The sequence below is a fragment of the Neoarius graeffei genome, chromosome 11 (genome assembly GCF_027579695.1).
Source record: "Neoarius graeffei isolate fNeoGra1 chromosome 11, fNeoGra1.pri, whole genome shotgun sequence".
NCBI classification, from domain to species: Eukaryota; Metazoa; Chordata; class Actinopteri; order Siluriformes; family Ariidae; genus Neoarius; species Neoarius graeffei.
The window spans coordinates 59,822,492-59,930,148 of NC_083579.1; the positions used below are offsets into that span (position 1 = coordinate 59,822,492).

Genomic DNA, 107,657 nt, shown 5'->3' on the forward strand with positions numbered 1-107,657 from the left:
ACAGAAAGGCCCTCATTGGCCACGGGGCTCGAACCCGGACCTTCTTGCTGTGAGGCGACAGTGCTAACCACTACACCACCCCACCCTTCTCCCTGAAAATATAAACTGGAACCGTCTCTTTATAAGATGATTTTAACAGCCCTGTGATGACCTGGCGACTTGTCCAGGGTGTACCCCGCCTTTCGCCCATAGTCAGCTGGGATAGGCTCCAGCTTGCCTGCGACCCTGTAGAAGGATAAAGCGGCTAGAGATAATGAGATGAGATGAGATGATTTTAACATGCTCAATTTACAACTAAAAGAGAATACAGTGGGGGTTTTTTGTATCCATAGCCAGCGATTTTGGGATTTCAACACACAACCTTCTCACTAGCTCAGAATCTTAGCTACTAAGCTAACACTAAACACCAAATTTACATGCACCCACATTGTAGCTTGGCCACATTTGTATATTGAACCTGATAGGCCCTTATATTTTACTAGCAGGTTACACTGAGAGTTGGCCTAGTGGTTAGCGTGTCTGCCTCTCAATCGGGAGCTTGTGAGTTCTACTCATGGTTGGGTCATACCAAAGACAATCATAAAAATGGTACCTACTGCTGTCTGGCAAGACATGTTGCAATACAGATGTGAGTGGGGAGTCAAACTCTTGCAGTTACCAGAGGACTAGCCCCCCCGTAACCCTGGCTATGTGAGAGGCTGAGGGCTATGGAAATGGAGATCAGCGCCACCCTATGTGCCATGTGGTGTGAGAAGGACTTTGATTGATTTGCTTGACACAGCATTGCCTGGGTTTTGCAAAATTCTGGGTTGCCCCCAGACTTCCATGTCAAATTTGGTGAATATCCATCGAGAAATGGTGATGTTAACCCAAGACAAGCAAAAATCCAAACATCCACCACCCAGGGGCCCACCAGGGACCCCCTGGGGCCTGTACATGAATTTTGTTTATATCTGAAAAATTCCGGGTCATCCCCAGACCTACTTGCCAAATTTGATGAACAGCCATCGAGAAATGACGATGCTAGCTCAAGACAAACAAACAAACTTTGCCGCTTATTATATACAGTTAGGTCCATACATATTCAGACAGAGGCAACATTTTTCTAATTTTGGTTCTGTACATTACCACAATTAATTGTAAACAAAACAATTCAGATGCAGTTGAAGTTCAGACTTTCAGCTTTAATTCAGTGGGTTGAACAAAATTATTGCATAAAAATGTGAGGAACTAAAGCATTTTTTTTTTAAACACAATCCCTTCATTTCAGGGGCTCAAAAGTAATTGGACAAATTAAATAATTGTAAATAAAATGTTAATTTCTAATACTTGGCTGAAAACCCTTTGTTGGCAATGACTGCCTGAAGTCTTGAACTCATGGACATCACCAGACGCTGTGTTTCCTCCTTTTTAATGCTCTGCCAGGCCTTTACTGCAGCGGTTTTCAGTTGCTGCTTGTTTGTGGGCCTTTCTGTCTGAAGTTTAGTCTTTAACAAGTGAAATGCATGCTCAATTGGGTTGAGATCAGGTGACTGACTTGGCCATTCAAGAATATTCCACTTCTTTGCTTTAATAAACTCCTGGGTTGCTTTGGCTTTATGTTTTGGGTCATTGTCCATCTGTATTATGAAACGCCGACCAATCAGTTTGACTGGATTTGAGCACACAGTATGTCTCTGAATACCTCAGAATTCATCCGGCTGCTTCTGTCCTGTATCACATCATCAATAAACACTAGTGACCCAGTGCCACTGGCAGCCATGCATGCCCAAGCCATCACACTGCCTCCGCCGTGTTTTACAGATGATGTGGTATGCTTTGGATCATGAGCTGTACCACGCCTTCGACATACTTTTTTCTTTCCATCATTCTGGTAGAGGTTGATCTTGGTTTCATCTGTCCAAAGAATGTTCTTCCAGAACTGTGTTGGCTTTTTTAGATTTTTTTTTAGCAAAGTCCAATCTAGCCTTTTTATTCTTGAGGCTTATGAGTGGCTTGCACCATGCAGTGAACCCTCTGTATTTACTTTCATGCAGTCTTCTCTTTATGGTAGATTTGGATATTGATACGCCTACCTCCTGGAGAGTGTTGTTCACTTGGTTGGCTGTTGTGAAGGGGTTTCTCTTCACCATGGAAATTATTCTGCGATCATCCACCACTGTTGTATTCTGTGGGCGTCCAGGTCTTTTTGCATTGATGAGTTCACCAGTGCTTTCTTTCTTTCTCAGGATGTACCAAACTGTAGATTTTGCCACTCCTAATATTGTAGCAATTTCTCGGATGGGTTTTTTCTGTTTTCGCAGCTTAAGGATGGCTTGTTTCACCTGCATGGAGAGCTCCTTTGACCGCATGTTTTCTTCACAGCAAAATCTTCCAAATGCAAGCACCACACCTCAAATCAACTCCAGGCCTTTTATCTGCTTAATTGAGAATGACATAACGAAGGAATTGCCCACACCTGCCCATGAAATGGCCTTTGAGTCAATTGTCCAATTACTTTTGGTCCCTTTAAAAACAGGGTGGCACATGTTAAGGAGCTGAAACTCCTAAACCCTTCATCCAATTTTAATGTGGATACCCTCAAATGAAAGCTGAAAGTCTGGACTTTATGTCCATGTCCATTATATAACTATAACTTGAATATGTTTCAGTAAACAGGTAAAAAAACAAAATTTGTGTCAGTGTCCAAATATATATGGACCTAACTGTAGATGAAGCAAGAACAACTGAGAGTTGAACAAGTTTTCATGGTCCTCCAGGTTTCCTTCATGCTAAACCACCCATAGGGGTGTGGCTGTGTGTCGATGGTACCTTGCAATGGATTCTCTTACCTTGTGCCCAGTGTTCCCAGAATAGGCTCTGGAGCCACTGTTGCCCCTTTTCCACCAAAGCAGTTCCAGGGCTGGTTCGGGGCCAGTGCTTAGTTTGGAACCGGGTTTTCTGTTTCCACTGACAAAGAACTGGCTCTGGGGCCAGAAAAAACGGTTCCAGGCTAGCACCAACTCTCTGCTGGGCCAGAGGAAAGAACCGCTTACGTCAGCGGGGGGGCGGAGTTGTTAAGACCAACAACAATAACAAAACCACGAAAGACCGCCATTTTTAAGCGACGAGAAGCAGCAGCTGTACAAACGCGAAGTCATCCATTATTATTATTATTATTGTTGTTGTTGTTGCTGCTTCTTCCGTGTTGTTTTTGCTTCGAAATTCGCACCAAGGTTTATGCAAACGTAGCGACGTAACTGACGTATACAACGACGTAACTGATGTATACAGCGACGTAATGACGTGGCTTCCCTTAGCACCGCGAGCTATGGAAAAGCAAACTGGTTCTCAGCTGGCTCTCAAGTTGAATGAGTTGTGAACCAGCACCAGCACCAGCACTGGCTCCGAACCAGCCCTGGAACTGATTTGGTGGAAAAGGGGTAACAGACACTGACCAGAATAAAGCAGTTACTGAAGATAAAGGAATGAATGAACAACAACAAAAACAACAATAAAGATTGTTATAAACCCAATGTGTTGAAAATTTTCAACTTTTGATTAGCTTGCACACATTCAGATTTTCTTAATAAAATTTAGGGTGACTTTAGTAACAACCAAGAAAAACCAGAAACTTTGGAGTTTGGAATGCAAGTCTAAACTAAACTCCATTCAACCATTTAAATCCGAAGCCATCATGATCATGTAAGTTGCTTTGCTGTCAGAATCAGTGTACTTCATTTTCAATATCATGTTCTTTTCACAGTAGTTCTGTAGGTATTCTGACCAATTTCCTATTAGGATATGCAAAGCATCTATGACACCAAGACACGAATCATTAGGCACCAAGGAACAAAACATACATTTTGCGAATTAATCTTTGTCCTAGACATAATGTTCATTTAGATAGTGCCAACCTTTTAATGCATCCATTTTTACCAATCCATGCCTGAAACCCTGGACATGCCACTGGTAGGTTAATTTACAAAAGAAAATTTAACAAAATCCACCGGGAATGGCACTGTAGCATCTCAGAAAAAAAATAATGAGAAATACTGGGTTGTAAGGCGAATTGATCCATCGCTAGATGTACTTGAATGTGCAATACAAAATTAAACAAGCTCATTGGCTTTGCACTTAAATCCATCCATACCACTTATCCATTAGGGTCACAGGAGCCAATCCTAGCTGACTTCGGGCAGGAGCTAAGGTATACCCTAGGCAGTTTGCCAATCTGTCACAGGGCTAACACAGAGACAAACAATCATTCACACCTATGGGCAATTTAGAGCATCCAGTTGACCTAATCCACATGTCTGTGGCAGGAAACCCACACAGGCATGGGGAGAACATTCAAACTCCACACAGGAAGGCCCAAGTTGGCCACAAGGTTCAAACCCATAACCTTCTTGCTGTGAGATGACAGTGCTAACCACCACACCACCATGCTATCTGATTTGCACTTAAATGTTTGGTGTAAATCAAATCTGTATTGACTTTCCATAAAATCCATTTTAGCATTGTTTTTTTTTTTTTCAGAGACATGACAAGACTATTTGTACCTCTATTACTCTTTGGTTCTTCTTCTTCTTCTTCTTTTTTTTTACAATGCATTATAAATTTGGGGAAGGACAAAAAGAATAGTCAGGAAGCATTATTTCAGTAAGTAGTCCAACCTTTCATCCACAGTTTCCATTCCTCCCTGTGGCTTTTAAATTGCAGATGCTTTTATGTATTGAGGCAGCACAGTGGTGTGGTGGTTTAATATTTCTGTTCCAGCTCCGGGGTTCAGTTCTGAGCTTGGGCTCCTGTCTGTGTGGAGTTTCTGTGCACTCATACGTTTTCTCTAAGTTTTCTGATTTCTTCCCAAAAACATACCAGTAGATGTGAATGTGTGTGTTGAATAAATGAATAATTATGTATTCAGATATCCACATGGTATTTAATACATTTCCCAGTGCTTCTCCCTCACACCTGAGCTTTGTTTAGCTTTAAGTAGTGTAGTATGTGAGGTACCACATCTGTACAATCTGCATTCTTATTTAAAGCTATTACACAATGAAATAAGCTTTCAACTGGTTCAAAAACCTGTACAGATGATGATAATTTTCCCATGGTGTTAAAAAAAAGATTTTAAAATAATCAATCAGGCGGCACGGTGGTGTAGTGGTTAGCGCTGTCGCCTCACAGCAAGAAGGTCCGGGTTCAACTGTGCGGAGTTTGTATGTTCTCTGCATGGGTTTCCTCTGGGTGCTCCGGTTTCCCCCATAGTCCAAAGACATGCAGATTAGGTTAACTGGTGACTCTAAATTGACTGTAGGTGTGAATGGTTGTCTGTGTCTATGTGTCAGCCCTGTGATGACCTGGCGACTTGTCCAGGGTGTACCCTGCCTTTCGCCCATAGTCAGCTGGGATAGGCTCCAGCTTGCCTGCGACCCTGTAGAACAGGATAAAGCGGCTACAGATAATGAGATGAGATAATCAATCATATCTGCATTCAATCACCGGATAAAGTAAGGTATCCTCTCTTAATTGAACCATTGAGTCTAAGTTCTGTACAAGTAAAAAGACAGCAGGTAATCATGTATTCACAAACTTGCTGGACATAGTAATGATGTCTCTCCTTTCACAACCATTTATATTATATGGAAGTGAGTGTTTTACTGGGAAATATGCCACTCATATTTTTCATACAAGTTACATCCGGGACATGGAGAACCAAAACCGTGACATAAATCTCTATATGTCACTCACGAGGAAACTGATGAATTGTTTTGATAAATTTGGGTACTTTTTGTTTGTGAATGTGTCTATATAATAAAAAGAACATCACATGTTGGCTTGAAGATATAAAGTTTATCTTCTCATGTTGAAAAACTCACATGAATTCATATGAAATACATTGCAGATCTGAGTGACATCTATAAATAATATTGGCTGGCCTTAAGTGGTATATCAGATATATTCCATTCAGCCAGCATGATACTGAATGAGTCGAAGACAAGTTCAATATCATGCTAGCTGAATGGAATATATCTGATATAGGCTACCATGAAAAAAAGCCATTATTATTATTATTATTATTATACATACTCTCTTTTCCAGTTTTTTTTTAATGTCTGTTGATATGTTTTTCTCTTGTAAATATGCATGAAGATTATCTAATGAAGTTTTGGTAGCCTTTCAGGTGTTCAGTGTGTCTTTCCCGGCAAACAAAGAAATAGTTCTGCGCATGTGCAGCAGAAAACGCTCTCATTGAATATTCGCATCAGCTTATGTTGTCTTGATAACTATGCAATATCCATCCATCCATTATCTGTAGCCACTTATCCTGTTCTACAGGGTCACAGGCAAGCTGGAGCCTAGCAAGTCACTAGGTCATGGCAGGGCTGACACAGAGACAAACAACCATTCACACTCACACCTACGGTCAATTTAGAGCCACCAGTTAGCCTAACCGGAATGTCTTTGGACTGTGGAGGAAACCCACACAGACACAGGGAGAACATGCAAACTCCACACAGAAAGGCCTTCGCCGGCCGCTGGGCTCGAACCCAGGACCTTCTTGCTGTGAGGCAACAGTGCTAACCACTACACCACCATTCTGCCTAGCAAAACATCCAGCCATCATCTATAGCCACTTATCCTGTTCTACAGGGTCACAGGCAAGCTGGAGCCTATCCCAGCTGACTATGGGCGAGGTACACCCTGGACAAGTTGCCAGGTCATCACAGGGCTGACACAGAGACAAACAACGATTCACATTCATATTCACACCTACGGTCAATTTAGAGTCACCAGTTAGCCTAACCTGCATGTCTTTGGACTGTGGAGGAAACCCACGCAGATACGGGGAGAACATGCAAACTCCACACAGAAAGGCCCTCACCAACCGCTGGGCTCGAACCCAGGACCTTCTTGCTGTGAGGCAACAGTGATAACCACCACTATGCCACCTAGCAAAGCATCCATCCATATCTGTAGATGCTGGATGTCTACAGGGTCACAGGCAAGCTGGAGCCTATCCCAGCTGACTATGGGCAAGGTACACCCTGGACAAGTCACCAGGGCTGACACAGAGACAAACAACTTTTCACACTCACGGTCAATTTAGAGCCACCAGTTAGCCTAACCTGCATGTCTTTGGACTGTGGGGGAAACCGGAGCACATGCAAACTCCACACAGAAAGGCCCTTGCCGGCCTCGAACCCAGGACCTTCTTACTGTGAGGCAACAGTGCTAACCACTACACCACCTAGCAAAACAGCTTTTCTGATTAAAGCTGAATGTATTTTTGTACAATGTCCCCGATAAATAAAGTTAAATATCACTCAAGGCAAATTATAGACTATTAGGTTTGGTCTGTGTGTTTCTAGCAGTCTGTAATATACTCGTCCTTTCCAGGCGCCAGTACCTTGGCCTCAGACTTTGGATCTTGTTTTGAAGATGCTCTTAAAGTAACGCTAGGGGGCGTCAGTGGCCATTTCACACTCATGGCATTTTCCCACAAGGAGCTAAAAAAACAATTGGGAGTCTCCAGGGCTGCTGTGTTTTTTTCATTTGAAACTTTGTTAGCAGTTTGACGAATGTAGAACTAAGTTTTATTTCCAAACTTGAGCATGAAAGCCTTATTTACATCACTAAAACTTGACTTCACTTGTTTTTCTTTGCTGGTGTCCGTTGTGTTGTGTAGCTGCTGATGGTTTCTGCACCTAGAAAACAGCAGCTCTACTGAAGTTACTGTAAACTGATTTAAATTATAATATCAGATTATGCTACAATGGGGATTTATCAGTGGATGATACTCATTTTTCTACACTATGCTCACAGAGTTCAAGGTAAGTGACTATAAACTCGTTGTTAATTAATGCTGTCGAGTTTTTCCTGGTCAATTGAACTAAAATCTGTGAAAACAGCCTTTTATTTGTAAACAACTGCTGGCTACTCAATTATTAGGTTGTGTTTTAAACCACAGACCAAATTAAATTAATGAGAAATTTGATTATAAAGGAATTTAGCTGTACAAAATGGGCATGTTGTGTTTTGATTAGTGATTTAGATGTTGTGATTACTAAAACCACATTGCAGAGTAATATATATATATATATATATATATAAATATATTGTGTGAGAGATAGATAGATAGATAGATAGATAGATAGATAGATGTTAACTCCTGTTTTCATGTATCAGTCTGGATTATTTTCCTATATAGTCACACTTTTGTTGTCCTATCAAGCCCACTGTGTATGTAATTTTAATAGTTAGCCTATAATAGATACTATTGGTAATTGATTCTCCTGTTTTGCCTGTTAAAGCTGTCCTGCCACACTAAAGAGCTTTCATCCTACTGCAACTTGCATTACATCTGCTAGTATGAGTCAGAACTGGGGCTCTGTAAAGAACTGGGCAGTGGCTCAGACACAATGGACAGCACAGAATCGGATACAAAAGCTGCCTCAGTCATAGGAATTGCAAAATATGTTGTTCCGAGATGGTTCACAAAATCTAAATGTCATTTAATGTAACAGAGATGAAATAATGGACTAAAAAGTTAAGGTTGGAGAGCAAGTTGGACCGTCAAAGGCTTCTATCTCCGGTCAGTATAAAACTTCACAAGAAAGAAATGCTATGAGCTTCATATCTGTCCTGTGTGCTGTCTGTCAGGGTTAAAGTTTACCAAGAACCCTGCCAACCTCACGGTAACCCAAGGTAACGTGGCTCGTCTGGGCTGTGCTGTTGAGGGCTTAATCGAGCCGGAGATTGCATGGATAAAAGATGGAGAAAAATTGTACAGCATGGACCAGATGTACATCACCATAGACACCCATCACTGGGAGACATATCACAGGTAAGAGGGCTCTTAGAGTAAGTGTTCTGGTGTATTTCTGCATAGGACAGACATCAGAGGAAGAACTGCATCATGGCTACTAAGGCAGCTGTCGGATCAAACCTATAGACCCTTTTCAGTCACGTGACCTTCGTAAACGTGACCGCCATTTTGGACATGCAGTGGACTTCGGCTCGAATCGGTTTGAATGCGAGGAAGGCAACAAACATAAAAGAAAAAGGAGTGAGATGCAGAAAACTGTATTTACTAGTTTACTGTAATTATGATCTGGCAGCTATTTACACCGGATCCAGTGTAAATAGCTGCCGGAGCCAACGTCCGAGCTTGCCGGAGCGCGCTCCGGCCGGCCGCGAGCTAGCGCGCTCCGGAACCTCGGACGTTGGCTCCGGCAGCTATTTACACTGGATCCAGTGTAAATAGCTGCCAGATCATAATTACAGTAAACTAGAATGGAATGTTAACAGCAATGTAATGCCTTTTCTGGCTAATTTTATTCGTCTTACCTCCAACAAAGTGGTCACTACACAAGCGTTGGTATGCCGCTATCCATCTTCTCCGTCGGTCAGCATCTACTGGGATCCGATAAAATGATAACCCTTGCCTTGTTTGTTGATGGTTACTACATCCAGGTGCACAACAATATAGTGGCATGATGGAAGTCTTGCTGAAAATAAACACTTTCTTTGCTGCCGTTCCTCAGTGTTGGCTGTGGTAAACTACTGGTAGTACATGTCCAAAATGGCGGCCGCGTTTGTCGTGACGTCACGTGAAAAGGGTCCATACAGTACAGAAATAAAAGCATTTTCTTGGCTTTTATAGTACAGCTTTAAAGTGAGCATGTAATGTTTTAGATATAATTTAAATCTAGCAGCCTGTTTAAAGGTAGGCTACCTTTCAGATTTTTCAAGTGTAGGTCATAAAAAGAATTTTCCCTGACACCCAATTGTTTGTTAGTGGACCGAAAACTACTGAATTTGAGTCACAGACTTCCAATTTTATTTTTATTTTTTTAAAAATAGAACAGTTAATGAATTTAGGGCTATGTAGCCCTAAATTCTCCACTTTGTTTTTTTTTCTTGCTTCACCATGACACAATTCAAGATACTACTTCATGCATCACGCGGTGGGCTTTCCCTGTTCACGCAAGGCATTGTGGGATGGAAATTTGAAACAGGAGAGGAAAATGGAGGACACGAATGAAACGTGAAAGACCAACTACAGAAACGGAAAGTGAGAAGAAAATGTGTTATGTTGCGAAGGAAAGGAAACGCAGGACCAAACTAATAAATATCGGCGGTCAGCGAGCACCTTGGTGTGATCAGCTGTTCATTTAGTGACAGAATGATGTAACTGTCAGTGCACGGTCAAGGTAAACCTGTAGATGACAGTAATGCAACACTGTGGATGCCAGCTGCCGTAAAATCCAAAAGAAGGAGGTGGTAAACCTGCGCATGTGCACCTGAACTTCCTCTGTCTGCTTGACTGCGCGAAGCGAGAGATTTCATGCACATTATTTGCTAAGGAATTCCCTCAAATTAAATAACTTCCCAGCCACAGAATGGCCTTTTTTTCCCCCTTTTCTTTTTTTTGAGATATTACAGAAATAAACATGCATCACAATGACCAAATTTCAGAGGGAACTTAATTTCACTGATTGTATGATCTCGAAAGGCCGTCTAGCTTTAAGGGTCTGTATAGTCTCCAACAGAGTCCCCCCCCCCCCCCCCCCCCCCCCCCCCTTTACAATAGGTTACAAGTTGATGGTTAGAGGTATGACCTCTACATTTTGAACATTTGATGAGGAATCATGACAAAGCTTTAAAATTCATTTCACAGCAGCAGTATTATTTTAATAAAACTTAATTCTTCTTAACTTTGACAGGCTGCTCCAGAAGCCACTAACCTGAGAATTAAGTCCATTTCTCACTGGATTACGTATATATCTTCACTGCAGTTATGTTTTCGTGTCTCGTCTTTGGGGTATAGGAGTTTCTGTCTAAATGTTTCCCCCGGGTCTGAAATATAACTGTATGACAGTTAATTGGAGTTTTTCTGACACCCCAGTTTTGTTCCATTGGCTGTGATTTTCTGATTTGTGGTCTGGTGTTCTTATTCAACCATTTTCTTTGCTTTTGTCAAAGAGCAAGAAGTTATAACAGTTACACCAGACCAGAAAAATTATGTGAAAAGCTGTGGAAGTGGAGAGGAGGTGCTGCTGCTTAATCAGCTTTCCATCGCCTTTGCCCTACTGAGTCTGCCAAAAAGAAATTCAGAGCATGAGATTTTTCTCAGGAACATTTCCTCTCAAGTACCTAAAACTAAACAAAATGCACAGCACTTATCCTGGACCATCAGGTGGGAAAGGGCATCACTTCTGATAAGTAAGCCAATGTGGTCATCCTCTTGGCAGGGTTGACAGCCATGTGTTGAGCTGGCCATGAGTAACGCACAGGCTGTCGGGAATGTGGGTATGATTACCAGATGCTGTCATTGCTGCTAATCTTTGGCATGGGGGCTAACGTTCTACAGCTCATGGCAGGTCTTTCAGATCCAGCACAGGCAAGGTTATGAAGAAAGCAGCAATGTTTAATCCAGTATAAGGATCTAGGTTTTCACAATATCGCTTCACTTTGTTTAGAATATTCTTCCTTTAATGATACTCGGGAATCTGTTATTGTGCCTTAAGCTAGTATCTCACTGGGCTGCGACAAATTGCAAACGTCATTCACAAGAGAGTTTCAAAAGTGTCTTGAAACATTTGTGGGGCTTCTCAATTTCCTCGCATGAGTCGCAAAGTGTCGCTCCTTCGTCGCTGAAATTTTGAACATGTTCAAAAAATTCGTGCGACAAAATTTCTCTCAAAATAGCCGCAAATGCGTTGCTGGTGTCGCAAAGCCGTCGTGAACCCTTCTCAAGTCAGTTTCCGTGAGGTTTCCTCTACTTCCCTGCCTGCCGAGGGAAAGCTGGCCTGCGACAGCCTGCGACTAGTTGGAGACACAACAATTACGGTAAAATATGCGAATATCAATTCAGTGTGATTCCAAGTGAAAATCGTCACTAATTCGCATATTTTATCGCAATTGTTGTCTCCAACTAGTCGTGGGCTGTCGCAGCCCAGTGAGGAGATACCCTTAATGTGGGAATGATTCCACACTTGATCAACGGTATTGTAAATATGTCTGTCAAGTGAAGATGGACACACTTTTTCATAATACTGTGGGGGTTTTTTATCCTGTGGATTTGATGAGTCACAGAAGCATGTGCTGTTACAATATATTTTCAGTATGAAATCAGTCCAGCAGCAGGATGCTGGGAAATACTGGTGTGAGGTTGAATATCATGGCACAGTCCTCTCCTCAGAGCCAGCCTGGATCACAGTAGAAGGTAAATCAATACCTCGGCTCTGTTCCCCCTCTAGCTACACGTGCTAGATTAAATGATACTGAGAAGCTTTAGCAAAAAAATATATTCCATAAACAAACTACTCTGCTATATATTGTCACAATCGATATGTGAATTAGCATGATGGGCAGTTGCATTGTAGCTTTGAAGCTGCCATCTCCCATTAGTAATCATTTGACCAGTTAATCTTTTTTCCAGTTTGGGAAATGACCCATATGGAAAAGATGTAGATAAATCTGATAAAATTTGTATGTCCTTTGTCTGAAACTTGTATGTAAAGCATACAACAGTGAAACCAGATATAAGATCCTTAGTCAATTTGAACAAAATGAAACTTGTATGATTTGCGTATTTATCAGAACAATATATGACAGTAATGCAAAAGTGGCCACTTTCAGGAGTAAATCATATTCCTTATATGATGCACAATACATGAAAAACAAACTGAAGGTGATGGAAAGTTTTATATATATTTTTTATAAGTTTTTTTTCTATTTCTTTTCCATATGGGGAGATGGCCTTGCCTCCCCCCCCCCCCCAAAAAAAAAAAAAAAGTGAAATAAACTCTAATTTTTGTTTGACTTGGCTCACATTAGACATCAGTCCCATTTATTAGGGATGCACGGAAATTTTGGCCACAATTTTTTGGCTCAAAATGGTCAGAAACCATCTACATTTTTTTTGGCTGAAAGAGGAAAAATCGAGATTACAACAAATTATCAAATCTGACATTATAATGAATAGGCAGTGTGTAGATACACTGTTTCCTTTACTTTCTTGTGCTGGTCAGCATAAATACGTTCAAACAGTTTCAGCACGAGGTCAAATATTTTGCTGTTTGTATAAGGGATTTTAGATAAGTAACATGTAAAAGGTCTATATTAAAATGTACTTATTTACTTGCTTGCTCGCTTGCTTACTGTGTCTAATAATGTGGGACTGATTTTATTTGGTCACTTACACTTATGACTCTGTTAAACATTTTGTCGAGATGCTTTACAATTTTTATGTCATTTCTCTTCAGGCGTACCCCACTTTACAGTGGAACCCCAGGATGTCGCCACGTTTCCTGGTGCTCCGTTTAACCTGACGTGTGAAGCTGTTGGGCCTCCTGAACCAGTGCAGGTGCTCTGGTGGCTGGGGGGAGTACAAGAAGGAGATTTCAGGCCCTCCCCGTCTGTGCTCTTGGTAGAAGGTAATTCTGGCTGTCCCTGGTCTCCTGAGGAAAAATGTATATAATGTGAAACTCACTTTTAAACAGTGTGAAGGAAATAATATATATCTGCATTCTTGAAGAGAGGAACATTGTTGACACAGCATTATGACTGACTGCATGTGAAGTTTCAATAGGTCTGTTTGGACTGTGAAGTTAAATTCAAAGGCCAGGTTGTATAACAAACCTACACAGGCTTTATAATGTCCGTCTAACTATGGCACTATGTTTTAGTGTTCTTGTGAAGAGAAAAGGACTGTCTTCCTTTTATTACTGTAAGGACAGTGTGTATTACAGTACATTCCTAGCTTGGTTTCCTGTATAGATCCGGTTTGTTTATTTTTAAAGCTAAATGTCACAAGAGCTGTGTTCACACTTCAGAATACAGCCTACTAGAGTAGTATATGGAGGTAGGAAGGCGGCTAGTCATGTCCAGATCAAATATTTACATCAAATGCTGCTTTCTGAGTTGTTTTTATCCAGCAGCTTGATTCAAGTGGACAGTAACATTGACCAGAAAGACAAAATGCACTCATTACATTACATCACATTACATTAGACATTTAGCAGACGCTCTTATCCAGAGTGACGTACAACATACCCAGAGCAGCCTGGAGAGCAGTTGGGGGTTAGGTGCCTTGCTCAAGGGCACTTCAGCCATTCCTGCTGGTCCAAGGAATCAAACCGACAACCTTTTGGTCCCAAAGCTGCTTTTCTAATCTTTAGGCCATGGCTTCACTCCCTTGTATGAATGGAGTAGATTTCTGATAGCGCTAAAATGCTCATCTGGACAGAGATTTTTTTTTCGTTTTAAAATGCCATTTTAAAGCCCTGTGATGACCTGGCGACTTGTCCAGGGTGTACCCTGCCTTTCGCCCGTAGTCAGCTGGGATAGGCTCCAGCTTGCCTGCGACCCTGTAGAACAGGATAAAGCGGCTAGAGATAACGAAATGAGATGCCATTTTAAAGCTGAAATGTATCAATGGGGAATGCCATGGCCTAATGGTTAGCAAAGCAGCTTTGGGACCAAAAGGGTTACCGGTTCGATTCCCTGGACCAGCAGGAATAGCGGGTCATCATCAAATACAGTCATGTGAAAAAATGAGTACATCCCATGGAAACTGTAGACTTTTCTCAACATATTTAAACAAGCAAACATTTCATCCTTTTGATACAGTGCCTACAGATAAAGGTGATATACTTGAGCAAAACAACAAGGAAAATTGGATCTTTCAATAATTTATTCAACAAAATATCAATGGATGTAATATTCTTCAGTGGAGAAAGTTAAGTACACCCTTGGCTTCAGAAGCTAGTATTGCCCCTTTAACAGAAATAACTTCTTGTATGTGTTTTGCATAACTGTCCACCAGTCTTTTACATCGGCTTGCTGAAATTTTTGACCGCTCTGCCATGCAAAATTTCCTTCAGCTGCAAGATATTTGAGGGTTTTCTTGCATGTACTGCCCTTTTCAAATCTCCCCACAACATTTCAATGAGCTTCAAATCTGGGCTTTGACTAGACCATTCCATAACCCTCCATTTCTTCTTTTTGAGTCATTCCTTGATGGATTTGTTCGTGTGCTTAGGATCATTATCTTGTTGAAAGGTCTGCCTCTGGTTCAACTTCAACTTTTGAACAGATGGCCTCACGTTATCTTCAAGCACTCTTTAACATGATTCAGAATTCATAGTTGAATCAATAACCGCAAGCTGCCCAGTCCCTGAGGCAGTGACGTGACCCTGAACCATAACATTTCCACCCTAGTGGTTCACAGTTGGTATGAGGTGGTTCTCCTGAAATGTTCTGCACCACACGTGTACTCTTACTGTGGCCAAACAACTCTACCTTTGATTTGTCTGTCCAGAGCATGTTATTCCAAAGGGCCTGGTCTTTGCCTATATGTTCATTGGCAAATTGTAGTCTTGCTTTAATGTTGCATTTGGACGGCAACAGCTTTTTCCCGACATGCCCCCATGCAGATCAAATTTGTCCAATCTCTTTCTGATTGTGGATATACCTATGCACTTTGACACCAACAGCTGCAAGAGTTACCTGCAGATCCAGTGATGTAATTTTGGGGTTTGACACAAATTTGGAGACTACTACTACTTTTAGCATCAAACGGTCTGCTCTTGGGCTGAATTTGCTGGGGCAGCCAGTCTTGGACAAATTGGCAGTTGTTTGAAATCTAAACCACTTGTAGATGATTTTCCTTACAGTGGAATTATTTTGTTTATTATAATTTAGAGATCTTTTTAAATCCCCTGCCAGATCTGTACTTTGACTTGAGTAATAAACTTGGGTACTTTGCCCACCTCTGCTTGGAAGTAGTAAAAGACGACTTCTTGCACCTCAGCGACTATTTTGGTTCACACTTGGGTGTGAGTTCCATATTTGCCCCTGTTCAAACTGACTAAATAATACATATGAGAAGGCGCCCTAAGTGGAAATGCAGTCCACAGTTCAAATATCATTTGTCGAAGGGGCCCCCTCCCCCTGATATGGAAACGCATAATAATGTATGTAAGAGATGCCTGGCACACTTCCAGGATCTGATCGGGTACTGTTATCATCATTTAACCTCTAAGGAGGTGCCTGTAAAATATCCCAACCCTGGCATTCGGTGCATCCACCATTGCATTCTTTCCCACCCTTCATCCTTCTGCAGCTCCTCTCTTTGCCCGTCAGTGTCTGTTAACATATTCCATCATGTATTGTTTCTGTTATGTAACGGCTCCTACTTCCTTAATTGCTGTGAAATGCATTACAGAAATCAATACTCCCCAGATAAACTTTCCCTTTTTAGATGGTAATGGGGAGTAAGTGCATTACCATATGGCTTTTCCTTACTTGTGCGGAGTAAGTCAGTATCTGTGCCATCATAACTGTACTTTTCCAATGTACCTTGAAGAGCATGTTTTGTTTAGATGTTTTATCTTTGTGTTGCTGCCCTATGGCCTCTAGCTAAATGTAACTGTTAAAGGAACAGCAGAGATAAAACACTCTCTCTCTAACTATTCATTCTCTATTTCCTCTAGGTGTGAATGACAGCATCAAATTTTATTGTGAAGCCAAGAATGCTCGAGGTATTTCTGTGTCTCGGACTGGCACTGCGTATATTAAAGGTTAGCTGTGCTTTGTCCTTCTCTAACGCAAACTGCAAAATATCACTGAGAACTGTTTAATGGATAAAAGGAATGTTTACAGCTTATCAGTATTTCAGTGTTAATCACTTGGTAAGTAACCAGAGCAAATATAGCAGAAGGTTTTGAAACCCTTCAAGGGGGATTTTTTTTTTTAAACCATGTTTGCAGTTGGAACCACCAGGGATCACCACATGTATAATGCAGATACAGACATTTAGTTCAGTTTCAGACAATTTATTCATAAAGCTGTGTAAACACCTTTTTGGTACTAGTTTTCTTTGCAGTGCGCTCCATGTATTTTATCCTGTCTGTGGTCTCATAAAAATAAACCTGTCATGGTCTGAAACAAAACGTTGTAGGCCACAGTTTTAAAAAAAATTCATAATGTATTAATAACCGTTTTGTGTAATAACTTTCTGTGAAGTAGCTTTTAGAGGCTGTTGGTATAGGAAACCTACGCTACATGGCCAAAAGTATGTGGACACCCGACAATCACGCCTATGTGGGGGTCTTCCCCAAACGTGATGCACATAATGGTATTGAACCGCTTTAGCATTATAATTTTGCTTCACTGGAACTAAGAGGCCCAAACCTTTTCCAGCATGACAGTGCCCCTGTGCCACAGGAAGACATGGTTTGCCAAGGTTGGCTGAATGAGAAAATCCCCACGATCATGCTCCAAAATCGAGTGGAAAGTCTTCTCACAAGAATGGAGGTTATTATAACAGCAAAGGGGGGACTGAATCTGGAATTGGACGTTCAAAAAGCACATATGGGTATGATGGCCAGGTGTCCACAAACATTTGGCCATATAGCCTAGCCACTTTTGAGAGAAAATTCATCTGTCTACAGCCAAAGACGATTGTGCATTTTCCAAACAAGGGGTACATGAGGCAGTACAAGAGGCATACAGCAAATCTACACTGACAATGTCAATGTAAAGCCAGAGGCACATCAGAAACCTCATCAAGCTGTAGCAGCATTACCACATATGCACAAATTAAAAAAAACAAACACCTGGTCAAAAATGTCAAACATTTTGGTAACTAATATAATAATCCACGCAATCTTGTTAATATGGTTCCCACGGGTCCTTGAAATCCTTGAAAGTTTGTGAATTTGAGAAAAAAAAATCAAGGCCTTGAAAGTTTTTGAAAATATACATAAATAGACATGGGCCACTGAAAGTCCTTGAATTTATATATTTTGTGCAAAAATAGAAATTGAAGACCCTCAGACAGCACTGCATCAAGTACCATCATTTATCATTAGCTGATATAACCACATGGGCTTGGAATTAACTTTGGCAAACCTTTGTCAAGCTCTACAATACAGAGTTGCATTCACAGTTTGCTTAACGTTAGCTCTCTTGCCGCTGTTTAACCTGCATCATTCAACTTCAGTCACTCATGCACACGTGATGGTGACTGTCGCACTTTCTTGAGGCAGGTGGCATTTATTTGTCTACTCATTTGGCCATGGTCATGTTCATCAAAAATGTGTTTGTGTTGTGAAACTGGTGCTAATGAAATAAACAAGCAGTTTACTTTATCGCTCAATTGTATTCAGCGTCACTTTTTATATATGGCTCTCACGAAAATGTATTTGAAAATATGTGGCTTTCATGGCTTTCTCAGCCAAAAAGGTTCCCGACCCCTGCCTTAATGTATGTGTGGAGAGCGAGAGTGAACTTGAGTGCCTGTTTGGAGAACATTCTGAGCGTTGTCCATTGTTGTCCAGGATTTGATAACTGGTGCTGTTGCAATACATGTCATGCAATAGGCGTGTGCGCGTAAAGTTATAGTAAACCGCCCCCCGCCTTTTTTTTTTTTTGAGTCGCCAGACCCACCCACCTCCTGCGTTCCGGGACCTCCCACTTCACAAATTAAGCACTGGTTTGCACTGACTAATGAACAGTTCTTGCTCCAGCCAATATGGTAGGGAGAATGTTAGCAACAGTAGTTAATATGGCATCTAGATTTCTGCTTTGTTTTCTTGAATGCTTCAGATCCCTGGTTCTTAAAGCTCTTATTTGTTACATACTGATATGTATGCTGTCCCCCCCCCCCCCCCCCCCCCCCCCCCCACACACACACACACTTTATTCTATTGAAACAAATTAGCCTATGACTGTTTTGGTATATTACAATACAGGTCTGAACTTCTTTATCCTTCAGTACCTCCCGATTCTCCGACAAATGTACAGATTGACCAGGCGTCTAATAACATGACCCTCATGTGGAGCCCAGGGTTCACTGGCTATTCTGACTTATCCACCTGCACTATTCAGGTACTACACACATCTGATCTCTCATGACTGTTGTAAAGAGCTGCTTTCTGTGCTGTTACATTTGCCTCTTTTTATAGAATTGCATGCAAGTTACATGATGTTCAAATAATGACACTAGCAGCCTGTCTCAGCATGTATCGGAGTTATGGAAAATGATCGAACAGGCCTTTGGAATGCAATTAATCATATTGGCTGTTTCTTGAGGGAATGAATCTTGCCGAACAAAAATTCACTGACTAGAATAGGATGTATAACCAAGCCCATTGCTTAAAATATTCTAAAAGTAGTTTGAATCTATATTTGTTGGGTTTTAAAAAGTGTGTCTGCCTTTGTCTTTCCTGAAGTCTTTGTCATGAATAGACTCTCTGTCCCCCTGCCCCCAATCTGTCTGCAGATGTTTAAAAGCTCCGGGAGGAAGGTAAAACTTCCTGACCAGCAAGTTACAGTGCCACCCTTCCAGCTCAGCGTTGGTGGACTCAGCAGTCACTCCAATTATAGTGTTCGTATCCGCTGTGGTAATGAGGTTGGGTCCTCCCCTTTTTCTCCTTGGATCAACTTTCAGACTCCAGAAGCAGGTACACGTAACTCTTGATAAGAAATGCTGAATCATCAGTGCACACTGAATTGTTTCTGATCATGTGTTTGCCATAAAGTATTTTATTGTAGTGTAGATGTTTGAGAAGCAGAGAAAAACATGGAAAGGTCCGTTCTTAGGAATTTACATTTCAATTCAGAGTCTTAAACTTCCTACAATATGGCACCTTCCATTAACGACAGTTACAATTGTACATTTGTTTAGCTTATTTTAATCCTTGAAAGGGCACTATGTTTAAACATAGTTTTATGTTTTAACAAACAGCTCCATAAGTTCAGTTGGTTGGGTTCAGTGCTGAACTGATAATTGCATCATCAGTTTTTCTCTGGCTAATCAGACACAAGGTATGCCACCACTCTTGCCAGAGCGGTTGGAGGTTAGGTGCCTTGCTCAAGGGCACTTAAGCCAATCCTGCTGGTCCAGGGAATCGAACCAGCAACTTTTTGTTCCCAAAGCTGTTTTTCTAACCATTTGGCCATGGCTTCCCCATTTATGGAGCTGCACAATAGTGTGTATGTGTGTGTATATATAAAAAAACACAGTACTCAGTTTCTGAGACAGATATGGGTCTGTTTCAGAAACTGGGTACTGTGGGGGTACCCCACTAAATATACTCCGTCAATAAACTATACGGTTTTGAATGGTGATGGTTTTAATTTGAAATAAAACGATGAAAGAAATAATACAGATAAAACTAAATCTTTGATGTGAATACTCTATTCAGAATTTGGCAAAAATTCTGCAAATTTGTGGAAAAATGGCGGCTTGACCTGGGACATGATAAATGGTTGACTGCATGGCATTCCCTTAAAAAGGTTGTAGTCCACTGAAAAGTCTACAGTTATCACTAATTGTATTTTAAGTTGTAACTTTATACACCTAAGGATTGGTGCGCTCACAGAATAATCATAACCGTAATAAAACATCATGCAAAATATTTGATCACCGTTGTAACTCCATTTTCCGCAGACCCAAAACCAATACGATCGTGTGTTTTGATCTAAACGGAAAGCCTCAGGGTCAAGGTCACGACCTCACCAAAAGTAGTAACTTAAAATCACTACGCCATATAAAAATTTAGTTATAAATCTGCGATTTTGTTTTGTAAAACGAAAGCTGAAAGTTAGGTATAGAATCTGTTTCTTACAGAATATGTTACGATGGTAGCTGGTCTTGTATGAATTTCTGAGCTATAAAATGAGTTGTGGTCTATTTTTTACCGTAGCGTGTTATTTGTGTGCGGGGAAGGACACACATTAACAATTTGCATGTGTAGAATGGAATTTTCCACTCCAACAGTTAGAAGTTGATCGTGCTTCCATTTGCGGTCTTTCTGTTACGCGGATGATCTGTTCGGACATTATCACTGAAAAGGTGAGTTTTGACAGTTTTATTTTGTTTTCGTTTTGCAGTATAAGGCAATAGAATGTTTCTTTTTCATCTTACTTTCATATTTCATAGTGTTTGCGTATTTTTGGCCAATATTTTGCAACCATGGTCAATTTAGATCGAACTTTTGATAGAATCTATGGCCAGTCATTTTGCCCCGCCCCCACCTCACGCTCCTCCGGTGCGGTAGTGATGTCCCGTTGCTCGTGCACCGCAGCAGAGACCCGCGCGACCTTCAGCCGGTACAGTCGCTGTTCTTTCTCATCTTTCCGGTGTGTTCTTGATTTTTCCATTGTGTTCAGTTGTCCTATTTCGCCATATCAAATATACAAAATGTATCATATTATTCATATTTAAGTGAATAATCAATTCAGTCATCATAACTTGGCATTTTTAACCCAAGCAATCAAAAAGAGGAAATTTATTCAGTATTTTCACTCATCTGTGAAGGAGGGGCTTTAATTCTTCATGATGTAGTTATTTTATATGTACATCAATTTTACAAAAGCATTTGAATTGTAATAAAAAAAATTTCCACAGTGGAGACCAGATAAAGCAAGATACTATCTTTATTCTTATTAAACATGACAAAAGAAACATTGAGTGTTAGGTAAATGCAAAAAAAATAGTAAAATTAGAACATTTTTTTTTTTACCGTAATGTCCCAAATGAGAGACCAGTTTCTGAGATGGCTATATATATATCATTATCTCTAGCCGCTTTATCCTTCTACAGGGTCGCAGGCAAGCTGGAGCCTATCCCAGCTGACTACGGGCGAAAGGCGGGGTACACCCTGGACAAGTCGCCAGGTCATCACAGGGCTGACACATAGACACAGACAACCATTCACACTCACATTCACACCTACGGTCAATTTAGAGTCACCAGTTAACCTAACCTGCATGTCTTTGGACTGTGGGGGAAACCGGAGCACCCGGAGGAAACTCACGCGGACACGGGGAGAACATAAAGCAAATAAACTCTCACTTCAGAACAGGTGCTTGAAACTGTCTCTTTTAGTATGCAATCAAACTCAAGACAATCCATCTGATTAGCCAGAGAAAAATCTACATATGAGGCCAGGTCCTTTTTGGAGTTCATATAAAACCTCATCTGGAGAAGCTGAACATCAATTTGAACAACTTGACAGACACATTTCTACTGCATTCCCTCTTGGGATTTGAAAAGACCTAATATCATAAAGGATTTGGGCCATAGCAGGAAGGCAGTAACACACCTAAATGTGTACCAGCAGTAGTTTTTACATACAAGATGCTGTTTTTCTTTTCATACACCTGTATACACTGACTGATCTAAAGTAGCTAAAGGTGTATCTGCAGCGATAGTAATGGAACAGTCATTATGGACTGCGCATTTGAGAACAGAGTTGAGTTTTTACAGCTGAGGCCAGTTCTTTGCTGTTAGCACTGGAATATGTAGACAATACCAAACAACAGAACTCTACAGACTCAAAATCGTGCCTCCAGGTGCTTTTTTTTTTTTAAAGGTTGATCATCCTATGATGCAAGAGCATACTGTAGGTTTGGTATTAACATTGTTGGGTACATAAATCCAATGCCAACCCCCCATGGCACCAACTTCAGGTCAACAGTAGAGGGTCACATTATTTTGCTCTGTTGTGTTCCACCAAAAGAGTATCCATCATCTCTCCAAAGTCCAGACTTTTAAAATTTGAAGTTCAGAACTGGAGTAATTCATGAATAATAATAATAATAATAATAATATGCAATTTGTTTGATTAATTGCAAATCTTGCATGTGGTGATTAACTCATTCTACCAATTTGCAAATGCGTTTTACAAGCGAATAACGCATTGGGTGTCGGGAGGGAGTATGTTCCTTTCCCTCATAAATGGAAGTAAAACACATACGGAGCCTTAAACACTGCGTTCCATTAGGCTGGCAGGGGGAGTCGGCTATCTTCTGTGATCTTTAACTAGTTTTAGAATGCTACTTTAAGCTGGTATGTGATTGATCTAATGGTAAAACAGGATGAGGTCTCTAGAACTTTTTTGACACGTTGAAAGGCTACAATTTTACTTGGCAACAGAATGTATCTGAATTCTGGTTGGTGGTTGTTTATTTAGATTATTGCCCTTTTGTTGTCTTCTTGAGCCCAGAGCGGAGAGGAGGGAGGGACAGGGTTCTGCTGAAGCGCAGATAGTGTTTTGGTGGAGGAAAATTGTGTAAAATGTATTTCTTCAATTCCGAACACGCTTAGTGACTTCTGTAATGTTAAATGAAACGAATGACAGACAAGGAGGCCGGATAATAAAGATGTATGATTTAATAATGTCTTTGTGATCTTAATGAACACCAGTTGTTGTCAGTATCAAGTCGGATTGTTATTTACATGCCACACAAACTTAGAAAACAGTCATGTTTGTATGTTGTCGTTTTTACACACTGAATACGAACTGTTGTTAACTGATTCCTTTTACAAGCTAATCTAATGTTACATTCCTCAAGGACAGTTTGCTAGCTAGCAGCCGGTCACTGCGCTGCAACCGCACTTGCTGATTGACATGGTAGCCAAACATGCTGGCTGTTTTCACGATCACGCCCCCAAAGCAAATATTCATGAGTGAATTTTGCATGGTGTTTCGCCCAGTGGAAACCTACAGTAACCATTTGTGTACTGTGCACGGAGCGTGTGTTGTGTGGTGGGTTCCCCCCCCCCCCCATCAAAAATATTGGTAAGGACATATCAGCCGTTGTTTGATATTGGTAGGGACACGTCCATACCCAATTCTATGCCTATATTATGATGGTCAGTATTTTAGATAAACTTGAACTTTTACAAAGCCAGAAATTGAGTGCTATTTTTTTTGTTGTTGTTGGATTCAAGGCCATGTTGGCCCTACTGGTAATGAGCAGGCAGATAATGTGGCCCAAAGAGCCCTCACTAAAGAGGTCACTGAGTGTAAAGCCTCAGACCTGTGCTGGAATCTTGTATTTTAAGGAAGTGGCAGACTGAATGGGATAAATGTCTTGAAAACACATTGTGTGAAATCAACTTTGCCATCAATAAGACACCTTTTATTCTCATTTCGAACCAGACATGACCAAGTGGTGCATACCAGGCGTCAAATTGGTCATTCAAGGCCCCCCCCCCCCCCCCCCTTTTTTTGGATGATGTTTTTAACAAGGTGCCACAGTGAAAAGTTTTAGAATTTTTACCACGTGCATATCTGAAGCATCTCATTTAGTTATTTATTTATGTAGCTTGTTCTCATCTCATTATCTCTAGCCGCTTTATCCTGTTCTACAGGGTCGCAGGCAAGCTGGAGCCTATCCCATCTGACTACGGGCGAAAGGCGTGGTACACCCTGGACAAGTCGCCAGGTCATCACAGGGCTGACACATAGACACAGACAACCATTCACATTCACACCTACGGTCAATTTAGAGTCACCAGTTAACCTAACCTGCATGTCTTTGGACTGTGGGGGAAACCGGAGCACCCGGAGGAAACCCACGTGGACATGGGGAGAACATGCAAACTCCACACAGAAAGGCCCTCGCCGGCCACGGGGCTCGAACCCGGACCTTCTTGCTGTGAGGCGACAGCGCTAACCACTACACCACCGTGCCACCCATGTAGCTTGTTGTTTGTTTTAATTATTTATTTATGAAGAAATTATAATGCCTTTTTAGAAATGCTGTTGCCATGAAATAGCCTTCGGTGCTGACATGGCATTAAAAAAAAATCACTCACTCACTCCTAGAAAGGACAAACCAAGCAAACTGAGAGACTGCATTTTAGCAAATCAGTGAAGCTTAGATCCACTTCTGGGTAATTCATTAGCCTGTGACTATCCCCATATAATGAGCTGTTAGAGAGTAAATAAACAGCCTTCAGATGAAGTCTAGCAACTCTGGTTTTTCTTGCCAGCGTTGGGCTCCCCCCAGGCAGCTGCTGGGGGTCAGGGGTGGAGGGAGGAGTTGGCCTGGCTAGTTGCAGGAGCAGTAGGGGGGTTTCTACTGTTGATCTTGTTTATGTTTGTAAACTGGCGAGACTGGCCTCAGTCCACTGGATTCCAGCCTTGGTGGTACAATGCACTATTGTGTGTGTGCCCCAAATCCATCTCAGTGTTGGGTTTCTGCAGGGCTTACACTGCTGCCACCTACTGCTCACGACTAAGATTACCTTCTCTGATGCTTTAAAGGGCATATCACGGGTAAATTCAGGAGTAAGATCAATGTAATTCTCCTATTTTATGTTAAACTTTGGTCAAATATCTGTAACATTCTGCATTCTCTGCAATTTTTTTACCTTGCACAATACCAGAAAAATTCAGTTGAAATCAAGCCATTTGAGGAGAATTGGGCCCAATCCCAATTCTAATTTCTACCCCTTCCCCTTCCCCTTGGCCCTTCCCCTTGAAACTGAGCTACAAGGGATAGGGCTTGAAATTCAACCCTTACGTATTGGGATAGCCCTTCAACGATCGCATACGTCATCGCGTACCTCCGTCAGCGTTTACGTTAGCAAAACGCGACCAAATGTGTCATTGGCTGCGACCAGCCGCTACAGTCAGAGCCAGAGGCAGAAATCTCTGCTGGCAGGGTGTGATTTGTTAACGAACACCACTGAATGGGATATCTTTGGCGCTTCGTGCACCACATCCGACAGAATGAGGTGTCAGAACACTCATGTAAACAATAAAAGCGAGAATAACAACAAAACGTACGCAGTCAAGCAACCGAAAACAATACTCACTCCCAAAGCTTTTTAGCAGCAGCTTGGATTTCAGAAATCGCTGCTCATTCTCAGCTCGAAAGCGAATCAAGCGGCGTGTTTCCTCTGGATAACAACTTAAAACACGTAAATAATGGAGAAAATACATTTATGACAATCTTTCGCCGCGGGAACCGCCATCTTTCTGAAATCCGCATGAAATCTCGCTGAAATCCGCATGGCATTGTGGGAAATCACTCAAACCCCTTCGTTCGGAGTCAGCTCCAGGAAAATCTCCGTTTGGAGGGGTACAGAAGCCCTTCCCCTACCCCTCCGCGTTAACTGGGATTGGGATACCCCTACCCCTTCACGTGAACGCACAAAATGGAGGGGAAGGGCCAAGGGGTTGGTCCAAGGGGTGAAATGGGATTCGGCCTTGGTCCGCCTCTGAAAAAACTTGGCATTTGAATTTCCCAGCAAACATTGATTTTCGTGACATCACGTGCAGGATGCCTCCCTCTGAATCCTACGTCAGCGCTGGTTTGTTTATGAGAAAACGACCTGGTGGTTTTCTGTAAATTTCTTCAACGTTATCACGTAATTATTAAAATGGTTAACAGATGTATCGTAGGAGGGTGTAGCAAGACCAGTCTTGATGGGATTAGTACTCATCGTTTTCTAAAAGACCGGACAATGAGAGAGAAATGGGAGTGCTTGGTCTACACAGGCTGTGCACTGAAACCGTGCAAAGCTCGCACAGCCTGCTGGCGCTTCCACAGGTGACGTCACGATTCTGGCTCCAGACTCCCTTGGGATTTTTCCAGATGCGTTTTATTTTATTTTTTTTTCCTGCTGTATACAGATGGCCTTGTGCAAAATTACCCTTCTGGATGAGTGTGTAAAGGGACATACTTTCATATTAAAAAAAAAAAAGACATGAAATTGGTCCAGAATATGCTCTTTAAAATGTTGTGAATGAAATATACAGGATGTTTTGTTCTTGAAGTATTTACAGGATTAACTATGATCACTACGGTCTATTTCTGTCTCTCATATACAGTGCCTTCGGTAGCACCCAAAAACCTAATCTTTCACTTGACGGAGCAACAGCTCTCCCTTACCTGGGCAGCACTCGAAGAAGAAGAACTAAATGGACAACTGCTGGCCTATAAAGTGCAGTGGAATATGGGAGGAGAGAGTCAGGTACGTTTATTAAGTATCAGTAAAGGTAATGCCTTCAAGTGTACTGGATGTAAGCTGTGTAAGACATGGAATGAGGAAATGTGTATTTCATAGACCAGTTAAATAATTGGTACCTAAAAACTCAGAACTGGCATAAAGGAAATGTTGCGCTTTTAAAATGGCCCAATATCTGTATCCATATGTTCTCAGACAGGTATAGGAGTTTGATAAATGCTTAAGTTCATTTTCTATCAGCTAGAAACAGTGACTGACTACCCTTTGCTACACCTGAATTCATAGATGTGAAAATGTTTGTCTTGATAGTAAAGTGAAGTTGTGCACTTGGTTGCCTTATTGAGACCGTCTGAAATGTAATGGCAAAATTAGTTGCCTAGTGTTTATTAAGTAAGGAATAATTCACAGCAGGGAGTGTTGTACAGTAATCACTGACAGGGTGGCATAAGTTTCATCCTGCTTTCACTTCTATGATAACACCTGTAAACAACTGCAAACTACCTCACCAGCCTCTCTTTTTTACTTGTTCTTGAAGTTAAACCAAAAAAAAATATGTAGGTAGTAATTTTACTGAGAAACCAAAAAGTGCAAAGGCTTAAGGCCTCTGCATGCTCGTGCGACAAGGCTTTCGCAGATAGCTTTTCGCAGACAGCTGTAATTTATTGTTGAGCGGGGATAATAGGCGTGCGTGATGTTATTCACCGGCACAACGCAAGGGGGCGCGAAATCGTTAGGAGTAGTTGGTGGGTGTGGTTAGTGGAGTGTTTATCCTCCGGTTACTTATAATGACTAGAACTTTTTTTTTTTTTATAATGACTAGAACTGGAGTCGTATAGATGTCCGTACTTCCTCAATCAACCGCTCTTCGTGCTGCTCCATCTTTGCTCGTGTTTTTAAAAATGCCGGTCGTGAAAACAAACCAAACCGGGAAAGTAGGGAAGTGGAAGTGCGTGTACAGCGGATGTACAGTGGACCAATCAGAGCCCTCTTGTCTGCGACGCTGTCTGCGAGGCTTCTGCAGTGGTCACAATTTCTGGGAGGTGCGCGCAGAGCGTCTGCGAAGGTGGGGGGCTACGCAGACACTGTCTGCGACGCTATCTGCGAGGACTGGGTTGTCAGCATAAATTGGCCTTTATTCTCTGAAGACTTTCCCATGGTGGAAAACTCCTGATAGTTACAAAGTCCTGACACTTGAAGGCCTCTGCATGCTCTTGCGACAAGGCTTTCGCAGATAGCTTTTCGCAGACAGTTGTAATTTATTGTTGAGCGGGAGTAATAGGCGTGCGCGATGTTATTCACCGGCACAACGCAAGGGGGCGTGAAGTCGCTAGGAGTAGTTGGTGGGTGTGGTTAGTGGAGTGTTTATCCTCCGGTTACTTATAATGACTAGAACTTTTTTTTTTTATAATGACTAGAACTGGAGTCGTATAGATGTACGTACTTCCTCAATCAACCGCTCTTCATGCTGCTCCATCTTCGCTCGTGTTTTTAAAAATGCCGGTTGTGAAAACAAAACAAACCGGGAAAGTAGGGAAGCGGAAGTGCGTGTACAGCGGGTAGAGTGGACCAATCAGAGCCCTCTTGTCTGCGGCGCTGTCTGCGAGGCTTCTGTGGTGGTCACAATTTTTGGGAGGTGCGCGCAGAGCGTCTGCGAAGGTGGGGGGGCTACGCAGACACTGTCTGCGACGCTATCTGCGAGGACTGGGTTGTCAGTATAAATTGGCCTTAAGTCCTTCCATAAATGTCAAATACAAAAAGCTTCACTGTATTAGTGAGTGGGTGATTTTCTTTACTGAATAACATGTTTTAATCTGGTTATTATTAGATTTTGTGCTTCCACCATACAAATCCCTCTGAATTAATTGTCACTATAGAATCACTAATGTATTAGAACACGTGCATTAATATAAACCTGTCATTTGAGGTCTTCATTATTGTCAGAGCTACTGTTGTAGGAAATTAATCAACACCTTCTGGACAGACAGATTTGAGAATTCAACAGTACTGTGGTAAAATGTGATTTGTTAGTATTGCATTCTAATTCTACCCACAACTTTCACTGTATTTCGTGAAATAGTGAGTGACTTGGTGGAAGGGCTGAAATGATGATGCAACAAATTTGTGATCCTGTGTCAGTGGTGTGTAGTATATAATGACAGCTTTGGCTTTCACCAGTGATATTTTTTTCAGAAAACCTTGACGAGTATATGCTTTATCTTCATGAATTTGAAACTATATTTAATAACTACACCTTCATTTTAAGGAGCCATTACTGTTTAAGGAAAACTTTGCTCATGTCTCTGGAGGTGCCCGCTTCTTCAATGCCACTTTTCAAGTGGCTGCTTGTACAGTGGTAGGATGTGGGCCCTTGAGCCAGCCAGTGCTCATTATGCCAGCTTCAGGTAAGCCTGATAAAGAATTAGGGAATCTGCTGTGGTGGCATTTTGGGTTGAGCTCAATTTGCTGGACAATCAAACCTTGATAGCTTTGCAAATCTCAGCATGATTTTTCTGTGTTTGTGTGCATTCATGTATTTTTGTAGTGTTAAATGTTTTATAGGCTGGATGAAACGACCCATGAAAATATTTTATTTTAAAAATGTAAAATAATTATAATATGATGTAGAATAATAAATTGGTTAATATGGTTTTAATGCACCGTAAACAACTGAATAACCAAGAAACATTTTGTTACCATTTTCCCTCATTAGAAGTACCATGATCTATCACCTATAGAATGCACAGATTATACAATTTGCACACACTCCTCCTGCTATCCCTTGTAGGTAGCAGGCTAGCTAACTGCTAGTTAACAAGCTTGTATTTGTCACAGATTGGCACAGATAGGATTTCAGAATCTAATTTAACAGTAATGCCCCATTTCCAAAAAAGTTGGGATGCTGTAAAATGTAAATTAAAAACAGAATGTGATTTTGACAAATCATGGAAACCATATATTTCATTAAAAATAGTACAAAAACAACATATCAAATATTGAAACAGAAATTTTATTGTTTTCTGAAAAAAAAAGCAGCTCATTTTGATTTTGTCAGCAACATGTTTCAAAAAATTGGGACAAGGGCAACAAAAGACTGGAAAAATGGTGTAATGCTTGAAAAAACACCTAGTGGAACATCTCACAACTAATTGGGTTAATTGGAAACAGATCAGGAACATGATTGGGTATAAAAAGAGCATCCTAGAGAGACCCGGTCTCTCAGAAGTAAAGCTGGGGAAGGGTTCACCACTCTGTGAAAGACTGTGTAGGCAAATTGTGCAACAATTTCAGAAAGTAAAATTGCAAAGAATCTGGGGATCACAAAAAGTTTCAGAGCATCTGGAGAAATCTCTGTACACAAGGGACAAGGCCAAAAACCAACATTGGATGCATGTGGTTGTCAGGCCCTCAGGCAGCATTGCATTAAAAATGAACAATTCTGTTGTGGAAATCGCTGAACAAACCATATATAAATAATATCCAGGGCCTGAGCTCATTTACGATGGACTGAGGCAAAGTGGAAAACTGTCCTACGGTCTGACAAATCGAAATTTTAAATTCTTTTTGGACATCATGGACGTTGTGTCGTCCTAGCTAAAGAGGAGAGGAAACCATTCGGCTTTTTATCAGCGCACAGTTCAAAAGCCAGCATATGTGATGGTTTGGTGGTGCAATTTGTGCAAATGGCATGGGTAGCTTGCACATTTGAGAAGGCAACATTAATGCTGAATGATGTATACAGGATTAGGACCAACATGCTGCCATACAGACTTTTTTTTTTTTTTCCAGGGAAGGCCTCGCTTATTTCAGCAGGACAATGCCAAACCACATTGTGCACATACTCCAAGTGATTGGCTCCATAGTAAAACACTACGTTCAGACTGCAACCTGAAACGACCCATATCCGATTTGTTGTGAAATCCGATTTTTTTGTTAGGCCGTTCACATTACCAATTATATGAGACTTGTATGCGATCTCCAATATGAACGGAAAATGACCCAAAAGTGTCCCGCATGCGCAAGTTGACACGTAATAAGCACATCTACGTAATACGTAAACAAAAAAAAAAGCGCACTCTTCATGTTTAATGATTTCTTTTTTTTGTTTGTTTGTTTAATTATCTGGTTAGTGTTAAAGTGTGAGGTGTCGTGTGTGTTTTTGTTTCTGAACTGAAATGAAAACGTGTAGCCTAGTAACGAGGGTTGACTCCTAAATGTCTCTCTAATTTCTATATAAGTGCACTACATGTTACTACGAAGTAATGGATTTTTAAACTCTATATAGTGCACTCGAGCTTCAGTAGGCAGTCATTTGGGATACGGCCGCTGTATTACCAAACTCTTAATTCAGGCTTAATAATTTGCACATATTTATTTCGTCATATTAATAAACTTTTTCTACATTTTTATAAATATTTATTTAGATTGTTTATAGCCAGCTGAATTCTGCAACTTCTCTCAGCGCTGGCTCAAGGTGCATAAACACCCGTGCAGTTTGCTATGGAGATGAGGCGAGACCTGGCGATGTGTTTTTTGTGGCGGCGGCGGAACTCGCACAATAATCTGATTAACAGCAGACTAATGAGACCGAAGGTGTCAAATTACTGGAAATTTCCAGAACAATCTTATAATCTTGTAATACAGGATGGTTTAAGTTATAAATCAGTTATAGAAACTGTTTTATTTAATCAGGCTAACAGATCAACATCCAGGTCCCTACCAAATCCACCATTAGCTTGATCAGTTCTATAAAAGTCTATTTAAATTCTGAAAACTGTACAAATGTTGTTGTTTTCCACCAAAGAGGTGGGATTAGCCAACGCAGAATAGTGACGTTTGTCTCTTGTTGATGACGTGTAGGTCGCATGAATGCGACCTGTCCGGTCAGACTGCAGTCGCATGTGAAAATATCGGATATGCATCGGATTTAGGACCACATATCCAAGCGGCCTGGGTCGCATGTGAAAAAATCGGATCTGTGTCGTTCAGATTGTCAATAACAAATCGGATACAGGTTGCATATGGGCAAAAAAAATCGGATATGGGTCGTTTCAGGGTGCAGTCTGAACGTAGTCAAAGAGTCTGGGTGCTAAACTGGCCACCCTGGAAGTCCAAACCTGTCTCCCATTGAAAATATTTGGTGCATTATGAAATGAAAAATACAACAAAGGAAACCCTGAAACGTTTAACAGCTGAAGTCCTATGTCAGACAAGAATGGGACAACATTCCACTTTCAAAACTACAGCAATCAGTCTCTTCAAACGGGCGTGGAATTCCGTATCTTATTTAACAGTAGTCAAACCTGTCAATACATACACAAACACCTGAAAGATTTTATTCCTCGTGAGCATTCTTATGCCGCTTTTCCACTACAAACGCGGCTGAGCCGTGCCGTGCCGAGTCGAGCTGAGTCGAGCTGAGCGGGGCTGTTGGAGTTGCATTTCGACTACAACCGCGCTGAACCGTGCTGGCTGGAAGTGGGTGGACACATTGGGTGGAGTTAGCGAAAGTGGGTGGACGTCACGTGATGTCGTTAAGCAGCGCAAACAGTGACATCAGTGACAGTGGCGGAACAAGTCAGAGCCGGGCCGGGGGCGGGGCAAATGACCGGGCCCTTTATTAAAGCTTATCATAACATCATTTTAGGCTACAAAAACGAAGTCCTTCAAACGAACATGTAACTCAGAAACAAAAAACATTAGGATACTGTACATGGCTCATAATAAAACATCAATAGCCTATACTGCGCACATTATTTGAAGGGCATACGAATGAGCGCTCAGAGGTTGCAACGGTGACAGGAAGAGTCAGAAATAAAAGGAGGGCGGTGCAAACCTCACTGAATGCACTGTGTTTACCAATTTCAACACTACGGGGTGCAACTATGTTATTTTGTACATTAAGTCCTTCAAACGAACATGTAACTCAGAAACAAAAAAACATTAGGCGACATACTGTACATGGCTCATAATAAAACATCAATAGCCTACTGCGCGCATTATTTGAAGGGCATACGACAAGCCTTGCGCTCCGCGAACTCGTCCACGATGCTCTGTATGTCACTGATTCAGTGATCTTTTAAGCGGTAGTCTCACGACCCGAATAGTAAACAATAAACATGGAGGACATGGTGTCGTTAGTGTTGCTGGTCTTGGTGCTGTGGCTTGTTGTCACCAACAACGCAGACAGATACTGGCAAGAGCGTATAGATGAGGCGAGGCGCATAAGGCTTCAGAAATTCTCGTAATTCATAATTATTCTCCTTCCGGGTTTGTGGTGTTTACAGGTCCCAGCGCGCTCGCGGGGCGTGTGTGGGCATGTGAGGACACTCCTCCTCACCAATCAGTGCACAGGGGAGTGTCTGCTCACGCCCCCAACCTCACTCGGCACGGCTTGGCTCGCTTCAGCCCCACTCCAAAACGGTGCGAGTTTTAGGGGCTAAGCAGGGCTGAAACGAGCTGAGTCGTGCTGGTTTTTGGTAGTCGAAACGCGAGCCGTGTCGGGCTGAAGTGAGCTGAAGCGAGCTGAAGTGAGCTGAAAAAGGGTAGTGGAAAAGGGCCATTTCTGAGGGATAATATCCATCACGAACATTCTCGCCAACAACTAAAAGCTGTTAAAAGTTGTGGCTAAAAGTTTCCAGATACCACTCTATTCTCACAGTGGGCTTGATGGGTCCAAAGCATAATGAAAATCACCACCTGATGCCTCATATTAAACTTTTCCTTCATCATTTTCCTATGGAAGTGATAAAGTTAACATTTTAATTTTAAAGAAATGTGACCATTTGCATTCTGTAAACAAATTTGACACACACGCCAATTGATATAGCATGAATCAATAATCCAAGAAGAGTTTATGTAAAAATCACTTTTTTTTTTTTTTTTTTTTGCGTAACTTGATGTCTAACACTTAATAGAGGAAATTGTTTTGCTCTGGATCATTATTTCAGCTGTACAGGCTCAGTCTCCAAGAGGGCACATGTGGGTGGGTCTGCTCTTTGGACTGCTGGTGGCCACCGTTTTGGGACTTCTGCTAATAGTCCTGGTACGCCGCAGAAGCAAAGAATCTCAATTTGGGTAAGCTGGCACAGCTAGAAACGGACTAATTGTAAGCAAACGCAGTCGTGGGCTATGACTGGCAGACAACGGCTCCAAGTGCTTTTAATATTCTGAGAATATTCCTTTATATTACCAAGAATTGTACTTTTCTTACCAGATCTGTATTCAAGTCATCTGGGATGGAATCTGTGGTGTCCTTCACTGCAGCAAGATCCTTCAACAGGCAGGGCTTGGAGCTCCCAGAACACATGCGTATGTGTAAATAACATGCAAGTAGCCATTATAAACATGAACATCATTGTTGCTTAACTGTATGCTTCAGTGACTGTATTCTTTTTGAAACTTTGTGCTCCTTCTAGTGGACAGTCTGGGCATCAATGATGACTTGAAGGCCAAGTTGCGGGATGTTCTCATTCCAGAAAGGCTTCTCACCTTAGGGCACATGCTAGGGAAAGGTGAAGAAAGCATCTTCATCTGACCTGGACATCCATTTCAATACACAACAAAATTCTATATACAGAGAAGCCTTGTTAGTTTAACAGGCTGGCAGCAAAATGAACACTGGTTTGCCTGGGAATTTTTGTGTATTCAAAACATTCTGAACCCTTCACGTGCTAGCCAAAACATAAACTGTCTGAAAGCAATGTGGAGCTCAGTTACAAATAATTAACCAAACAACAATACAGATTATGTCTGCTGTTTAACGTACAATCAGTGAGATTAGTAGAAAATCTGTTTTCATGCACAGGGGAGTTTGGCTCTGTGCGAGAAGCCTTTCTCAAGATGGAGGACAGCTCTGTGCAGAAAGTGGCAGTGAAAGTACTGAAAAGTAAGTGAACATTTCTTATGCAATGACCACAGCAAGCGTAGTCATTCTATAGGCCACAGTTTATTTTGCTTATTCACTGACTGTTGTTTTTGGTTAAAAGCTGATATCAACTCTTCAAGTGATATAGAGCAGTGCCTTAAAGAGGCAGCCTACATGAAGGATTTTCATCATCCCAATGTCATCCAACTCATAGGTTAGTAAAAGAAATTCTTGATTACTGAAAATTAACATTGTAATGTACCATATAACCCATTTTATAGATATATGGTCTATATCGGATTGAGCCATTAAATGCACTATGTGGCCGAAGATTTGTGGACACCTGAATGTCACACCCTTGTGTGGAACTTGCCACCCAATTTTTTTTTTAAAGATTTTTTTTGGGTTTTTTTTCCACCTTTATTGGATAGGACAGTGTAGAGACAGGAAATGAGCAGGAGAGAGACAGGGAGGGATCGGGAAATGACCTCGGGTCAGAATCGAACCCGGGTCCCCGGATTTATGGTCTGGCACCTTATCCACCTGAGCCACGACGCCCCCGGCACCCAATTTTATAGGATGTCCTACCCTTCACTGGAACTAAGGGGCCAATCCAAAACATGTTCCAGTATGACATTGCCCCTGTGCACAAAGCGTGGTCCATGAAGACCTGGTTTGCCGGGGTTGGTATGGAAGAACTTGAGTGGCCTGCACACAGCCCTGACCTCAATCCCACTGAACATCTTTGGGATGAATTGGAATGCCGACTGCACCTCCGGCATCCTCACCTGACATCAGTGCCTGAACTTGCTAATGCTCTTGTGGCCGAATGGACAAATCCCCACAGCCACAGTACAAAATGTCATGGAAAGCCTTCCCAAAAGAGTGGATGTTATTATAGCAGAAAAGGGGGGCTAAATCTGGGATGGGATGTTCAAAAAGCACACATGGGTGTGTTGGTCAGATGTCCACAAACTTTTGGCCATGTTGTATATAAACCAGCAGATCTCTGTGATTTGAGAGAGAAACTTAACCAGTACAATGTGTAACGTTGAATTGTCTGACTCCTTCATTGACTTGGATGGAAATCACAGGATATGTGTTTCTTTCTGACAGGTGTGAGTCTGCATAGACGACCCCAGCAACGGTTACCAATTCCTATGGTGATCCTTCCCTTCATGAAACACGGTGACCTGCATACTTTCCTGCTTATGTCCCGTCTGGGGGACGAACCCTTTGTGAGTGTCTCCTGGTATCTGTTCTAATAACAGCAATAAGACTGTAAATGAGAATAAAAAAGAAGTATATAAAAATACATAAGTATAGGTTTCTTATACAGTTATGTTGCACATTATGTAACGTAGCCTAAACCAATAGACTTGCGTTAAATCATTCATTCAACTGATGTCTGTTGTTAAAATCCTCTGCATTCATAGTTCGACATTTGCTCTCTAAATTTCATGAACATGGATTTGCAATTACCCCTCCTAGAACTGCCACCTTATTGTGGTGGAGGGGTTTATGTGCTTGAATGACCCTAGGAGCTACGTTGTCTGGGCATTACGCCCCTGTTAGGGTCTCCCAAGGCAAACAGGTCCTAGGTGACAGGCCAGACCAAGAGCAGTAGGCCAGACCAAGAGCAGTTCACCAAACCCCTATGGAAATTAATAAAACGAGGACCGCGACGTCGCCCGGTATGGCACAGCCGGGGCCCCACCCTGGAGCCAGGCCTGGGGTTGGGGCTCGTATGCGAGCGCCTGGTGGCCGGGCCTTTGCCCACGGGGCCCGGCTGGGCTCAGCCCGAAGCAGTGACGTAGGTCCGACCTCCTGTGGGTTCACCACCCACAGAGGTAGTAGTAGGGGGCCGGTGCAGTGTGGATTGGGTGGCAGTCGAAGGCAGGGGCCTCGACAACCTGATCCCCGAACATAGCGGCTAGCTGTTGGGACATGGAATGTCACTTCACTGGGGGGGGGAGCCTGAGCTTGTGCGGGAGGTTGAGCGGTACCAGCTAGAGATAGTCGGGCTCACCTCCATGCACAGCTTGGGCTCCGGAACCCAGCTCCTCGATTAGGGTGAGAAGCACAATCACTCAAGAGGAGTTCGGAGTAGAGCCGCTGCTCCTTCACATCGAGAGGAATCAGCTGAGGTGGCTCGGGCATCTTTTTCAGATGCCTCTTGGACGCTTCCCTGGGGAGGTGTTCCAGGCATGTCCCACTGGGAGGAGGCCCCAGGGAAGACCCAGGACACGCTGGAGGGACTATGTCTCTCAGCTGGCCTGAGAATGCCTCTGTGTTCTGGCCGAGGTGTCTGGGGGGAGGGAAGTTTGGGCTTCCATGCTCAGGCTGCTGCCTCCGTGACCGGGCTCCGGATAAGTGGATGAAGATGAGATGAGATGGATTTGCAATTTTTTTTTTTTTTTAAGAGAAACATTTAAAATACTTCATCCCTTTTTTTTTTTTGGTCTTTCCTACAGACCCTTTCCCTACAAACTCTTGTTCAGTTCATGCTGGATGTTGCTCGGGGAATGGAATATCTTGGCAGCAAAAACATCATCCACAGGGATTTAGCTGCTCGCAACTGCATGTGAGTCTGCTCAATGACACTTTTAATCAGTTAGATCAAGCTTCCATGAGTAGCTTCTGTATCCAGCAAACAGTTTCATATTAAAGGCCATGTTTCAACTGATGGCCTACTAAAGTAAATCTCGTTTTATTTATTTCACTCCTCTGTTTTAGGTTGAATGAGAATATGACCGTATGTGTAGCAGACTTTGGTCTTTCAAAGAAGATCTACAGTGGTGATTATTACAGACAAGGGTCTGTCTCAAAGTTACCAGTGAAGTGGATTGCACTCGAAAGTTTGGCCGACAATGTTTATACAACACAAAGTGATGTGGTAATATATGCGTCTGTTTTTGTTTATACAAGTGCTTTTGAATAGGCATAATTTCAAGATAACCATAGATATAGGAAAACGGTGAATGGTGTTTCAGCTGCTATTGATTGCTACCTTGATTAGTGCATCCACCATATTGTAAAGTCATCATAAACCTATATTTCTTGAGTAGGTGTTTTATGCTATTAATGTAATTAACTCCACTTCTACTTAATGTGTGTTAATAATCTACATTGAATATTGACATTACAGTAATGTCAGCAATGAGACTGTCAGTGAAAATAGAAAACCACAAAATGTCATGGACAAATAGGTTAAAAAAAATTCCTTGACAGCCACATATGTATCATAAACTAATGGACTTGTAGCATTAAATCAGTTGTTTATTCATTATTGGGGTGGGTTTTTTTTTTTTTTTTTTAAATCCTGGTCAGAGTTGTGATATATCCAGAGCCTGTCACAGGGACACTGGATGAGAGACAGGACCCTCAAAGTCTGGTCATATTCACAAACCCATTCATATCTAGAGCCAATTTAGAGTCTGGTAGAGAATATTGTTTGAGACCGTGTTATTTTCCTCAGTGGGCTTTTGGGGTGACCATGTGGGAGATTATGGCTCGAGGACAGACTCCTTATCCTGGGGTGGAGAACTCCGAAGTCTATGAATACCTCATCAAGGGTGAAAGGCTCAAACAGCCCCCCGACTGTCCTGATGACATGTGAGTTTGAATCCTTACCATTTTATGCTATTAGTTCTCCATGTCTAGTATTACGTGAGCAAATGTGACCAGAATGACTTCTCTGTCTATTTATGCTCCAAGCCGATGATTCTGTGTTTATTCTGCTTAACTTTACTCATCAGGCTGAAATGCTGGATACAGCTTTAAATATTAATAAATGGTGTCATGGGTCAAAAATATGATGTGCATCATCCAAATGTGAGATTCACATTGTGGAAATCACTATGCAATTAAAGGAGATACGCAGAACCTTTCTTTTTAAATAAATTTCTGAGTGGATAGCATCCCCATCCTTGACTCTTGTATGCAGCATAATTAGGAATAAAAAATATATATATTTTTGAGAGTTAAAATCGGCCGCAAAGTTGGCATTCGAGCTGCCCCGCTGAGCCAGCCAGCCCTGGGTGGGTAACGTCACAGTGGGAACCGGTGCTGTAGACCAAAGCCAGACTTGGCAGGCGAGAGTGGTTGCAATGGCCTCTTCAGTTAGATTTATTGGAGGTTCTTTGAATTCCTCAGATAGTAATACATAGGACTGTGATGGTCCTGAAATTGGAGTGTGTGTACATGCTACTGCTATACACGTAGAACCGTATCAGTTCGAACCATCGGAAAGTGAATCTGATAGTAACACGTCAGCCACGGAGGCCCCCACCTTACGAAATAAAGCCAGAGAACAAAGCAGTCTAGAGAACTGGATGGAATTGAACTGAGAGTCTCATGCGGCTCTCATTAAAACAGGATAAGTGTTATAACTTATGCAACATACATGTACATGCATGCATTTTCACTGATAAAATGTAAAAGGCTAATTAAATAATCAGATGAACTGAGACAATCACATTCTGAAGCAAATTAAATAATCTTATACCGGTAACTTAAATACACAATACAAGTTACATGTATTAATCTAAATGCAGGTAAACAACGAGTGGTGTTTTTTATGTAACCAAATGAGAGTCGCATCTTACCCGTCTGTGTTCTTGAAGGCCGAGCTTGTGGCCAATTGTTTTGAAACAATCTGACTTTCAGTTTTTTGTTCATTTGCTTCTTCCACGTAAGGGTGAGATATTGCTGCTGAGGCAAGCATATCCAGAGGGGGGGAAAAGAAAGCATATCCAGTGGAGAAATCTGATGACTGGTCCACTCATTCTCCATTTTCTCCATACTGAGTACTCCTCCATTACTGCTCGGCTCACACTCCGGGAGAACTGGTGGAACTGAATTTGCTTTCCTTTTCTTGTAGTCGTCTTTTCTTAATTGTTGGTACTGCACCCTCTTTCAATACGGGCTTATAGCCAACGCTCCTCAACAGATCTTCAGTAAAATGTGCAGAGCAGACGAGAGACCACTTTGTAGGCGCCCAAGCTGTGAACTTCTCGCAAAATGCGTACAAATCTTTGCAGTTTGAACATTTTTGGGCCATAAATGCAACATAAGTCTAGCCTGGGCCCGCCCATCCTAAGCATGACGCAACACGAGGGCCTGTTGCGAGCTTAGTCTGGCCAGGCAAGCTATCTACAGCTCTTCCAAGCTCCCGAAAAATCGGGAGCCAATCAACTTTGAGCATCTCCAACGGCCCTGGGTAGAGGCGTGTTCAAGGCAGTGACGTAGTAGAACTGCGACCGGAAGCCATAGATTGTTTACAGAATCTATGCCGGAAGCGCTTCATTCACTAGAAACATTACGAACATGGAGCAGCGGCAAGCCTTTGACACAGCGGTAGATGCTGTATTGAAAGCATTCAATGGGAAGTTCTCATTGAAAACGGAGCAAAGAGCAGCCCTGGAGGTATTTATCTTCTTCCTGTTACTCAAGCAGTTTCTGTCGCGTCACATACGTCAGAGGAAAGAGTGATGTGATTTGGTTTAAGCTTCGTCACAGCCTTTTCTGGCTTCGACCAGTAGCAAATTGAGGCATTTCAGGGAGGCAGGTCAACCACGCGCTTTGGGAAACGGTTGGGCTTAATATCTTTGCCAGACCAAATGCTCGCAGAGCTTTGAAGTCGCGTTAGCCAGACTAACATAAGTCCACCATATGTCGTGTTGCTGCACCTGCCAGCAACACATCTACGTGACCTGCCGATAAATTAGCTCAAAATGGGGGACTGAAATGGCGAGGAGACTTCCTGCTGTGACGTCACAGATGTCAAGGTCATTCACTCAGACCACTACCTATATGAATCACTTTAATTGTAAAAATTACTATATTGGATTTATTGCTAACGCTTAAAACTATTTCTATGCCATTCTTGAGGTCTCAAGGCATTTATACACAAAGTGAGGCCATGGTTCTGCGTATCTCCTTTAAATATGCATATGATGCAGTTGCACTGTTTTGAACATCAGAGGCTACAAACTGCACAACCCATGGAGTTAAAATATACAGTACAACATAGAGAGCACACTTGTCACATGATCACACCCTTTTGGAGAGAGCCTGCGCAATTACCAGGATTCATCTGCACTTGTGACGTGACCGATAGCTCTGAATCACAACGGGTGTATGGTTACACAGCCATGTTTCACAGTTTTTAAAAAGAGCTCCTCAGTAGCTTTCAAACAGCATGAACCTCTCGCCATAGCAATCTACAGTGCCCAAGAAAGAGGTCACAGAAGCCGACACTAGAGCTCTGTGTCCAGTTAAAATGACATCTTAAGTGCTGCTACAGAGCTCATTATGTTCCAATTGATCATTTTACCCGGGTCAGTCATTTTGCATTATTTATGATTCAGAAATAAAGTCTTCAGTCATAATTTGTGTTTATGAAAAATTTTGTTCAAAATATTCTGAGACTTGAATTGAATCGAACTGTGAAGCCAGTATCATTAATCGAATCAAACTATGATGGAAGTGTATCATTAGACTCCTAATAAATATCAACATATTTGTGCATAAAATAGTGTAGGATATGCATACATTATGCAAACACAATAGATGTAAAATTTCACTTGTACATGGAACTACCATCCTTCATTGCAACTTTTGTTTTATCTTGAAGGACTGGAGCAGCTTTTACAAGGGAGAGAAATGTTCAGCAAAAATTGACACATCAAGGCTTTGGAGTTAGAAAGCTCTATCCCAGTTCCATTTTGCAGAATGAGTTAGTGTTGAGGGCGGCACGGTGGTGTAGTGGTTAGCGCTGTCGCCTCACAGCAAGAAGGTCCGGGTTCGAGCCCCGTGGCCGGCAAGGGCCTTTCTGTGCGGAGTTCGCATGTTCTCCCCGTGTCCGCGTGGGTTTCCTCCGGGTGCTCCGGTTTCCCCCACAGTCCAAAGACATGCAGGTTAGGTTAACTGGTGACTCTAAATTGACCGTAGGTGTGAATGTGAGTGTGAATGGTTGTCTGTGTCTATGTGTCAGCCCTGTGATGACCTGGCGACTTGTCCAGGGTGTACCCCGCCTTTCGCCCGTAGTCAGCTGGGATAGGCTCCAGCTTGCCTGCGACCCTGTGGAAGGATAAAGCGGCTAGAGATAATGAGATGAGATGAATATATGACATGTTTTACACCAAAATTACAAGTATATAAAGTTGAAATTTATCTATTTTGACCTCACTGAGGATCATATGTTTATGGCTCAATTTCCTATAATTAATAATAATAATAATAATAAGAAGAAGAAGAAAAATATCCTGAGATTTGTTTTTCCCTTTTTCCATTCAGTTATGAGATCATGCACAGCTGCTGGTCTCCTGTCCCTAAGTGTCGTCCCAGTTTCCAGCAACTGGTAGCTCAGTTGGATGGTCTTTGGACTGAACTTTCTTCAGCAGCTACAAAGGAGCCACTGCTTTATGTGAACCTGGAAGATGGTGGCGAGGAGCCAGATTCCAGACTTGGGGCCACTGCCGACACGCTGAGCACTTATGATCCGCAGTGGGGTGTGCCTTGGCAATGTGCAGATATGGAGAAGGATGAAAAAGACTGGCTTGTAGTGTCCTCAGGGGCTGCACTGGCTATTGGCGGTGACTATCGCTACATTATTGGCCCATGTGGGTCGACAGACAGGGAGAGCAGACAGTCTGAGGATGGCCTCTCTGAGGATATCAAAGATGATGATGATTTTATCATAAATATGTGACTTTTTTTTTGGATTATATCCAACGTTTCCTGACTGAACTAATCACAGACTACTGTGCTCAAACTGGTGGCACTGTGAAAAGCAGTAAAAGGATGATCAAGTCCTGAAGGAATTTGTGAGATGTCTGATTTATAAAGAATATGTTAACACTATATTTTGTGAGGCAACATAGACATATACAATCAGCTAATGCCTACTTTCTGGTATAGTTTTTAAAGGTAGTTCTATGTTTTAGTAAATGTTTACAAGCCTGTATTAAAATAAAGTTTTCACACTGAAATAGCTCTTTAAAAATTCATAACTGTAAAAGTGGGTTTATTAACTTTGAGCACTGATTTACTTTACTTTTAATGTTTCTCCTTAAGGTTGATGTATTTCCTGTGTCAGAAATCTGTTGCTTTTACTTTGTCATGTAAGATAATAGTTTTTGTCTTTTTACAATGCCAGTATTGCAGAGTTTGTACATCGACACAGGATTGGTGAGTTACATAAATGTGAAGTGTTGAGATGTCTCTTTGTGCTTGTTTTAGGCTGTTTTAATGTTGAATGGCCCACCTTCAACAAATGTTGCAGAATTCAAGTGTGCTTTTTGCAGGCAGAATAACTTATTGCGTTTTCTTTCTTTCATTAGTGTACCGGTATAAAATGTTTTCTGTTTGCATGTTTAAACTTGTACCCTTTTAAGAGAGTATATCTTTTAAAGTATTTAACATTCCTTGTCAGAAATGGATGTAAATAGATGATGCAGTAACACAATAAGTAACTAGGATCATGCTGTCTGTCCAGTGAGTTAGATTATTGTTTTTATTTTAATAGGTGTACATTAGAACAGCAAGTGACACTTATTTTGACTATGATTGTATACAGATCAAGCTTAGGCCATGTAACAATGGAAGTGATGTACAGGCAACACATTTCGGATAGCTTCCATAACCTGTAGGCTGTGGTAAAGCCAGTTTGACACTGGTACTACACCCAGCTTTTAGCGGACACTTGAAACATACGAAACTTTTAAAGTTCTTTTTGTTTAATGGGAAAGTTCCTTCAAACAGTATTACAGTGGAGCTGACCTTGTGCTATCCTTAACTTAAGCAGGAGGAGTTTCTGATCAAAATCTAGCTGCTTTTTTTTTTTTTTTAAATAAACATGAATTTTGAAGTAGTCATTGAATTGTGGTTATTCAACCCAATGGGAGAAATATTTAGGTATCTGAACACAGGTGCTTTTATGTCCTTTGTGAAATCCAGCTTGGTCCGGTTTCATCGCAAGCCAGGATTATCGGGCTGCTGAACATCTGTACAGCTGTTCCCTTTTTACAAATGTGATATCGGGCTGCATAAAAACAGCAGAATATGACAAACACTAAAACACCCTGTGTAGCACAATACTAAACAGACGAGTGGATCTTTCACTGTAGTTTATTTGCAGTTATCTTTTCATGATTTTTGAAATTAGAATAGAATGTCTTTGTCACTATACACATGTACAATGAGATTAAAGCATCTCCAATAACTGTGCAAAACAGTGGAGAGAGGAAGAAAAAAAGGGGAGTGTAAGGTGCATAGTCCTGAGGTGTATGTGTTGTGCTACACATTATGGAGTGAGGTATTGCTCATTGCACATTTAAAAGTATTGCACAGAGAGAGTCATATAAAATGTTAAACATTACGAAGTATTGCAAGGTAAGGTGCGCAGTCCTGAGGTGTATGTGTTATGTGTATCCATTCATATTAGAGTTTCTTCCAGCATAGAAAGTCTTGTCAGTAAAAATACATCATTCAAGGGAACAACACCACCACCAACTATCATTCTAGTCCATGTTAGTGTTACTTTAATTGAAGTAAGAAGGTTTAGGGCCGACGGCCATCTTGTTTTCCTGGCGCTCCTTCTCCCTTCCGGTCCTCTCAGTAGTTGTGTTCCGCTCGTCCCTGACAACACAAATGTTTCCCCATGACTATATAAATCTGGCTGTTAAAAGGTTAAATTCTGCTCCCTTTACGCACAAAAATAAGCGTTGTAACAGTCACTGCTCACATATACAGGTCTATGCGTCCTTCCTGTTGCAATACAGCCACTAGAGGGCAGCTCAGGGTCAAAAGTTACTGACAACAACAAATATGGCGGCGACGAACGAGGACATCATAGTGCACAGTAAACACAGAAACAGCGTTATAGACAGCAGTAAGATGTTTAGAATTTCTTACTAAATCGCAAAACCTCTCCCCAAAAAGTTCTACCAATTTAAAACACCTCTGTCGTGTCTCACGACAACTCCTGGCTGTACTGCTCTGTATCCAGAAAAAGTGCACAAACACGGACGAAATAAACGCAGATTACGGACACAAAGCTCCGTCAGTACTCGTATACATATTTAACGTTGAGTATAAATACACCTCAGGTCTGGTTACTGGTTTCCATCGCCCAGTGTTAATCCGAGACGAGTAAAACCGATCAAAAAACACGTTTTATCCAGACAATAAACGGTTGAAGAAGTGTTAAGTAAACGCATGCGCAGTTTCGCTCTCCGAGTTGTGCTGAGGCTGCGCACGAGAGCGTGCGTGGACGCGCCTGTGCCATTGGGTGTCGTGACGTAGGTCGTCGTAACATGCACGCAAAGTCTGAGGGTGAGACGTACGGCATAGTAGTTTGAGATTAGAACGCAAAACGGACGACGTTATCGGAGACAAGGGTTGTGCATGTTTCTTGTAGAAGAGGCACACGTCGATATGGGCCCGTGCAGGCTCTTATTGAGGGACCGAGCAGGCTGAGGGACCGCGTGGTTTGCTGTTCAGACTCGCTTCTGATTCACCCGCCATTCGACACTCACTGGTCGACGTGCACGCGCCGCGCGTCCCCTCTCCGGCCTTGTTGAGATATAGCCCACGTCGGCGAAATAACTCGACGTCCGTGATTAAAAGGTGATTGAAACTTAATTTTTGTTTACATGGACACCCAGTATTGTAGCTCCAGCAGTGTTTTTCACCCGCGAAATATAACGAAGCGTAAATATTCATGGTTTAAAGAAGACCGTTTATGTGGGCCTGAGTGAAGTAATGTTGTTGGCTTGAAGGTAGGCCTCACTCTGTCGAAGTTTAGCTAGCTAGCTAGCTAGCTAACCAACCTCATGTATTCACGGGATCCCACGTTACAGAGGCCCCAAAAACAACAAATTAATGAGTGTGAAATCATAAAAACGAGCACCAAGTCTGGATGAAATGAAGATTTATTTCTTGGTGATAAAGAATCGCTAGTTCATGCAAACTGTACCCGGTGCAGTGCGAGAAAATGAATCTGCGGTTGAAAAACAAACCCTGTACCTTTAATTTGTGTGTAATAAATCCTGTTAGAACCAGACACTGAAGAGTATCATCGGTATTGAAATAATTCCAAGACAAAGCCCAGACTGAAACTTTTTCATCATCGAAAACATAAAGAACAAAACCTTGTGTTATTGTTGCGAACAATTTTCAGTGGAATGTTTGCTCAAGTCACTAGATGGCACCGTTAATTTGCATATTTAGCGAGTCGATCAAACCGCATATTTATCTACAGGCTTTTCAATTACATAATTTGAGCTACACCCTGTGTTTCTGAATTTGGGCTTTTTCTGTCGTGATACAGACTAATTTGGGCTTTTTTGCACGCGCGAAGTGCTGTTTTCCCAGTGCTCTGAGTTTAAACCTGCTGCTGCTTTTTTAGCTACAAAGTTATGAATAAATAAATAAAGAAATCTCTGAATGTTATTTTTACCTTTATTGCAAAATGTCTGCAGCATTAATCCGTCTTGATGTGCTTGTACATGACAATTAATTAGAATACAGTTAGTATTTCAAGTGCTGATGACACGTTTTTGACATCTTTGGCGATGTTTTATAACATAAAAAGTAATTCCAGATGATCCATATATTAATTCACGAAGGCGCCTATTTTACAAGTTATGATAAACGCAGCTGTCTGGGCAAATTTGACGGGGCTGCAGCACCCAGGAGACGAAAGAGGAGGAGGAGCTATATGACGTCAGCGAAAGAACCTTCCTCCTAACTTACCAGTTTGTTGTTGATGCGACAGGTGTTCAGTTTGTCATTTTTATATATATATATATATATATATATGTTATTATGCCTTCGCGTTGTGTTGCCGGCTTTTGCTCCAAAACCCACAAGGATGGGGTAAGTTTATTCAAGTTTCCCAGAGATCCCGAGCTGCATGCGAAGTGGGTGAAGCAAGTCAGGCGCACTTGTGACAAGTGGGAGCCCTCACCAGTATCCGTCCTGTGCTCTGAACACTTCGATTTAGATTGTTTTGACACCCTTCCCAGCTTAAAAGAATCTCTTGGGTGTTCAGCACAAATGTGTGCTGCTACCATCAGCAGTGCCTACACAGTGTTGCCAGAGTGGGAGGTTTCAAGTGCATTTTGGTGGGTTTTGAACATATTTTGGGCTGGAAAACATCAGCAGTATCTGGCAACAGATACTGCTGATGTTTTCCAGCCCAAAATATGTTCAAAACCCTTTGAACATATTTTGGGCTGGAAAACATCAGCAGTATCTGGCAACAGATACTGCTGATGTTTTCCAGCCCAAAATATGTTCAAAACCCACCAAAATGCACTTGAAACCGCCCAACTGGGAGGGAAACCTCCCAATCTGGCAACACTGCCAGTATTCCGGAGGGGGTCTACTCGTAGCTATGCCGGATCCAAAGACAGTCCTTCTGTCAGAACATGTGTTGTGAAACGACATAAGATAAAGGTACGTAGAGCTGTAGATTCTACATGATAATCATAAATGTAATCATAAAGTCGGCGTGATATCAGTCATGTATTTGCTTGTGAAAGCTTGCGGCTTTCATGTAACTGCCGCCTAGCAATGAGAGGCAAAGGGTAAAGAGGGTAGGCTATCATAGATTCTATTCGGAAGAGATCAACACAATTCTAGACTCCCAGAAGAGGAAGAGCTAGCACTAGAGAGTTCACCGGCGTTTTCATGCGCCATTTCCATTGAGTAGAACCAGAGTAGAACAGCCAGTGAACCGCAGCGTGTTCTTCCGCTGACGTCACAACATGGCCGCGAGCCACGGACCCAGTTTTCTTGCGCTGTGCAATTAAAAGTTGGATATTCGCGTAACAACAGCTTCTTTTCACGTAATTATAACAGAAATCTAACATGTTTGCCATGTTGTATAGTTTATTTAAGAAATTGCATAGAGTCATGTTCGTGTCATCAGCCCTTTAAAAGATGTGTTGGGGCCTGAGGAAAGCACCCTGTGAATGAAAAAGCAAATTCTGGACTGTTGCTATCAAAGAGACGAACCTGTAGCAGACCTGTGACACACAAGGTTTTTCAGTCACGTCACAAGAATTGGCAGTGCAATTCACAGTATGCAGTCAGGTAAAAGATCTTAGTTTAAAGAGCATATTCTGGACCAATTTTTTTTTTTTTTGTATGAAAGTACACACTCCCCAGAAGGGTAATTTTGCACAAGGCCATCTGTCTACAGCAGAAAAAAATTAAATAACAAAACGCGTCTGGAAAAATCCCGAGGGAGTCTGGAGCCAGATTCGTGACGTTACCTGCGGAAGCGCCAGCAGGCTGCGCGAGCTTTACACGGTTTCAGTGCACAGCCTGTGTAGACCAAGCGCTCCCATTTCTCTCTCATTGTCCGGTCTTTTGGGAAATAATGAGTACTAATCCCATCAAGATTGGTGTTGCTACACCCTCCTACGATACAGCTGTTAACCATTTTAATAATTACGTGATAACGTTGAAGAAATTTGCAGAAAACCACCAGGTCGTTTTCTAATGAACAAACCAGTGCTGACGTAGGATTCAGAGGGAGACGTCACGAAAATCAATGTTTCCCGGGAAATCCAAATGCCAAGTTTTTTCAGAGGCGGACCAATTCGCCTCAAATGGCTTGATTTCAACTGAATTTTTCTAGTATTGCACAAGGTAAAAAAAATTGCAGAGAATGCAGAATGTTACAGATATTTGACCAAAGTTTAATATAAAATAGGAGAATTACATTGATTTTGCTCCTGAATTTACCCGTGATATGCACTTTAAATGAAAGGCCGGTGTCTAAAGCCAGTATCTCACTGGGCTGCGACAAATTGCGAATGTCATTCGCAAGAGTTTCAAAAGTGTATTGAAACATTCGCGGGGCTTATCAATTTCCTCGCATGAGTCGCAAAGTGTTGCTCCTTCGTTGCTGAAATTTTGAACATGTTCAAAAAATTCATGCAGCAGAATTTCTCTCAAAATAGCCGCAAATGCGTCACTGGTGTCGCAAAGCCGTCATGAACCCTTCTCGAGTTGGTTTCCGTGAGACAGGAAGTGCAAGTGTATCTCACTGGGCTGCGACTAGTTGGAGACACAACAATTGCGATAAAATATGCGAATTGGCGACAAGTTTCACTTGGAATCACACTGAATTGATGTTTGCATATTTTATCGCAGTTGTGTCTCCGACTAGTCGCAGCCCAGTGAGATACAGGCTTAAAGGGCATATTCTGGACCAATATTTTTTTTTTATATATATATATGAAAGTATGTCCTTTTACACACTCATCCAGAAGGGTAATTTTGCACAAGGCCATCTGTCTACAGCAGAAAAAAATAAAATAAAACGCGTCTGGAAAAATCCCAAGGGAGTCTGGAGCCAGATTCGTGACGTTACCTGTGGAAGCGCCAGCAGGCTGTGCGAGCTTTACAGTTTCAGTGCACAGCCTGTGTAAACCAAGTGCTCCCATTTCTCTCTCATTGTCCAGTCTTTTGGAAAACGATGAGTACTAATCCCATCAAGATTGGTGTTGCTACACCCTCCTACGATACATCTGTTAACCAATTTAATAATTACGCGATAATGTTGAAAAAATTTGCAGAAAACCACCAGGTCGTTTTCTCATAAACAAACCAGCGCTGACGTAGGATTCAGAGGGAGGCGTCCTGCAGATGATGTCACAAAAAAAATCAATGTTTACCGGGAAATTCAAATGGCAAGTTTTTTCAGAGGCGGACCAATTCGCCTCAAATGGCTTGATTTCAACTGAATTTTTCTGGTATTGCGCAAGGTAAAAAAAATTGCAGAGATATTTGACCAAAGTTTAATATAAAATAGGAGAATTACATTGATCTTGCTCCTGAATTTACCTGTGATATGCCCTTTAAGACCATCAACAAGAGGACCAAGCTCCAAGTCACTGATTGCACCCACACTTACACACCTGTGTGTATTTAAGATGCAAGCTAAGTTTATTTAATCAACGGGGGTTTTTTTTGGTAGCATATTTTGGGCGTTTGGCCTTAATTTGGGCGCCTACGATGTTATCCATTGCAGGTTTCATGTAATTGAAAGGCCTGATCTGGTCGATTAAACTACGTTACATGAACAATTTTTATAAAGACATTACAAATTGAATACAATTTTATTGGAATAGAAAGTAATGAATAAGAATTTTTATAGCTTAGATTTTTTTTCTTAAAGCAGTCATCTTTGGTCATTGCACCACAACTAACTAACTATTTCCGTCAAGAGCGAGGAAAAAAGAAGCAGTGGCAGAGAGTAGTTGGGAAAGGGGCATGAAGAAAAATGTTATGGATGGAATTGGACACATTACTTATAAATATAGCAAAGAAGTTTAAAATGAAGTCTGCTCGTGCAACAAACAGTTGTGATCAGTGATTAGTTGTTGGGAACATGGATTCACACAAGCACAGCTCAGTTAGACTTTACACACCGGTGGTGTCACCCAAACCACCTCTCTCAACTCATAAAGCCAACAGCTGTGAGGTGAACTGGAGAGCCATATTGAGTGCAGGACATTTGCTAATGTCTGCTCAAAAGGTTTAGATGTATGCCTAGGCCCTGTAAATAAAGTGCGTAAAGGGGTCTAAATAGTCTCCAGTACAGCATGCGATTTATGGGTGAAGCATTTTGGAGGGACATGTAGGCTAATGGTTCGCTGTATTGCAGCTGTGTGTCAACTGAGGAACAAGATTAGTATTTTACTAGTTAGCTAGTTTGTTAGCATGCATGTTTTTGTTGTTTTAAGACATGTAATGATATAGTGTAGTGATAAATCGTGATACTAATTTATGATGATTTGAATCAATGAAACAAAAATGAATCATAATTATCATCAGGCTGTGTAATCTCTTAATATTTCCAAGCTGTAATTGCATTGTTTAGAAAGCAGAGAGCGCAGTAACGTACAATAGAGGGACTGAGCGTGACGTATTGGGCAGAAGTAACGCAGCTCTAATGCCGCCAAAACAAAAAGCTGATCGAAAATGGGACAGAGCTTCATGATTGACTGTCCAAATAGGTTGAACAAGGAGTCTTTTTTTGTTTGTTTTTACAGACCGATAAAAGCTAAAGATAAGAGAAGGAAACGGAGGTAGTTTTTAATCCCCCGCTGGCCGAAAGGCCCGAAGGGGATTATGTCGTGGCGATGTCCGTCCATCTGTCCCGCGAAGGGTGCTCACCTTCTGAACTCAACCCCTCTCTCAATTTTTGGAGGAATTTCATGAAACTTGACAGGATTCTTTGTTATATGTCGGTAATACGCATTTTGTTCAATTTGGTTGCATTTTACCAGAGTTGTGGCCCTTGTTTAACGACCTTGTACTTTCACAATTTCATGAAGGTGTGCTCGCCTTCTGAAATCAACTCCTCTCGCAATTTTTGGACGAATTTCTCGAAGCTTGGCAAAAGGCCTTGTTATATGATGGTAATATGCATATTGCGATTTAATTTAATTTGTGAAAATTTTACCGGAGTTTGGACCCTTGATTAAATAACTTGTACTTTGACAAGTTCATGAGGGTGTACGTTCTTCTGAAATCAACTCCTCTCACAACTTGTGGAGGAATTTCACCAAACTTGGCAAAGGCTTTCTTATATGATAGTTATATGCAGAGTTATGCCCTTGATTATTAACAAACTTGTACTTTGGCAATTTCATCAAGGTGTGCTTGCTTTCTGGAATCAACTTCCTCACAATTTTTCTCCCCCGCTGGCTGAAAGGCCCGAAGGGGGATTATGTCATGGAGATGTCTGTCCCAGGAAGGGTACTCGCCTTCTGAAATCAATTCCTCTCACAGTTTTTGGAGGAATTTCACTTAACTTGACAGGGTTCTTTGTTATATGTCCGTAATGCGTATATTGCAATTTCGTTCAATTCAGTTGCGTTTTAGCGGAGTTATGGCATAGTTGCCAGGGGGGTGTATTGTGCTCTCGGAGCACTCTTGTATCTTTAAGCTGACGACACAAAGGTTCATAAATGTTTATTGCAAAAAGGGCTGTTTATTATTCACATTTTTAATAAAAGGGATGTTTTAGTTCATAGGCTATTAGATTTTAATCCAAACCTTTGCACTGTTTGTAAATATTGTTGTTATTAAGAAAATGAAACAAAAAATACATTTCATAAACTTAACAAAGGAATTTTTAAGTTGATGATGAATAGGAAAAGGGAAGGACACCAATCATGAACCAAATCAAATTGTGTATTGGGTGAATTGTTTCATACCTAGTTTGTGTTTGAGTTTCTTTGTTCTATTCAAGGGAACTAGCTATTATACCAGGTAAATGTTATTTAGTCTGAACACTCCCTAAAACTTTTTCCAGTTCTGCCAGAAAACACAAGCATGACTATGACCCCGTTGATATTTGGTCATTTCGTGTTTTTATATCCATATAAGGGTTATCCCTACACCCAAGATTCATTTGAAAGAGTTACAGTAAAGGAAAATAAGTATTCAGACAGTCTCGTCTTCTTCCGCTTATCCGGGACCGGGTCGCGGAGGCAGCAGTCTAAGCATGGGAGCCCAAACTTCCCTTTCCCCAGACACCTCGGCCAGCTCCTCGGGAAGAACACCGAGGCGTTCCCAGGCCAACCGAGAGACATAGTCCCTCCAGCGTGTCCTGGGTCTTCCCCGGGGCCTCTTCCCGGGGGGACATGCCTGGAACACCTCCCCAGGGAGGTGTCCAGGAGGCATCCGAAAAAGATGCCCGAGCCACCTCAGCTGATTCCTCTCGATGTGGAGGAGCAGCGGCTCTACTCCGAGCTCCTCCCGAGTGACTGTGCTTCTCACCCTATCTCTAAGGGAGCGCCCAGCCACCCTGGGCTCATGACCATAGGTGAGCGTCGGAACGTAGATCGACCGGTAAATTGAGAGCTTCGCCTTTTGGCTCAGCTCCTTCACCATGATGGACCGGTAAAGCGACCGCATCACTGCGGAGGCTGCACCGATCCGCCTGTCGATCTCACGCTCCATCCTTCCCTCACTCGTGAACAAGATCCCGAGATACTTAAACTCCTCCACTTGAGGCAGGACTTCTCCACCAACCTGGAGAGGGCAAGCCACCCTTTTCCGGTCGAGAACCATGGCCTCGGACTTGGAGGTGCTGATTCTCATCCCAGCCGCTTCACACTCGACTGCAAACCGCCCCAGTGCATGCTGAAGGTCCTGGTTTGAAGAAGCCAACAGGACAACATCATCCGCAAAAAGCAGAGATGAAATCCTGTGGTTCCCAAACAGGATTCCTTCCGGCCCCTGGCTGCGCCTAGAAATTCTGTCCATAAAAATTATGAACAGAACCGGTGACAAAGGGCAGCCCTGCCGGAGTCCAACATGCACTGGGAACAGGTCTGACTTACTGCCGGCAATGCGAACCAGACTCCTGTTCCGTTCGTACAGGGACCGGACAGCCCTTAGCAAAGAGCCCCGAACCCCATATTCCCGAAGCACCCCCCACAGAATACCACGGGGGACACGGTTGAATGCCTTCTCCAGATCCACAAAGCACATGTGGACTGTTTGGACAAACTCCCATGAACCCTCGAGCACCCTATGAAGGGTATAGAGCTGGTCCAGTGTTCCGCGACCAGGACGAAAACCGCATTGTTCCTCCTGGATCCGAGGTTCGACTATTGGTCGAATTCTCCTCTCCAGTACCTTGGAGTAAACCTTCCCTGGGAGGCTGAGAAGTGTGATTTCCCCTATAATTGGAGCACACTCTCCGGTCCCCTTTCTTAAAAAGAGGAACCACCACCCCAGTCTGCCACTCCAGAGGCACTGTCCCCGACCGCCACGCGATGTTGCAGAGGCGTGTCAACCAAGACAGCCCCACAACATCCAGAGACTTGAGATACTCAGGGCGGATCTCATCCACCCCCGGTGCCTTGCCACTGAGGAGCTTGCAAACCACCTCAGTGACTTCGGCTTGGGTAATGGACGAGTCCACCTCTGAGTCATCAGCCTCAGTCTCCTCAGTGGAAGACATGACGGTGGGATTGAGGAGATCCTCAAAGTATTCCTTCCACCGCCCGACAATGTCCCCAGTCGAGGTCAACAGCTCCCCACCCACACTGTAAACAGTGTTGGCAGAGTACTGCTTCCCCCTCCTGAGGCGCCGGACGGTTTGCCAGAATTTCTTCGAGGCCGACCGATAGTCCTTTTCCATGGCCTCCCCGAACTCCTCCCAGTTCCGAGTTTTTGCCTCCGCAACTGCCCGAGCTGCAGCACGCCTGGCCTGCCGATACCAGTCAGCTGCCTCAGGAGTCCCGGAGGTCAACATGGCCCGATAGGACTCCTCCTTCAGCTTGACGGCATTCCTTACTTCCGGTGTCCACCACCGGGTTCGGGGATTGCCGCCACGACAGGCACCGGAGACCTTGCGGCCACAGCTCCGAACAGCTGCGTCCACAATGGAGGTAGAGAACATGGTCCACTCAGACTCAATGTCCCCCGCCTCCCTCGGAAGCTGGGAAAAGCTCTCCCGGAGGTGGGAGTTAAAGACCTCCCCAACAGAGTGCTCGGCCAGACGTTCCCAGCAGACCCTTACCATACGTTTGGGCCTGCCAGGTCTGTCCAGCTTCCTCCTCCGCCAGCGTATCCAACTCACCACCAGGTGGTGATCAGTTGACAGCTCAGCCCCTCTCTTCACCCGAGTGTCCCAGACATAGGGCCGGAGATCAGATGAAACGATTACAAAGTTGATCATCGACCTCCGACCTAAGGTGTCCTGGTGCCACGTGCACTTATGGACACCCCTATGCTCGAACATGGTGTTCGTTATGGACAAACCGTGACTAGCACAGAAGTCCAATAACAAAACACCACTCGGGTTCAGATCGGGGAGGCCATTCCTCCCAACCACGCCCCTCCAGGTGTCACTGTCGTCGCCCACGTGAGCATTGAAGTCCCCCAGTAGCACAATGGAGTCCCCAGTCTGAGCACCCCTCAGTACCTCTCCCAGGGACTCCAAGAAGGCCGGATACTCTATACTGCTATTTGGCCCGTAGGCACAAACAACAGCAAGAGCCCTCTCCCCAATCCGAAGGCGCAGAGAGGCGATCCTCTCGTATTCAGACAGTTTTGTCTTTATTTAATATACTTCCTACACATATACATACTTCAAATTTAAACACATGGTACCTTGTGGCTTTGTATGTATAAATATGAACAAACATGTATGTATTGATGAGTATAAATGGATGCAGTTGTGGTCAGAATGTCACATACTCATCATGGACATGAATGTCATGGCAGTATTGGGCTTTCAGTGATTTTCTTTGAACTTTTTTTCCCTTTTTTCCTGTGGCAGAATGATTGTACAACATGCATCTTTAATTAAAAAAAAAGTTGTTACACAAGTTTTAATTAATTTGGGTTTTCTGAAATCAATACAGGGTCAAAAATACACATACAACATGTCTGGTTAAATGTCCCTTAGCAAGTTTCACCTTGATGAGATGCTTTTGGTAGCCATCAACAAGCTTCTGGTGGAATTCTGATTGGATATTTGACCACTCTTCTTGGCAGAATTGGTAGAATTCGATTAAATTTGTGGGGTGACACAGTGGTGTAGTGATTAGCACTGTCAACTCACAGCAAGAGGGTTCCGGGTTTGAGGCTTATGGCCAACGAGGGGCCTGACTGTGTGGAGTTTGCATGTTCTCCCCGTGTCTGCATGGATTTCCTCTGGGTGCTCTGGTTTCCCCCACAGTCCAAAGACATGCAGTTAGGTTAACTGGCGACTCTAAATTGCCCATTGATTAAGGCCCTGTCCACACGGCAGCGGATTCGGGTGACTCCGATACAATTACTTATCGTTTAGGCCTGGCGTCCACACGGCACCGGCGTTTTGGGTGCCCAAAACGCAATCTTTTTGAGAACGGGTTCCAGAGTGGAAAGATCTGGCAACGTTGCCGTTGTGAAGTCGTCTGGATGAGTAAAACGGATTTGTTTACGATGACGTCACAACCACATGACTGTGAGTGCTTCACGCCAGGTAGAAGTGTAACGAATATCACCAGGATATCACCAGGAAAAAGCCTTACAGAGCACTAGTGAGAGTGAAACACGAGCTTGGATATTATTATTATTATTATGTTCAGTGTTAGTTCACAGTAGTAAGGCAAGAAGCAGAATAGTGACAGTAATAGTGAAGCAAAAACATGCAATTGTACAAACACTGCAGCTCTACAGCAAAATATTCATTTATAAAATGGTCTGATTCTTAACACCAGTAGTGCCAATGATCTCATTGCGATGCGATGCGAGTTGTCAAGAAATCCTATAACTTGGTTCATGAAACGCGCTTACAAAATATTTTCACTGTGAATATTTATTGTGTAATGCCTGGTGCAAAGTGAGAGAGAGAATAGCCCTTAGGGCACAGTCAATCCCGCCAGCAAAAATAAGGGGAAAAAAGGAGCGATCTCACCTCTTCAGATGATGGTTTAAGTCCTACAATACATTCCTCAAAAAAGGGCGTAGAAAAGCAAATTAATCCATCAACGTGTATCATTCAATTTATTCCGGACAATTAAAGACGCTGCCTTCCGCGTACGTCATCCTCGTCGCCATTTTGGAAAGGTCAAAGCGGAGAATAAAGATTAGCTGCGTTTAACTGTACCAACAGGTTTACCGTCCAAAGGAGATCACATGGGATTACCTTTCACAGGTGAGAAACAGCAAATTAATCCATCAACGTGTAGTATTCAATTTATTCCGGACCATTAAAGACGCCGCCTTCCGCGTAGAATCATACGTCATCCTCGCCGCCATATTGGAAAGGTCAAAGCGGAGAATAAAGATTAGCTGCGTTTAACTGTACCAACAGGTTTACCGTCCAAATGAGATCACATGGGATTACCTTTCACAGGTGAGACTGGAAAAATACTTTTCATTGTATTTGGTCATTATAATGTAATTTTACGAACAGATTTTCCTGACTTTGTGGCTAATATGAAGTCTCGCGCATAATAGTTTATGCGCATGCGTCCTTACTTCTATTCCCATACGAAAAAGAACAGTAAAGAACTTAAGAGTTTACCACTGTCTTAGTAGTAAATCCTTATAAATATAAGGATAAATCCTTATAATGATTTATAAATAAATATATATGCCATGTATGATTTACTCCTGAAAGTGGCCCATTTTGCATTTTCCTCATACAAATTTTTTATGAAAATCTAGTATGTATGAAGTGAACATTGTGCATGGTTTTTACAGATAATGTGTATGATGAATTACACTGTCTTTGTATGCTTCATGTAATGTTTGTAGTTTTAAATTATATTTTACAGTTTAAAATGTATATGCCTTTTATATGTAAATCCACATATGTTTGTGTTGGATTTACATATAAAAGGCATGTACATTTTAAACTGTAAAATATAATTTAAAACTACAAACATTACATGAAGCATACAAAGACAGTGTAATTCATCATACACATTATCTGTAAAAACCATGCACAATGTTCACTTCATACATACTAGATTTTCATAAAAAATTTGCATGAGGAAAATGCAAAATGGGCCACTTTCGGGAGTAAATCATACATGGCATATATATTTATTTATATTTATAAGGATTTACTACTAAGACAGTGGTAAACTCTTATAAGTTCTTTACTGTTCTTTTTCGTATGGGTTGTTCTGGTGTGTCCGAAGGGACCGTCTTACAGCGCCCCTAGAGGTGTGGCATGTGTATTGCATCGTTTTCAGCAAGCGCTGCGTTGCCATATGGACCTGATTTCTACTGATCGTTGCCCATTTGGAGGCGATATTTTTTTTAAATAACATCACGTTGCCGTTGTCGTGTGGATGTGGCCTAAAGGGGAACTGAAGTCATTTTTAGGCTACATCCACACAACGGCAACGAGATGTTATTTAAAAAAATATCGCGTCCACATGGGCAACGATCAGTAAAATATCAGGTCCATATGGCAATGCAACGCTTGCTGAAAACGATGCAATACACATGCCACACCTCTAGGGGCGCTGTAAGATGGTCCCTTCGGAGACACCAGAACAATAAAAGAAGTAAGGACACATGCGCATAAACTATTATGCGCGAGACTTCATATTAGCCACAAAGTCAGAAAAATCTGTTCGTAAAATTACATTATAATGACCAAATACAATGAAAAGTATTTTTCCAGTCTCACCTGTGAAAGGTAATCCCATGTGATCTCGTTTGGACGGTAAACCTGTTGGTACAGTTAAACGAAGCACATGAATGAGGCATCTTTATTCTCCGCTTTGACCCATCCAATATGGCGGCGAGGATGATGTATGATTCTACGCAGAAGGCGGCGTCTTTAATGGTCCGGAATAAATTGAATGCTACACGTTGATGGATTAATTTGTTCTTCTACGCCCTTTTTGAGGAATGTATTGTAGGACTTAAACCAACATCTGAAGAGGTGAGATCGCTCCTTTTTTTTTTTTTCCCCTATTTTTGCTGGCGGGATTGACTCTGCCCTAAGGGCAGAGTCTCTCTCTCTCTCTCTCTCTCTCTCTCTCTCACTTTGCACCATTACACAATAAATATTCACAGTGAAAATATTTTGTAAGCGTGTTTCATGAACCAAGTTATAGGATTTGTTGACAACTCGCATTGAGTTTGTTACGCTTCTACCTGGCGTGAAGCACTCACAGTCGTGGTTGTGACGTCATCGTAAACAAATCCGTTCTACTCATCCAGACGACTTTGCAACGGCAACGTTGCCAGATCTTTCCACTCTGGAACCCGTTCTCAAAAGATTGCGTTTTGGGGCACCCAAAACGCCGGTGCCGTGTGGACGCCAGGCCGAAACGATAAACAGTTGTATTGGATTCACCTGAATCCGTTGCCGTGTGGACAGGGCCTTAAACTTGCTTTATTTAATTAACGTGTTATTCAGTTACGTTTTCAGTTTTATTATCCTTGTATGGTGACTCGTATTGGCATATTATATTACACTTATCGGCCTTTTCGCTTTTTAGCCATGTTGAATGTAGTTCGTTTGGTGCACGGCAGGCATTGCTTATCCACGCGATCTTCATAAGACTTGTGCCAGACTTCAAACGTGAAGTGTCAGTGCCGCCATTTTGAAAACTGTTTACACAGCAGCCAGATCGCCGTATCATTCCAATTTAGATTAATTTTGAGATTTGCCAGCTTCATCAGTGATGGAGATTATTCCATACGACTCCGAACCATTGGTTAAATGGAAAAAAAAAAAAAAAAAGAAGCTTTCAGACATTAGTCCGTTGCGCTGGTATTTACGCCATTACTGTCGCACAATTAAAATGTGCCAGATCAGGCAGCTGGTGGATTTTCAAAATAATAAATACATACATGTATTTTTGTGATAAATACATATTATACTAAACGCATTTCCCACATTAATCAATACAAAGTACCTGCATCTTTCAGTTTTTTTTAAATCAAGGCTGAGTACTTTCTTCTTTGCCGCTGCCTTTTATTAAATCAAATTTGTGACTTTTAATTTGATTTCTTTCAGCGTGACCGCAATGCATGATGGGATATATTGCTTTGGTTAGTGACCATCGGTTGTCCACTACTTTGCGTGATGCATTGTGGGATACTTTGAGTGCACTATATAGGGTGTAAATAATTCTCACTAGGGTTTCGGACAGCACTACAAAAAGGCGTCCTCACTATATAGTGCCCTATATAGTGAATAGGGAGCGATTTCGGACACGGAAAACTTCCGGCTTGATTACGTCAGCATTCGAAGGAGGGCGCGCGCGTCTTTTTACAACGTTGGCAGATGTTGGTCACTTTTTAGTTTCTGCTTGGACATTTTACTTCTGTCCTACGAAGTCTTGCACAGGTCTCAGCGACTCTCGTTTACAGCCATTGGTTTGCCATATGGACTGATATGTTACATAGCGTATTTCAAACACTCATAACTTGCTATAGCAGTGACAAAATAGCTGTCAGAAATGCGTTCCTACATTTTATAAAATGAGAAATAGGATTTTGATGATAAATTTGCCTTCAGTTCCCCTTTAAGCTTGGAGAGGGCTGGGCTCTGCCAAGTTAAAAAAAAATGCCCTAGATACACCAATGATGGACTGTTAAAATGTCATCAGCGGTGCCCCTATAGCCCTTGCTGGCTATGGGAAGAAAATGACGATTAAATTTGTTTCCTGACATAGCCCTGACTTTTAAGCACAGTCCACATATTTTCGAAAGGTCGGGACTTTGGGATAGCCAATCCAAAATCTTAATGTTACACTGATTTATCCAGTCCATAACCAGGTTTGATGTGTCTTTGGGTTCAGTGTTTTGTTGGAACACCCAGTTGTGTTCAACTGTGATGGTTTGAGGTTCTTCTGAGGAAATCCTTCTTCAGTATTCCATCCACTTTATGCAGTGCACCAGTTTCAGTGGCAGTAAAACAACCCCAGAGCATGATGCTACCACCACCATGCTTAAGCACCTCCCTGTAAGTTTTCACGGACAATATTATTGAACAACACTCCCTGGATAGATGTGCCAGACAATATTTCACAACACACTCTCTGAGTAATGATGAGGAAGGTAAAAGAGAAGACAGCAGTCATTCAGAAAGAGTTGCAGGATGACCTGAAAGCAGCAGGACCAGCAGTTTGACAGAGAACAATAATTGGTGCACTGCACTGTACACACATCCATTCCTATGCTCAATTTGAAATTTTTCTGCTGATAAAGAAGCACAAAGTTGCATGTCTAAATGCAATTAGGAAAAAAATTGGAGACTGGCAATAATTTAGCATGTCGTGTTTGGAGAAACCAGGTTTGTGTGTATAATCTCAAGAATATCAAACCCACAGTGAAGTACGGAGGTGGAAGCATCATGATATTGGGCTGCATCGAAGCATCAGTGCTTATGAATGCATGCTTTTTTTTTTTTTCATTTTTATTAAGTACAAAGCCAAAATCCATTTTATGTGTAAAAAGAAAATTGATATTTGTGCTGGAAGTACACCAATCAGGCATAACGTTAAAACCACAGAAAGGTGAAGTGAATAAAATTGATTGTCTTGTTAAAATGGCTGCTGCTGGCGGGGGGGGGGATAAATTAGGCAGCAAGTGAACAGTCAGTTCTTGAAGTTGATGCCAGTTTTTCCTGCTTCTAAGACAAATGTAAGGACCCGGGTGCTTTTGACAAGGGCCAAATTGTGATGGCCAGAAGACTGGGTCAGATTATCTCCAAAATGGCAAGTTTTGTGGGGTGTTCCCAGAGTGCGGTGCATATTACCTACCAAAAGTGGTCCAAGAAAGGATAATTGGTGAACCGGTAACAGAATCCTGGATCCCCAAGGTCCATTGATGCGCATAGGTAGCGAAGGCTAGCCCATCTGGTCCTATCCCACAGAAGAGCTACTGTAGCACAAATTGCTAAAAAAAAAAAGTTAATGCTGACTATAATTGAGAGTTGTCAGAACACCGTGCATCACAGCTTGCTGCATCACTGCAAACCGCTCAGTGTGCCCATGCTGACCCCTGTCCACTGCCAAAAGTGCTCACAATGGGCACATGAGCATCAGAATTGGACCATGGAGCAGTGGGAGAAGGTGGCCTGGTCTGTTGAATCATGTTTTCTTTTGCCTCATGTGGATGGCACATACCACAGATGCTCAATCTGCTTGAGAGCTGAGAAATTTGGAAGCCAAGTCAATGCCTTAAACGTTTTGTCATCTTCAAGCCAAGGGTGTGCGCACATGGTGTTACCTGGGGAAGCGATGGCACCAGCATACACTATGAGAAGAAGGCAAGCTGGCAGAGGCAGTGTGATGCTCTGAGCAATGTTCTACTGGGAAACCTAGGGTCCTGGCTTTCAGGTGGATGTTACTTTGACACGTACTGCATATTGTTACGGACCAAGTACACCCTTTCATGACAACAGTATGAACGGTATCCCTAATGGCAGTGGCCTCATTCAGTAGGATAATGTGCCCTGTGCTGCTCCAAAAGTTGTTCAGGAATGGCTTGAGGAAGATGACAAAATGTTCAAGGCGTTGACTTGGCTTCCAAATTTCCCGAATCTCAATCAGATCGAGCATCTGTGGGATGTGCTGGACAAACAAGTCCGATCCATTTAGGTGGTGTTTACATTAGACCGTATCAGCGGATCATCAGATTAACGTTTTTAAAACGATTCGCGTGCACACAGCAACGCCAATACACGGATACACTCGGCTCCGCAGGCATCCTCACAGAGCGCGCGAGTGAAGCGCACGAGCAGTGATTCGGGACAAATAGCAGGAAGTGAAAGTCCGCGCCGTTTTTCAGCAGTCGTGTCACATGACCAACGTGGCATGACCAACGCCAGCGAATCAGGAAGGTGGATGTCACAGTGACATTGTCCAATGATGACGTCAGCTAGAGCTCAGCACAGCGTTTCCGCGTTCCTCAATGTTTACACAGCACCGGATCAGATACGAACTGGGTTGAATACGTGGGCCCTGGCGGATTCAAGTTGTTCCGCCTGTGGAGTCGTTTCCCGGCGTTTTAATGTGAACGGACAGTGCATCCGCGACGAAAACGAGACGGATACGGTCTAATGTAAACACCACCTTAGGCCCTGCCTCACATTTTGCGGAACTTAAAGGATTTGCTGCTAATGTTTTGGTGCAAGATACCTGGAAGTTGGTGTTTTTGAATGTAATGTGCTGATTTGCATATTAACATGCAATATAGCTGTCAGATTTCAGTCTGTCTGACCACATTTGACCAAGTGTAAAAGTATCTGTAGCCAAGGGAACAAAAATGTCTCAGCTGTGTGTGTGTGTGGGGGGGGTTTGGCGTACTCTCCTCTCCATATTCTTCCATTCTCCTGTCAACCACAGTAATGCTAGCCAGTTGTGGGTATCTGCAAGCTCATGTATGTGGAAGAGGGCAGTGATTTCCTCCAAATGTATTACGCTGCCAGCGCTCGAAACTAACGGTGTCCCGATGTCCCGGGGACCATAAAAAATGTCATCGGGACACAAAATTATCATATCTGGGACAATCCCGGGACAATGGAAAAAAAATAGATCTAGAAAAAAAGTTCTACATTAATATTATTTACAAAGCCGTAACACATACGTAGACATTCACCTAATTTGTCAATTTTAATTTTAAAACGTTAACAGCGAAAAATACATAGTAGCTACACTTTCGATGCACCTGCATCCGTAGGCTACAGAGCAGCGCATTCTGTTCTAGAATCTTCGGCCGGAGTCCGCATTATATGGACTTGGAATGGAATTGCTAGCGCACACGCTGTGCCGACTCTTGCCAGAACAAAAATGCTGAAGTGGTTGAAGCGGACCGACCGCGGGGAAGAAACTGAAAGCCCAGACATAACGTCTCCGGGACCTTCAGGATCCAAAGTGTCATCGCCTGGTCTGCAGGCAACGCTAGCAACTGAATGAACTTAATGAACACTGTTAGACACGTTATAAAATACAACGGGAATGATGTGGATGATATTGACGGAAGATACCGTTCAACAGAATAAGTGAGTTTTCTTGGTGTCTTTCTAGTTCAGAAAGTTTAGTCAGTCAGCAGCACAGCTAGGCTCGGACCTGGCACTATGCTGATGTTGCTAACATTTGCACCCACGTTTCGGCACCGAAAGTTCATAAAAATGTTTAACGGAAAGTTCATAAAAATGTTTAACGGAAAGTTCATAAAATGGATAACGGTAATGGATAACGGAAAGTTCATAAAATGGATAACGGAATTTTCATAAAAATGGGTAATGGTAATGGATAACGGAAAGTTCATAAAATGGATAACGGTAATGGATAACGGAAAGTTCATAAAATGGATAACGGAATTTTCATAAAAATGGGTAACGGTAATGGATAACGGAAAGTTCATAAAATGGATAACGGTAATGGATAACAAAGTTCATAAAATGGATAACGGTAATGGATAACGGAAAGTTCATAAAATGGATAACGGAATTTTCATAAAAATGGGTAACGGTAATGGATAACGGAATTTTCATAAAAATGGGTAATGGTAATGGATAACGGAAAGTTCATAAAATGGATAACGGAATTTTCATAAAAATGGGTAATGGTAATGGATAACGGAAAGTACATAAAATGGATAACGGTAATGGATAACGGAAAGTTCATAAAAATGGATAACGGTCTCATCTCATCTCATTATCTCTCGCCGCTTTATCCTGTTCTACAGGGTCGCAGGCAAGCTGGAGCCTATCCCAGCTGACTATGGGCGAAAGACGGGGTACACCCTGGACAAGTCGCCAGGTCATCACAGGGCTATGGATAACGGTAATGGTGAAAATTATAAGTTGGCCTTATAAGTGGCAACAGATATTCAAGGTATAAGTAGATGAAATGAACATAAAAGGGGTCTTATTTTCAACTAAAGTGTACTGCAGATGTAGGGAGTTGAAACATTTTCTGAAAGAGCTAGTTGGCCCCTTTAAATAAACGGGTATCTATTCATACAGTGAGATCGCCAAAGTTTAATAAACTGAAAATGCAATAACTGTAATTTTGAAGTAGATGATGTATAGGACATGTGTCGCTTGTGTCTTGTGACTTATTGTAAAAATGATATAAAGGGTTCAAAATCGCATAGTTACAAATATAATAGTAACTTCATATGATAATATTAACCACTGGTTATTTCAGAGAGGAAAAAAATGGGGACACTATTGCTTCCATTCGGGACAATACAACACAGAATTCGGGACCACTGGGGGACACAAAGAAAAAAAGTTAATTTCGAGCCCTGCGCTGCCCTGTGATGCAGCGTGAGTAGCAGGGTGGTGAGGTAATGGTGGCTTCATGTCTTTGCAGGAAGCGCATGTTGGTGGTCACACTCCCTGGTTTGTAGCAGTCATATTAATGGGTGAGCGCTGGTAGGTGGGAATTGGCTGGTGACAAAATTGGGAAGAAAACACAACTTGGCAAGTGAAAATGGAGACTCAATAACCTGATATTACATTTACATGTGCATTTTACAAGCACTGTCCAATTATTATGTAAAAGTAATGATGGATGTCATTTCTCTTTACTTAGTTGAGCAGTTTTTGACATATGGATTACTACAGTTGTCATAGGGCTACTTATTGCAAGTTAATTTGCTATTTACCGTTGAGCTTAAATGCATTAAAGGGGAACTGAAGGCAAATTTTTTTTTAAAATCAAAATTCTATTTCTCATTTTATTAAATCTAGGAATGCATTTCTGATAGCTATTTTGTCACTGCTATAGTAAGTTATGAGTGTTTGAAATATGCTATGTAATCTATTAGTCCATATGTCAAAGCAATGGCCGTAAACGAGATTCGTTGAGACCTGTGCGAGACCTCGTAGGACGGAAGTAAAATGTACAGCGGAAATCGGAGTGACCAACATCTGCTAACATTCCCTGTGTCCGAAATCGCTCACTTGTTCACTGCTCCCTACTCCCTATATAAGGAGTTACTATATAGAGGGGAAAAAACACTTTCGGACACCAGTCCATCGCGCTGGAATTTACGTCACTACCATCACACAATTAAAACGTGCCAGGTCAGTTGGCTGGTGGGTTTTCAAAATAATAAATACATGCATTTTTTTTGTGACAAGTGCATATTATACTGAGTGTATTTCCCACATTAATAAATACAATCTTTCAGGGTTTTTTTTTTTTTAATCAAGGCCGAATACTTTCTTCTTTGCTGCTGCCTTTTATTAAATCAAATTTGAGACTTTTTAATTAGATTTTTTTCAGTGCGGACAGCACTACAAAACGGCGTCCCCACAATATATAACGAGTTGGAAGCGATTTCGGACGCGGGGGTTGTCAAGACGTGCGCCCCCTCTTTCGAATGCTGATGTAATCAAGCTGGAAGTTTTGTTTGTTTTCATAGCAATCAGGAAAGTTTGAAAAAAAGTAGGCAGTAATCGTCATTTAAACTCGTTTTTGTGCAATATTTCGTTTGGAAAACAACTGTTTTCAAAATGGCGGCACGGACACCTGGCTGACACTTCACGTTTCGAAGTCTCACACAAGTCTTGTGAAGATCGCGCGGATAAGCGACGTCTGCTATGGACCAGACAAACGGCATTAGGCCGATAAGTATAATATTTAATTGCAATTAGTTGCCAATACAAGTCACGATATAAGGTTAGTAAAACCGAAAACGTAATTGAATAACACGTTAATTAGGAAATAAACCAATTTTAAAACTGACTTCAGTTCCCCTTTAAGAAGTCAAGAAATGCCTTTAACATTTGACAAGACACCTGTTAATTAAAAAGGATTCCAGGTGACTACCTCATGAAGCTGGTTTAAATAATGCCAGTAGTGTGCAAAGCATCAAGTTAAACGGTGGCTACTTTGGAGAGACTAAAATATAAAACTTTTTTTCTTTACAACATGATTCCATGTATGTTCCATATGTTATTTCATACTTTGAATGTTTTTAGTATTGTTCTACAGTGTAGAAAATGGTTGAAATCCAGAAAAACCTATAAATGATTAGGTGTGTCCAAACTTTTGACTGGTACTGTACAGTATAGCTAAAAATAAATTGATAGTCACTGACTCCTTTGACCAGTTATGTCTGTAATTTGTTAAAGGATGCTGAAAGATCAGACGTGACCTGAGGTAAAAGAGACAGCAGCTCTTCAGATGACTTCTTCAGTCACATGGCCATTCCACATAATCAGGCCAGGATGGTGTTTCATCAGGAGGGCATGACGACGTCTACGGTACCTCAAACATCTGCTTGTTCACTTTTTGTTGTCGTCAACCAGCTACATCCTAGTGGTGGGAGGCAGGACAAACAAGCTCTATTTGCTAGTACGGAGGTTAGCCCTTTGGCAAAACCCACTATTGGCTCATGTGTAGCAAGCTTTAATAAAGTACCATCCATGTCTTTGGCAGCTAGTAACACAAGTAACCAGCTATGTAACTTGCCAGCAGAGTCTACATGCAAAGGCATCACAGTCACTTTGGACAACAATAATATGTGGAATGAGTTTTTCAGATGCCAGACTGAGATGATTCTAACTAAGCAAGGTCGTAGAATGTTCCCTTGTTGTCGTTTCCGCATCTCTGGATTGGAACCTTTCCAGAGGTATACCTTAGTAATGGACATGCAACCAGTGGATAATTACCGCTACAAATGGAGTGACAGACGATGGGAGACCAATGGGAAAGCTGATCCACATATTTCACGCTCCTTTATACACCCTGACTCGCCTGCTACTGGTTTAGACTGGATGCAAATTCCTGTTTCCTTTTACAAACTAAAGCTTACCAATAACCCCTTGGACCGAGAGGGCTATATTATCATAAACTCTATGCACCGTTACATTCCACGTCTTCACATTATTCCTGCAGATAAAGCTGTGGACGTCGTTCAGCTAGATGGCCCTGATGTTGTAACATTTAGTTTTTCTCAGACAGAGTTCTTTGCCGTCACAGCTTACCAGAATTTGTCCATCACCCAGCTCAAAATTGATTACAACCCTTTTGCAAAAGGTTTTAGAGATGATGCTAACAACACCCGGTGTTGCAAGCCCAAGAGTGCTCCTTCCACTGAAAAACTGGAGAGTGAGGTCAAATCCAGCAAAGAGGTTACAGCCTTGAATAATCTCAAGTCCTTGTTTGCAAAGATGAATGCTTCGGAAAAAGCCACTACCAATGGGAACCTTAAAACTGTTAGTTGTGATGGTCCTAGGAGAGTTGAACCTGAGAGTTCTAGGTAAGTCTTATTCTCCTTCAGATTTATAGCTTATATAATTTGTTTATTTTAAAATGTTGATGGAGCTGGATTTATTTTAAGTACTTTCATGAGGAACATTGTCAAGTGTAAAGCATTGTGTGTGTTTCACCTCATTAGGGGTGTTCACATGGCAACTTTTACTCCGGTGTAGCACCGGGGCTGCCCCGGTAGAGCGTTCACACGGTACAAAGTTATACCGGTGTAGCCCCTGAAAGCTGCTTAAACCGGTGCGAATCTAACCCTGCTCGGGAGGTGGTTTAAGAAATTTACTCCGGAGTAAATGCTAGTTTGCGAGGCAGCACCGATATAAAATGGGACGTCTGAACGCTACAGGGGTAGACCTGCTATGCATGAGGAGAGTTGATTACATACAGGCATTGCATAATTTGCATCCTGGTATTTTGCGCTTCCAAAATGGCGAATATCATCAACAACAGAACTGCATGTCTTCCAGTGTTGCCAGATTGGGCGGTTTTAAGTGCAGTTTGGCGGATTTGAACATATTTTGGGCTGGAAAATGTCAGCAGTATCTGGCAACACTGGTGTCTTCATCCACGTTGTTTTCCCGGCGCTTGGTGATGCCATGACAACCGGGAAAAGGAAGTACATTTTCACGCATGCGGATATTTCATTTCCGCGTTATTACTATCGTATAGCATGGTCGCAAAAACTGCCGTGTGATCGCAAGTGGGGCTGCACCGGTGCTAACACGCTTCTCTCTAGTAAGCAGGTTTGTGACGTGTGAACGCTCCACAAAATTTACACCGGTGTAAGATATATCGCAACAAAATACATCGGTGCAGCATCGATGCAAATATGTGCCGTGTGAACACCCCTATTGTTATTGTTTATAAATCACACAAAAGTCTTTAGAAGTAAAACCATATGAAATTGGTAAATATTTTATTTGTAGTATTTGAGTACTGATCTGCACAAATAAGTACTGCATGGCTGTTTTACTGAAAATGGAATTAATGTACTGTACTGTGTTTTCCACCAAATAATTAACAAGTAATGAATGCCCATTTGAAAACAAAAGGGTGATCTCTGACTTTTGCACCACTAACATTCGTTGATGGAGATTTTATTGATCAAAGCACTTCTGTGCATCAATCTGAATACTGGTGTCTGCCAAATGCCTTAAATGTAAATGGAAGCTTAATAACTTCTTTTTGACTTCCCAATACAGTTTTGTATGTTAATAAAGAACACAGCGTTACTTTTGTATAGCACCTTTATTAAGTTTGCCTTCAATTTTGGGGTGGTTGAACTGCTTTATTTGTAGACTGCAAACATGCATTCATCTGAGATCCTGCTAGTGGTGGTAGCTTCATACTAAGCATAAACAAGTTATAAAGTTAGATATGTTGAAAGCAAGCTGGCTATTTGGTATCACAAGATGTGTATAAATATATAATTAAAACATTTTGGATCCTTATTTATTGATTGATTTTGCTTGTTTGCAAAATACAACAACGCCTCCTCTTTAATTTCAGCAGTGGTACAAAGCGTCCATGGCCAGGGGGGCTGTCTGAACTAATTAAGGGCGCTCACGTTAAGGTAAAAAGGATATCCCTTGAGAAAATTCATAATGGAAGTAGCCAGCAAATGAATGTTGATAGTCTGGCTTCAAAAGAGAACAATATGGATGTTGCATCTAAGGACTGTACATCTGAAAACATTTCAATCCCTGATCTCACCAAGGATGAAAAGAAAACTGTATCATTTTCACAAAATGATTCATCCACTTTAAAAAATACAACAGAATTGTTTTCTGCAACTAACACACAGTGCAAGTTGAACATAACTACTTCCAACACACCCTTAAATCAAAAGGTGGACACGATTTTGAGTGAAACGGCGACATTGACCAATGAAAAGCTCAGCAGTGAGGAAACTTCACCAAGCATTGTCAAACCTCTTAACTGTGGAGGGGAAGCGAAGAAGAAACGAGCTGAGCCTGTTCCACTACCGCTTCTTGCTCTATTTCTGCAGCAGTTGAAGTCGAAAACACGACCTGTCAGACCAAAACCAAAATCTGAAGCTCTGCCATCACAGTCTGATAAATCCTGTCATGATACTTCAGTTGCTGAAAACCTATCATCCTCCACGGCATCCTTTACCCCTTCTCTTAACACCCAGTTGAACATACAGCCACCAGCTTCCCCAACATCTCAAACCATCACATCATCCATTTTAACGTGTTCTGCAGCCACCACTGAACATGAAACTGTCTCAACACCAAATTCTGCAGCTGATTCTGTTCCTGCCCCTACAACCAGTGTTGTCTGCGATTCAGTGCAGTTGCCCACACCTCAGAAAGTATCTGCCACTACCTCTGCATTTGCACATGATTTCAAACCCAACACTAGTCTTTCAGACACCACATCTGATGCGAAAATGGTCTCCATTACCTTAGATGATGCTTCCTCTGACTGTGTACCTAGCTGTGATCCTAAAGCATTTCCAGCTACCACACTTGATGCTCCCGATAATGAACTTTTGCATAGTAATGCCACTACTGACGAACCCACCACAGAGCCAGCTCATGATTCCTGTCAAGTCCCATGTCCTGAACCTGTTCCAGAGGCTGTTCCAAGGTCCCCATCTCCAGGAGTTAAAATCATGCCTTCACCACCTTGTACAGTGTCCTCTCCATACGTGTCTGCTCCTTCCTCTCCTGACCCATTTCCACCAAGCATGTTCTCAGCTAGACCCATACCTCCTAGAAAAGCACTTGACCCATTTCCACCTTGCTTATCACTTGATAGACCAAGACCATTATTAGAGCTATCTGACCCATTACTACAGACATTTATCACATGTCCAACACCAGCTGCAGACCCAGATCCACCTGTTACTAGTGAGGTAAGCTGTCCTGTAGTTTCCCTTGACCCTGAGACTCCAAAGGAATTAAAACAGCCCCTGAAGACTAGTAAAGTCAAAAAATGCAAGGTGAAACAAAAGAAAGGTGGGAAATCAAAGCTGAGTGAAGATACAGAGGTGATGGAAGGCCCTATTCCTGTCCCAATGCAGCCCAACCTTGAAGATGTGGAGGGTCAGTTGTTCGTTTCCTTCATGTCAAAGGTAACTTGAAGCTTTCTATGTGTGCTTGAATAATTTAAGTTTCTAACGTAATTTTATTACAAAATTTGTGGTGTCCTGAAAATCATGTTTATAAAGATTTTTTTTTAATTAATTTGAAAAATATTAGCACATACCCATGACAGTGACGTGCTATGAAATATTATCTGCAAACAGAAAGCGCTTGAAATTCATCTCGGAGACGAAGCTAAAGAAGAGATTTTGCAGAAAACGACAGAAAACATTGAGGGTAAGAAATGGGGTGGGGATTGTGGTTCATTGTGTAAGATAAGTTGTTCTTGATGTTTCGCTGTATCGTTTTTGTGATCTCGTATGTCACAGGTGATGTCCATGATGAAAAGGAAAGCATTGATGCACTTGAAAAGGTCCTTCTGCGCGACTTAAAAAATATGAAGTACAGGCAGGTCATTCACCCAGTTCTGCAAGCAGGTACATGTCCAACTTGTCTCTGAAACCATCAGCACAAGAGCTATTTGTTGAAGTTTAAGTAACTTCAGTAATCAAGCATTTGCTAGCAGTGACTAAAGGTTACTGCCTTTTGTCTTTGGAGGAGTTAGTCATGCTTCAATATCCATTGGTTTGATAAATGTATGCAGGTTTGATCTATGCCTGGAGAACTTAAACTGAAGGTAGTGCAGGAAAGCCAGTAGTGTAGAGCAGATTCTGTTGGCTCAAGCCAGACTCACTAGTTTAAGGGATGTCAAAATATAATGCTGCAGCACGCAAAGACATTACAAAGAATTGTGTGCATTTTGATTTGGTACAACAGTTGTGGTTAAGCTTTCCTTTTTTAGAAGACCTATACATAAAGCAAGGTCTTTAGAGAAGTAAATAATAAGAAGAAGCAGCAGCTAAATTTATATAGCGCCTTTCTCATACCCAAGGTCACTTTATAAGGAAAGGGGGGGATAAATAAATAAAGTCCATCAAATAAAGGTCAGGATGTCATTCCAGTGGTGTAGCAGCCACAGTTCCACCAAAAAGCGCGTGAAAACAAGTCCCGCACAACCGCTGTGATGCCCCCGGGCAACACCGTGCCGTGGCTCCATAAAGTGAGCCCAGAAGCACTGCCACGCAGAGCGCTGGTATGTCCCAAACTGCCTGCACGGCCGCCGCGATGCCGCCAGGCAACATCGCTCGGAACACCGCACCAAGCACAAAAGCACCGCTGCACAGAGCGCTGGACAACCCCGATGTTAAAATGAGCAACGAACTCACTGCAGTCCATAGCGAGGAGCACAGGCATCACTCAAGGTGCACCAAGGCCTGGAGGGAACCGACACCCAAAACTGGGTCCAGAGCTACACCACAAGCGGCGGACAAAGCGCTCAAGCAAAAAACAAACATCAAACTACACAAACACAAAAAAGAAAAACAAAAGGGAAAATAAAATGAGAAGCTCCAGTGAGAAGTGGCAGCCAGAATGCGCATGGCGTACTCTCAACCGGAAACAGGAAGTGATTAAAAAAGAAATAAAATAAGTTTATGAAGCTTGTAGTGGAAGAACTTCAATGACCTGCATAGTTTCCTGACCCAAATAAAGTAAATGTGTAAATCCTTTTCAGATTGCTATTATGATAAGGTTTGAGAGCCTTACACTGAATGTGTAGCCTGTAGTTGGCGTATAAGCCATGATTTGTCCAGTAAAAACACGTACATAATACATTTACAGTATTATGTACAATGTGTTTATAGCTGAGATGCTTTAGGTTGATTTACTTTGGGAATCGTGTAAATCCTTTTCAGATTGCGATTATGATCAGGTTTGAGAGCCTTACACTGAATGTGTAGCCTGTAGTTGGAGTATAAACCGTGATTTCTCCAGTAAAAATGCGTACATTATACATAATACTGTCAATGTATTGTGTGTTTATACTGTAGCTGAGATGCTTTAGGTTGATTTACTCTGGGAATCCTATGTAAAGTGTTTTTTATCTTGCAGTTGGTCTGAAGTTGAACCTTTTGGATGTTACACTATCTATTGATCTACAGTATCTGGGTGTATGCTTACCCATTCCTCCACCTGTACTCTTACCTGAGGGAAACTCAAGGACTTGCTCATCACAGGGTGAGTGACACACAAAGCCAGTCAGTTTGCTTTTTAAGTGCTACTAGATTATCGAAAGTAAAAATTTATGAAGTTCCGCAGGTGTGCTTAGGGTCATTATTTTTTCTTCCCAGTTCACTTTGTTTCTAGAACAGGGAAAACAACTGACATCACTAAAATCAAAGGCTGGAGAGAAAAGTTTTCCACAACAAGTTCTTCTTCTGTTCCTGGAGGTACATCACGTTACCATGTTGTGATTAAATTAGTGCTGTCAAAAATGTCGCGTTATTAACGCGTTAACTTGACTCAATTTTAACGGCGATAATTTTTTTATCGCGAGATTAACGCTCTGTGACATGATGTAGGTTTTTCATAAGCTTTTGAAACTGCCAGGAACTTGGAACAGAGACTTTGCTTAGAAAAACAATAGCAGCTAGACTGTAATGCCATGCCCCGCACAGCCAGAGTCCTCTGCCCTCCCCAAAGAATCAGCGCGGGCAGGGTGCGCTAGTAGAGATGGGATTTATGGCTCTTTGATGGGATCCACATCTTTGTGATCCGTTCTTTGAAAAGAACCGTTCAAAAGACTGGCTCATTTGGCTCTTTTTAAATATTTATTCAGTTTTAAGAAGACAGCGTCTAAAGAAGCCAGATCCCTCTGAACTGTAAACTCAATGCTATCCCAGAAATCCTTCCTGTAATATGCAAATTTGGCCGCCTCTGATTGGACAGCGTGACGCATCAACAGGCAGAAAGTGTAAAAGTACAAAATGTGTTAAGTGAGCTGAAACAGTAAAGATCAGATTCAATGCAATATTTATCAACGAACAACTTAAAGTTAATATAATGGTGTACTTTATATTATAATCAAGCATGTCAAGCCTACCGTCACTGTGTAACCTGTCTCTCTGATTAGAATTGTAAACTAACTCAAGCAGTAGATCACTTCACTCATGGTTCTTTTGTTAGCCCCGGTGCTCGGCTTAGGTTTCACTTTGCAGTGGCTGTGTCAAGACGTGTTATGCTTTGCAATAAAAAAAAAACATTGGTACAAAGCAAGCCCATTCACATTTTTATGCTGATAAGAGAATTACAATGGTTTTTCATGTGACAAAAATGTGCAATTAAATTGCGATTAATCGTGAGTTAACTATGACAGTCGCGACATTAATCGCGATTAAATATTTTAATTGCTTGACAGCACTAGATTAAATTAATTTGCTGCCTTTGTAAGAGTGTTGTGTTACTTGAGTGTGAAAGTAATGCAAAGAGTTTGTTTGTTTGTTTGTTTGTTTGTTTGTTTGGGTTCTTTAGTCACCACATCCTTGGATACAGGACAAAAGAACCTGTCTGCTTTCTGTAGTGACATGCTTGATGAGTACCTGGAAAGTGAAGGCAAGCTTATTGATGAGCGAGCTGCCAGTTTCTCACAGGCTGTTGTCACTCCTGTGGCCTACCAGCTGCCCACTAAGAGCACAAGCTATGTTCGTACGCTTGACAGTGTTTTAAAAAAGCAGGCACTGCCATTAGCACCTGATCCCTCAAAGCCTTCTGCAAGATCCAGAAAAACTGCATTAACCTCAAAAAGTAAGGAACCTGTGTCAGGGGTGAAAACGAAGAAATCCAGTGCCAAAAACACAGTTTGTAGCAAAGACAAGACAAGCTCTTCAAAGAAATCCACAAAGTCTGACACGTCAAAATCTGTATCTAGTGTGCCGTCTGCTCCCGTTGGCTTGTCCCAGAGCAAAAAATCTCCTAAAATAAAGTCCAAGAAGGGATCCAAGACTTCACAGAATTCCTTACAGACAGATGAAAAGCCTGTTAAGGGTAGTGTGTCAGCGGCTCCTGCGAGACAGAATACTTCTAGTTCTCCTGGTTCAAACCTGCCAGTGGGACGCAATTCAGGCTTACCCAAAACCCTAGTTAAACTAAGGGATATAGAGGATGGTGCAGTCTGGGAGGGGAAACATCGTACCTATATCACCACGGAACGGGCAGCCATTGCTTTATCCTGTCTTGTCACAGCAGAGGTATGTGTTAAGCTAATGATTGCTTTGTCATAGTTGGTCACATTCTTCACTAATAGCCTGACCAATCCTATCCCTCACTCCATTACTGTTTTTTTTTTTTTTTTTTTCCTCCTTTCTCTGGATTCAGGGTTCAATAGGAGGAAGTCCTTCTACCGTCATAAAACGACGTGCACCACCTTGCCTCAATGACTTTTGCCGGTTAGGGTGTGTATGTGCTAGTCTTGTTCAGGAGAAGCGGCAGGATCACTGTGGCAAACCTCAGTGCATGCTGGGTTGCAACTGCCTTCGACGCAAAGTAGTCCTTTTGAAAAACGAGGACACAGACAAGGGGTCTGCGCCTGAAAATTTTGCAGAAGAAAACGGAACCAAAGTAAAAAAGAAGAAAAATCGTATCTCTTATAGTGAGTATGCCTTCATCATGTTGGAGGTGAATGAAAAGTAATAATTTGCCATTCATAAATTTGTGTTCTTTAGTTCTTTCAGGTCCTGATGCAGCACCTGAGCCAGCCCATCACGTAAAAACATTATGGGTTCAGCGGAATGACTTCGATTCAGAGCAACTTTATATTCCTTGTCCTGCCAAGCATCTTAACCCTCAACTAATATCACTGGATCTGCAAAAAGACCTGGAGAACTTTCTTCATCCTTCACCAAAACGAGCAGCTGTGAGAACTATGAGCATTTTAAATCTGTTGAACTGATTTGTGTATCACTCCTGTTTAAAACTGCATGGCATATTATGTGCTCTACTGCATGCAGTTAAATGTAAAAGGCTATGTCATAGTGATTTACATTATATTTATCCAATTATTATAATAAAAATCTTAGTTGATAGTCAAAACAACTATAAAATATTGAAGATATAAACATTTTTTAAGTGATTTCAATAGGAAAGAAAATGTAGCTCAGTAGTAGTCTGGCTAACGCGACTTCAAAGCTCTGCGAGCATTTGGTCTGGCAAAGATATTAAGCCCAACCGTTTCCCAAAGCGTGTGGTTGACCCGCCTCCCTGAAATGCCTCAGTTTGGTCGAAGCCAGAAAAGGCTGTGACGAAGCTTAAACTAGAGGTCTGCGCCGGTCGGATTTTTCAGTCCCGCGCCCGCAAAGAATTATGATTTTCAGTCCCGCTCCCGCCCGCGCCCACAAAAAAATTATGATTTTCAGTCCCGCCCGCGCCTGCCATATTTTGTCCCGCTCCCGCCCGCAAATCCCGCATGATGCAGACGTTTGCGTTATTTCTCAGGAAAGTTCTTGTCTTGACACAGCATGATGGTGCCTCGCCCCCTGCTTTGAGTGGATTTCAGCATGAATATCTACAGCTCACGTTGTTATTATTTACCTTGTTTCGGAATTCAGCATGTACTGTCTCTAATAATAATAATAATAATAATTAGTGCTGTCAAGAGATTAAAATATTTAATCGTGAATCACATTTTTATCATATGAGAAACCATTGTAATTCTCTGATCAGCATAAAGTGAATGGGCTTGCTTTGTACCAATGGTGGTGTTTTTTTTTTTGTTTTTTGTTTTTTTTTTTTTTTATTGCAAAGCAGAGCTAATAAGAGAAGTGAATTGATTTACTGCTTTAGTTAGTCTACAACTTTAGTCAGAGAGACAGGTTACACAGTGACAGTAGGCTTGACTCGATGCTATCCCAGAAATCATTCCTGTAATATGCAAATTTGGCCGCCTCTGATTGGACAGCCAAATTTGCATATTACAGGAAGGATTTCTGGGATAGCATTGAGTCAAGCCTACCATCACTGTGAAACCTGTCTCTCTGATTAAAGTTGTAGACTAACGCAAGCATTAAATCACTTCACTCATGGTTCTCTTGCTAGCTGGGTGTGAACTGCGAGTCATTAGAGTGATCAAAGAATTTCCCCTTAGGGTGATCAATGGCAAATTTATGATGCCATTTCTCTGGCAATCTGACTCTCTGCAAATTTAGGCATCTTAAAATGTTTTTATTAATGCCAAATAAAATATCCAGCACAAATGATATATGATATACATAAATTAATAATTTATACATTTTATTTCAAACACATTTTTAGTTGGGGGCGTCTTAGCTCAGGTGGCTAAGGCGCCATACCATAAATCCGGGGACCTGGGTTCGATTCCGATCCGAGGTCATTTCCTGATCCCTCCCCGTCTCTCTCTCCCGATCATTTCCTGTCCTGTCTCTACACTGTCCTATCCAATAAAAAAAAGGTGAAAAAGCCCAAAAAAAATCTTTAAAAAAAAACAAAAAAACCCACATTTTTAGTTAGCGGGACTGCAGCTTATCACCGCTCCTGCCCGTGCCACATATGTGCATTCCCGCCCGCGCGCGCATATGTGCACTTCCGGTCCCGCCCGCGCCCGCAGCGAGCTTTCAAAATTTGTCCTGCGCCGCACTGCTTTGCGGCGGGTCCCGCGGGAGTCCCGCGGGAGTGCAGGGCTCTAGCTTAAACCAATCACATCACTCTTTCCTCTGACGTATGTGACGCGACGGGGCTAACTGGTAGATTAAACTCTTACCGAAGCCGGTCGGGAGCAAGGCGAAAACGTCCTTCCTTTCAATAAATACCTCCAGGGCTGCTCTTTGCTCCGTTTTCAATGAGAACTTGCTCCATGTTCGTAATGTTTCTAGTGAATGAAGCGCTTCCGGCATAGATTCTGTAAACAATCTATGGCTTCCGGTCGCAGTTCTACTACGTCAGTGCCTTGAACACGCCTCTACCCAGGGCCGTTGGAGATGCTCAAAGTTGATTGGCTCCCGATTTTTCGGGAGCTTGGAAGAGCTGTAGATAGCTTGCCTTGCCAGACTAAGCTTGCAACAGGCCCTCGTGTTGCGTCACACTTAGGATGGGCGGGCCCAGGCTAGCTCAGTAGTATGGTTGGTGTTTGTTTGTTTGTTTGTTTGTTTTTTCCCCAGCAAAACAGAGAATTAAAAGGTATGTTTATAATGTATAATTGGGGAGAGCATAGCATAGTGATGCAAGTGGATAGGATACTGCAATGACACTTCAGTTATTTGCTGTTTCTGAGGTTGTGTATGACGTGGTGTTCTTGCTTAGATTTTATTTTGGTGATACAACTGTGATGATAAGCGTTCTTCTTTCCAAATCTTTGTGTTCAGGCTGAAGGGGAAGATTTGAGCAGAGTCGAAAGTCTGGATTGTGCTCGCGTGAGGCCGTTCTGTGATCAAAAACTGTCTTCTCCTAGACAAAGACGCGTGAAGGTGAGCCTCTAATACGAGTAGGGAAGTATTACTCAGAATTTTAATCATGGACTTGAACCTGATTTTAGATTTTCTGTTTTCAGGAAAGTCGTTCAGATCTTCATTCACAGGACTCACTGCAAGGTTGGTGTACAAGCATAATAAATGGCACTTATGTTCAAAGACATGCACAGTTAGGTTAACATGGGACAGCCTTGGGCTAAAGTGCCCTTGAGCGAGGTACCTAACCCCTAACTGCTCCCTGGGCTCTGTAGTATGGCTGCCCACTGCTCTGGGTGTGTGTGCTTGTGTTCACTGCTTCAGATGGGTTAAATGCAGAGGATGAATTTCACTATGCTTGAGTGTACATGTGTAGGGCCAATGATTTTCCACGCTCGCGGAAAACGGATGAAAATTACAGAATTTTTATAGTGAAACGGATTTTTGACTGCCAAACGGAATTTTTAGAAATGTTTGGGGTTTTTTTGGTATATCTGCGCTTTTATTCATTTTTTTAACATTGCTCGCGTGTCAGAGTGTAACTGCCGCAGAAGGCTTCTGTGTAACTGCCGCTAACGCCCACGCAGACGTGCCTTTCCAGTCAAGGCAGCTTTGTCGGTGATTGTGATTGGCTTGTGGCACACTTAGCCAGCCAGTAAGCTGCTTGTTTACAGATTCGCTCCCCGCATCACAACCAGAATGGCAACCCCAAAAAAGAAACGAATGCTCTGGTGGCCAAGGACGCCATATGGTTGCCAGTGGCGAGTGTGGACGTTGAGCACTCCTTTTCCATGTATAAACATCTTCTAAATGACCGAAGATTCAGTCTCACGAAGACCAACACTAAACAACTTATGATGCTCTATCATAATGCTGATATCGAGCAGCATTTCGAGGTACTCTGAGCGCGCTCAGTGATTGATCTGCAAGGAATATTCAGGACTGTCATTACAATCAAAGTTAAACTATTCTAGTCTGTTTTGAGAGTGTGTTGTGTGTTTTGTTAGGAAACATTGTTTCATGAGTTTGTGGTGTACTAAAAAAGATGGATATAGAGTAATACTTTTAAACAGTCAGTTATGAGTATTGTCATTACAGGCTCAGTCAGTATTACTGAATATTAATTTATCAGTACTCTATTATATTGAGATATATGCTATTATATTGCATATAGTATATATGAGATGGGTTTTTAGTTAATGGTGATCCTAGTTTCTTGATTTATCTGTTATCAGTATGTCAAAGTATTTTGAGTTGTCTCAATCTGTGATCCCACTTTACTTTTTTTTATTAATGCAATTTATCAGCCTACTGTCAGTGTATTTTTTTTTTTTTTTCATGAATGACTTCATCATGCAAAGGACCATTTGTGTCTAGAGATGCAATACTTTGAAACCCAAGTAAAATTATGCCAGCCAGAATTACTAAATTGGAGCCAAACAGAACAATTTTGAACTGAAATTGTGAAATGGAATTTTTCATTGTCCGAAACGGAAAAAGCCAGATTTTGAAACGGAAAATCATTGGCTCTACATGTGACAAAGGCTGCTGCTTCTTAAATATCTGATAATTCTAAAAACTAGGCTAAACAATTCATGTTCTGTTCTGTATGCAGTTAAAATCCATTTCTTGAAACATTTGTTGATTGTTTCTTTTACAGAGATGGAGGAAGGGGAACTTCGGCCACCTACTCAGTCCGGCCCTACCAAACGGGTGGAAATCGTGTCTAAGTGCAAGTGGGCAACAGAAGGCAGCAGGAACGTTGTCCTGCGTACAGTATGTGAACGTATGGCACAGGATCGTCTGAAGCAACCTTTCTGGATCGGCAAATACCAAGTCCGGCCCACATCCAAGACTATAAAGAAGACCGATGAAGGATCCCTTGTTACATATAAAGTGGTCATCTTGCAGCCACACCTAGAGGATAGTGAAGAGAAGAAGAAAGATGCGAGAATAAAGCAGCTGGAAGCTCAACTGATTGAGACCATAGGAAAAAGTGAGGTGAAGGGCCTCCCCCTTCTCTCTCAGGTCACCCCAGCAGGTTTGCTAAAGGCTGAGAAAAAACCTTCTGGTGCCCTGGGGCAGATAATGGTAAGCATATTTTACACATTAATGCTGCTTTTCCACTACAAACGCGGCTGAGCCGTGCCGTGCTGAGTCGAGCTGAGCGGGGCTGTTGGAGTTGCATTTCGACTACAACCGCGCTGAACCGTGCTGGCTGGAAGTGGGTGGACACATTGGGTGGAGTTAGCGAAAGTGGGTGGACGTCACGTGATGTCGTTAAGCAGCGCAAACAGTGACATCAGTGACAGTGGCGGAACAAGTCAGAGCCGGGCCGGGGGCGGGGCAAATGACCGGGCCCTTTATTAAAGCTTATCATAACATCATTTTAGGTTACAAAATGTCCGCAACTGCGGTGTTTACCAATTTCAACACTACCGGGTGCAACTATGTTATTTAGTAGTACATCAAGTCCTTCAAACGAACATGTAACTCAGAAACAAAAAACATTAGGATACTGTACATGGCTCATAATAAAACATCAATAGCCTATACTGCGCACATTATTTGAAGGGCATACGAATGAGCGCTCAGAGGTTGCAACGGTGACAGGAAGAGTCAGAAATAAAAGGAGGGCGGTGCAAACCTCACTGAATGCACTGTGTTTACCAATTTCAACACTACGGGGTGCAACTATGTTATTTTGTACATTAAGTCCTTCAAACGAACATGTAACTCAGAAACAAAAAAACATTAGGCGACATACTGTACATGGCTCATAATAAAACATCAATAGCCTACTGCGCGCATTATTTGAAGGGCATACGGCGAGCCTTGCGCTCCGCGAACTCGTCCACGATGCTCTGTATGTCACTGATTCAGTGATCTTTTCAGCGGTAGTCTCACGACCCGGATAGTAAACAATAAACATGGAGGACATGGAGTCGTTAGTGTTGCTGGTCTTGGTGCTGTGGCCTGTTGTCACCGACAACGCCAACAGATACTGGCAAGAGCGTATAGATGAGGCGAGGCGCATAAGGCTTCAGAAATTCTCGTAATTCATAATTCTTCTTCTTCCGGGTTTGCGGTGTTTACAGATCCCAGCGCGCTCGCGGGGCGTGTGTGGGCATGTGAGGACACTCCTCCTCACCAATCAATGCACAGGGGAGTGTCTGCTCACGCCCCCAGCCTCACTCGGCACGGTTTGGCTCGCTTCAGCCCTACTCCAAAACGGTGCGAGTTTTAGGGGCTAAGCAGGGCTGAAGCGAGCTGAGTCGTGCTGGTTTTTGGTAGTCGAAACGCGAGCCGTGTCGGGCTGAAGTGAGCTGAAGTGAGCTGAAAAAGGGTAGTGGAAAAGGGCCATAAGAGTGCTTTCATACTTAAACAAAATTTTAAATTGTCAAAATTGAGACTTAGTTACATTTTAGTCTTTTTTGTTTGTTTTAGTCAAGATTTAGTTAGTGGAACTCCTTTTTAATTTTAGTGTATGTTTTAGTCATAATTTTCTCAGACAGTTTCATGATGTTTGTTGTAAAATGTTCCCTGTAGCTTTAAGGGGGCTATTACAGGAGTGGTACAGCCAGATGGCAACTGGTGGTGTTGCTATTCCGAAGTTATGTCGAGTTAGCCACGGCACTTATTGTTTTGCTAGTTCTCGAGTGAAGATGGCATGTTGTACACTGTGATGACCACTGTTTTCATATAAAGATGTTACTTTGTTCAGAACGACACCATGTGCGTGTCCTGACTCCTACACCTGTTAGAATCCAGGCGTGTTATGAAAGCCTAGTGAGCCAGATTCCCTCGCTTCCCAACTACATTCAGGAATGTGAAATGGGGACAGTAAAATATTGTAACGGATTTTGCTGAAGGATATTTCTCCTGGATGTTAAAATTCCTTTGAGAAGTAAGCTAGGTTGTATGTCTGAACAGAACTAGCAATTTCATTTCATCTTTACTTATCAGGGAATAATGAACAGAGATTTATCTGTAATTCTAATTGTCAAATATTTTTTTCATTTACATTTTCCTTGTACTTTAGTCATGAAATAAAAGATCGTCGGTGAATACTTATCGTCAGAATTTTTGTTGAGAAAATCAACATTGCTTTCACAGATGCAGCGTTTAGTCCTTTTAAATCAAACTTTAGTGCATTTACATTGTGCTGTTTGTTTGGGTAATAATAATTTCAATTTATATTGATATTTATATTGATATATTGCGCCTTTCTCAGAACCCAAGGTCGCTTTACAATTATAGGGAGGAAAGAAAAAAAAATCCACCAAATAAAGGTCAGGACGTCATTCCAGTAGTGTAGCAACCACAGTCCCACCAAAAGGCGCACGAAAACAAGTCCCACAGCCGTCGCGGCACTGCCGGGCGACATCACTCGGAACACCACGCCATGGATCCACAAAGCGAGCATAGACGTACCGCCACGCAGAGCGCTGGTTTGTCCCAAACCGCCTGTACAGCCGCTGTGACGCCACCGAGCAACATTGCTCGGAACATCACACCAAGCACTGTTGCACAGAGCGCTGGACAACCCCGATGTTAAAATGAGCAACGAGCTCACTGCAGTCCATAGCTAGGAGCACAGGCATCACCCACGGCGAACCAAGGCCTGGAGGGAACCAACGTCCAAAACTGGGTCCGGAGCCACACCACAACTGGCGGACAAAGCGCTCATACAAAAACAAACATCAAACTACACAAACAAAAAAGAAAAACAAAAGATAAAATAAAAAGCTCTGGTGTAGGTAAGAACACAGAATTCACACTCGGGTGCTAGCCGAAATAACAGATTTGAGACCAACTGAATGAAGTGATTTCTAGCCTGATTCAATCGCATTGAGAACATGTTTCAACCTTGAATCGACCCAATGGCATTTTCTTTAGCTAGCAAACAGACCCGTAAGTTGTGCACTGTGCCTCGGGAGTGCAGCAGAAAGATGATGTCCTGCATATGGTACTGAAAATGTTTTAAACTAGTTATAGCATGATTTAAAGATTTATTTAGCATGACAGTTGTGTTCTCTGTGCTCTGCTGATTTCCTTAACTTCTGTCTGCACTTGCCAAAGGGTTTATTTGCATTTTTCTGTCTCTCTTTCTAAAGAGTGATTTATGATTTTCAGCCCCTTCCCCTTTTTCATACCCCTCATGTTATTTTCCTGATGCTTTTTGGTTTGTTTTATGTGCTGTGTGGAATCAAAGAGCAAACAAACCAATTTCACTCTGGTTCAGATTTGACAGTGAGACTAATAGCAACATGACTTTCCATCTCCTATTGCCACTGTGTCTGAAATTTGTTATTACGACAGTCTGGTTAAGCCTAGGTTAACCTGTGGTACTCTGTTATGATATTTCTATGTAGGTCAATGGAAAGCTATATCCACAAGCCAAACTTGAACTAGGCCAGATGGGGGCTTTGCACCCTGCCAACAGATTGGCTGCTTACATCACAGGAAGAGTGTCTGTGGCTAACAAACATGACACTAAGGATGTTAGCACAGCCAACAAGATTTCTCCTGTAGCTCCTACCATCCCCACCAGTGTGGCCACAACAACTGTTACCAGCACACTTTCTTCCATTTTCACATTGGATAAGCCCACAGGTAGGTCACAGCTATTTAAACTCAGGAGTCCACAGGTTCTGAGTCCATTTAAATTTGCTCTTTTTAAAGCTGAAACATGACACCTAATACACCAGTATCGCTGTTAATATGCTGAAATTGCACCATAGTGAGTGTGTGATTAGAATGAGAACATGGTCGCGAGTTCCATTATTTTTTATTTTAGGTGGTACAAACCCAATTATCTAGATCAGTTAAACATGAAATATATTCAGTAAGTCATTATTAGGGTTTCATAAGTCAGGGTTTCCCAAGGCAGACAGGTCCTAGGTGACAGGCCAGACTAAGAGCAGTTCACCAAAACCCCTATGGAGAAAAATCCGAGGACCGTGACGTCGCCCGGGATGACGCAGCCGGGGCCCCACCCTGGAGCCAGGCCCGGGGTTGGGGCTCGTATGCGAGCGCTTGGTGGCCGGGCCTTTGCCCATGGGGCCCGGCCGGGCTCAGCCCAAAGAGGTGACGTGGGCCCGACCTCCTGTGGGTTCACCACCCACAGAGGTAGCAGTAGGGGACTGGTGCAATGTGGATTGGGTGGCAGTTGAAGGCAGGGGCCTCGACGACCTGATCCCCGGACACAGCGGCTGGCTGTTGGGACATGGAATGTCACTTCGCTGGGGGGGAAAGAGCCTGAGCTTGTGCGGGAGGTTGAGAGGTACCGGCTAGAGATAGTCGGTCTCACCTCCACGCACAGCTTGGGCTCTGGAACCCAGCTCCTCGAGAGGGGCTGGACTCTCCACTTCTCTGGAGTCGCCCGTGGTGAGCGGCGGCGGGCTGGTGTGGGCTTGCTTATAGCTCCCCAGCTCAGCCGCCATGTGTTGGAGTTTACCCCAGTGAACGAGAGGGTCGCCTCTCTGCGCCTTCGGATTGGGGAGAGGGCTCTTGCTGTTGTTTGTGCCTACGGCCCAAATAGCAGTATAGAGTATCCGGCCTTCTTGGAGTCCCTGGGAGAGGTACTGAGGAGTGCTCAGACTGGGGACTCCATTGTGTTACTGGGGGACTTCAGTGCTCACGTGGGAGATGATAGTGACACCTGGAGGGGCGTGGTTGGGAGGAACGGCCTCCCCGATCTGAACCCGAGTGGTGTTTTGTTATTGGACTTCTGTGCTAGTCACGGTTTGTCCATAACGAACACCATGTTCGAGCATAGGGGTGTCCATAAGTGCACGTGGCACCAGGACACCTTAGGTCGGAGGTCAATGATAGACTTTGTAGTCGTTTCATCTGATCTCCAGCCCTATGTCTTGGACACTCGGGTGAAGAGAGGGGCTGAGCTGTCAACTGATCACCACCTGGTGGTGAGTTGGATCCGCTGGCAAAGGAGGAAGCTGGACAGACCTGGCAGGCCCAAACGTATGGTGAGGGTCTGCTGGGAACATCTGGCCGAGCACTCTGTTGGGGAGGTCTTTAACTCCCACCTCCGGGAGAGCTTTTCCCAGCTTCCGAGGGAGGCGGGGGACATTGAGTCTGAGTGGACCATGTTCTCTACCTCCATTGTGGATGCAGCTGTTCGGAGCTGTGGCCGCAAGGTCTCTGGTGCCTGTCGTTGCGGCAATCCCCGAACCCGGTGGTGGACACCGGAAGTAAGGGATGCCGTCAAGCTGAAGAAGGAGTCCTATCGGGCCATGTTAACCTCCAGGACTCCCGAGGCAGCTGACTGGTATCGGCAGGCCAGGCGTGCTGCAGCTCGGGCAGTTGCGGAGGCAAAAACTCGGAACTGGGAGGAGTTCGGGGAGGCCATGGAGAAGGACTATCGGTCGGCCTCGAAGAAATTCTGGCAAACCGTCCGGTGCCTCAGGAGGGGGAAGCAGTACTCTGCCAACACTGTTTACAGTGCGGGTGGGGAGCTGTTGACTTCGACTGGGGACATTGTCGGGCGGTGGAAGGAATACTTTGAGGATCTCCTCAATCCCACCGTCATGTCTTCCACTGAGGAGACTGAGGCTGATGACTCAGAGGTGGACTCGTCCATTACCCAAGCCGAAGTCACTGAGGTGGTTTGCAAGCTCCTCGGTGGCAAGGCACCGGGGGTGGATGAGATCCGCCCTGAGTATCTCAAGTCTCTGGATGTTGTGGGGCTGTCTTGGTTGACACGCCTCTGCAACATCGCGTGGCGGTCAGGGACAATGCCTCTCGAGTGGCAGACTGGGGTGGTGGTCCCTCTTTTTAAGAAAGGGGACCGGAGAGTGTGCCCCAATTATAGGGGAATCACACTTCTCAGCCTCCCAGGGAAGGTTTACTCCAGGGTACTGGAGAGGAGAATTCGACCAATAGTCGAACCTCGGATCCAGGAGGAACAATGCGGTTTTCGTCCTGGTCGCGGAACACTGGACCAGCTCTATACCCTTCATAGGGTGCTCGAGGGTTCATGGGAGTTTGCCCAACCAGTCCACATGTGCTTTGTGGATCTGGAGAAGGCATTCGACCGTGTCCCCCGTAGTATTCTGTGGGGGGTGCTTCGGGAGTATGGGGTTCGGGGCTCTTTGCTAAGGGCTGTCCGGTCCCTGTACGAACGGAGCAGGAGTCTGGTTCGCATTGCTGGCAGTAAGTCAGACCTGTTCCCAGTGCATGTTGGACTCTGGCAGGGCTGCCCTTTGTCACCGGTTCTGTTCATAAATTTTATGGACAGAATTTCTAGGTGCAGCCAGGGGCCAGAAGGAATCCTGTTTGGGAACCACAGGATTTCATCTCTGCTTTTTGCGGATGATGATGTCCTGTTGGCTTCTTCAAACCAGGACCTTCAGCATGCACTGGGGCGGTTTGCAGTCGAGTGTGAAGCGGCTGGGACGAGAATCAGCACCTCCAAGTCCGAGGCCATGGTTCTCGACCGGAAAAGGGTGGCTTGCCCTCTCCAGGTTGGTGGAGAAGTTCTGCCTCAAGTGGAGGAGTTTAAGTATCTCAGGATCTTGTTCACGAGTGAGGGAAGGATGGAGCGTGAGATCGACAGGCGGATCGGTGCAGCCTCCGCAGTGATGCGGTCACTTTACCGGTCCGTCGTGGTGAAGAAGGAGCTGAGCCAAAAGGCGAAGCTCTCAATTTACCGGTCGATCTACGTTCCGACACTCACCTATGGTCATGAGCTTTGGGTAATGACCGAAAGGACAAGATCGCGGATACAAGCGGCCGAAATGAGTTTCCTTCGCAGGGTGGCTGGGCGCTCCCTTAGGGTGAGAAGCACAGTCACTCGGGAGGATCTCGGAGTAGAGCCGCTGCTGCTCCACATCGAGAGGAATCAGCTGAGGTGGCTCGGGCATCATTTTCGGATGCCTCCTGGACGCCTCCCTGGGGAGGTGTTCCAGGCATGTCCCCCCGGGAGGAGGCCCCAGGGAAGACCCAGGACACGCTGGAGGGACTATGTCTCTCGGCTGGCCTGGGAACGCCTCGGTGTTCTTCCCGAGGAGCTGGCCGAGGTGTCTGGGGAAAGGGAAGTTTGGGCTTCCCTGCTTAGACTGCTGCCTCCGCGACCCGGTCCCGGATAAAGCGGAAGAAGACGAGACGAGTCATTATTAGTCGAGATGGTAGTTTCCTGGAAACCAAGTATAGCCAGTTCTGTTAAGCTAGCCGCACACTACGCCGATCCACACGGTACCGAACCGACCCATTTCAGAGCCGACTCCCGACAGGGCACGCACATATCCCCGACTAACTCACGACTGAAAGAAAGCAGAGGTTAATATCTTGGGCCATTATTAAAAAATGTTCTGTTTCCGGTCCACCGGCCGGGTGAGTGCCGTTTGTGCGGGTGAAATTTTTTTAATGCCGTTTTTTCGACATTTTTTTTTCGGGTTCGTAAATCTAAAATCGAACTTGACATTTCCGCATTCCCAGGGCTTTCCACTAAGGCTCATACTAGCCAGCCATGACAAATAAGTAGCCAGCCGGGGGGGAGTAAACACAAAATAAACTCCTGTGCACGCAGTTCCCAGGGTTAAGTGTATTTTCCACAGACCGTTTATTTATTCACTTTACTCAAATACAAAGTAAAATGGCAGTAAATCATCTTTCTTTTCTTGCGTATTGCATCATGAGGCGTTCCTGGCTTGTAAATCTCTTATTTTCGGTGCATGACACATTCACGCAACTGAGCATGCGCCGAGTGCGTGCGCACACCGCATGTCGGGGCGCGGATCTCCCTTGATCAACGGTTCAGTTTGACATTATTGTCAGTCCGTTCATTTTTCGAAAAGATAGAAGTCACATGATCACGAAATATCACGTGTTATATGCGAAAGATATGATTGGCTATTGCTAGCGACTCTCGCCGATCAGTCTGGCTCCCGATTAGTTTTTCGAATCGGCTGTGAGATGAGTCGGTACCATCGAAAACTAGTCTTTACGCCTGACTCGCGACTTCAGTTGGCTCGGTACGCTGAAAATCGGCGTAGTGTGCGGCTAGCTTTAGTTGATAATGCTGCATAAGAATCTACATAATAGTGTAATTATAAAATTACCTGAGAGTTACAGGGTAAATGGCATTAATTCAAGCTTGTAGAGACATTTAACCACCTCCTCAATTCTACCCTTTCAGCAGTGGCTAAGCACCCTGTGGGAACAGAGTTTATCCATGTTGACACTGGTTGTGTAAATTCCCAGCAACAAAAGACAGCCAAAATTGGTACACTGCCAATGCAGAGTACAATTAAAAATCTCCTCTTTCCTCCTTCCTCCGTGGTGACGGGATCCTCTGGGATTTCAGTGTCTCCTGACATGCCTCCAAAAGCAAGCATAGTTTATGCACCTCCTGCATCTGGCACTACAGGTACCTCCAGCTTTTTAAGATTATGGCACTATTTCAGACACTTGGATTACCCCATGGTTTTTACTACCAACTTGGTCCTACTACTGCTTCTAATAATAAATTAGAAAATATAAATAATGAAGAAAACTAAATGACGTTTATGATGGTATAATTAATAGTACTCTTATAATGCTACTTGCTTCCATGTTATGTACACAACTGATGCATTCACTGGCTTCTTTTTGATTAGCTGGCTCCATTCAAGTGGTTAAGGCAGTATCTAAATCTGGATCAGCTACACCAGAGGACACTTATATGCTCAGTACTCCTGGATCAAATGTAGCGCTCCCTGGTAAAGGAATCAGGTTGATGCAGCCTTTAACTCCCATTCGCCCAGCTGTTACAGGCCAGAGGATGGTGATGTTGAAGGCAGCTAATCCTGCTGGCCAACTCTTCCATCTTGTACCTCTCAATCATTTCAGGACCCTCAATCCCAACGTTCTTATACATCAACAGTGTAAGTATGCAGGATGTTTTGTCTGTTTTAATGTAAACATTTAAAAGGTTTTAATTTATTTAATCAATCTTTTTGACACCGGGCATCCAGTAATGACTATCAATAGTTTATTGGTATACTAAAAAGGGTTGAAAAGAGGGGGGAAAAATTATGCATAAGGTACAGTCTCCCTGTTCTGTCAAGAAGATTGTTTATGATCAGCTGATTTTTACTTTTCTTTTTTTTTCAGCCCCTGTTATCCATTTACCCACCCCCAACTCAGTCCCTCTGAGTCAACTTCAAACCATGACAACTGTCACTTCATCTACAGCTCCTTCTTCTGCTACACAAGATCAGAATATGGTCCCAGTACTCAATACAACTACAGACATCATGACAAGCAGCACCTCCCCTATTGCTACAAAACCAATCATCCCTCTCTCTGGCTCACAGACCTTACTGCTTTGTAATAAACCTAATACAGTAAAAATTATATCAGGATTTCTTAAAGATACTGCCACAAGCACTTTAAGAAGTTTATCTCGGAGAGTTTTAGAAGAGTCCGAAATAGTTAAAGAGCCCAGAATGACTACTTCAGTGTCATTAGCTCAAAGCTCTTTAGAGGGTTATCCTGCAAATCAAGGCTTACAGCTCACTTCCCAAAGCTGCTTGACCTCTAAGAACCAAACCCATCACAATTTGGACAACCCTGTCCACACCAACCCTCCACCAGCCAAGGAGTCGTGTGAAGAAGACTCGCAGTGCTCCAAAATGTCATATGAAAATGTGATTTTTGCAGACCACTCCTACACCATTGAAATGAAGAAAATGAGCACACCACCTCCAAAGCCTGTTGATGTTTGTAAAGATGGCTCTACAGATCACATACTCCTTAAGGAAGTGCTGGATTTGGGTCTTGTTGAAGAAGCTGAGGGTTGTGGTACCAGTGGTGGTGTCCTCGGCACTGAGAGTGGTGATGAATCTAAGGCAGGATCACATCTAATGGAAGAGGAGGTTGATTCAGACTGCACAGAATTAACAGAGGATTCAGACATGTATGACCATGCTGACTCCAGCCAGTCCAGTGACAAAGAAGATCTTGATCTGGTCACTGTAAGAGATTTAAGCCCTTAAACTAGTACCTGCTTTCATTATGATTCATTTTGAATGAAGCTCATCAAATCTTTCTCATGGTTTTTCCTTCCAGGATTCTGAAGGAGAAGAAATGAATAAAGAGCAACAATACTTTGTTGCAGATGTGCAGGATTTGACTGAGAAAGATGACGATGAGCTGGTTGATATTGAAACATTTGAGGAGGGAGCTGAGGAAAGCCCTGCACCACCTGAGAGGTGAGACTAAAGCTTTGAAAAGATAACGTTCCTGAATAATTTAAATTGTACCTGGACTCCACTTGGCTGTACAGAATTAAATTGAAATTTAGTGGCCTTTTGGCAGCTGTTTGTTTGTGAAGGCACCAGAAACTGCCTGGCTGAAATGAAATGTGAAAGTTTTATGGACCTTTTAATGTGCAATACTGAGAATGAATAAAATTTCAGTGACTTGGGCCTTTATGATGAAACAAAACCTTTTTTCTCTCTTCATTTAACAGCTTTCAAAATCAGTCATCAGACGAGGATGATGATGATGATGATGATGATGATGATGATTTGGTATGCATTTTATGCATTGCAGGGATAACTGTACTCAGTGTACTTTAAGACGCATCTTTCTGGAATGTTTGTGAAAGGGTTTTTTTTTTTTTTTGGTAACACAATTTGAGTGAAATCAGCAAATTTGTGTGTACTGAAGCTTTACAATTAAATTCCCCCTTTTCATTAATTTATTTTTTGTAGATATTAGCAGTATAATCAATGTCATAAAACCCACCTTTTTGTAGCACTAATGTTTTGCTGGTAGTACATTATTCAACATGTATATGGGTGGTGTAGTGGTTAGCACTGTCACCTCACAGCAAGAAAGTTCCGGGTTCGAACCTCACAGCCGATGGGGGGCCTTTCTGTGTGGTGCTTGCATGTTCTACCCGTGTCTGCATGGGTTTCCTCCGGGTGCTCCGGTTTCCCCCACAGTTCAAAGACCTGCAGATTAGGTAAAATACCCAGCCACTGGGTTTGTACAAGACGGTGCATACTTGGTGCCAGTCCCAAGCCTGGATAGATTGTGGAGGGTTATGTCAGGAAGGTCATCCGGTGTAAGGGCCTCTGCATGCTCTTGCGACAAGGCTTTCGCAGATAGCTTTTTGCAGACAGTTGTAATTTATTGTTGAGCGGGGAGTAATAGGCGTGCACGATGTTATTCACCACCACAACGCAAGAGGGCGCAAAGTCGCGAAATCGCTAGGAGTAGTTGGTGGGTGTGGTTAGTGGAGTGTTTATCCTCCGGTTACTTATAATGACTAGAACTGGAGTCGTATAGATGTACGTACGTCCTCACTTCCTTGATCAACCGCTCTTCGTGCTGTTCCATCTTCGCTCGTGTTTTTAAAAATGGCGGTCGTGAAAACAAAACAAACCGGGAAAGTAGGGAAGCGGAAGTGCGTGTACAGCGGATGTAGAGTGGACCAATTGGAGCCCTCTTGTCTGCGAAGCTTCTGCGGTGGTCACAATTTTTGGGAGGTGCACACAGAGTGTCTGCGAGGGGGGGGCTACGCAGATGCTATCTGCGACGCCATCTGCGAGGTCTGTGTTGTCAGCATAAATTGGCCTTAAAACCTATGCCAAATCAAATATGTGGAAAAGATCTGCTGTGGCGACCCCAAACGAATGAGAACAGCCAAAAGTAGTTGTAGTAGTACTATACTATATAGTACCAGTCAAAAGTTTAGACACACCTACTCAGTCATAGGTTTTTTTCAATATCTTGACAATTTTTTTACATTGTAGAACAATACTGAAGACATCAAAACTAATAAAACATGGAACATGTATGGAATTATGTGGTAAACAAGTGTTCAAGTTTCTAATTTTAGATTCTTCAAAGTAGCAAGTGTTTGTTATATATACACACGCACATACGTTTTCTACTATTCCATCCATTATCCGTAGCCGCTTATCCTGTGCAGGGTCACGGGCAAACTGGAGCCTATCCCAGCTGACTATGGGCCAGTACCCATGTCACCCTGGACAAGTCGCCAGGTTATCACAGGGCTGACACATGGAGACAAACAACCATTCGCACTCACATTCACACCTACGGTCAATTTACAGCCACCAATTAGCCTAACCTGCATGTCTTTGGACTGTGGGGGAAACCGGAGCACCCGGAGGAAACCCACGCAGACACTGGGAGAACATGCAAACTCCACACAGAAAGGCCCTCGCCAGCCACTGGGCTCGAACCCAGGACCTTCTTGCTGTGAGGCAACAGTGCTAACCACTACACCACCGTGCCACCCTCTTTCTACTATTACAGTATATATTTATTTTTGCCCACCCAGAGTATGTTGGATTTTAGATATTTAACTGTACCATCTTCTCTGCATGATTTTAAAGTGGCTTTATAATGTATCCATGTTTAATATTACCTCCTTTTGTAGTGTAAACTTCGGAAGAGGAACGATGAGAAGAAGAGACGCCTTAATCTGAGGAACTGTTTTTATAGTTTGCAGCAGGTTCTCAATATTGTAGATCCTAAAGTTGCCAAAATAGCGTTACTCTCAGAGGTGTGTTGGACGTAAACAACGCTGCAGTGCTTTTACTGTGTTTTTTTTACTATTCTAAAAAGTTCCAGTGTTCAACATTTCTGTTTATGATAATATAATAATTATCAACAGGCCCTGAAAGAAATTCAGCTGCTTACTAAACGCAGAGATCGTCTGGTGAAAATGCGGGACAAGCTGAGAAAAAAAAGAGCTCACTACATTGAGATGGCATCACAGTTATCTGGTACTGCAAGGTTCCATATCATATCCACATTTTCCCTCCACATTGTTTCAACTGAATTTTTTTTTTTTCTCCATCCATCAGTTCCTGACTATATACTTTTGAGCTGTGGTTGCAGCGTTGTAATGCATTTAAGGTGTTGTAGGAAATTTGTCAGGTGTGTTGAGGGGACGGTTAGTGGGATTTTATAGAGCTCTCCAGATTTATTGTCACCCTTCATGAAAATGAGCAAAAAAAAAAGTATGCATCATGAACACACCAGTAATAAGTGATATTTTGAGAAGTCTTTATGTAGGTTTGTTTTGTCGTTTTGTTTTTCCCCCAAGCAGTCCCCCCCCCCAGTTTTTTAGGATTCCCCCCAAGCACAAAACTTTTAAGTGGTGCAAAAATCTACAGAAGACTGATCTCATAATTATTGGCACCCTTACATGTTTTATTATGCCTGCAAAGAAGAGAATAGCAGCAGTCTCTCTTCATGAAATGTCTAAATAAGTTGGAGACACGTGTAGAAAGGATCTTTGTCCACTCCTCCATGTAAAACATTTAATCTCCTTTATATTTTTAGGTTTGTGCATGTGGTTTTCAGTAGGGTTAAAATCTAGAAACAGAGATGGTTAACACACCGATTTTGTGTTTAATTATCTGTTTAGACTTAGAAGAATGTTTGGCTCAAGTATATTTGCGGAAAATTCTTTCTATGGCCGAGTCTAAACCTCGTGGCACAGGCATCCAGGTTTTTAGCTGAGAGATCCTGTTACTGAGCGAAATTTATGATGCCATCCGTCTTCGCAAGTGTCCCTGAACCAGCCACAAAACAGCCCCAAGCCATCAGTGTTCCACCATGTGTAACAGCAAAAAAAAGGGTTTTTTTTGTGTGTTTGCACTTGTTTAAAAAAAATTGCTCAGGAGTGTCAACTTTTGGCCATTTCACCATTTTTGAGAATACAGTAGTTCTAATAAGATGTTTTTGTTAAAACATTTTTCCTCCTGTAATGTTAATTTATCCAATATTTTTGCTCATTTTTATGATTGAGGCTAATAATTCTGGAAAGCCCTATACCGGAAGCCACGATTTGTATTGATGAATCATTCAAATAATTATTGGTTGATTTACATTCTGTGAATTCTAACATGGAGACATTTCAGATTCTCACTGTTGTCTGTTCAAACAGACTTGTAAAAATGATTATAGTTCACTTTCTGCAGGACAGAGTAAAATGTATTGTGGAAATACAGTTTACTCTGGGGAGGGGAAAAAGATGTTTAAAAAAAACATTTTAAAGGAACAGTCCTCCGTACTTCCATAATGAAATATGCTCTTCTCTGAATTGAGACGAGCTGCTCCGTACCTCTCCGAGCTTTGCGCGACCTCCCAGTCAGTCAGACGCAGTCAGATGCGCTGTCACTCCTGTTAGCAATGTAGCTAGGCTCAGTATGGCCAATGGTATTTTTGGGGGCTGTAGTTAGATGCGACCAAACTCTTCCGCGTTTTTCCTGTTTACATAGGTTTATATGACCAGTGATATGAAACAAGTTCAGTTACACAAATTGAAACGTAGCGATTTTCTATGCTATGGAAAGTCCGCACTATAATGACAGGCGTACTAACACCTTCTGCGCGCTTCGGCAGCGCATTGATATCTGAGCTCCGTATCAATGTGCTGCTGAAGCGCGCAGAAGGTGTTAGTACGCCTGTCATTATAGTGCGGACTTTCCATAGCATAGAAAATCGCCACGTTTCAATTTGTGTAACTGAACTTGTTTCATATCACTGGTCATATAAACCTATGTAAACAGGAAAAACGTGGAAGTGTTTGGTCGCATCTAACTACAGCCCCAAAAAATACCATTGGCCATACTGAGCCTAGCTACATTGCTAACAGGAGTGACCGTACGTCTGACTGACTGGGAGGTCGCGCAAAGCTCGGAGAGGTACGGAGCAGCTCGTCTCAATTCAGATAAGAGCATATTTCATTATGGAAGTACGGTGGACTGTTCCTTTAAACCTCATGTCCATTTGGTATACAGTACTAACACTGTTAACTACTGTTAGTTAATTAAAATTGACATTTTCTTTTTCTTTTCTTAGGAAAAAACACCACATCCATCTCTCAGAAGTTGGATGAAATCTTTGCTAAGCAGAAATCTCTAGAGATCAAAAACAAAGGAAACAGTACCAGTCTTAACCGTAAAAAAAGAGTTCCTAAGAATTTGCAGCGGAACATCAAGACAAAACAGAAAAAAATGGGTACCAGTGGCAAAGAACGCATTAACAAACAGAAACGTCTGGGATTCCAGGACCGAAGGACAGGAAATGTTGATACTAATCAGAAAACGACTGCTGTCAAAGCCAGCCAGCCAGCCAAACCACCTAACTCTCAACCTCCACCCATTCCAGTAACACATGAGAGAACAAGGCCCATTATCCTGTCCCACAACAAATGTCAAACCCTGGCTGAACGTCAAGGTTTGTATGATAATGAGGATACTACCATATGCGCTCGGCATCGGTCAAACTTGATCAAGTTTATTCAGGATTTTTTTTGTTTTTTTGATGCTGACAGTGTTTCACTTATTAGCTTTACATTATGCCCCTAAACAGCACTGTCTGATAAAAGACCTGTATTTGGCTACAAGTAAATGTACCCTCAACCCTTTGCACAGGTGTGTAGGTAGGTAGGTTTGTTTTGTTTGTTTATAAAGGCTGAGAGAAATGTACCCCTTTTCCCCCTTGGATGATGATAATAGTACAAGTCCCGACAATGAAAACTTATTATTGAAACCCACGTCATAAATGTCGAACATTCAGAATTTGTCGAGTTTAAATTTCCCATCAAGGGAATCCCGGTACCAACGTCGCCATTATTAACTGGTTTCGCGTGACGTCACGAGTGTGAGTGGTTTTACCTGCGGTTTTTCCACTTATGTTCACACAGTGTAGCTTCTATCCAACTCTCTGCTAGATTGCATTCATTTTGACGGAAACTTGCGACAGAACACGACATAGAAAAAGAGAGAAATCATTAAACTACAATCTACAACTGTTATGGAGAAGGGAGAGAGGGGGAAAAAAAAAGGGAAAGTGCCCAGAAAGCGACGTATCGCTGCTGAGTGCAGCAACACAAATGCTGTGGAGGGAGTGGCCCTGTTCCTTTTCCCGAAAGATAATCACTGATTTGTCAAGACTTTGCTACAATGAACTGCAAAGCATTTTGTTTCCAACATACTGTAATACTACTAACTTGAGGAATGCATGGATGAAGGAAGTTGCAGCCCATATGCTGCAATGGCAGGCCAGCAATAGACTATGCACGGCCATGGAAAAGTTGAACTGAAGACTGTCAGCTGTAGCTGTACTAGGCTAGCATATCATCTTAATCCCCCCTTTTTTTTTTTTTTTTTTTTTTTAAGTCTATTCTAATTCTAAGAACGTTTTGGAAAGCTTACCGTTCCATATTTGCAATTCGGTCTTCATGATCATCCTCGGGTTCATCATTGTCACTGACTCCGCTCTCATTGGACAATTCTGGCGCCAATTGGTACAGTTCGATACCGCTCTCTTCCTCCCTATCGCTGGCCACTTCTTCTGTCAGTACGTCATCAACTTGAACTGACTAAAAACTACTAAAACTTCTTGCTCACTTTGGTTGCTCATGATGTTCGTGGCAGTCACGCATCTGTGACATCACATGGCTCTTGTCTGCTACTTCTGGTTGCTTGGCGGGCAGTTCTAAAATGGCTAAATTTATTCGGCTTTTGTGGATATATCCACTACCGTGCAGTTTGGGGAATAGTTGTCTCTGTCCAGGGACTCAATAAACTTCACCAAATTTAACTGCTGTTCTGTTTTGGTGCAAAAAAAAAAATGCATTTCTCTCGGCCTTTAAATCAGTGGTTGCTTTCAGACTGGGGAAACCAACCAGCATTTTGCAATATAGTGTTAAGTAGCCAGGTGGCTGTACACCTAATTCCATAAGCTACGTTCACGTCATATGGAAGAGCTCAAGAGGAGGACAGTACTTACCGTTTAGTGTCGTAATTAATAAGCTACAATGCTGTTGCACTATAACAGCATGTATACTAATTCTGCTGAGCTCCGTTTTAACATCCGCAATTCCAACATGTGAACGAGGCCTCAGTAAAGGCGAGCTAGCTTGTTTCTCACATTTATATCTCTTGTGTCTCTCTTCCAATGCTTGTTCCTCAAGTGATTCCAGTGGCAGAAGCAGTAGTGCCGTGCAATCAAATCATAACTATAAGTAACCCTCTTCAGCCCATTGGCATCTCTTTGGGGGAAAGGCAATCAACCACACCAGGTGAGCCCTTTAAACATGCAATCTTTTAAATTCGTATGTTTTGCACTTTTATTAAAGTTGTATTTCTTTCATTTTTCTAAACCCAAAAGGTGTTGCAGCTGTGTCCATATCTATTCCGCCTGTTTCCGATCCACTTCCCGTTTTGCAACCACAAGTCCTTACGCGGGCCACCAATTCTGTTAACAAACCAGGTAGTTTCTTATTACACTTAATGCAACTGTTGAGAACTTGATTACATAAAACCTTTCTGACCTTGTAAATTTTATACTGGGAATATTCTGTATGATTAATTGTCTTGAAAATTAGAGTATGAATGTTTTTAATCACTGTAATTAATACTTGACCAGATTAATTTTTGGCTTTAGGATTACATTGCCATTAATTTTCCATTTTTATTCTCATTTGCAGTTGATATCATCAGCCTCCCCAAGATTTCCAGTGTTGTTTCTTTGGTGCAGTCAGAAAAGCTGCTCGTTACGCCCCCAGCTGCACCAGTCATGGAGACGGAGGCAACGTGCAACTCTTCGGCTGGGGAGGCTCAGCAGGATCCCTCTTCTGATGAAGCCATTCTTTTGGAAGAGGAAAAACACCTGGACAGACAGCTTCCAGAGCTTGTGCCCGAAACATCTGAGCATGATGGCAAGGTCAGCATAGAAGATCCAAAAAAGCAAAAAGATGATGAAAAAAATGCACCTCAACTCGAGCAAGATGACGACCGCCTGATGTCATTACTTGATGAGCTTGTTTTCCTCAATCAGACCTCTGAACCGCAAGAAGCAGCCGCAAGTCTTATAGAGACAGGAGATGTACTGACAGAACTGCTCACTAATAGACAGACAGATATAGACCAAGATGATGAACGCTCTCTTAGTCCTCTGTTTCTCAAACTAGATGAGGACCTTATGACGTCGCCCGCTTCAAAGGACGAGGAGATGGATGACATTCCTCCTAAGGTAGACGACCTTGTTAAGGTTATCTTCGGGTTAGAGTCTCCTCCCAATTCTTCAGAATCGGAGATTGTTGCAGCAGCCAGTGATGACTGTACACCTTTTTCAGTATGCCATGTTAAACATGATGCTCCAACTCCACCCCCTTTGCTGCAGATGAAAACTGGAGGGTGTACTACAGCAGACTCTCCAAAAGAGCAGGCCAGCTTGTCATGGCGGCCAATGCCAAAGCTTGCTCCTCTGGGACTAAAGACTCAGGAGACTGGGCACCCGAAATTGATCAGTCCTCATGCCCCCAAATCAGACTCAAAGCTGCCTAGTCTTCATAATGTACATGTATAATAAGCTAATCATCAGGGATATCCATAGTTTAACCTTATGTCATATCTTCTGACATAGGACTGTTATTTATTTGTTTGAGTACATTTTATTATATCCTGCTTCAACAAGATCTACCTGTTGTGCCTCTAGTACATCCAAAGATGTTTTGTTTGCAGTTTTCTACGAGTGCAAATAGAGTGGATTGTTTGGAGAAATCATGAATCTTCCTTTTATTTTAGAAGATAAGAGGAAGTCTTTTGGAGTGAGCAAAAATTACCACAATACTGTTTATGTACAATACTGTAAATTTTGTAAACACAAAACAATCCCACACTAATAGGTTCTCTATGAAAGATGCATAATCGATTGTACAGTACCAGATGCCTAAGCCTTATAATAGGTCATGGCATGTTACCCATTGGATATGATTTTTTTTTCTTTTTTTTTTTTAAATAAGTACAATGAATGTTAACTCCTCAGTGCTGTATCTAGCTGTATGCTTAAAAGAAGAAAAAAGCAGTCTGCTGACATGTAGCGTTAACCCAAACTCGACTATTTTTTAACATAGAAGCTGCATGAAGAAAGCAGTAATAATATGGGTTAATAATGCAACATGATTAAATACTTGAATAATGTTTTAATAGAAATGCACAAATGTTAGTCTTTATGTTCTCTAAGATACTGTTTGTTTATTAGTCATCATTGAAGTAACATTCAGAAATGCAGTAATGCACATCCTATCCCAAAATATTGTGCTAGTGAATTTTAAAAATCGAAATGGCGCTTCATCTATCAGTTATCTCTACTGCTTATCTGAGCTTCACAAATGAGCAGGAGCCAGTCCCAACTGACTTTGGGCGAGAGGTAGGGTTCACCTGAACAAGCTGCCAGTCCATCACAGGGGCGTTCACACTTCGGATGCATGTCTTTCCAACAGGAAACCCACACAGGCAAACTGCACACACAACTCTGCCCCATTCAGCTACGAGGTTCGAACCCAAACCATTCTTGCTGTGAGGTGGCCACGTGTTCACTATTACACCACCATAGAGCTTCATCATGCTTGTTAAGTATAAAGGCAATTATTTCATCTTATCCAAGCAATCAGTGACATCATTACATAGACTTAAAGTTGCATGTTTATAACCAAGTGTCCATGGGGGTTATATTTTGACTTTTTTAAATTTTATTCACTGTAGCGTTTATAGTATGATCATAGCAGATGTGGATCCCTCACCTGGGAAGATAGCATTTCTGTTTTAATTTAGATGACATACAGATGGGGTGTAGCATAGCTGTTTAGACTGCACTGTAAACTGGACTTAGACTTGAGTGTGGAAAAACCTGTAGAACATTTTAGTGAATTATGTAAATTATTATTTTGGAGGGATATGCTCTCATTGGTAGGACTACTCATGTTGCAAATGCCCTATTGCACGCCCCACACCGCCCCCATGAAAATAGTGCTTCAAGAGAAGGAATGGACTGGCTATTGGGAGGTTGGGGCATTTTCCTGGTGGACCGCTCCAGTTTCCTCTTCCTTGGCCACCCGTTTGGGTTTTCTCCTCTAAATCGGCTGCTGCTGACTCATGATGGGAGAGCTATGTTCACAAAGCAGGTAATCGGAGGCATAGTTGAGGCTGAAACTGGCTTCTTGTATAAATTGGCTATTCCACCTTAAATGCTTGCAGATACGATATGCTCGTTTAGGTTTGTTTAAATCCATGTGGTGTATTATAAAACAGCATTCAATTGGTTAATTATACCGCTTCCATATATGTATTTTAGCTTATTTCATTTTGGTTGTGAGTACAATTTCCTAATTTGACCTACAGCGCTCTCCACAATTATTGGCACCCCTGGTTATGATGTGTTAAAAGCCTTAAATTCAATTTTTATTGCAGAAGCATAATCTCACACTGAAAATTGTAGAAAAATGTAACCTTTAACTCAAGTGAAGTTAAAAATAAAAAAAAATCCCTGACTAAGAAATAATTATTTTTCATAAAATCACCTGTTCCACAATTACTGGCACCCATAATTCCTAGGAAATAAATGTAATTGAAGCATTTCTGTCATTTCTACTATAGTTTATAAAGTTGATCAGAGTACTCCGGAACCTTTAATTAGTAATTTATCACATCCTGTTTCCCTGGGGTATAAATATGATGTGACATAGAGGCCTATTTTTCTTATCCACTTTTCAACATGGGAAAGACAAGAGAACACACCATTCAAGTAAGGCAGATGTGTGTCGACCTTCATAAGTCAGGCAGTGGCTACAAGAAAGCCACTTGCCTACACCTGCCCATATCTACAGTCAGAGGAATCAAGAAGTTTAAAACAACTGGAACAGTGGCAAACAAGCCTGGACGAGGATGCAAGTTTATCTTGCCACCACGTACAGTGAGGAGGATGGTAAGAGAAGTTAAAAGTTCTCCAAAGCTCACAGTTAGAGAATTGCATCAAAGAGTAGCATCTTGGGGTCACAAAGTCTCCATAACAACCATCAGGTGCTATCTACATGCCAACAAACTCTTTGGGAGGCATGCACAGAAAAAGCCTTCTCACAAGTGTAAACGTCTGGAATTCGCTAAGCGGTACTGGGACTTCAATTGGGACCGTGTCCTTTGGTCAGATGAGTCCAAGATGGAGCTTTTTGGCAACAAACACACTAAGTGGGTCTGGCGTAACACAAAAGAATAGTATGCAGAAAAGCACCTCATGCCCACTGTGAAGTATGGGGGAGGATCGGTGATGCTGTGGGCCTGTTTCTCTTCCAAAGGCCCTGGGAACCTTGTTGGGGTGCATGGCATCATGAACTCTTTGAAATACCAAGACATTTTAAATCAAAATCTGGTGGCCTCTGCCCGAAAGCTGAAGATGGGTCGTCACTGGGCCTTTCAACAAGATAATGACCCTAAACATGTGGCCAAATCTACACAAAAATGGTTCACCAGACACAAAATCAAGCTCCTCCCATGGCCATCTCAGTCCCCAGACCTCAACCCAATTGAAAACCTGTGGGGTGAGCTGAAGAGGAGAGTGCATAGGAGAGAACCCAGGACTTTGGACGATATAGAGAGATTGTGCAAAGAGGAATGGTCGAAGATCCCTCTCTCTGTATTCTCCCATCTTGTGAAATGTTATAGGAGAATATTAAGTGCTGTCTTGTTGGCAAAAGGGGGTTGTACAAAGTATTAACATCAGGGGTGCCAATAATTGTGGCACACATGATTTCATGTCAGAATTATTTCTTAATGTGGGATTTTTTCCCCCACTGAATAAATGCACTTGAATTAAAGGTTGGATTTTTCTCTTTTTTTGCATTGTTTTCCTATATTATTTTAAAAAAATGAATTTATTAGAAGACTAAGAACATATCTTAACTAGAAAAGCACTCGGAGAGCGCAGACCTCCGCCAAGGATCCTTTAAAAAAATCCAGGATCCAGAAGGTGATCCGGATCACCGCCAAAATTTAATGGATTGTTACTTGTGCCCAGTCACACCTCTGGAAAAAAATTTCAGAGCAATCCGTTCATTACTTTTTCCGTAATGTTGCTAACAGACAGACCAACCAACAAACAAACAAACCAACGCTACCGAAAACATAACCTTCTTGGCGGAGGTAATAATAATAACTAGAATGCATTTCTGGAGAAAATGCGAAAGTGTGCTTGCTCAGGTGCGCTGCCATGGTGACCCGGCAAGAGAGGAGACCGCACACCCACACGACAAGTTTTGTGTCAATATGCGAAAGTTTGGCCGAGGCAGATTCTCATACGGAGATGACAGGCTGGCAAGGTTCTTTACAGGGACATCCCAGAGCATCACTAACATGAAAATTTAGATGTAATTCTAAATCCGTGAAGAGATATGACCCAAAACACGCTTTTGCTCGTTGTAGCACCCCCTAGTGGCCAAATGACACCAAATTTGATGAGGGTACATGAACTGGTGCCGAAAGTCATCTCAACAAATATGGTCTTGATACGTCAAAGCGTTTCTGAGATATGAGACAAAATACGTTTTTGCTAATTGTGACGCCCCCTAGTGGCCAAATGACACCATATTTGATGAGGGTAGTTTGGATGGTGTCCAAAGTCATGCCACTAAATATGGTCTTGATATGTCAAAGCGTTTCTGCGATATGAGCTCACTTCCTGTTTGGTGGCTTCGCCATCAATTTTGATTGGCTGCCACGGGCGAATGCTTCAACGTATGAGACCGAAACGAAAATCATTCATGAGGCATGGACTAGAGATCATGTGTGCCAAGTTTCGTGATGATCAGACAAAATGTGCAGCCAGGGTCACTCTACCTTCACTTTGGACAAAATTCAAAATGGCGGAAAATCTAATTAGGCGGAGAATGACGTCATAGGGTGCGTTGGAATCGTCTAGCTCCAAGGATTCCAACGGAACAAGACTTATAAAAATCAGACATGCAGATCAAAAGTTATGTGCATGAACGCATGTAAGACTGTGATCAGTTGGTGGCGCTAGAGCGTGAGACGTACCAACATGAAACTTGATGAAATCAATCAGAGTCCACTCCTCTATCAGTGTACCAAGTTTCATGACTTTACACCTTACGGTTTGGCCTACAGAAGGAAAAGCTGTTTTTTGCATCGCACGCCCATTCATTTCAATGGGGAAAAAATTAATCCTTTAAAAAAATCCGGGATCCAGAAGGTGATCCGGATCACCGCCAAAATTTAATGGATTGTTACTTGTGCCCAGTCACACCTCTGGAAAAAATTTCAGAGCAATCTGTTCATTACTTTTCCCGTAATGTTGCTAACAGACAAACAAACAAACCAACGCTACCGAAAACATAACCTCCTTGGCGGAGGTAACGAGGGGTGCCAATAATTGTGGAGAGCGCTGTATTTTCACCCTTCTGTGGGACGTATTGCGTTATATTATATGGACACGGGTGTTTTAATGGGAAATACACCACTCATTTTTCAGATGAGCTACATCCGGGACATGGAGAACCAAAATCGTGACATAAATCTCGTGACTCGTGAGGAAATCGATTAATTGTTTTGATAAATTTGGGTACTTTGTTTATGAATGTGTCTAACAGAATAAAAAGAAAATCACACGTTAGTTGAAGATATGAAGTTTATCTTCTCATGTTGAAAAACTTGCGTTTTTCATACCAGATACATTGCGGGTCTGAGTGGTATATCAGATATATTCCATTCAGCTAGCATGATACTGAATGAGTCAAAGACGAGTTCACGATCATGCTAGCTGAATGGAATATATCTGATACCACGGAAAAAAGCCATTATTATTATTATTATTATTATTATTTGAGTGGCAGCTACAATTATCGACACCTTAATGATCTTTTGGCCATTGCAAAAGTAGAAAAGCCTTTCAATATGTAAACTGTGCCTAAATAATTACTCAAACTTCCACTGGGAACAAAATGAGTTGATTCCCGATTACTTAGCGTATCGGCTCACGTGACACCGTTCCACAATTGGACACCTTTATCCACAGTTATCGATACCGTTCCACAATTATCGACATCCAGATGATTTTTATATATAAAAAAATCGGTATGTGGTATTAAGTTAACAAAACTTAGATTTTATTTAAAATTTGTTTTACACAGACTTATATTTAGTACAAAATATCTTGAATATAATCAATGTCGGTGCTTACGTAAATGAAGTAATTCTAATGTTTGTAAACAAATGAACTGATAATGTTTAACCTGTCAGAAAATCTTTTAGTTCCACTTTCTAAGTATTTTCATAGATCACATTTTGTTAATCATATATTGGGTTGGGGGGGGGAGGGTTCAACGTTGTTGGCGTTGATGCCACCTCATGTGGCTATGGAGGCCAATCTTGGAGCCGCACACTCTTCCACAGATGGAGCAGGCATGCCCTGATGTTTGGGGGGTGGGGTCTGCCTGCCGGTGTCGTTGTGCACGTCTTGCGGTCCTCCTTTGGATGAAGATGTCATTGATTTGTTCAGCTGCTTTGTTGCACGTGGCTCTCCAGGCTGGTCTATTGGATGCTAGTGCCTCGAGATGGCCAGGGTTGATGTTGCAGTGCTTCAAGAGTTCTTTTGTAAAATCCCTGTATCGCCTCTTCTGGCCACCAGCAGCCTGCTTGGAGTTGAGCAACTGTCCATACAGGACTTGGCGTGGGAGGCGATAGCCAGGCATGCGAATGGTGTGGCCAACCCAGCGTAAATGCCTGTTGGCCAGAGCTGCTTCCATACTGGTGGTGCCAGTCGCAGTCAGAATGTCAGTGTGGGGGATGCGGTCTTCCCAGGACAGGTTGAGTATTTTTTGGAGGCTTCTGATGTGAAACAGGGTTAGGGTTAGGGTTAAATGTGAACAGGCAATTGACATTGTAACCATATGAAAAGCCAGGTCAAAGGCCGCATGTCATTCCTCGAACCAAAACTTTTATATTTTTACATCTAAAAATATAAAATGTCTACTGATATTGTAATATGTGGTAGATATTTACAACAAACTGCAAAAAAAAAAATCTGAATGAAAAGAAAAATCTGAATATTTCAAGCATGTAATTTTTTTTTAATATGCTAGGAATTGAATTCTGGTCTAATTCTATTTATTGCAATAGTATTCCAAATACTCTATAAGCATTCCATTCTGTTATGAATCAGAAAAAAAGTATCATAAATCACAGCACTTTTTTTTAAGTACGTCATCTACGTCAACAATGTTACACAAAGATTGATACATAACAGCTGTAAATTTCACTTAATTCCACAGGGTGTCGATAATGGTGGACACTGGTGAAAGTGATCACTATTATCAACACCTCATGTGACTTCTCAAACACGCATTTAGATACAAAATGGTGAGTGTCAAATGAAAGGGTAAGAAACAAAATAGGTTTCGACAAGGATGGCATGAAATATTGGTGAATTTGAGAAGTAAAAACATGTCCATGATCTTCCCACCATGATAACGTTCGAGTTTTCCTTCAAATTGCTCATCGTGCTAAAAATTAAATCCATCTCAGGTAACGAGCTGTGTCATCAGACAACAAGCTCAAAGGGTGAGGGGGGTCTCCTGGTTGATTGATTAACCAATAATAACTGTTCTAACTGAAACTCGCCTTTGTAAATTTATTTTTTATTGGTAAATCTGAAAAGGTGTCGATAATTGTAGCCGCCGTTCTACTAAAGTCTCCTTCTTTTGGCTGCTCCTGATTAGGGGTCGCCACAGCGGGTCTTTCGTCTCCATTGCTCCCTGTCTTCCACGTCCTTCTCTCCCACACCTGCCACTTTCATGTCCTCTCTCACCACATCCATGTATCTCCTCTTTGGCCTTCCTTGTTTTTGTGTGCCTGGCGGCTCCATCCTCAACATTCTCCTTCCAACATGCTTTGCATCTCTTCTCAGAATGTGCCCATACCATCTCAGTCTCATCTCTCTTAGCTTAATTCCCAAGATCTCCACATGTGCTGTCCCTCTGATGTGCTCATGCCTTATTCTGTCCAACCTTGTCACTCCCATTGCAAACCTTAACAGCCTCAACTCCGCCACCTCCAACTTTGCCTCCTGTCTGTTCGTTAAGGGTACAGTCTCCAATCCATACATCACAGCTGGTCTCACTACTGTCTTATACATCTTACCTTTCACTTTTGCTGGGACTTTCCTATCACAAACGACTCCCGAAATCCTTCTCCAACTGCTCCACCCTGCCTGCACTCTCTTTCTCACCTCACTATCGCAGCCCCCATTTTCCTGCACAGTTGACCCCCAGGTACTTGAATTCACCAACTTTCTTTACGTCTACTCCTTGCATCTTCACTATCACTCTCATCCCCATTCTCAATGATGCGCATGTATTCTGTTTTGCTACTGCTCTTCGTTCCAATGCATACCTCCATCTCTCCAAACCCAACTCAACCTCCTTTCTACTTTCCCCACATATCACAATATCATCCGGAAACATCATGTTCCATGGTGACTCTCGCCTCACTTCGTCCGTCGAGCTATCCATCACTATGGCAAACAAGAAAGGACTCAAAGCAGATCCTTGATGAAGTCCCACCTTCACCTTGAACCATTCAGTCGTTCCAACTGCACACCTCACCGCTGTTTCACTGTTCTCATACATGTCTTGCGCCACTCTAATATACTTCTCATACAATACCATAACTCATCTCTTGTATGCCTTCTCCAGGTCTATAAACACACAATGTAGCTTTCTCTGGCCTTCCCTGTACTTCTCCATTAACATTCATCCATCCATTATCTGTAGCCGCTTATCCTGTCCTACAGAGTCGCAGGCAAGCTGGAGCCTATCCCAGCTGACTATGGGTGAGAGGCGGGGTACACTCTGGACAAGTCACCAGGTCATCACAGGGCTGATACATAGAGACAAACATTCACACCTACGGTCAATTTAGAGCCACCAATTAGCCTAACCTGCATGTCTTTGGACTGTGGGGGAAACCGGAGCACCCAGAGGAAACCCACGCAGACACGGAGAGAACATGCAAACTCCACACAGAAAGGCCCTCGCCGGCCACTGGTCTCAAACCCAGGACCTTCTTGCTGTGAGGCGACCGTGCTAACCACTTACACCACCATGCCGCCCTCCATTAACATTCTTAAAACAAAAAAATTGCATCCAACGTGCTCTTCCTTGGCATAAACCCGTACTGCCGTTCACAGATTACTACCTCTCTTCTCAATCTCGCCTCCAATACCCTTTCGTATAGCTTCATGGTGTGGCTCATCAGTTTTATCCCTCTGTAATTCCTGCAGCTCTGTATCTCCCTTATTCTTGTATATTAGGACTAGCACACTCTTTCTCCATTCATTTGCCATTTTCTCATTCTCTAAGATGAGAAACATGCACCGCTCTACTAAAGTCATGACATTTATCATGACTGGGATAAGATATCATTCATCAAGATGACTGGAAATCTCCAGAGCCCCACTGAAGACATCACTACTTAATAAAAAATATGTTGCCTTGCATTAGGACTGCCATCCCACGCGTTATGGGTTGTTTTACAATCAGGGTACGCAAGCTAAAAATCACATTTAACACTTATCTTCAATATCAAAAGGCTTGACTAAATAAACTTGGTTGTTTATTGTAGCCCTGTGATAGCTCTATTTACCATGCAAAAAAAAAAAAATTGGTGATAACGTTATTTTTGGTGAATGTATGGCAATATGTCATATTTAGCAAAATTACTCGTGTCATTTAGAAAAAGTGCTTTTTTGACCACAGGTAGCTCCAAAAGGGATGCACTTAAATCATTCTTTATACCATAAAACAAATATTTGGTTCCATATCATTGGAAACATAGTTAAGTTTTAATGTTGAATGCCAGTAAGTTTTCAGACTATTTTGATCAAATTAGTATGTAATTGTGTCAAAAAAAATGTCCTCTCCAAGACAGCTAAATTTTCAATATAAAATAACATATCTAAAATGATTATTTTCATCCTAAAATGTGGTCAAGGTATTGGGACATAAAGATTAGAGACAACTAACACAAAGCTTAC

The 107,657-nt window shown here is 42.4% G+C and overlaps 2 protein-coding genes across 7 annotated transcripts; both read left to right on the forward strand.

Annotated features, from left to right (window-relative positions):
* Positions 1–7,493: 7,493 nt before the first annotated feature.
* On the forward strand, positions 7,494–43,490 carry tyro3 (TYRO3 protein tyrosine kinase). Of its 2 annotated transcripts, none has more exons than XM_060934389.1 (19): positions 7,494–7,817; positions 8,647–8,830; positions 12,114–12,214; positions 13,257–13,427; positions 16,488–16,574; positions 18,773–18,885; positions 19,280–19,460; positions 26,631–26,773; positions 29,031–29,169; positions 33,715–33,841; positions 33,981–34,081; positions 34,183–34,278; positions 34,572–34,652; positions 34,753–34,845; positions 35,748–35,869; positions 37,106–37,215; positions 37,368–37,527; positions 38,110–38,246; positions 41,931–43,490. In XM_060934389.1, exons 1-19 carry the CDS (start codon positions 7,760–7,762, stop codon positions 42,343–42,345), a joined length of 2,619 nt encoding a protein of 872 aa, XP_060790372.1. In that variant the 5' UTR covers positions 7,494–7,759; the 3' UTR covers positions 42,346–43,490. The 2 variants fall into 2 exon arrangements, with proteins under 2 accessions (XP_060790372.1, XP_060790373.1); XM_060934390.1 differs by having other exon boundaries at positions 33,981–34,075.
* A 1,423-nt stretch (positions 43,491–44,913) lies between these two features.
* On the forward strand, positions 44,914–98,664 carry mgaa (MAX dimerization protein MGA a). 5 transcript variants are annotated; one of them, XM_060934391.1, is made up of 25 exons: positions 44,914–45,263; positions 66,235–67,364; positions 68,882–70,472; positions 70,647–70,719; positions 70,812–70,919; positions 72,433–72,558; positions 72,672–72,770; positions 73,852–74,567; positions 74,695–74,968; positions 75,042–75,232; positions 77,694–77,795; positions 77,879–77,918; positions 79,435–79,865; positions 83,150–83,390; positions 87,934–88,164; positions 88,394–88,660; positions 88,890–89,752; positions 89,847–89,989; positions 90,250–90,310; positions 92,194–92,319; positions 92,431–92,542; positions 94,629–95,006; positions 96,748–96,855; positions 96,945–97,046; positions 97,264–98,664. In XM_060934391.1, the coding sequence occupies exons 2-25, from the start codon at positions 66,304–66,306 to the stop codon at positions 98,142–98,144; spliced, it is 8,325 nt and encodes a 2,774-aa protein (XP_060790374.1). In that variant the 5' UTR covers positions 44,914–45,263; positions 66,235–66,303; the 3' UTR covers positions 98,145–98,664. The 5 variants fall into 5 exon arrangements, with proteins under 5 accessions (XP_060790374.1, XP_060790376.1, XP_060790378.1 ...); XM_060934393.1 differs by having other exon boundaries at positions 87,937–88,164; XM_060934395.1 differs by having other exon boundaries at positions 88,102–88,164.
* Positions 98,665–107,657: the final 8,993 nt, after the last annotated feature.

What these genes read in the sequence shown, in the direction of transcription:
- mgaa (XM_060934391.1), top strand. Translation starts at nt 66,304, where the DNA reads ATGGCCATTCCACATAATCAGGCCAGGATGGTGTTTCATCAGGAGGGC. An exon ending in TCGTTTCCTTCATGTCAAAG is followed by an intron (nt 70,473 to 70,646) that starts GTAACTTGAAGC and finishes ATCTGCAAACAG; the next exon opens with AAAGCGCTTGAAATTCATCT. An exon ending in AAGATCTTGATCTGGTCACT is followed by an intron (nt 89,753 to 89,846) that starts GTAAGAGATTTA and finishes TTTTCCTTCCAG; the next exon opens with GATTCTGAAGGAGAAGAAAT.
- tyro3 (XM_060934389.1), top strand. Translation starts at nt 7,760, where the DNA reads ATGGGGATTTATCAGTGGATGATACTCATTTTTCTACACTATGCTCAC. An exon ending in ATATGGGAGGAGAGAGTCAG is followed by an intron (nt 26,774 to 29,030) that starts GTACGTTTATTA and finishes CTTCATTTTAAG; the next exon opens with GAGCCATTACTGTTTAAGGA. An exon ending in CCCGACTGTCCTGATGACAT is followed by an intron (nt 38,247 to 41,930) that starts GTGAGTTTGAAT and finishes TTTTCCATTCAG; the next exon opens with TTATGAGATCATGCACAGCT.